The 144,179-nt window shown below is 37.6% G+C and overlaps 3 protein-coding genes across 3 annotated transcripts; all 3 read left to right on the top strand.

The window, feature by feature from the left end:
* The first annotated feature begins 735 nt into the window (after positions 1–735).
* LOC139129283 (arylsulfatase B-like) lies at positions 736–24,856 on the top strand. The gene is made up of 13 exons (XM_070694925.1): positions 736–781; positions 1,163–1,266; positions 1,549–1,655; positions 8,325–8,389; positions 16,342–16,443; positions 16,842–16,905; positions 18,042–18,139; positions 18,596–18,738; positions 19,190–19,248; positions 19,448–19,565; positions 21,163–21,206; positions 21,749–21,841; positions 24,373–24,856. Exons 1-13 carry the CDS (start codon positions 740–742, stop codon positions 24,546–24,548), a joined length of 1,215 nt encoding a protein of 404 aa, XP_070551026.1. The 5' UTR covers positions 736–739; the 3' UTR covers positions 24,549–24,856.
* A 13,895-nt stretch (positions 24,857–38,751) lies between these two features.
* LOC139129355 (arylsulfatase B-like) lies at positions 38,752–73,759 on the top strand. The gene is made up of 13 exons (XM_070694990.1): positions 38,752–38,890; positions 61,169–61,280; positions 61,638–61,689; positions 62,061–62,164; positions 62,686–62,792; positions 63,185–63,255; positions 63,740–63,841; positions 64,417–64,480; positions 64,615–64,712; positions 64,995–65,136; positions 67,028–67,071; positions 70,700–70,795; positions 72,840–73,759. The coding sequence occupies exons 1-11, from the start codon at positions 38,785–38,787 to the stop codon at positions 67,030–67,032; spliced, it is 963 nt and encodes a 320-aa protein (XP_070551091.1). The 5' UTR covers positions 38,752–38,784; the 3' UTR covers positions 67,033–67,071; positions 70,700–70,795; positions 72,840–73,759.
* Positions 73,760–107,629: 33,870 nt separating this feature from the next.
* Positions 107,630–127,254, top strand: LOC139129345 (arylsulfatase B-like). Its single transcript, XM_070694981.1, has 17 exons — positions 107,630–107,766; positions 109,404–109,515; positions 109,872–109,923; positions 110,292–110,395; positions 110,916–111,022; positions 112,139–112,209; positions 113,834–113,935; positions 114,527–114,590; positions 114,726–114,823; positions 115,189–115,331; positions 117,053–117,111; positions 117,833–117,950; positions 118,621–118,664; positions 119,504–119,596; positions 120,255–120,404; positions 125,871–125,909; positions 126,450–127,254. The coding sequence occupies exons 1-17, from the start codon at positions 107,661–107,663 to the stop codon at positions 126,497–126,499; spliced, it is 1,512 nt and encodes a 503-aa protein (XP_070551082.1). The 5' UTR covers positions 107,630–107,660; the 3' UTR covers positions 126,500–127,254.
* The last annotated feature ends 16,925 nt before the right edge of the window (positions 127,255–144,179 follow it).

Genomic DNA, 144,179 nt, shown 5'->3' with positions numbered 1-144,179 from the left:
CTGATTGACGATATTCTAGGGAGTCTACAATAAGTTCGAATGACGCAATTAATTTACTTCCCACTGCAAAGACTTTATATACAGCATTATGCCTTTACCTCAGGTAAGTTTTTAAAAAACTTCTCCTTAGTTTTGGTCGTTTTCATTATTCTAAATCTGTTGTATTATATTTCTAACCAATACCACATAAACATCAGTTTTTACATGTCAAATATTAGCCGCCTCCGATGACTACATTTTGTCGTCTGCCACACAGTACGCCGCGCGCGTGCTATGCGCGCGTGACATGCGGCCATGCATATCAATCGGCGACCGCTATGTATCAACCGCACGTAACTGTGCTAGTCACCTTTGCCAATTCTGGTGGAATCAGCAAAAATTGTTTTTCGTTTATACACCAAGTAAGTAAGACTCAGCTTTCACACACAGGCCATGACCGATCACCGACGCCAGTGGTACTGTGGCGTACAGCAGTGTCAGCGTAGACTCGTACTCCATAGCTTAGTTGACAATGCCTTAGTGCCGAACGTTCGATGTTCGGAAGCTGAATTTAGCTGGGCCATCGGAATTCAAACTTTTACTTTTTTGAAGACATGTTTTTATCGATATCTCGCGATCCGCGCGCAGTCGCCTCGTCAAATATCGACCGTTGCATTAAAAAAATGTGCTTTAAAAATGTTACTAAGTGTGAGTCCCACTTTAACATAAACTCGTGTTTCGTTTACCGAGGTCACGAGGCATGTCTGATGTCGGGGTATTTGCCTACCACAACGGATTTCAGGTATGATCGCGCTGTACTTTCGTGTGCTATCATAGTTTGATAGAACTGTGTGACGCAGTTAATTGAATGTGTTGCCGACAGAATACTATTCAAAGGGACATATAATAAATGCGGCGGCTGTTTTTCATGACTACATCCTTCTAGGGCTCAAAGTATTAGAGCTATTGCGCGCGTCATGCGGACACTTAATTAATGTGGTGCATCCAATCACAAACTTAACAGACTTTCATAGCCCTTATTTCACATCATGTTTACATGAAGATTCGCTAAACTGTCGAGATTATAGCCACTCGATTCAGCTTATTGCTTTGTTTGTGCGTTTTGAAAAATGTTAAGGGTTCAAGACTTATGCCACAGCAATAGCGTCTGCTATTTCAACAGGCGGAGGTGATGGATAAATGGACCCCCAATGGACTATCGCTTGACTTTACCATCCTACCTCAGGAACTGAAGGACCTGGGATATTCGACGTACATGGTTGGGAAGTAAGTGCAGCGGTTGATACCATATTAACATTTTGGAGATAACATACTAAGCAAAGAAAGATGTAGCCAAAGTTAGCACAGAGACAGACAGACAGACAGACAGATAGATAGATAGATAGATAGATAGATAGATAGATAGATAGATAGATAGATAGATAGATAGATAGATAGATAGATAGATAGACAGACTTGATTCCCGGATAGCTGATATCTACAAATATGAGCACGCCGTGTACAAATGATAAAATTACAAAGCAAATATATTTTTACGTTTCATTTTAGATGGGACTTAGGCTATTGCAAAAATGAGTATACACCAAATAGAAGAGGCTTTGACCACTTCTACGGTTTCTATACTGCCGGTGGAGACTATTACACCCACAAAAACGGTAAGTGTATGCTGTAAGAAAAGCAACTTAGGTTAGTTAACATTTGCGTAAACTTCTATATAATATATCAGATTCAAAGAGTATCGATGTCAGTGCAAGTCATGAAATAATTACAAATAGGATCATAGCTGCGCATTCATGCAATGTTATAAGAGCTAAGAAAAGGCGGCAGGATGTAGTTACCTGTCCTCAAATTTGAACGATTACAATTAAAACCTTAAGTACAAACATAGCGACGTTAAAATATTTTAGCATAAAATGTTCAAAATCCAAGTGTAGAAAGTGTCCAAAAGCTCAGCAAAACAGAAAAAAGAAAAAACTTATGAAACAAAGAATAAAATATCAAATTAAAATAAGGAGAAATTGCAATATTTCTGTTTTTTTCATAACTGTGTTAGATCATATCTTTCCTCTTGTATCCTGTTTGTCAAACAGAAACACCTTGATGCTTTGCAATGTACTTCAAGAGAAAATACATCGTGTATGTTTGCTATAATCATTTTAAATTGCTAATAACTGAAGGATACAATATTTTTGTCATATTTAGTCTAAGGAAAATAGAACAAAATGGATTTACGATTATGAAACCACCCTGAATGTGAAATGTTTATTATTGTGTTCAAAATCGTGTTTATGTCAAAAACGTTTGCGCCGTGTCTTATGGGTCCCGTCTTGCATCAAAACGGAAGTCGCGCTATTTTTTATCGCACGTGTGTAAACACGTGGGCTAATGTCATAGCGATGTCTGTCTGTCTGTCCGTGTGTGTGCGTGTGTGTGTGTGTGTGTGTGTGTGTGTGTGTGTGTGTGTGTGTGTGTGTCTGTTTACACGATAACTCAAAAACACCTGAACGGATTCAAGTCAGATTTGGTACACAGGTACCATATGCTACTTGCAAGAACTGATTAGATTTTGGTTAGTGTGGCTTGCATATTAATGAAGTTATGCAATATCGTTTTTTTCCGTACAATGGTTTCCCTATGGAGACGGTAATGACAGTGTAGACATATATCAAGAAATACTGCACAAAATTGCATGAAACTTTTCACAGATGACAATCTAAGAACATTATGATGATACTGTGAGTGTCATGTCAATTATCTTCTCATTTGCATATTTAATGAACTTTTGTTATTAGTGAGATAACTCTGAAATTCCTGCACCAAACTTGATGATACTTGCAACAAATATTAATCTGATATATATCTAATTGTACTTAGAAGCATTAGGCAGTGTCCAGTTAATAAATAGCTCATTTGCATATTTTATGAAGGTTTGTAATTAGTCATATAACTCCGATATAACTTCACCAAATGTGATGAAATCTGCTGCAGATACTGATCCGACTTATATCTAACTGTAGTGTAAAGCATTTAGTAATGTGAAATTAATTAAGGGTTCATTTGCATATTTAATGAACTTTGTAATTAGGTATATAACTCTGAAATTACGGCACCCAAGTTAGTGAAATTAGGTACAGATATTGTTTAGATTTATATCTAATTGTACTGAGAAGCATTTAGCAGTGTCAAGTTAACAAATAGGTCATTTGCATATTTTATGAAGTTTTGTAATTAGTGATATAACTCCAAAATAACTTCAACAAATGTGATGAAATCTGCTGCAGATATTCATCCGACAGATATCTAATCGTGGTGTAGAGCATTTAGTTGTGTGAAGTTAATTAAGGTTCATTTGCATATTTAATATACTTTGTAATTAGTGATATTACTCCAAAATTACAGCGTTAAATTTGATAAAACTTGCTACAGATGTTGATCCGATAAATATCCAATTGTACTGATAAGCATTGAACAGTGTCAAGTAAATAATTTGCTCATTTGCATATTTTATGAAGTCTCATAATTAGTCATATAACTCCGAAATAACTGCATCAAATGTGATGAAAACTGCTGCACATACTGATAAGACAGATATCTTACTGTGTTGTAAAGCATTTAGTAGTGTAAAGTTAATTAAGGGTTCATTTGCAAATTTAATAAGCTTTGTAATTTCGGCACCAAAATTTTGTGAAACGTGCTACAGATATTGATTTGATAAATATTTAATTGTGCTATGAATCATTGAACAGTGTCAAGTTAATTTAGGGTTTATTTGCATATTTAATGAACTTTGTAATTAGTGACATTACTCTGAAATTACAGCATTAAATTAAATAAAACTTGCTACAAATGTTGATCTGATGGGTATCTAATTGTCCCATAAAGCATTGAGCAGTGTCAAGTTAATGAACAGCTCATTTGCATAATAAATCAAGTTTTGTAATTAGTGATTATACTCTGAGAGAACTGCGAAGTTGAAAAAAATCTGCTACATATAGTGATAACATATATCTCATTGTCTGTGAAGTGTACTACTATTTATGAAACTGTTGTAAAACACGTGAGCATATTCAGTTCCTATCTGTTTTTTTTATCGTGTGGATGGGTCGGACACATCAGGCGGTCGTTCCCCGAGTGTGACTGAATTTTACAACCCCTGGCATATCACAAATAACTTTCCCCATAGAGCCCTATGGCCATATAACTTTTCGCCGATGCTGCTGGGTAAATTTTGTACTCATGCGCACATGGCTTACGACCTGACTTGACCCCGCAATATCCAGCGAATTTCAAAATCAATACGTAAACAATGGCTAGCGACGGCAAAACATTTCGCGTTGTCCCATTGATAAAGGCAATAGAGAACAAACGGATGGCCTCAACAAAAAGACTGCATCAGTCGGATAACTACTTCCCAGCAGGGGTCATCGAATTGTGCAGCGTGAAACAGTTTTCAGAGGTAATTTTGTGGTCGTATGCCGACGATTGCCCATACGCGTACGTAAGTACTGCCATGGGGGTGTCGGAAAGGCCTGGACGGACGTGATCAACATTGTGGTGGCACTGGCACACCTTCATGAGTTCATTGGCATATAAGTTGACATTTGCAGGCTTTTTAGGTCTTGTGTGCCACACACACGGCATAAACGTGACAGCAGCGAGATATGCTACTCCCCAGAGGGTCTATCACCGCTCACCTTCTCCATTTTCGAGGTCAAACAAGCCAATCCTATTTGTCAAAAGACGGAAAATAGGCTATGCATAAAAAACCGTTCCATACATTTACAGTCGCTTTCCTGACTTGGTTGTGGGTGAAATGTTAGGTGATGTATTCAGGTCACTGGGAAGACTAGCGTTTTCCACATGAAAAATCTCATTCATATTCTCCAGGTCCTCTAAAACGGACAGAAAAAATGCCAAGAAAACTTCCGAAAATCACAAATTTTTGAGAGCGATTTTCAAAAATATGTAACTTACGAAAAAATGACAGAATCCCACCGGGTTTTCACTGTTTACAAGGTTGTCTTTTTGTTTTGCGATTTGCGCATGCGCAGAACGTTTTCAGCCACTTGTTGATTCAGAATCGAGCGTGATTCCAAGACAAGTAAAACCTGTCCGCATGAGCCGATGGCTGGCGCTCTTTAAAAATGACGTCATTGCTCATTAACCTCCCCCTATAGAAGGTATACGGCTATAGGAAAGTTGTTAGTGCACATGTACGTGCCGTTGTGTAATGTACAATACTGGGATACATGTGTCATAAGGCACCTACCATCGATAAAGCTCCACGTGCGCCTCTGATCATATGAATACTCATCGAAACTGTCAACTTGCACTGGAATAGCTGCCGTATCAAATCGGATGGTTCAGTCATAATACGCCTTATGCATTTTCCGAGACAAAGCTGGCATTTAGGGTTTTGCTCTTAAAATATTCTATCATATGTACACAACAAAACGAAATTGCAAGAAGAGTCATTCGCGTGCAAACCACATCATCAATGAAACTTCAATAAATTCCGAATTTTTATTTTGATAAACATTGGACTTGACATAGATTTATAGGTGGAAGGTATTTAGAGAAAGCACAAAAGCTTCAATCAGCTTTTCTGCATATATAAACAGTTTAAATAATATAATTTGATTGCGCACGCTATGTTCAAATGTGTAACATCCCCTTTCAATCTGTTCAAATTTTAAATACCTTTCAGTGTTTAACGTGTGTTCAACTACAGTGGTGTTCGATATATATATATATTATATATATATATATATATATATAATATTATATATATATATATATATATATATTAATATACATATATATATATATATATATATATATATATATATATATATATAATATATATATATATATATATATATATATATATATATATATATATATATTTGCAAATTAACACTAAATGTATAAAATCCACATAGCTCCGTTCAAAAATTGTGTTGAAAGTGTTTGAACATATCATGTAGCGTTAAAACAATCTTGTCATCGTTGTTTCAATTGCTTCACTGTATTGCTAAAATTGTATGCCAAATTAACTTTCCCAGTGCTTTTTATAAGAAGAAAACTGGTCAGATGGATATTTTATAATCAATCGTTTTAAGCTCAAGTGTTCACAGATATGAATTTATGTTGCATCGATGTCTGTGTGTCTGTCTGTGTGTCTGTCTGTCTGTCTGTCTGTCTGTCTGTCTGTCTGGCCATCGGTGTGGCCACGATATATCAAGAATTGCTGATCGGATTATAATCAAAGCAGGCAACTAGATTTTTGTTTAAAATGGCTAGATTTGATCTGTTTTTGGTGGATGTGGTTTGAATATTTCATACTCATTTGCAAAGTTAATAATTTTAGGAAAAAACATACTTTCAGAACGGCAACACAGAATTGGATGAGGTATGCTAAACTCTTGGTCTCACAAGGATAGTCGCCATAAAGGACACAACGGGGTATTATATCTGATTATATATCTATTCTAAATTCTCTCGATTTAAACTGATATAATTTGTTATGTATATTGAAGATTCTATGATACAATCTTATTAAAGGTAATTAAGCATTGTTTGCTTAAACTTATTCATAATTTGCATATTTAAGAACTTTTATTATTGGTGTATATGTCTGAACTGCTATGAACATTGAATATACTACAATACAACATTTTTAAACTTCATTAAGTATGTTTATTTCAGCCAATTGGTTTCCTTATTTCCATATTTGATGAACTTTCCTAACTAGGGATATATATCTTGATTGGATTGAACAAAGTTGACGAAACTTGCTATATAAGCTTACATTGCAGATACTATGATACGACATAATTGAAAGTCATTCAGAATTTGTATTTCAGTCAAATCCTAATATGCATATTCAATGAACTTAAATTAGGGATATTTACCTGGAATAACTAGATTAATGTCGGCGAAAAATGCTATGTACTTTGATCATACAAGTTTAAAACAATAAAGGAAGTCATAAAGCATTTTCACTTCAGCTTATCAAAAAATTGCATAATGAACGAACTTTCCAAATTAGGGACATATATTTGCGTTGGAATGATTAAAGTTGACGAAACTTGCTATATATATTTGAGATACACTGATATAACAGTCATGAAAGTTGTTTTAAAACTTTAAGATAAACTTATCACTAAGTTGCATATTGAAATAAGTTTTCTAATTAGGGATATGTATCTGAAATGACTTGATCAAAGTCAATACATTAAAGATACTTAATCAACCAACATGATTTAAATTCATTATGCATATTACTTCACCTTTTACTACTTTGCATATTTAACGAACTTTTCCTGTTAGGGATACTTGACGAAACTTGCTCTGAAAGTGGAAGAAGCTATAATAAGCAAATGTTAATTTAGGTTTTCTAAAACATATACTAATTTTCATATTCAACGACCTTTCCTAATTAGAGACATATATCTCGATTGGCTAAATCAAAGTTGACAAAATGTGGTATGCACATTGAAAATACTACGATATAACATTAATGAAGCCATTTAGCATTTTTATGCTAATCACTAATTTGCATGTTAACCAAACTTTCCTTATTATGAGTATATCGTACGTGCTATTTTCATCGTTGACAATGTGATATAATATAACCAAAAGTCGGTTTGATTTCCTAGAATATCCAACTATAATTACTTATTCGATGAACTTTTTGATTTATGTTAAATCTTGATTAACTTGATCAAAGTCGATGTAACTTGCTATGTAAACTGAAGAAACTATGATATTAACTATGATATAAGATATCAATTAAGGTTGTTTAGCATATTAACTTCAGCAAGTTACTAATTTTCATATTTAACTAACTTTACTGAGAGTGGTAGTAGTCTAAAAACGTTTATGTAACTTGCTATGAATAGACAATTGTGTTATATTAGTGAAAGATATTTGCATTTTTGTGTCATCCAATTTATAATTGGCATATCAAATGAGCTTGCACACTTTAGCATATAAAGCCTGGTAAAGCCTGTACTATGAAGCCTGACCAAATGCAATTACACTTATTATTAAGTGCTGAGACAATGACATCAGTCAAAGAAATAGGTACGGTATAATCTCATATTTGTATACTTAATGACCTTTGTAATTAATGTGTGGTGATTATTATTGATGATATCGATCATATCACTTTAAATGAGGTTTCAAAATTGTTGCATAGTTTAAACATACACACATGCAATATACACGTGAGAATTTTCAGTTCCTGTCTGTTAATCGAAGTAGTATTGCAGCATAACTCTTTTAAACACCATCATATGTGATCATATCTATATTTGTAGGTAAGTTCTTGGACTTACGAGAAGATTTTACGCCTGACTTTGACCAAGATGGAGTCTATTCTGCGGTGAGCATTCGCTAAAAAGTTAATTTCGTTCCTCTTTTTCATGCTGCTTTAAATTTATATTTGTGCTCCAAAATTTTATTCAGCTTAGTTTCTTTCAATTTCCCAAACTTATGGTATTGTTATGTACCGAATTTGTCCGCTTATGAATAACTTCAAGTTTGCATACTGTTCATATTGAATTTGTGCTAAAAGTTAAATTATTTGTATTTCAACATACTTAAATGAAAAAAATTAGGGCTATTGTCCGGCTTGGATAATACGCGCCAAGAAATGTTGTTCATTCATTGCACCTTCATTAAGCTTAAAACCGTTCTCGTTGATTACAAAGAAGAAAATTAGAAGCCATTTCTTGCAAAATACACATCGTAATAATTACCGACACCTGAAATCAAGATTTTCGATTACCCGTGATTACTACACGGGAAAAAGAATGCTTTTAATTTTCTTGTAATTTTCACGAAAACAAGACGATAAAAACAGTTCCTACTCCATAACTTTCAAAATAAGTTTCTATACAAACCATAGACAGTAAAAAGTAAAAGAATTGCTATAGATAACGGTCTTTGTCAGTGGCATACATCCGGGCGTGAAAAGATTAGTTGTCTTCTGCACCAGCTTGTACGAGGCGCCAAATGTAAAAACAAATAATATACACTATCATGTGGAAAGACCAACTTCGTCGTCTTCGTTACTGGCAAGAAGAACTAATTCCCTTAGACCGAGTTTCTGCCTGCATAAGCACCACTCCTCGCAGTAGCTGTGTGTTCTCATTGCACTGTGGCTGATACCAGCAATCAAGGATGGGAGGGAAGATCAAATCATGTGACTTATTTCGTAACGGGGATACACATACATGCATAGATTTTCCACTTGGATACAGCTCGATACGGCTGCAAAATTTTCTATTCAGCCTTGATGGATATTGTACATTCAGTGTCGACTTGGATACAGCTCGAAAGTTTACATGCAGACTTGGATTGCATATCAAATGTTAAATGTACATTCGATCTTGGTACAGAGTAACAACTTTTTAAGATATATATTGAATCGGAAAATTATATATATATATATATATATACATCCTCATTTTCGAAACAAGATATTGACTACCAGATGTTGATATAATGATGGTCGCAACTGACAAAACGTTGCGCTCACAATGCTTCATACAAAGCAAGGCCAGATTTTTGGCATGGTAATACTGTCTGTCATATGGATGTCTTTAATGCTATTTTCAGCCATGGTTAAACTTTCAAGTGTTGAAAAGTTACAAATGTTTCATGCTGACATTTTGGTTATTAATGTCAAGTCAGACTGCCAACAAATGTTCTGAACATGTACATCCAATAACTGAAAATGCATAATAAATAGCCATAGCCTAATTGGCAGATTTTCATCCGTTTTAAACCTTTTATCATTTATCTAAAGTACAACATATTATTATAACACATATTTTAATACCTTCAAGAATATAAATCTTACATACTTTATATATTGTAAAGACATTAGTAACAATAGCTTTGATTTTATGACGAAGGTTGAAATCCGCAATCGAATCGGCAGCTAGAGCTGCCGATATAACCTCGGCAAAGCTCGGCAAGGTATAAAAAGGCACTGCACCGGAACCAGAAGCCAATTTTTGTCTGACAGCTGTTTTATTTCCTTATGAGGTATATAATTCGCCTCTCATCATAGATTGGGGTGCCCTGTAGGCTGTACATATATCAGTCATTTGTTTTTTATGTAAAAAGATATCATATTTCTGGCATGGTTATCGGAATGTGCGACTTTTGAAAGTTGCGCATTTTATACTGTCTGTCATTATGAATGTTTTAGGGACGTCATTTTCTTTCGACTTACAAGTCAAACAATTTTGTATTGTTCTTGCATCTCTGTCTTCTAAGTCAGAAAAATGCCAACATTTCCGAAAAAAAGTGGCCTGTCACTCTGTCAACAAATGCCCTGCACAAGTACCTCAAACGACTTAAAATGTATCAGTAATTGAAGAAGCGATGGCCTTAGTAAACCAAACTCTGGCCAGGTCCGCACGGCATCTGCTGAAGAGCACTCTAAATGATAATCCTGTGAGAGTATGCAAATTTTAATTCCTGAAGTGCCAAATAGTAAAAGGCTCGGCACGGTACTCTACCGAGCATTTGTTTCAAAAGTACAAGACATATATGACTCAGATGCTACAGAAAAAAAAAAACTTTTATCAAAGTCGACAATACTTGAAGGTTAAAACATTCTATCAAGTAAACATATTAATTAATAGACAATTGGAAGGAATAATGACAAATTTATGAAAATAATTCCATTTAGTCAGTGATGGCTTTTTTTCTTTTAAAATGGAGTCCTTTCTGTTAACAGTTTTACTTTTGTGTTATTGTACGATGAGAATGTGAAAATTTCATTCACTGCATGTACTTGCAATGATGGTTTCACATACTGGTTTTAAGTGATTTTCGGGGAAAACAGTGATTTTTCATTGTTTGATTGGTAGAAAATGTGAAACCATCTTTTTTCTTTAATACTTGTTTATTTAGTATGCAAGAATTCAAAAACTAGCGATATACTTAGTGTCAAGTCTCTCGGTCTTCCATGTCTTGCTCTCTGGCCTGATCTTGTGTACAAATATGATTCACTTTCATGGGCGTCATTTGACTGAAACTCTTCATCTACATCAGAGTTACAGCTATCACTGTCTCTGTCGATAGGCAGTGACAGTTTCACTATGCCTGTAAGCAGTAGCAGGGCAGCAGTTGTATTAACTTTGATAATTGTGACAGTATTTTGTTCTTCTTCTCCATACATCATGTCGAAATGTCCCGTGTACATCTTGCACACACCATGTGTATGTTTACCGAGCATTTGTGTCATGACAATTTACTTTCAGTGTCGACTTAAATTCGATTATTACAAGTATTTATTTATGCGGGCTTTGTCGCCAAACATTCATTGTTGAGAGACAGCAAGAAACTGCATTTGATACATGGCATAGAAATATTTATAAAAAACTACCGATTACAGTTGTAGCTCATCCCCGTTACAAAACCAACTTGTTTTTATTTCAATTTAACCTTTAGCATTCATGCCTTCTAGATTTTTTCGATACAAAAGTCATTAACTGCGACAAAACGGTTCTAAAATTTGTACAATGATTTCTAACATTAGAACCATTGGATGTCATTAATATGTTGTTTATTTTTCTTGAATCATCGAGCTTCCTGGCTTTTGCTTAAGATGCTTGCATAAGATGAGATACAATACTTTGATTTATACCGACGTAAGAAAAGATATATAAGTGTAAATTATCACTTTCCGTTGAGTGACAAGCTACAATTTTTTTGTTTTAAAACACACCATGAATAAATGAAAATGATAATGACAGCCCAACATTACAAATGCTTGATATACAATAGAACGTGGTGTAGTACGCAGAATACCTCTGTGAGAAACATAGTTACAGGGTGAATTTTTAAATTTGTAAACGATGAGACCACGTTGTCCATACCGTGCTGATATTTCGTCAGTATTGTTATAGTCCAAAGAAAGAGGAGTCGAAGCTTGATTTATCACGTCCAACGACGCTAACGTTTCGTGAGCGTGAAATATCAATATCTCTCGGCCAATTTGGAATATTATGACACAACCGTGCGCCACGCAGAGCTAGCAAGTCACACTCAGCTAGTGTCTGGACTCGCTCATAGCCTGGCCCCTCGCCTAGTACATATTGCATAGCCCTGTTCGTTCTTTGTGAGCTGGTACAGCCTGTTACTCTGGCTTAATAAGCACGAGCCTTCACCAACTCAGCCGGCTCTTGCTTAGCCAGGCAATACAAATGCACAGCCAGCTGCAGTGAGGGGCTTTGAGAGTGTCTCAGAGACCGTCTTGTGTCTACTGTGTGTGCTTAGAAAACACATACTGTCTGTAGCAAAAGTACAATCCCCCCAAAATAGGGAGGGTTCAAATACACTTGCAAAGCATAGGCACCACTTCATGTGTATTGGTGTCATCCCTGCCAAACAAACTCGCCTAGTTGCGTATGAGGATCATTTTGAACGCCACTTTCTGTATGTAAATACTGTTGCGACTAAAAGTAAGCTTACATTTAGAAAGTGACCTTCTTGTTTGGAAAACTAGGATATATATATATATATATATATATATATATATATATATATATATATATATATATATATATATATATATATGTAAGCAATCACACTAATCCATAATCCAATAACACTAGGTCAGAATTCCTAAGACAATAGTTGTAAACATAGACACAAAACAGCACAGAACAGACTGTAAATAGACGGTACACTAACAAAGTCAAATTCATGAAAGAAAGATATATGGGCCTCTGGCCAAAAGACCAAGAAGTGATGTCAGGTGTTTCGGAAATAGTAAGCGCATCCTGCCCCACATGTGGCACCCGCCATATATCAATCAGTAAGTCAGATAGGTAGTGGTCACTAACTAAGACCTAATGCCACTGATGCCATCAGCAATTATTTGTCAAAGAGAGATATTGCATTTATCAACCAAAAAAGCCTTTGAATGTAGAGGCAAGTCTGGCTCTGGTGTAACCTTGTTTTAACAGTATATATATATATATATATATATATATATATATATATATATATATATATATATATATATATATATATATATATATATATATATATATATATATATATATATATTACAGGTTCCCCAGTTTTGCTTAGCATGGAAATTTAATGTAGAAACTAAATTGAACAAGTCATTGACAATGACATAGTCCCCACTTGTAATAGGAGTATTAGTGTTGATGGGGCAGGGAAATGTCATTAAGAAGTATCGCTGCGAGTGTATATGTTGAGATCTGTGGGCACATAGGTCTATGTCGTTGCTCCAATTTGAAACACATGAGGCATGTCTAAGTTATGGTTCTAAATCGGGAAAAAAGATCAGACCTCTAGCTGTATTGGCCAGCCAAGAAATACATATGCGCATAATAAATGAGGTACAAGATGTGACATCTTAAGATCTAATATCCTATCAAAATTAGAGGGTATAGAACTTGTGGTTACTGAGTTATGCATATATATGTATAATCAAGGTAAAAGGTCATCAAGGTCACGTGACATTTTGAAAAAAAAATTGTATTGCTTATTAATCCCTATATGCCAAAATAAGACCTCTAGCTCTATTCCCTTGCCCAGAATTAGATATGTGCATAATTAATGAGGTAAAGCTTGTGTTGTCATAAGGTCTTCCATCCTACTAAAAATAAAGGAAATAGCACTTGTGGTTACTTATTTATTGAGTCAACATAAACGTATATTTTAGGTAAAAGGACATACAGGTCACATGACATTTGGTCAAAAAAGTTCTATCCTATAGCTATCCCTATATACCAAAAATCAGACATCCAGCTCTATTGCCCGGCTCAGAATTAGATATGCGCATAATTAGTGAGGTACAGTATGTGGCGCCATAAGGTCTTCCATCATACCAAATATGAAGGGTGTACCACTGTTGGTTACTAATTTATGGACAAATATGTATATTTCAGGTCAAAGGTCATTGAGGTCACGTGATATTTTGTCAAAAAAATTGTATTGCTAAAATATCCCTATATACCAAAAATCAGGCCTCTAGCTCTGTTGGCTCGCTCGAAATTAGATATGCGCATAATTAATGAGGTACAATATGAGATGTCATAAGGTGTCCCATCATAACATATGGTGTATCACTTGTGGTTACTGAGCTATAGACAAATATGTATATTTCAGGTCAAAGGTCACCAAGGTCACGTGACATTTAAAAACTGTATTGCTAAGTTATCCCCATATACCAAAAATCAGACCTCTAGCTCTATTGGCTCGCTCAAAATTATATATGCACATAATTAATGAGGTACAATATGTGGCATCATAAGGTGTCCCATCATACCATATATGAAGGGTGTAGCACTTTTGGTTACTGAGTTATGGACAAATATGTGTATTTGAGGTCAAAGGTCACCGAGGTCACGTGATATGTTGTCAAAAAAATTGTATTGCTAAATTATCCCTATATACCAAAAATCAAACCTCTAGCTCTATTGGCTCGTTCAAAATTAGATATGCACATAATTAATGAGGTACAATATGTGGCATCATAAGGCATCCATCATACCATATATGAAGGGTGTAGTACTTTTGGTTACTGAGTTATGGACAAATATGTATATTTGAGGTCAAAGGTCACTGAGGTCATGTGACATTTTGTCAAAATAATGGGACATGACCCAATCTATAAGCCCCGTGGACTTCATCCGTGGGGCTAAAAACTGGGTCACTGCATCCTTTTTGCAATATGAATACGATGAGAAACTAAATTTTTATTTTACTTGGCCTTATACTCGCACATTGGGATTCTATGCAGAACTGCCTTATACATTGGAGTCTATGGAAGTCTAAACTAAAAAGTCCTCTAACATAGCTAAATTTGATCGCGTTGTAAAACAAATCGACGTGCATCTGTATGGTGTAGGGTACTATCATTGTGCAAAGTTTGAAAGAAATTGACCATGGCATGTCTGAGATATCTGCGTGAACGGACGCACGCACGCACGCACGGACATGACCCAATCTATAAGTCCCCACGGACGAACTAAAAACACTCAACTACGTCTGAGTGTCTTTGCACAGCAAATTTTTTGGGCTCGAAAAAATGACCCATGCAGGACTTGAACCCACGTCCCCCGAATTCAGTTCGGATGCTCTACCAACTGAGGTCTCATTCCGGGAAGAAAAAAGGCAAACAGGATGGCGCACGGCCGTATCGGGAACGAGTTTACATTTCAAATTTCAGCGGTATCTTCTTTGATCTTCATTGTCCCGAGGTGATACGTGGAGTTGAACAAGACCTTACATCATTGGCCATCGTTATGTGCAATTGATAGCACAGGAGTCATCGAAAGTGTCTGCTTGTCACCATAGCTGATATGCGTTTTGTTTTCTTTGTGTCGCTGCCATAAGCTTTCATAGTCTTGTCGACTCCACGAAATACATAGTTTGTAACTTGAAACTTCCTATCGTTAATCTTTGCGTGGCATTGTGGACATGTAATGCTGTGATGAAACGATGCTCGAAAACCAGATGGGAGGATTTCTAGTACAATAATTGACAATTTTTTCCAGTTGATGCATAACATTCTCGAAGTGGCTTAACAAGTACGATTAGAAGGTCTTCAAAATTCCATGGGTAGAGCTTGTTATCAAAAATTCTACAACGATATAAACTATAATAAATCCCCCTTAATTGCATATTTTGTTTTGTTTTGTTTTTTATACCTTATTTCTGGTGAATCTGTTATGCTTGTTGTGGACAGCCGATTAATTGTATTATATGTAAACGTCGGCAGTCATGTCTCACTGTCACGTCGCAGTGACTAACCGTATTGTCCACTTGCTTTTGTCGCCGACAGATAAAAATGGATAAATTCATCTCTTAATATTCGCACCCCTCATTTGGTTTGTTGCAATGTATATGACTTTTTCAATGTACCAATTAAGTTCTCTTCCACCTAAATGCTTATGCTGGGTTATAGGTGCCGTCAAAAATTCATTAATACTGACAAAGCTATAAAATAATACACCTTATACGTACCTTGATCTTATTTCAAAATTCTGCTGGCTAGAATATAGTTCTGAAAACCTTTCTCAATGTGGCCCATGCAACGACTTGTTACCTTGAGCATATAAGGACAAGAATTTACCTATTAAAAGAGCATGAGTTTAGCACAGTTCGTAAAGATATATAAACCTATCACTTTGCGTTTCGACATGCTCTTCGGAGCATGACAAGCAAATGTCCTTGGTATTGACTAATACATTAAAATATGTACAGCCATCTTTCATTAGGAGAATCTGTGCACAAGTTATATATGATGTTTTTTTATTTACTTTGACCCCATAGGAACTTTTTGCAGAGAAAGCTGCAAACTACGTGGCCAATCACGACAAGAATGAACCGATGTTTATGTATCTGTCATTGCAAAGCGTGCACGGACCATTTCAGGTACATTGTTTATCATAAACAATTTTCTAATGCGAGTCAGATGCCCCTTTCCATGTGTATATTTCATTTTTGCGATCTGTTCAGGTTTAGCGTATCGAGTATATCACCTGGAAAGCAACAATAAAGAAGATTGTGTTAGAATTATGTACATACAATACCACTCTTTCGAGGGTCACATCCTTCACAAAACTACTCGAAGATGCTCCTTAGCATGGCACAGTGGTGTCTGAGATCTCTTTTGTATCCATAAATAGAGAGGTAAAACCAGCAAAGATTTAAATTGTTTAATTATGTGAATGAGGTAAGTTCAGTACTGCAATGCAAACCCGTAATGAGTGCTTGTATTGTTTGAGATCGTTGCTTTATGACTGTAATTCTTTTCTCTACCATTATTATAGGTGCCAGACAAGTACCTTGAAAAGTTCTATTTTGTGAGCAATATGGGACGAAGAATTAAGCTTGGTAAGGGCATCGCCAGAAACAATATGAACAACGCTTCTAAGGAAGTTGATTTCGTCTGGCATTTCTTGTACAAATTCTCACCCACCCCTCCTCATTATCAACAAACAGGTTTGCTTTCTTTAGTTATGGTACGTATTCGACCGTTAAATTTTCTAGTTCCCTTGGATGAACATTGACTTAACACATATCAGGAACTACAGGAACTGGTGCATAATGTTTCTGTTGCATAATGTTTAGTTGCATAATGTTTAAAAGCATAATGCATAATGTTCAAAAGCAGCACAAAATTATATCTTAAATATTCAGATGATATCAAATGACCCACAACCCATTTCTTTCTCTCTCAGTAACTTCATAGACCTCATGATTCGATACTGGGGGTAATAGTATGCATTAAACAACTCGTTTTGAACTGTTTTTTATGACCTTAGAATTAGGTGACCTTTATCCTACTTAAATATATCTGAGGAACTTTTCCCTTTAGTCACTTTGTGCAAGTGCGTGAGCCCCATGAAGCTTGGAATTAAATTGAATAGTGTACGTTCGCATCAGAGACGATGAAAATAATGACCATGGTGTATGAATGATGTTAATGACCATCATGATCATGATCTGACATAGTATGATGCTTTCAAAGAAAGGGGTGGTTCTTCTGATAGTGTTGATGGTAGCACTGAAAGACACGTACTTTGTAAAATTGATATTTTATTCACAAATATGCCCTTTCCAGGTTCATTCCTCCGTTTTTTACTAACAAAAAGTGTGTTCAGTGTAAGTACGGCCGACAATGACATAGGAGAATTCTAAAAGCAGAGGAACAGTGTTTCACGCTTTTTTTTTGCTGTTGCATTTAACTATACACTTTGTGATTTATTTACGTGTATTCGCAAAAGCGTGAATGTGATAATATATCCCTGTAAACTTTCATTGGAAGGACTCTGTTTTCAAATGATGTGAAATCATTCATATCCCTTTACAAGAAGATGACCTATAACACAATGGTATTAGTCCTCTTAACTCTCCTGTAAACTGCCCAGATCCTTAGACGTTTGTTAATCTTTTCCAGGGGATCGTGCCAACAATTTCCGTGTTCACTAATAAATGTCTCACATGTACTTCTTTTGTATTAATTTAAGGAATGTCGACAGCCATGGATGACACAGTAGCTGTTGTAGTCGAGGCTTTCAAGGAACATGGGTTATGGAATAACACTTTGTTGATATTCCTGTCAGATGTACGTACAATATGAGAAGGAAAGGCCTGCTGAGATAGATTTACATATAGTTGGTTAAATAGATGAATGGAATTTGAGAATAACTGCCAAAATACTAGTATCAAGATTAACTAAAACTGTAGCTAGGTGTCAGAACACGAATGAAAAATGTAATAAGCAAACAAGCAAAGCGCATCAAAGATTGCATAATTTGAACTGTCGATCGTCAAACTATAATCGCAGTTGGCGCCAAACACCCTTTCGAGGACTTGTACAAATGTTGCCTGTCAACATGACACTTAAGTGGTACCTTTTCCGAAAGTCTGAAGGTTAATGATCTATTTTTAATGCTGAATGCATAATTGTGAAATTAATAAATGCATTTCAGTGTGTTTGGATTAGAATAGGGACACGCCAAATTTGAGATAGCAAAGGTCATATGTGTATTTTGTTTATTTTTGTATCGTTTTGTTTTAGAACGGCGGACCAACAGCTGAAGGAAAAGATGGAAACAACTGGCCATTACGTGGTTCGAAAAAGACCTTATGGGAAGGAGGCACGCGGGTTGTTAATTTTGTTCATGGCCCAATGCTAGAGAAGACTGGCTATGTAAACAATGGGTAAATATGTAAATACATAAGAATATACAACCAAATACCTACCTACCTACCTACCTACCTACCTACCTGCCTGCCTACCTGCCTGCCTACCTACATACATACATACATACATACATACATACATACATACATACATACATACATACATACATACATACATACATACATACATACATACATAAAGCACACAAGCAGACAGACAGACAGACCGACAGAAAGCATAACGTTTGACAAAGATGTGGGCAAACAGATAAACAGATAGACAGTAATTATAACTGTAGATTATTAAATACCTGTCAAATGTAAACTTCTTGAATTTCAATGATTCTGTCACCACATAGTTAGGGACAATTCCAAGTGAAAAATCTGATGTTTACTTTTGATCATGAGCCGTTAGGGACAATTGCAAGTTGAAAGTCTGATGTTAATTTTTGATCATGTATTCTTCCAGGATGATACATATCGTTGACTGGTTTCCAACTTTGGTGCACGTGGCTGGCGGCGAATCAGGTAAACATTGTCAAAGTTGTCATTTACAAGGCGATTACTTTTAGAAAACTTGCACATTTCAAGGTGTCGTTTATTTGTGATTGGAAGAGATAAGATGGAAATTGTACAGTTCCTCGTTATTTTGTTGTTGTTTTTTTGTTATTTTGCTCACCTACTTGTTTGTTTGCTCCTCAACTTTTATGTTAATACTTCGTTTCAGACCAAAGCATGGACGGTGTTAATGTTTGGGACACAATATCCAAAGGCGACCCATCTCCTCGTACAGAATTTGTTTACAACATTGACGTAGAAGAAGATCCCCCATATCAAGCAATCAGGTAAGAACAAAGATTTCAAACGATAATTCAATCATGTTTCTTTTAAGTTAGACCTCTATCTACAAGCGTTATTCCAAGCTGTAATTCCCTTCTTTCACCGTTTTTTTTTCGGTTTGCATTTTGTAATCTTCTTTCAATACTTATATAAATTACATTGTTAATTGTGAAATCATCTTACAGAGAAATGGAGGCGTTTGTCAAACAGTGTATTTCCTCTTGTGGAAACTCACAATGTTATTTCGTATCTGTGCCACACATTTTACCTTATACGCCTCCACTTAATAACAAATCCTTTCGCTCTGTGACGTTCGGGTTATATTCTGATGAATTGTCTAGTTGTACTATTTGAGATATGAATGTGGAGGACATGACATATGGATGTGGAGGACAAGAGGGACTACAAAAGAGAAAGAGTTGATACGCTCCTCTGAATGCGTTTTGTTGTACGCACGTCCGTACAATGTTAACCTCGCACGCGTGTTATCATTCTGTGGAGTTTGATTAAAGGGGAAGTTCACCAAGGATAATTTTTACATATGTGCTAGCTTTGTGGTCACTTACCCCAGAAAAGCTATTTTCGCCATTTATAACTTGCACGATTTTTACAAAAACCGATAGAAATAGTACAGGAAGTTGCCCATGTAATTTGAATCATGGGAAAAAGCGCCAAGCTTGGAGCTTGCATAATGTGATATGGAAGGCACCATTTTCCCATGGGTATGGCATTGTCCACTCACCCAGGCTCAAACCAGGCTGTGCGTATTAACATAACTTTTGTTTATACTGAGTATCCTTGCATAAACGGTGAATCACTTATAATAAACTGTCCACTGTCAGATTTTGTGTTGCTGTTTACTACTGTACAACTGTGAGTGGACAATGTGGAGGGCATACCCATCCGAAGATGGTCCCTTCCATATCACATGATGAAAGCTCCAAGCTTGGGGCTTTTTCCCCATGATTCAAATTACATGGGCAACTTCCTGTACTATTTTTATCATTTTCGTAGAAAATCGGGCGAGTTATAAATGGTGAAAATTGCTTTTCTGGGGTAAATGACCACAGAGATACCACATATGTAAAATCATCCTTGGTGAACTTCCCCTTTAAGAACACAACAAGCCCAAATATTGCTTCTCACTAGAAACGTCAACATTTACAACAAATAATCTTTGGCATCAGTATACGGCGATTGTTTCCCATATAGCCTTCGTTTTGTAAAAAAGACGTCCCTTAGCTAGTTTAACATGAATGATATATCTTTTCCAGTAAGGATATCTGTATTTTAGTACACATTTTCTTGCTGAATTTGACTTTTATACATAGCCTGATAGAATCATCCTCCGCCAATTTGTGTCAATTCAAAAAGAAGAATGCCAAACAAGGACAACTGACAGCAGCGGAAAAACATTATCGTCTGACCATTTAATATTTCATTTTAATACACCTCACTGCTTTAAAAAGTGCCGACTCATATAGATATCTCGAAGAGAATTGAGTTCGCCGGCTCATCTGAAAACATTTCTTCGATAATCTGAGATGTTACAATAGGTTTCAAATTACGATATCTTACATTCATTGTTTCGTCATATTTCAGGGTAGGTGATTATAAACTAATACACGGAAAGGCCGGTAACCCAAGTAAGTGAATTTCTCTCGTTATCGGGAATTGACACACGCCTATGCCCTATATGGTCTTTTCACATAAATTTGCCTTCAAATTAAGTTTTGTAATCGTGAAAAATTGCTTCTATCGAAATCTTAAGATCTCATCATATTTTCACATAGCATTACAAAACCATCAATTGTGTAAATAAGGGAGCCGTCATTATTTGAATCCCTGTACCATAGAATTGAGGCGCCATTTTCTCCTTGAGCTAGTGGATAATCTTAGTGTTTTATGATGAAAATTAAGCAGGACTTTGCATAACCACCCAGAATGTAATGCATACCTGTACTGATAAATGATGATATACTATAGTGTTTACTTTTGTTCACTTTATTTGATGTGAATTGCTGTCATAAATTTGCAATATTACCGCAGCTGAATATAATGTGAATCATATTCTAAAAATCCTATGATAGAGTCATTTAACTATCGCATTTACGATATGACATTATAAAGCTAATGAATACATGGTTTTGTTGACCTGTTTAATTGACGAACATACTTCTTTTTTAAGGTGATTGGGTGCCTCCTCCCGAAAACGATTGCCTAGGAGGCATAGAAAATGGCCGCATTTATAAAGCCTTCACCAGGCTGTTTAATATAATAGGTAAGACTTGGGGCTTACTCTAGTACCTGCAAATGATGTCTTTCATGGTTAAATACTGTTGCATAAGGACAGAATAGCGGTGTTTTTTTACATTCCAAACCATTGTGATAGTTTTTTGTTTACATTTAGACGAACAACCTGTTACGTTCGACTAGAAATCTGCAGGGTCGTAAGTTGAAATAAGTTATATAAGACATCAGTGTTATAGTAAGCTGAAGTGTAGTTCTGATTGGAGCCTGTGCTTGTAGAAAATTGAAATATGTATCAATGATAAAAAGGATCCAGCAACTAGCCACGTTTAGTCAACATGGAAAAGGAAAGGTTCGAACAAATACCCTTATACAGCAGCTGTTTTAAAGGCGTGGTAAGTTTTCAAATCGGTTGTTGATCAGATCTAGACGTCCTGTTCCATAAAAGTAAGGTCCGAGACATATGTCTCGGCCACAGTGATTGATGTTTGCGGTTTTATGTGGTCCGGTTACAGCCCGTTGATTGGTTGGACCCTTTCTCTTGGGTCTCATTATCATGTAGTGATCACCTCACGGCAATGTGATTACAAATATAGGTGTCCTGTGTCCTTGTCATGGTCTCGTTCTGTAGTGTTCGCTGCTTCGTAATAGAGTGTCCTGTTACTTCCTGGAAATCATTGTAGTAACCAGTCATTCCTGGTGTCAGCAACTGGTTCGGCCACGACGTGAAGACAAAGACAAGGGCCTAAAATCCACAAGAAACATGAAGCCATTCAATTTGGTTGTTTTATTTTACTCTGCACGTTTGATGTTCAGCGATTCGCCCTTTTAATTGTAATATTTTGATGTCACAGTAATAGGTAGCACATATACTGTATGCATTTCCGAGTCCTTGCGTAAATTTGGAACCGTTTGGCCCGGTTATGATATCCTGTACAATGTGGAAAGAAGTCTGGTGGAACCGATTGCATAACATTAACAATGGTTACAGTGTACGTGCACCTAAATCATGACTCGAACGATCCTTATTTCCCGTATTAAAAAGACACTGGCGAAATTTTGAACATCGTCTTCGTTATGACCAATGTCACCATTAATTGAGACGTTCAATAGTGATGTTGTAAATATAAATATTTTCAGGAGAAATGTTGATGTGATAGATTTACTGATACTTCGATTCAGTTTTGAGAAATACCAATAGCATTTAAAACCAGGAAAAAGGATGAATTGTACAGGGCCATGCTGATTTAAGTAAGTTTGCGATTTTGACGCAGAAATAGTGTACGGGGTTAAGAAAATTGATTGAAATACTGCAATGAAATGAGAAGATGAATTCTTTCATCTTGAGTACTCACTGCTAATAATTACATTCATTGCTGCTCTCCCAACCAAAAGGGAACGAATGTAACTCAAACGGCTGTCCTACTATCCGTCACTTCAGCAATGGGTCCTTGGCGAGCTAGCAGCGGGCCTACTGTGGTGTACCAACCACTGTACATCGCGAATAATACAGTAGGTCTTTTCGCATTAGTACCAATCAGAGTGCTGTATTTGCACGCGCAAGCTGTGCGTGCTCGGAAATTGAAAACGATCACTCGTATTGCATAAGTGTTACATGGATCACAAACCCTATCATTTATCAGTCGGTAGATTTCATATTGTTCAAAATGTTTGTGTTTAGATCAAATGTATTGTAGAAGAAAGGTAAGTTCGCACCAGCGACCGTAAAACTCAATCGTTACTAGCTGGCATTCGAAGCCGAATAGACACGCATTGTTTCTCTGGCGAAAGCGGCCTTCTGTTTTTGTCTTTGTACGTTGGGATCGAAAGACATACAAGGTGCAAATACTTTAAATAACTGGTAACCACCACGGTATCCAGGAATGGGAAACTACATTACCAGGCAGCGAACACTACAGGACGAGGCTAAGACAAGGATACAAGGTAACCAATCACAGTGCCGTGAGGTGATCACTACTATAATGAGACATTAGAGAAAGGATCCAGCCAATCAGGGAGCTGTAAGCGGACCTTATAGGACCGCAAACACCAATCACTTTTTCTGGCATGTGTGTCAGACATAAATCGTAGGTCAATTTGAAATAGGACTAATGGAACGCAGAGGTACGTCACCATGCCGTATATGTCACTTTTCATCGGCTGCTTCAGTTCCATTTCCGGACGTTTGCTGCCGGGCTTCTATGTTTTTCTCAATGACGCTTGTTCGATTGAAATATAGCTATTTTCTTCTTTTTGGTCTATCAAGTTCCAGATACAACAACCAGAAATAACGTTAGAAACACATTACATACCTCAATTTAATTATATATTATAATATATTGGTCCACCTCCCAGGCAGTTACGAATTCATTAGACACAATGCGCTTAACATAGCACTCGCTAGCGCTTATGCTAATATGTTGCATATTGTATCCGATTGACGTGTGTACAGCCGATCTGCGTGATTAATATTCCCATGCGAATTATTAAATCAACTTAGTGTAATATTTTTACACCTCATATCTTTGTTTTTGTACCATCGATATCTTCTACTACGCGCAGATGACCCGACCGAACGCAACGACCTGAGCGAGGCAATGCCTACAAAACTGGCAGAAATGATGGCAAGGCTTGAAGAACTGAAAGAAACTGCCTACCCGGTGGTGCACGTGCCACGGACGAAAGAAGCGGCATCACCTAAAAATTTTGGCGGTGCCTTCTCACCTGGGTGGTGTTAGAGAAGGATCTTGCGAGCCGCCAGTTTTAGATCAAGCCGGTTCAAATATATCAAGTGTCGAAATGATGAATTCGAAGTTGTTCAAAGAGATCACATCATTGTATCAGTTGATTAATGGTGTCAAAATTCAAATAAAATATTGAAGAAGTAGAAAGTTTGCTTACAACATCACTTCAATAATTTAACTATAGGATCATTATATTGTATTTTGATTAGTTGGTTTTTCTTGATTATTTTGCTGAACAAAATTATATCACTCACTTTCTGTCAGTCTGTCTGTAGAAATATAAATATCCTTGCAACCCGTGATTTGTGTGTTGTATTTTTTCTCTTTCTCCACATTTACACTGATCCAAGCACATTGTAATTCCGTCATTTCGCAGCGAGAATCCAAGTCATTGTCGTGTGTGAATACATTTTACACATTTATTCATGATAGCTTTTCCCCACACAGATTTAGACGTGGTGGGTATGGCCTATTTGGGGCAAAACGGCAGTACACACCACGTCGATTAAAATTCATGAGTTTACTTTTCTTGTTTACGCTCACATTTATATCAATTGGAAATCTTGGGAATGGCCGTTTCATAAGGCTGACAACGCCAACGTGTGGGTAATAGAGTGAGCATGCACTAACCAAACATTTCACAATGCTTGCCGTATAGCATGAATGTACAACCACGGGGCCGTGGTACTACCTACGCTCCTGACTCGATGATCTTAGCAAACGACTTACCCTGGGGTAGAAAATAATTTTCACTTCCATGGACTAACGTACCCGTGACCGCAAAATAAAACCACGGAGGTTTCTACTAGTATTTACTAAAATTATTTTTTCACGGTATCAACAGATGTGCGATGGTCACCTATTGGCCCTAGGCCGGTATGAGTCAAGAGTACTCAGCAATAACTATGGTAAACGAAATACGTAGCCGTATTATATAGCTTATGCCACGCAGGGCGAACTAGCGCCCGGGTAGATGCTAGGGTGGTACTGAGCTGAGTTGTTCTTTTATTAAAGTACATGTAGTCTTTTATCCTGGCAAAATTTGCAGCCACCTAGGTTTGTATACGTGATAGCTTTTCCCCAAACAGATTTAGGCGTGGTGGGTATGGCCTATTTGGCCCAAATAGGCCATATCCAACACGTCTATTAACATTCATGAGTTTACTTTTCTTGTTTACGCACACATTTATATGCATTGGAAATCTGGGGAATGGCTGTTACATCAGGCTGACAACCCCAACACGTGGGCAGTGAATTAGCGATCTTTCACTAAACGAACATGAAAAACAAACGAGAACGTCGTGTTTCCAAGAATGCTATTAGTCAGCTTTTGTCACATTTGCATATCTCGTCGCCAAATCTACATCGTGATTAGACTGAAGACTAATTAATTAGTAGCCGATGAGGACTCATCAGTTCCTTTCATCGTCTTTCGTCACATTATAATATTCAGATACTGCTTTGTATTGCCGCCATGGTAGCGGTTGATGCAAGCCTTCCAATCAGAGAATAGCTTCGCGTATGACAAATTGATAGCAGGACTGTGAATGAGTGTCGATATAAACGCCTGTCATCGTGTTCCTGCAATTCTAGGGATTTGTAATTTTGAAAGCATGCGGTGTTTCAAGTGTTGTAGGCAACGCAACCTGTTTAACTCGAGTCGCCCCTTGATACATTCACGTCGCCTGTAGTGGTCAGCGTTAATATCTCGGAATATTACGTTGCATATCAATCACTTAAGATGTATTTCTTCATTGCAATAAGGGAGAGTTTTTAAAATCTATTTTGGTTTCGATGGTAACTCGGTCAAAAAGACACGAAAAATGCATTGAATAGCCCAATTTTGTAATCAAATAAAATTACATTGTGGAACCGTCACAGTCGCGTTGCTTGGCTGTTCAGAATCGCATGACGTTATGAATATTCTCTGGGATGGTTCGGCGATTGTGTCTCGAACTGTCACAAGACGTATTCCCTGTTATCAGTTTTGCGACCAAAATCCACTTACACGATATTCTCGATACCATGTGATGAGTACGTAATCTGTGACACCAGGGGAAAGAACTACAGTCTAGATTGTTGTGTCATTTAAAATAACAAGGGATAATTTCGGTTGCTGTTGTGCATCGACTCTGGAATGGCATTGGATATTTCGAATGATACACATTTATTTGCTAATGATGGATACATTAACAAGTATCCGCTTATGGCAAAGTTTCCAGCGAGTCAACTGGTTGGTGAGAATCGGGTGTATCGCAAAATATTCAATCGTGAATTTAATCGTTACCACATTTACATCAAGCACATACATATTTTCAAGACCAACGAAGCGAGAAAAGGATTGTACCGCCAACCCCGTTGGTTCGGTAGTTGCTGATGTGTGCGCCTTTCTTGCTCAACACCACATTAACTTAGTACGAAGACTGTGCTGTGGAAAATATCGCAATATTGTGTTCAATCAAGCAGTTTCGTTAGCCTGATTACTTAATATAAGTGAATGGAAACCATCGTTACTATTACGATACATTGTGAGTGTACTCAGTATTTTATCTCAGTAAAAACGAGTGGTTTACCTCCTATCACTAAATTGCTGACGAGTCTTGTAATTACAATGTTGCTTTCAACCTCACCTACCATTTTAAAGGGGCAATTAAGGTGCCAACCATGTCAGGAAACTGGAAAAAAGTGCTAAAAGCGTGCGATAGATATATTGACGAGATAAACATTGAGAGCAGTAGGATTAAGAGAGTTGTGACTGGTCCAACCTGTTCAGTTTCTGTGTGAGAAAAGTTGGAATGTTAAAGAACAGAGGAAGTGGTCTTACGACATACACAGAAGTTGCTTAACAACCAATAGTAATGGAAGAGAAAGATAATATTCGTCATACTTTTTATACTTTGAATTCTTCATTCCTGATGTGGACTCAGCAAATAGATAAAATTGGATCAATTGCTTTGAATGAGGATGTGTGCTTCAGTGGTGATAACAGATAACTGCAAGTTATATTAAACAAGAACTTCCACTATAAAAGTCGGATTATCGTTTGTCTTCGTGACAACAACATATGATCTAAAAAGTATTAAAAGTCTAGTGAGACTGGACAAATCTTACCAGGTTGTCTAAGGTTGTATCAGAAAAGCAAACAAGAGCCAAACAATATGCTAGGACCCAGTATTTATCATATATTTCCATGTTAAGCTTGTACGAGCCTCGCAAATGAAAGACATAAACCTTTGCTAAAACTTTCTACAAAAAGCACAAACGAAAACTAGAGTCACCGCGCAGATTTTAGGGACTAAAGAAATAAACCACTTTATTTACAGAGAGATGAAATTAAAAATGGTGTTATTTGGAAAATTCGATCTTCGATTTACACAAAAATAATCCGGTGAAAACTTCAGGTACTTCATGAGCTTAGAGATGTTACACATGCAATACACATGTACACACATATACACTCTGTATACACGCGCAAACAGATAGAGAAAAAGGCAGATATATAGGTGGCTAGATAGATAATTCATCAATTCGGCTTATTCGCAACAATCTAGTTGGGCTTTAAGAGAAAATCGTCATAGACATATGTCTCCAAACTTTTCTCCAGCTGTATTTTTCCGTATGGGGGGGGGGGGGTTTTAACATAAATTATCTGCTCCATATATTAAGAAAGGATGGGATACGGTCAAGATTTAGTGTCCATCTGTCGTTATGGTATGGTCAGCAAGCTTCTGATTGTGTTTTGTACAGTTGTTCATCAGACTAAATTTATGTCGGCTTTGTATTTAGTGACATTTCGACGAAAATGAGTGCGATATCTACCTACCAAAGGGACATTTAAAATTTATGCATCAATCCTAAAAAGACTTTGAAGACATTGAAGTGATCGGCTACGTCTTATGCGTAAATGTGTTCTAGTCGCCAGTGCAACAGTAGTATAAAAGCTGAAACTTGGAATTTCGTTTAGCGAAGGTTGTGTTTTAATATTTTGTTCGAATAAGTCACGGATAGTAGGAAATGACTAAAATTACGTTCATCATCATGTGAAATTTGATGAAAGTAAAATCATAAGAACTGGTCCTTGGAGAGAAAGAAATCGATCTGTGTATTATATTCAATTTCGCTTACCTAAAATATGACAATCAACACTTCACTCATTTACATTAAGCGGCTTTTTGCACTATTCCAGAGATTGGATATTATATAAAAAGTTAATTGCTAATAGTAGATGTAGCATCAACAATTTAAAACTTTCGTCTGTAAAACTTGACTTTCAGTGACATAGTGATTCCTCCACGATATTAAGATAAACCAATTACATGTAATCCATCTTGAGAATATTTAATGTAGTCATTTCCTCGTTGTTCAAAGACACATGTTCCTAAAATATCTACTCTCTACAACATGTTGAAATACAGAGTATTCTGCTTGTCAATTTATGTTATACACTCCATTTGTATCGGAAATGTTTTTCCAAGTAGAGCAGTGATTAAGGCAATGCTCTGGTGAAATTATTTAAAGCCGTGGTCGAGACAAGGAACAAAATAGTTTCAAGGATTCACATTAATTATTCTTTACATATATTTTCTCCTCACTTTTTTCGTGGATAAATTAAACTATAAATTAAAACAAGAGATTTCACAAATGTCACGGTCTATACAGCATTTTGTCAAAAAGAGCACATTACGGGCTCTGCTTCCCACTTTTTTAAAATTTATTAGAATGATGTTTGAGAAGCAACATGTAAGACACAGCGGGTGTTAGTGTACCGGGCAACATGATACAGATGATGTAAAGGTAGCGGATCGTTTGAAGAACTTTAGGATTCTCTTGAGGCTTCTTGGGCTGATTGTATAGTTGATGTTTTAAGTTCAATAAAATATGTCAGAATATTGGAATAAAATCTAGGACAATTGCAATTTAGTCAGAAATTTAGTTCTCCTCCAACTTTTGAAAATAGAAATTTGGTAGGTATGTCCACGGGGAGTCGTTCTTTTAATAGTTGATTTAAGTAAGATAATTTCAAAGCTTTGTTCATTTCTATGATATTTCTCATTTTCAGCCCTCCATTATCCAGGTCTTCCATTGATATGTCCTCCTACCTTTCCATAAGAATCTAAAATGTACTGAATTGGCTTCTTTTGCAAAGTCGTCTGGTAGAGATAAAGCCTTCAATGTGTAAATAACTTTTGAAAAATTTCAAAATATTTTGAAAGTGTGACTTTCCCCGTTAATGTTAGATCTCTGGCTTTCCATGCATCTTATTTATCTTTGAATTATTTTAGGGTACGTATTCAAGCAATTTAGCTTCTCGTGTTGTGTTTTATGGTGTCCAACATAAATTCCAAGAAGCCTAAAAGGATCATTAATTTCTGTGAAAAGGGGCGGAAAATCACATGAGTATTTCAATAATCTCTTTAACCGTCAAAACAATAAAAGGTCTGTTTTTATAATATATTTCAAAACCTGAACATATGGGGGAATTTATTTAGAATTGCTATACCTGTTTTGATATCTTGTTTATTTTCTAAAAGCCAGGTCGTATCATTTGCAAAGCCAGAAATTCTTTTTTCATACATTGGAGGAATAGTAATTCTTTTCAAATTGTCTGATTTTCTAAAAGCTGTCGCTAAAAGTTCTATTAAAATGACAAATAGGGCTGTTGATAGAGGACAGCCTAGTCTTATACCTCTCTCTAAAGTAAACCATCCTGTGGAGAAGCCATTATTAACATTACAATTTTGTACACTATTATAAAATACTTTTATCCAGTTACAGAAAACTTGCCCGAAACCAAAGAATTCCAAAGCTTTATGCATTATCTTCCACTCCATGCTGTCAAAAGCTTTCTTGGAATCTATGAATAATATTGCTCCTGATAAATCCTCCTTTTCCATATATTTTTTAAGTCTGAAATTAATTTAATATTTTCCATTATACTCCTGCCTTTAATGAAAGCTGTTTGGTCTCGATGTTTTATGGATCGAAGAACTTTAGAGATTCATATGGCATTACATCTGCTCGCTGCTTTGTAATCAGAGTTTAATAGTGAGATTGAACGCCAATTTTGTAGATAGAGTGTGTCTTTATTTGGCTTGGGAAGAAGTGTAATAACTGCTTGCCTCTGAGTATTGGAAAGTTTGCAAACCGTATACTTAGGCGTAATTTAAACTGTTTACCATGTGGGGTCCTAATTTATTCCAAAATGCTAGGTAAAATTCTGGGGGGAATCCGTCACTACCTGGGGTTTTATTTTTCGGCGATAGCTTTAATGCTTCGAATGCTTTCCTTTTCTGTGAGTTTCCTTTCGCATTGTTCAACTTTCTTGGTATGTTGTCAGGATTTTAAAAAAAGGTTGAATATGTTCATCTATGACAGGATTTGTTGTTGTGTATAGCAATTTGTAGAACTTTTACTTTTTGCTAATATTATCTCAGTAGTTTCGGACATAATGTTCCAAATCATATTCAAGTTTTCTGAACACTATAGGGTTTGCGCATAGTTTTGGAAAGACGGCTCTAATTGCAAATTTTGTGTACATCAAAGTTTTTGAATAGGATCGAAATTCTTAAATTTGGTAAAAATGTACACCTTCTCTCTAAACATGGACGTTTCAAATAGGATTTTACATATTTAAATATTTTGACACGAACTATGTGCCGGACATAGGAATGCCGGAACATTGGATTTGTATGGTGGGGCTCCATATTTTTATCTGTTGTATGGGTGATTGAGCCACTCATTTTTACCAACAATTTTTGTTGTTTTTTTCTCTAATAGTAAGACTTATATGTGAGGATGAGAAAACGACAAAAATCAGTACGTCACCAGATCGATTTGGCAGCTAGAAGGATTTGAAATACACCCACTTTATCCTATTGGAATGATAGAAATTATTAATGTCCCGTTAGCGTTGCCCAACCCGATGTATTTGCTTTCAGTTCCTTTCTTGAAATGCTGCACTTGTTTTACTTACATGTGAACCACATTGAATAGCATATGAAAGGTTAAAGCTATTTTCCGCTGAAAATACGCATATGAATTTAAATTATCACTTCTCAGGCCTTCCAAAACAAAAGTTAAAGCTGTTGCAAATTTAAAAGCAATGACCACACCTTATCCATGCATACTTTGTAGAATTATTCAGATTTTCAATCCAACAATTTCGATTATTTGCACATAAATTATTGTTCAGATATTGCACAATATATCCATCAAATAAATATATTGGGTCACAAGCCTATTTACAATGCTACATCGCTTAATATCACCCCTCCCCTATGTGAAATGGGAAAAAAAATCACAATTTGATGACTAATATGTCCCTTTAAAATTATTTTGTGGGATTTTTAGATACTTTGCAAATATATCGACACTCAAACACTTAAAACTTACAACTCGAAGATAATATAATGACCATTCAATCATCACTAACAATGTCGGCTTTCATTCCAAAGGTTCTGACAAAAAGTTGTAGGAAAATAGGTTTCCATCAAAACCATGGTGTAATTTTTACAGTGAGCACGGTTCGATACAGTGGACGTCGCAAGTGACTCGATCACCCTTATTATATTATTATATTAAGTGCGACATATTTTATTACAAAGTAAAAACGCAAAGTTATATACCACTGCATATACGTAAGTCACAATCGTTTTGATTTTGTGACGAGCGTCGAAATCTTCAACAGAACCGCTTCGGCAGCTGCCGTGCGCGAAGCTTGTGTGGGGATAAGAGCGGCAGAGAATAAAGCGGCATTGAGCCGATACACATTTTTGTGGACTAACTAGTGCATCACACAGGAACAACCCGAGATATCCGATAACGGGAGTTACTCAATCAAAATGGGTTATGTCAATGTATTGATAATCAAACTAGGACCTATAATCTTAAGCGCCCTAAGAGTTGTCGGGCCCAGAGAAAAAGAGGTTGTTAGTATAGTACGGATTTGATTCAGTTGAAAAGATGACGTGAAAGTAACAACGGCAGGTGTGCCTTAGAATATTTGGTACACATACAATAGTGAGTCAGTGAATTCAATGGCGGAAGACCTGGCAGTACATCAACCTTCAATTAACAAAGAAGAGAAGGTCAGCAGGGGCTAATCGGGTTACATTACAGTACAGTAGGTTGTTACTATACATTTTTTCTCTTCATAGTAGTAACTACATTCCGACCACCCTTTTTCTATTCGTTCTTTCAAAGGAGTTTATATGTTGAACTCGCCTTGGCTGCCGAGAGGTACCTGGGGATCTTCAGTGTATTGACTACACGAGACGTTCAGAGTTCATTGGTACTACATATAGACTTGATTTCCCTGTAGACAAGCTAGACAGTTGCCATCGCCCAAGATACGCTCTCTCCCATAGTCTAAATGTCTCGGGTCCGCTGTGTTCCTCTCACAATGTTCCAACTCTCTGCTCGTTGTATGTTTAAGGATGGGATTTTAAACGTTATCTTTAAGGCGTGGCTTCGATCATACACTGTAAAAATTGCGGACGCCAGACGCGTCTTTACGCGTTCAAAATGTAGATGTCGGTGTTCAAATTTGAACGGCTAGTGTTCATATTGTTAACACTAGTGTTCATATTATTAACAATGGTGTTCTAACCTGAACACATAGTGTTAAGAACCATCTCCTTCAAGTGTTCAAAAACTCAGCATTACAGAAATTTTGCAATACTGTAAAACAATTAACAATCTTTAGTGGTTTTTACTTTACTATGGCTATATTAAATTTACTACTGCATCGCTGTTAGGCAAACGTACACGGATTTTGATGTAACGAATTTCCCACTAAGTGAAAAATATCTCCGGTCTAAAATTACTGAAAGCATGTTTTTTTCTAAAAAAGAAAGTATACAAAATAATTTTACACGTTTATTACGGGTTGAAATTTTGAAATTTGTAAAATAAAAACAGGTAACCACCATGAACGTTTTAATTTTAACATCGGCGTGCAAGAGGCGTTCTACTTCTTAACACTTGGTGTTCAAGTTTGGTGCCTCTTCTTATCCCGTCATGCATCAAAACGGAAGTTGCGACATTTTTCTTGTAAGCGCACGCTGAAGTCGGGATCGTGCGGAAGCGAGACCAGAAAGGGTAAGTTTTCTCTCCAAAATAGTGAAAGGTGTTGAATTTTGAAGCATCTGTATTATTATCCTTTGAAATTATTTGTGTAGTACTTTGGAATAGCTAAAATACGTGAAGAAACCTTTTTTCTTTCAGTGGCTTGTATACCATACACTAACGGTCAATATGCAGCGGTGTTTTGGGCCATGGTGTATCGATCGCACTCGGGTCAAGGGTCATCACCGCAAAACTGTTGCGATGACCCTTGATCCGAGCGCGATGGATATGCCACACACCGCTGCGTAATCACAGCTGACACATGTCTTTTAATAATCACAATCGCATATAAAACATTAGTTAAACATCGCAGAGTGTACACTCTATTGTTTCAGCATATGAGAGTTGGCCTTTCTTTTACTTTTCATCAGTTGATGACAAGAAGAAGCCAATATTTTGAATCTGCATCGAAAAGGGGCACTGTATACCAAAGTCACCCCCTTTTTTTAACCTAATAAGGCCACCTTGTCTTTCATTTAAAGTCTCATGTCGCCATTATGATATTACCTATTGTTGCATTATTTTCAGGGTGTGAAAAGTTGGATTTACCTGGTAATCGAAGAGTTATTATAGAAACTGATGGTACAGGAATTGAAGAAGATGAGTGTACAGGTAGCTGTCTTGAAACAAGCTTGAAAACCTCAGTTCATCTCTAATGTAGATTTAAACTTCCGAGGGTCAGTAACTTAATTTTGATAAGATTCTGTATTTTTGTTCTGAATTTATCTAAGCTTTGGTAGAACGCTATGATCAACTAAATGTTACTGGAGAATAAGTTTTCAAATACGTGTAGTCCCTTATTAGATGCAAGAATGGAATAAAGAATTAAAGCTGAAAAATTCAGCAAATTCAGAGTGAAAAATGTAAATTTTCACTCTGAATTTTCTGTTGCTTTCTGCTTCAATTCTTCATTGCACCGTTGCATCTGATGAAGGAGACGTCAAGTCTTTGAAGGCTTATGCTCCAGTGACATTTAGTTGATCATAGCCTGCTACCAAATCTCAGATTATTTTGTATTGTAGACCAACACGTCTTTTGTTCTCGGTTTGTTACTGTTTTTTAGCTTTGCTTTTAGCGACGCAGAGCTTATCTTATAGGTGAATGTGAGGCATCGTCCTCAAATTTTTACATCCCAAGCTTTTTCTTTAAAACGGCCAGTACGATTCCTTTAATATTTGGAGCACAGGTTCCCAGAGATTACCCTAATCATATGTGTTCAAGTTATGGTGAAATATGCAATTTTTCATTTTTGAGGCGAATTTTGCTATTTTTGGTAAAAATATTTTTCTCTCTTACTGGTGGTTCGACGTCTTCAATATTTGTAAAACATGTCCCTGAAGAATGACCTTCGTAAAATTTGTGCTAGTTGTGATGAAATATTCAAATTTTTATTTTTCATGGCAACTTTTTTCGTTTTTGGTCAAAAAATCTTTAAACATCTTCTTCAAAACTACTAAATGAACAGCTTTGATATTTTTGATATAAGTCTCTGCGGATAGCTTTTTCAGATTGTTCAAATGATGCGGAAATATGCAAATTTGTATTTTTGAGAAATAAAAGGCATTTCAGACATTTTTAAGACATAGGGAATTATCAGAATGTGATATATTCAAGTTATGATGAAATCCGCAAGTTTTTATTCATTTTTTATCAAAAAACCTGTACCTTAAAAATTACCCGTCTGATAGCTTTGATATTTGCTACACATGTTTTTTTGGGATGATCTCAATTTGATATGTCAAAATCATGGTGAAATCTTCAATTGTGTATTTTTTCAGCTATTTTCTCATTTTTAGTGAGGCCATCCCGAAGTGAGCTGTCAGAGATCCTTTACATAACTCTGCGAGCTTTTTCGACGTCTAAGTCGCTTGTTGTATTGGTATTTAAATGGCTTACATTTAGGTTGTTGCCATTGGTTTTAGACTGCAGTTTCCTTTTACAAGTGAATTTTAGTAAGGACTGAAATTTCCAGGTTCAACAGCAAATGCTTACTGACATACAGAACAAAACTTATGAAACAAAGTCAAAATTAGGTAATGTGTTTTTAATTTCTGAGAAGTGGAGTTTTGAAATGTCACTGATTTATTTCAGAGTTTATTTGAGGGTATTATAAACAAACAAACAAATCTTTTCATTCATGAAGGACTTTGTTGGACAAGGAAATGCGGGTTTTACACCTTCAAGGACCCCTTTACCCACTTTCTGCATGTTGTGGCTTACTGTGAAACTTTGTGACAACTTGATATGTTGTGTTTACTTTAGTGTAAACAACTATGTACCATGTGCATCAGAGAAGCCTAGAGTAACCTTTTTCCAAGTTTGCAATTGCCTATACCGGTACAAGAGGAAATGTCTTGAACTATCTTACAAAAACGGAGTAAACATTTCATACGAATACGTGTTTTTAACATAATAAGTAAGCCAAATTTTGAGCTTTTTCAAAACAGATATTTTTGTACAGTTTTTACAAGTATGAACATATAACGTAATCCACAATATTGAAGTTAAACCTGTTTTGTCATTACTTTGTTCATAATATTTTGAAAACGATCGACAGTGTTTATAAGATTTTCTTTTGTTTATGTTTTGTATAGGAAGGTGTTTACACTGTTGGTGTTTTCCTCTGACAAACTTTACAAAGTGGCCATGTTTATTTTCCTGTTTTACACTAAATAATTGTATTTTACTCAACTAATGTTTTGTGTATTTTTAGAATAAAATAATATTACTGAATATCAGTGGTCCGTTATGTTATTTCCAGGCTTGAACACCTCCTGAATGCCAACAGTTAATGATGTTCAACAAGTGCATATCATGTGTCCAATCCTTTAACACATTTATCGTTGAACGGCGTCCATGCGTTCAAAAAGTGTTACAGCCCTTTGAACGCGTAAATGCGTTCAATTTTTTGAACACATTTCATGTGCAACGTGTGTTTAGATATGGAACACCATGGTGTTCAATATACATGTAATGTCTGATGAACTGAACACATAGTGTTCAAAATCTGCACACGTGTGTTCAAAAATTGCGTTCAAAAGTGTTACAAAAAGGCGTTTAATTGGTGTTCTATCCTTGAACACTTCACTTTACAGTGTACGATAGACATGAATTAAAGATAAAGTGATACATCCAATCATAAACGTCAGTGTCACAATTATTATTCAAACCTCACTGTGACACATGTTCTTGTTTTTGTCCTGACTTCCGTAAACACCCTATTAAAATTGAATTAGCGTTATTATGCGTTTGTCTAAAAATATGATTTCTATGCATATCGACTTATAATTGAGATCTTGTTGTTTTAATCAACCATTTTACTGGTGTAGATGACCGCTAGGTTCATTAAGGGACGAACCATTAGATCTTGGGAGGGGTGGTCAAAACACAAAAAAAAATTCAGAGCAGAAAGTTAGGGAAAAAAAATCTTCAAACTAGTTTGCAAAATAAAAAAAAATAAATAAGAAGACAAAGGCGTAAAAAAAAATCTGCAAAAGTCTTTAAAATTTTGAATTTTTTTAGATTTTACCGACAGAAAGCAACTTTCTGTATTTTTAGTACATCCTCCCGGCACATTTTTAATTTTCATTTATACATTTAGAGTGACTGTATCCCTTATACTGGAAGTTGTGATTATCTTATCTTTTCAGGACTTTTGTATTCTGATCACTTGAAAATTATGAAATTATAGAGCCTGTTTTCTACTTGTTTCCTGCGTACAAACCAAGCAGGTACACTAGGTAAACATTGAAACTATGGTATGGTTGTCAAGACAGAAAGTTGTATTTGCCTTTTAAGATCAAGGTAAACAGATGCAGGCCACATCAGTTTCATTTTTTTCACAGCATTTTATTGCAATGATGAATGCAAGAATGGGTGAACAAGTAGAAACACGTCAATAATGATAAAACAACATATCAAGTCATATTGTATTATTTTGCATTTAAAAAGGCATTTTCAATTCTTTTTTCTCAAAAAACAGCCTCAAAAAACAACAGCAACATATGTTTTAACATTCAACAATGCACTACGTAGAATGCCATCTATCCAACAAATCCTAACACAAAAACGCACAAAAGGGTTGAACTTTGAAAGTTTCTCGATAGCAAATACTGAATAAATCTGCATGAATAATCGTTTTTGTATAGCAAATTTCAAAGAAATTGGACAAGCCCTTTCAGAGAATACAGATTTTTTGACCATGAATGGCATAAATTGCCCTAGAAAGACAAATATTGAAATTTCAACACATCTATACACATCCAATCAATTTGGACATGCTGCTACAGAGAAATAGATGTTTGATCAAAAAGGGCAACAATTGCTCTAAAAACACAAATATGCAAATTTAACTATATTATTTAGCTTATTTTAGCTTCTCAGCTTGTCAAAATCAATTGTAAATCATGAGATATGCATGATGTTTGGTGGGGTGAATGTAGGCATTTCACCACGCAGTAGAAAGGGAAGCCAGGAAACCAAAATAGTCAATTTTCAAAACTATACGAAGCTACTGAGGAGCAAGAAGACCATGTTTCAGAGGAAGATGTGTAATCCGAAAAAAATGCTCCCAAAGTGCCACCAAATAACACCATTTTTATCTCTATTTTTCAAAAGCTCCAACAGCAGGAGGGGGGACGCTCCCCTCCTGACCATTCCCCGCAAAAATACTCCCAAAGTGCCACCAAATAACACCATTTTAATCTCTATTTTTCAAAACCTCCAACAGCAGCAGGGGGACACCCCTCTCCTGACCTCCCCCCGTGACCGCTTGCGTGGCCGCTTGTGGTGCTTGGCACCACATCCTTGCCCTCTTTATCTTCAGACAGCGACGAATTAAAAAAAATTATAAATCTTAAAATTTACTCAGAAAAAAAATGTGCACAGCTAATCTCAATTGGAAAAAAAAATCAGAAATTTACAATAGTAAAAAAAAATTTCACAATTTCATTGTGACCACCCCCCTCCCAAGGTCTAATGGTCCATCCCTAATCTTTGTCTGAGATAAAATATCTCTGTAACAAGGTCACGTGACCGTCCGAATCTTGCTTACACACACATTCACGTAAACGTTTCCAGATAGCCGACTAGTCCATCGGCAGACATGGATAACAAGTTGGCTCTCTTATCCATTCTTTTGGCCGTGTGTGGTGTCGCCCACGCTCAGACTGAACGTCCGCATATTCTGTTCATACTAGCAGATGATCTTGGTAAGTTTATTTACACTTATATATTCGAAACTGCTACATAAAAGAGAACGTTGCAATGTTCATGAAATCCCCAACTGCAGTGAACACACATTACTTCTGATAAGAGCCATGAGGGCCAACACCGTTAAGTCTTATGAGTTTTCGTGTTTTCGTGGTATCTTCTGCACCAATTGAAATTTCTGAAACAGCCGTCATTTTAGGCTTATCTTAAATCTTTTTAAGTCAGTGAACTCTTCCATTCCGGCCCCGCGCTCACACAAAAATTGACCAGTTTGGGATTATGGCCCATGGACTAGTTTTATTGTTCCCAATGTTTTTCCTAAAATATTGGGTTAGTCCGATGTACTTGACACCTTTTGGGAAACTTGTACCTGGTTGGTCTAAAGGGCTCTTCCAATAATTTTGTATGGCCCCTTGTGCTTGTGAGGTGTTAAACTTCCTTTTGCCAGTAACAAAGTATCAGCTACAAACAACATGAAATTCATCAAGATGCTCAAACTACCAAAACCGAAATAATAGCACTATAGGCAAAGGCCAAAAATTCATTCCGACACCAACAAAACCAAACATAATAAAACTACTTCAGGATTTCAACAAATATAGTCGTAAAATGAGACTATCATGAGACACAAACAATCGCAACAACACCAATTTAAAGAAAAATCAAAGTGGACTCCCCGAACAACAGAAAACACAAAACTTGAAAGTTATCTGGAAGCTACTTAACTTGCACTTCTAGAGATATCCTTTCAAACAAGGAAACAAAACATGTCGCGTACCCAAAGAATCGCGATAACCAAGCTTGCAAACAATAGACACATTACCATAAAACCCAGACAAGGGTCGGGCATCTTCATTAAAATATTACGTACACGAATGCGAAAGGCAATTACGCAACACTCAGTATTATACCATAGGGGAAAGAAATCAGTCCCCTGGGGTGGGGAGGGAGGGTTTTTGTGCAATGGTTTACCTTATTTGATTTTGTTAATTTTGACTGTGATATTTCAAATAAAGAGTTCAACTCCACACCGTCTGACTGTTTTCTTTATTGCTACAAGTAATTTTATTAATTTTGACTGTAATATTTCAAATAAAGATTTCAACTCCACACCGTCTGACAGCTTTATATATTACCGACAAGTCCTTATCTCCTCTCCAACTTGTGTATACACCACTGTAATTGCTCCGAAAACATTGCCAACTTGCTAATCCGCTGTCGGTATCAGCGGATTAAGTGATTGAGTCAACACCACAGCCGTCCCACACGCATTAAAATAAGGAAAGGGTTGAAAATCACAGACACAGTGTCACGATGTCGTCCGTAAAACTAGTGGACGCTTAAAATATTCATGAATTCGTAAATAAATAGGAAGGTACACAACTTATTTTCATAAATAAACGGTAAAGGAGCTCCCTAGTGACCGGCCATTGAGAGAAATTACTGAAAGCAACAACCTCGCGACCGGTCGTATAGACAAATGTTGGCAAAAATTCCACACTTTACACTTACAGCCACGACCTCACGATCGGTCATTGAGAAAAATTACCGGGAAAAAAACCCTGAAAGCCATAACCTCATGACCGATCATTGAGAAAATTTCGGGCTAAATTAAACTCTTTATAGCCACGACCGGTCGTTGAAAAAAATTACCGGGGGAAAAAAGTCAAAGCTTGAAAGCCACAACCTCATGACCGGTCGTTGAGAAAAATGTTGTGAAAATTCAACACTTTACAGCCACGACCTGGTGCGATCGGTTGTGGAGAGAAAATATTGGGAAAAAATCGGAAACCTGAAATCTACTACCGTGGACGCTTAAACTATTCTCGTTGAGAGAAATTGAAGCCCTTTGTCTGTGATGAAATCAACTAGGCTACCGTCCGACCGGTCAGGAGAGAAAATGTAGAAAAGTTAAAAAGTCACTAACAACAGCCATGTGGAGAGACAGCTCAGAAAAAATTAAAATACATGATCTGGACGGCGCCGGCCTGAAGGAGAACAGCAACGTTACAAAATTTTGATGACATAGGTTAAGTTCCTGACTACATTTTCCTATACCCTAGAACTTTATAAAGCTAAGTCCATCCTTTCAGTTCATTCAGATTATGTGCTGTCGTCGTTGAGTTGCGTGTTTGAGGAATGATAATGGTGGAAAGTGCATAACAATACAGCGAAAATATATAAAAGTTAGCGTGGACCCTCTGTTGTGCCGCGCAACAACCTAAACGCAGCAGCTAACGTTTTTACAGACAGAATACACAGACAATGTGGCGAATACCATGAAATCGTTTTTGTTGAAAAGGCGTGCTCGCAGTACCGGCAAACTGAATAAAAAGTTAATGATTTTATCCATCTAGTTCTCGGAAACTGAAGCGAGGGCTGTCCGTCTTTGGGGAAAATACTATAACTTACGCTACACATGGACGCGGAAGTGAAAAACACACTAACATTTTAAAACGAGAACGGGCAAGAAAATGTCAGCAAATTTGTAGTCCTGGTAACAACTGGGGTTAATATTAGGAAGTCGTGTTCCTTGATATTCAAGATGTTTTGTTGATACGATGTGCACATTGTGGAGGTTATTTTGGAGTACCTGTAGGTGATAACTTCATTGGTACGGATTGTCGCTGATGTATTAGCGGGGAGGCCGGGCAAACTAGTCAGTCACAGTCGATGACGGTGTGCTACGTTGACGATAGACGCTATAGATGTACGGTGACGATGATGGCATCGATATATATCTGAATATGGATAGTGTATAATACTGGCATACACGATGACATCAATCTATATTGAGCTGCCTGCAGTGGTGTTCGGTTCGGTTGATGCTGTCTAAGCCTCGCTACAAAGAGAAAAATTCTCCTTGTCTGTGGCTGTTGAAGCTACCACCTCGATAACCAAGGAGGTTTGTGTAGATGCAGAGGCAGGAAACGTGATACCTCGCCCTTCAGCTCTTTCCGTGCAGGATTTACAGAAGTTTTGGTTATATTCTCGAACTCATCGTTAGCAACATTTTGTGACAAAAGGATACAAATTGAATCCTTGTTTTGATTTTGTAGGATTGATTAAAACCAGTCGTGTAGCGTGATCTTATAAAACTTTGCTCATTTTGAGCATGATGTACGAACTTTGACATTGTATAACATCAAACGCATCATGGGAAATATGTTTACTTCTGGACTGGAAATAAACAGGTTTGAGGTCAAAAGGTTATACTTCCGACTTCCGCTCTTACGGACGACATCGGACCATGACCGACTCAAAAATGTAGGTTGGTTTTCTGGCTCAAGATGACCATTTTAGACGGCGTACTTTGGCATGTAACAGTTCATCGGTATAGCGATGCTTTTGATAGTCGTTAAATTTCGATTGACTTCTATATCTGCTCAGATTTGCGTTTTTTTGTGACACTGTGTCTGTGATCTTCAACCTTTCCTTATTTTACTACGTGTGTGACGGCTGTGGTGTTTACTCAATCACTTAATCCGCTGATACGGACAGCGGATTAGCAAGTTGGCAATGTTTTCGGAGCAATTACAGTGGTGTATACACAAGTTGGAGAGGAGATAAGGACTTGTCGGTAATATATAAAGCAGTCAGACGGTGTGGAGTTGAACTCTTTATTTGAAATATCACAGTCAAAATTAATAAAATAAAATAAGGTAAACCGTTGCACAAAAAAATCTCCTCCCCCACCCCAGAGTCCTTTCATCTGTTCCCTATGATTATACACAACTATATAGACAGTGGCGACACAGAACAAACAGCAAACTAAGGAAAGAATCTACACTGCAACTGATGAGAAACCACACGGTTTCGAAACGCAAGCAACAAAGGGCCACTCTATCAACTTTGAAACACCATACGTCCGGCTGCGGCTCGCCATAAGCTTTCCCCACACAAACAAAACATTACCGTACACTCTAATCAAACCTTTCCTACATATATCCGAAGCGAAACAAACATTTTATTAACACAAAAATCGGATAAGAATGTGGAACACATATCCGAAACGAATCAAAGACAAACTCGACACAAAAACATTTTGGAAAGTAAGATGGGGAGCCTCTTCCACATTTTTTTACATACGACAGTGGCGCTGTTGGTAAATTCTAGTCGGATGGAAACCGTATAATTGGAACAGCCGATCGTTTGCGAAGACGACCAAAAGGTGTCAAGCGTATCTGCCATTAAAGGAGAAAGGTAAACTACGCATAACTAATAGACGGGGTGCGGAACGTCATTTCAGGCCAGATCGACGGTTTCCACCCCGTCAAGTTCTGTGTGGGCGCAGGGCTGTCATGTCTCATTCATTCGACTCCTTCAACACGTTCAAAATTATTAACTAGAGAAAAAGAAAGAAAAGGAAAAATAGGGAAATTATACCGGCTTTTGGTCTGCGTTACGTCATTAACGAGATACTTATTAACATAGCGCTTTGAATTCTGGCGTTAGATAGCTAACAAGGTTCAGCGAGTGTCTATGTTACCCGCTCTTTGCGATTAACGAATTCACACGCCATTTTGAGTGAAGACCAACTTGTTAGGGGCCCAAGCCTTCCGGCTGGGCCCCTATTGGTTTTACTGGAGTTCAATATTCTTCTTCTTCCTCATCTTCTTCTTCTACTGTCCCTTTTGTCACTCTTAAGCTTGATCTCAGAAACTGCATGACAGAAACTTCTCAAACTTGCAGTGCTAATAGCTACTTATCATCTTTTATTCAGTATTGCAGGCCTCCGGCCTTTTATACAATAAGTGACAATAAATATACAGACAGATACAGTGGGGCTTACTACTTGAAATGGTTACATTATACAAAGAATTGAGAAAATCCAGAAATCCATGTGTAATATCAATTTGTCTGCAATAGACCATCCCGTAACTTGAAACTATGGTAAATAAACTTTGACAAGTTTATTAAAGTATGAGGGTTCTGTGATTTAATAGGCTGGTATATTTAATCACTGATGGTTGTTCATAAAAGAAAGGCGAGAGGAATTTTTTTCCTTAAATCGTCATACACGGGACAAATAAAGCAGAAGTGAAATTCTGTTTCAACACATCGCAAATTACATAACTGGCATATTCTATTTTCTCTGGCTAGACCTTCAAAACGGCCACTTTCAATAAGCAGTTATGGTTAGAAATTCTAAATCTACAAAGAGCTGTTCTAAATATTTCAACATTTACACAACTCAAATACTTTTCGAAAGTCAAAATATTTTTAAAAACCCGATATGAGTCCAGCTTGGAGGAGTTGGCTAGATCACATGACCATAGTTGACTACCGATATCAAGGCACCTCTGTTTAAAAGTAGAAATGAAAACTAATTCATTGCCTACAGTCTGCATATCCCATGCTATGCCAAAACCAAATTGAACAAAGCTCTTTGACCTTTTTGGCCCAACAGTGGTAGCCCTTCTCAGCCATTTCATATTGATAGTTGTAACATTGTCTAATGTAACTATCATTATCACTGTGAAGTAATTTCAACCAATACTTCATAATACGTGGAAGGCGGAGTGTTTTCAAAGATTGTCGACCAAGTTCACCCAGGACAGCAAGATTGCTTGCACCTGAACTGACCTTTAGAATGTATTTACAAAATTCTGTGTGAACCCTTTCAACATCGTTTCCATCATGAAATCCCCAAACCTCGCATCCATACATATGTATCGGAAGGATTTTGCAATCAAATATACGTAAAGCTAAATCAATATTTACACAGTTGAAAATTTACTAAGATAACTTTTAATACTGTACATAGCCTTTCTACCTTGTTTAGCTAAGTTTCCTGTGCCTTTGACCAAATTCCATAACATGACAAGGTCAGGCCAAGGTAGTTAAAATACGACACAGTTTCAACGTGCACCCCATCAAGTTTCCAATTTTCATAATTTCTTAACCTCCCTCCATTCCTAAATACCACAATTTTAGTCTTAGATACGTTAACTCTTAACTTCCACTTGTTACAATAAAGGCTCAATTTGTCGAGTTGCCTATGTAATCCAATTACAGAACTACTCGTGACGGATAAATCGTCAGCAAAACAGAGATACAAAAGCTTTAACATTCCTACATAGATACCATTATACATTCCATTCTTAAGAGCTTCACCTATGTCATCAATAAAAAGGTTGAACAGAAGAGGAGATAATACAGAGCCTTGTTGAACACCATAAGTACACTGGAAAAATTCTGTAATTCCATGAGGTGTTCTAACACATGATTTGACAGTTTTGTACATTGATTTTAATACTTTTAACATATTACTTTTCATACCTAGTTTTAAGAGTTTGTAAAATAAGGAGTTATGATCTATCCTATCGAATGCTTTTTCGAAATCGATAAAAGCGCAGTAAAGACGTGATTTATGTTTACACAAATATTTCCAGATAGCCGAGTCTAAGATATAAATGTTGTCAACAGTGCTGTGACCCTCTCTAAAACCAGCCTGGGCTTCCGAAATTGGACAGTTAAGTTCAACAAACTTTGTTAAACGCTTGAAAATAACATTACAAAAAATCTTACTTATAATAGGAAGTAAAGTTATACCCCTGTAATTACAGACAGAATCGTGCGCCCCTTTCTTAAAAAGAGGGACAATCATACCAATGACCCATTCTTCGGGGAATACACCTGAATTGAGAATTCCGTTGAACAAGTTTAACAAAATCACTCTGAATTCTCCACAAGAGGTTTTAAAAAAATCTACAGGAATACCATCAACCCCTGCAGCTTTACCTAATTTAAGTTTGTTAATGGCAGAATCTACTTCGTCAGGTGTGATTTCACAATCAAGAACACTGATATCAATATCTATGTCTTCATTATCAGTATTTACAGCATTGTGTAATGAAAAAGAATCATTTACAAACTCATCAACTTCCTTATAAAAATCTTGAAAATCACTATGTAAATTGCCAGGTGTGTTAAATAAAACAGAAAAGTAATCGATCCATTCCTTTGCAGTAATGGTGTCTGGAGGACCTGGGGAGTAAGGTCTCAACATGGACCAAAACCTCTTTGAATTTGAGTCTTGCGCAGCTTTAGCAAATCTTCTCTGGTTTAATACTTCATAGCTTTTCTTTTTTTTTGTTTTAACAAGTTATAGGCTAGTCGGAAGGTAGGGTCCCATGCACCCCATGGATGTATTTTTTAACCTACATTTTTGTAATCCTTAGGGTCTATATTTAATGAATTTTGATGTTCCCAAAATCAAATCGTGTCCCATGGGGTTCATTTGGCGCCATCTTTGCCGCCATCTTCGCCGCCATCTTGGATTTCAAAAATGGGGTAGGGGTCACGTATCTACCGCTCGACGGAAACAGAAACAATAAAATACTATAAACGTTACATTTTTTGAAAGCCAAGATCATGGCCTTTCCATTGTTATATAACTTAATAGGGATTAATTAATATTCGAACGTCGATTAGACTTTATATCGGCCATTGGCCGTAAATCGTAAAAGTTGCTAAATTTCACACCCAATAATTAAGTTCCCGTTCCTCCAAACAATTTTTCATAAGATATTTATATATTTTTTGGAAGAACTCAGTGCAATAAACAAGAAAAACAAGATTAAGAGTATGTGTCTTGAGATTTAGTGGGTGCATGAGCTTGTTTTCTTATTACGCGGTATGCCACATATCCGTGTGTAACATAAGGGGTAGGGGTAATGTTTCCCTTTCTGTTTCGAATCATGAACGATGAAACCATAAAAATGTTACATTTTTTGAAAGTACTGCATCAGAACTTTCCTAAAATATATAGATTTATGGGGAAAAGTTGCATATTTAAAAGTTACAAAGCTTAAACCTTTCGGTTTGTGTCGATTTTAAGTGATTTTTTAAGAACGAAATTACAACATATGGGGTAGGGGTAATGTTTCCCTTTCTGCCTCGAACCATGAATTACGAAACCATATAAATGTTATACTGTTTGAAAGCTCTGAAATGGGCCTTTCTAAACATGTACAGTTTTATTGGGAAAAGTCCATATTTTAAAGTTACAAAGCTTATGCCTTTCAGTTTGTGTCAATTTTAAGTCATTTTTTAAGGACGAAATTACAACATATGGGGTAGGGGTAATGTTTCCCTTTCTGCCTCGAACCATGAATTATGAAACCATATAAATGTTATACCGTTTGAAAGCTCTGAAATGGGCCTTTCCAAACATGTATAGTTTTATTGGGAAAAGTCCATATTTTAAAGTTACAAAGCTTATGCCTTTCAGTTTGTGTCAATTTTAAGTCATTTTTAAGGACGAAATTACAACACATGGGGTAGGGGTAATGTTTCTCTTTCTGCCTTGAACCATGAATTACGAAACCATATAAATGTTGTACTGTTTGAAAGCTCTGAAATTGGCCTTTCCAACATGTATAGTTTCATTGGGAAAAGTCCATATTTTAAAGTTACAAAGCTTATGCCTTTCAGTTTGTGTCAATTTTAAGTCATTTTTTAAGGACGAAATTACAACATATGGGGTAGGGTAATGTTTCCCTTTCTGCCTCGAACCATGAATTATGAAACCATATAAATGTTATACCGTTTGAAAGCTCTGAAATGGGCCTTTCCAACATGTATAGTTTTATTGGAAAAGTCCATATTTTAAAGTTACAAAGCTTATGCCTTTCAGTTTGTGTCAATTTTAAGTCATTTTAAGGACGAAATTACAACATATGGGGTAGGGGTAATGTTTCTCTTTCTGCCTTGAACCATGAATTACGAAACCATGTTTGAAAGCTCTGAAATTGGCCTTTCCAAACATGTATAGTTTCATTGGGAAAAGTCCATATTTTAAAGTTACAAAGCTTATGCCTTTCAGTTTGTGTTAATTTTAAGTGATTTTTTAAACAAAATTATAATATAAGGGGTAGGGGTAATGTTTCCCGTTCTGCCTTGAACCATGAATTATGAAACCATATAAATGTTATACTGTTTGAAAGCTCTGAAATTGGCCTTTCCAAACATGTATAGTTTTATTGGGGAAAGTTGCATATTTGAAAGTTACAAAGCTTAAGCCTTTCAGTTTGTGTCAATTTTAAGTGATTTTTTGAACAATATGCACAAAACAGTTAGTCCGTTGGCCAGGTATCGAAATCATCCCCTCTAAGGCATTTTACCCACTATGATTTTCTGTTAGCCAGTATTCTCAGCTGTCATAATCTGCTTATTTTCCATTTAACTGATGGTGTGTGAGAGCGTAACGACTTGTTTGTGAAGGGCTGTCACGCCCTCAGTAGTAAAATTTGGGTAACATATTTACCGCTAGTCGGAAACAAAAACAAAAAAGTACCATAAACAATAAATTCTTAGAAAGCCCAGATAATCCCCTTACCATTGGTATACAACTAAATGGGGATAAATCGATATTCAAACATCGATTAGATTTTATATCGGACATGAAATGTAAATTGTAAAATTTGCTTAATTTCAAACCCAATAATTCAATTATTAAGTTCACGTTCCTCCAAACAATTTTTATACGGTATTTATATATCATTTGAAAGAACTTAATGCAATAGAGAAGTTAAAAACATTAAAAGAGTGTATCTTCTTGAGACTTATGGGGTGCGTCGATTGTTTACCTAATATATGGTATGCCGTACATCCCTCTATAATATACATTTAAGGGATAGGGGTATGGGTAATGTTTCCTCTCCTACCAAACGCAGCGAATAAGGAAGCCACATAAATATTATATCTCTGAAACACTAACGCAGTTGTTTTTCCAACAAGATATGGCTTGATGGGGTAAACTCAAAAATTATGCAGTGACAATGCCTAAACTCAAAAGTTTGTGTTACTTTACTGACATTTACTTGTTAAAAGGAACATAGAAAAATACTCTATAGGCATTAAATAGCACTAAAAAGCTAAAATGGTGGTTAATAAAAGACGTTTTACTCATTTCAATAACTCAAATTAGGGAAAGAAAGTTAACAGCTATAATATGTCAAAAATCATATATTCCAAACCAACAAACACTAAATTGGATGTCATAGTCGTCATGCAAAGTTGATATGACAGCAGCAACAATCAATCCCTTTTCTTAAATTGTATCGCGAGAGATATATAAGCAATAAAGCACCACTTTGAAAGGTTACCACACGGTTTCGACCGGTAAACAACATATACGCACGAACTTCAGTCGTGTGTATAAGGAGTGAAATGGTCAAAACCGAGCTCGAGTGGTGTACCCAACTTTATAATATAGGGGTTGTTTATCGCTATATTATATCAGTATATTGAAACTTGTGATGAAAATACATACAATGTGAAAGAAACCCACTTTGGAGATAGGAATGGCCAACTTTACAGTATATCGTAAATACATGCACAGTCACGTGACCGTCTGGGCAAATCAGAGCTCACTATTAATAGTGTTACTTTTAATACCACACGGGAACACGAGAGAATCTTTTATCGCTGAAAACCAATCACCATTAATCCACAATATAGCTTCTCCATAATAAGATGAGATGGATCGACAACACTTTACCTTCCTTACCAGAAAACAAGAGATCATAACCAATTTTTCGAAATTATTTTACAACGCAGAACACTATATACTCCCAATGAGGATTACATTTTCGACTGGGTACTAAATTCAATAGCAAAATAATTCTGGAACTAAAACCCGAAAAGCCAAATGTCACAGAACGCATTCAAATTACGCAACTAAATAGTAAACAGAAGGCGAACAAACACTCTCTACACCAAGCAATAGAAGGCGAGACAAACCTCAGAAAATGACTAAAAAGGCTTATATTCCCATTGACACCTCAATGTTTAAAATGCCTTGTGAGTGAATCTATCATTAGTTTCTTATCATGGATGACATTTAACCAATGTTAGACCCTGACGTCTTTGAAGCAAAGACCCTACAAACGGACGTTTTAGGGTCAATGCTTGAAGATACCATTCCCACCAGCATGATCGAATCAGAGAGACTAGATTGATCTAACTTTCGAGCTAGATCAGCCACCAGCAGCTGAGAAAAATAAGTCAACATAATCATCAGAGTCAAGCGAGCAAGACAACGGCTTCACACATTATACTCCACAGAGAGGACATTCTTACACAATTCACAAAAAGCGTTCAAAAGCTTCGTTAAAGGCATTGTTCGCGATCCCAGGGACGGGCATGGCTGCTGGTGTGGCAAATGCAAAATGTTAGTCATGCTGAATCAAGGTGTAATCAAGTTATAGCTTATTTATAGATTGGGAAAATCCTAATCCTGATAGTAATGATGGAATATAAACTTTATGAAAAGTTGAGAAAATTTGCCACTTCTTTGATTTGTATGTTTTACATTCCATGTTGTACTAACCTGTACTTTACATGAACAGTCAATACATCCGGCAAGTATTCTGTGCTGTTCTTTTATAGTTAGGTCCCCGCAATCCGAGATAAGTCTTTCTATAGTGTCAACCATTCTCTTCGATTACTGTATCTACTCCAATAAATTCCCATTTAACTCATTTGTATGATTACAGGGAAGCCTAAGCCTATCTCTTACAATCTAAGATTTGAGATATTTGACAACAATATGTATGCAATTTTTCATAGGCCTAAATAACACACAGAAGAAAGTCATACTCAATGTTTTGTCCAATTGAAAGTCAAATTTTCACCGAAACAAGTAGAGGTGGCAATCTGTAAGCCAAACGAGAATTAATATTAGCAACGATGGATATTAATTAAGCCTTTCCCATTTCCGATCCCAGTTACTCATACAACGGGATATAAGCGAAAGCCAAGAGTATCGAATGTGTTGAAACCTAAGTGGCCCCTATTCAGTACCACGTAGCCTACAGGTACACCTTAAAGAATACTTACCAGGCCAAAATACCGAGTGTTGAATTCCTTCAAAAGTGGCAACACCTGGAAAGACACTGCGGCAACCAATTTATCACCCTGATCTCTAACTATTTACCTCTACACCCAATAAAGCACCGGGACTCAAGACAGTTGTACATCACAAACTTAAGAAAGCGATCGAAGACACTCGCTACACAGAACGCAGGATGGAAGGCTGCAAAGACGATTCTTCAAATAGGCAAAAAAAGAGGCTAAAAACAACACAAACATTCACAGCAACGACGACAGGTCGGGTTTTCTTCCTATACTACGGTACAAACACAAACCAAAGGGTCTTTCAAAGGCCACCGCACTTCCCTTAAAGCCCGGCTCGAAATGGACTGGGATCATGATTAGTGCCAAGTTTGGTTGGGCGTTTTGGGGCATGGCTCTGCATAATGAGTCTGTTGGTAACGGTTGCGATCGTTCGCATTATCTGCGGATCTGTTTGCTCTCAGATCACGCTCAGGCTCGGACTAATATAGATACATACAGCCTTCGTTTCAAGGTTCGTTTCAGTCATTCCATGGCAAATACCCGAAATAAAAAAGAAAGGAAAACTATCAACTTAATCAAACAAGAGTTTGCTTGAATGAATTAACCGAAGTTTCAGGCCATATCAACGTTCGTTATGTGAATGATTCAGCTGCTGACCGCAATGTACATACGGAATATTGGCGCCATCTAAAGTCGAATAATTATCAAAAAAGTAAAAAGCTTATATCTGGGCTTTCTAAGAATGTATTGTTTATGGTACTTTTTTGTTTTCGTTTCCGACTAGCGGTAAATATGTTACCCCTAACCCATTCCTATTGTACTACTGAGGGCATGACAGCCCTTCACAAACAAGTCGTTACACTCTCACACACCATCAGTTAAATGGAAAGTAAGCAGATTATGACAGCTGAGAATACTGGCTAACAGAAAATCATAATGGGTAAAATGCCTTAGAGGGGATGATTTCGATACCTGGCCAACGGACTAACTGTTTTGTGCATATTGTTCAAAAAATCACTTAAAATTGACACAAACTGAAAGGCTTAAGCTTTGTAACTTTCAAATATGCAACTTTCCCCAATAAAACTATACATGTTTGGAAAGGCCAATTTCAGAGCTTTCAAACAGTATAACATTTATATGGCTTCATAATTCATGGTTCAAGGCAGTGCGGGAAACATTACCCCTACCCCTTATATTATAATTTTGTTTAAAAAATCACTTAAAATTGACACAAACTGAAAGGCATAAGCTTTGTAACTTTAAAATATGGACTTTTCCCAATAAAACTATACATGTTTGGAAAGGCCAATTTCAGAGCTTTCAAACGGTATAACATTTATATGGTTTCGTAATTCATGGTTCAAGGCAGAAAGGGAAACATTACCCCTACCCCTTATATTAAAATTTGGTTGAAAAAATGACTTAAAATTGACACAAACTGAAAGGTTTAAGCTTTGTAACTTTAAAATATGGACTTTTCCCAATAAAACTATACATGTTTGGAAAGGCCAATTTCAGAGCTTTCAAACAGTATAACATTTATATGGTTTCATAATTCATGTTTCGAGGCAGAAAGGGAAACATTACCCCTACCCCATATGTTGTAATTTCGTCCTTAAAAAATGACTTAAAATTGACACAAACTGAAAGGCATAAGCTTTGTAACTTTAAAATATGGACTTTTCCCAATAAAACTATACATGTTTGGAAAGGCCCATTTCAGAGCTTTCAAACAGTATAACATTTACATGGTTTCGTAATTCATGGTTCGAGGCAGAAAGGGAAACATTACCCCTACCCCATATGTTGTAATTTCGTTCTTAAAAAATCACTTAAAATCGACACAAACCGAAAGGTTTAAGCTTTGTAACTTTTAAATATGCAACTTTTCCCCATAAATCTATAAATTTTTAGAAAGTTCTGATGCAGCACTTTCAAAAAATGTAACATTTTTATGGTTTCATCGTTCATGATTCGAAACAGAAAGGGAAACATTACCCCTACCCCTTATGTTACACACGGATATGTGGCATACCGCGTAATAAGAAAACAAGCTCATGCACCCACTAAATCTCAAGACACATACTTTTAATCTCGTTTTTCGTGTTTATTGCACTGAGTTCTTCCAAAAAATATATAAATACCTTATGAAAAATTGTTTGGAGGAACGGGAACTTAATTATTGGGTGTGAAATTTAGCAACTTTTACGATTTACGGCCAATGGCCGATATAAAGTCTAATCGACGTTCGAATATTAATTAATCCCTATTAAGTTATATATCAATGAAAAGGCCATGATCTTGGCTTTCTAAAAATGTAACGTTTATAGTATTTTATTGTTTCTGTTTCCGTCGAGCGGTAGATACGTGACCCCTACCCCATTTTTGAAATCCAAGATGGCGGCGAAGATGGCGGCAAAGATGGCGCCAAATGAATCCCATGGGACACGATTTGATTTTGGGAACATCAAAATTCATTAAATATAGACCCTAAGGATTACAAAAATGTAGGTTAAAAAAATACATCCATGGGGTGCATGGGAACCCTACCTTCCGACCCGACTATTATGATAAGCACGTTGACTTGCTTTAAAGTCGTCAAATGTGGTAGAAGTAGGACTGACCTTATGGATTTTAAGAGCATTTGTAACTTTCATTTTAAATTCACAACACTCGTCATCCCACCAATTGTTCCGTCTGTGACCTTTTTTAATCGTAACATTTTTCTTCATGCAGGCAAGTGATTTATGGATTGTGTCCCTCAGACAAATGGCAGCATTTTGAATATTCCCATCAACGATAAACCCATTAATTTCAGTCACAATGGCATTTGCACAGTAAGTGAGGCTACCCACAATTCCCCTTGATTTGTACACTCAGACATTTTTTGCTAAAGGCTTTTTCAATTTTATCAGTTTCTTAACAATTTTTAACTTACAATTTAAGAGTAGGCTTATTTGTTAAAACTATGTTCCAAAATTATTTATTATGTTTAAAATTAAAGAGTAAATTGAATGAGAAGTCGATGTTTGGAGGTGCTAAAAATTGCACACTTGTCAAGATAAAGTTATCAGCAACTAAGATGGTCTCATCATACCACCTGTCAGACATGCAAATTTCCTTTGTTACGAACATTAAAAAAAATCAATACCCTTTCTTTTGCCAACACAGGTGCAACTTATTCCCTTAGTTTCCTTGAAAATATTGTGTATGGCTGTCAAAAATCTATGTCGACAAAATTACAAAATTGCTATCTCCTCCGCGGAAAAGGGGTTGATCATCTCATTATTCATAGTGAGAAATCAGAAAATTATGATTATCAGAACTATGTTGCCAGAATTTTGAAATATGGACCGAGTTGTTCTGTGTACAGAAGAAATTTGCTTCAGTTCAGTGAGTGATCTCCGTGTGTACAGATCATGGAGAATTGTGGGTAGCCTCACTTACTGTGATTTGTGGAGGCACTTCTCCAAAAATTATTGACAGAGGTACAGAGATTATCATTCCATTTGCAACTGAACATGGTTGCATTGTTAACATTGCTATTGCATAGCTACTTATGGGTTCTCGTGCATATTATCCTTAAAATTTTGATTCTCGTGCATATTATCCTTAAAATTTTGATTGGTCATGTGACCTGGCGGCCATATTGGATTTTCAAAAAAACTAAAAATGGCTTTTCTTGCTGACCTAGGGGTCAAGTCAGTTTGAAATTTTTTATATAGCAAGCATGACCTAAGGTCTTAACAATCGGCAAATAAAATCGCGTGCGGTCACGTGACCTCGGCCGCCATATTGGATTTTAGAAAAATACCAATTTAATCTTTAAAAATCTTCTTCTCCAGAACCAAAACACTGATTGAGCTGAAATTTTGCTCATGTCATCCTTAGAGTGTTCTCTTTCAAGTTTGCAAAAGGCGTTTCGATCGGTCACGCGGTTTGGCCGCCATATTGGATTTTGAGAAAATTGTGATTTAATCTTTAAAAATCTTCTTCTCCAGAACCAACACACCAATTCAACTGAACTTTGACATGTAACATCTTAAGTGTGATCTCTTTCAAGTTTGCGAAAGGCGTTTTCATTGGTCACGTGGTTTGGCCGCCATATTGGATTTTGAGAAAATCGTGACTTAATCTTTAAAAATCTTCTTTTCCAGAACCATAACACAGATTCGACTGAAATTTGACATGTAATATCTTAAGTGTAATCTCTTTCAAGTTTGCGAAAGGCATTTTGATCGGTCACGTGGTTTGGCCGCCATATTGGATTTTGAGAAAATCGTGATTTAATCTTTAAAAATCTTCTTCTCCAGAACCAACACACCAATTCGACTGAAATTTGACATGTTACATCTTAAGTGTGATCTCTTTCGAGTTTGTGAAAGGCGTTTCGATCGGTCACGTGGTTTGGCCGCCATATTGGATTTTGAGAAAATCGTGATTTAATCTTTAAAAATCTTCTTCTCCAGAACCAAAACACTGATTAGGCTGAAATTTGACATGTAACATCTTAAGTGTGATCTCTTTCAAGGTTGCAAAAGGCATTTTGATTGGTCACGTGGTTTGGCCACCATCTTGGATTTTGCAAAATTCGCAATTTAATCATTAAAATTCTCCTTCTCCAGAACAAACACACTGATTTAACTGATATTTTACTCATGTCATCCTTAGAGTGATCTCTTTTAAGTTTGCGAAAGACATTTGGATCGGTCACGTGATTTGGTCGCCATATTGGATTTTCAAAAAATACCAATTTAATCTTCAAAAATCTTCTTCTCCGGAACTAACACCAAAATCTTTTCGCAAACTTTATAGGCCATACTACTAGATGCTATATAATAAATTCAAAGGAAATTGACCACGCAGTTTTTGAGAAGAAGATTTTTAAAGTATTATTTTTCTGATTTTTCAACGACCTTTGACCTCCCCTATACCTCTGCAGCTAAGTTATACAAATGGCTTATTCTAGCCTATGTAAGAGTCATATCTAATTCTTGGCTATCTAATAGAGCAAGAGGTCAGATTTTTGGTATATAGGGATAACTACGAAAAACAATTTTTTTAACAAAACGTCACATGATTTTGATGACCTTTGACCTCAAATATACATATATGTCCATAACTCACAAACCACAAGTGCTACATCCTTCATATTTGGTATGATGGGAGACCATATGGTGCCATATGTGGTACCTCATTAAATATGCACATATCTAATTCTGGGCAAACCAATAGAGCTAGAGGTCTGATTTTTGGTATATAGGCATAACTTAGCAATACAATTTTTTTGACAAAATGTAATGTGACCTCGATGACCTTTGACCTTGAATATACGAGTATATGTCCATAACTAAGTAACCACAAGTGCTACAGCCTTCATATTTGGTATGATGGGAGACCTAATGACACCACATCCTGTACCTCATTAATTATGCGCATATCTAATTCTGAGCCAGCCAATAGAGCTAAAGGTCTGATTTTTGGTATATAGGGATAACTTAGCAATACAATTTTTTTGACAAAATGTCACGTGACCTTCATGACCTTTGACCTTGAATATACGTATATGTCCATAACTAAGTAACCACAAGTGCTACAGCCTTCATATTTGGTATGATGGGAGACCTAATGACACCACATCCTGTACCTCATTAATTATGCGCATATCTAATTCTGAGCCAGCCAATAGAGCTAGAGGTCTGATTTTTGGCATATAGGGATAACTTAGCAATACAATTTTTTTGACAAATGTCACGTGACCTTCATGACCTTTGACCTTGAATATACGTATATGTCCATAACTCAGTAACCACAAGTGCTACACCCTTCATATTTGGTATGATGGGAGACCTTATGACACCACATCCTGTACCTCATTAATTATGCGCATATCAAATTCTGAGCCAGCCAATAGAGCTAAAGGTCTGATTTTTGATATATAGCGATAACTTTGCAATACAATTTTTTTGACAAAATGTCACGTGACCTTCATGACCTTTGACCTTGTATATACGTATATGTCCATAACTCAGTAACCACAAGTGCTGCACCCTTTATATTTGGTATGATGGGAGATCTTATGACGCCACATCCTGCACCTCATTTATTATGCGCATATCTAATTCTGAGCCAGCCAATAGAGCTAATGGTCTGATTTTTGGTATATAGGGATAACTTAGCAATAAAATTTTTTTGACAAAATGTCATGTGACCTCGATGACTTTTGACCTTGAATACACGTATATGTCCATAACTCAGTAACCACAAGTGCTACACATTTCATATTTGGTATGATGGGAGACCTTATGACACCACATCCTGTACCTCATTAATTATGCGCATATCTAATTCTGAGCCAGCCAATAGAACTAGAGCTCTGATTTTTGGTATATAGGCATAACTTAGCATTACAATTTTTTTGACAAAATATCATGTGACCTCGATGACCTTTGACCTTGAATATACATATATGTCCATAACTCAGTAACCACAAGAGCTACACGCTTCATATTTGGCATGATGGGAGACCTAATGACACCACATCCACTACCCCATTGAATATGCACATATATTCTGGGTAAGCCGGAAGAGCTAGAGGTCTGATTTTTTGTATATATGGATAGCTATTGGATGCAATTTTTTTGACAAAATGTCATGTGACCTTCATGATCTTTGACCTCAAATATTATATGTCCATAACTCAGTAACCACAAGTGCTGCACCCTTTATATTTGGTATGATGGGAGATCTTATGACGCCACATCCTGCACCTCATTTATTATGCGCATATCTAATTCTGAGCCAGCCAATAGAGCTAGAGGTCTGATTTTTTGGTATATAGGGATAACTTAGCAATAAAATTTTTTTGACAAAATGTCATGTGACCTCGATGACTTTTGACCTTGAATACACGTATATGTCCATAACTCAGTAACCACAAGTGCTACACATTTCATATTTGGTATGATGGGAGACCTTATGACACCACATCCTGTACCTCATTAATTATGCGCATATCTAATTCTGAGCCAGCCAATAGAACTAGAGCTCTGATTTTTGGTATATAGGCATAACTTAGCATTACAATTTTTTTGACAAAATATCATGTGACCTCGATGACCTTTGACCTTGAATATACATATATGTCCATAACTCAGTAACCACAAGAGCTACACGCTTCATATTTGGCATGATGGGAGACCTAATGACACCACATCCTGTACCTCATTAAATATGCACATATCTAATTCTGCGCAAGCCAATAGAGCTAGAGGTCTGATTTTTGGTACATAGGCATAACTTATCAATACAATTTGTTTGACAAAATGTCATGTGACCTCGATGACCTTTACCCTTAAATATAGTGTATGTTCATAACTAAGTAACCACAAGTGCTACACCCTTCATATTTGGTAGGATCTTATCATCTTAAGTATAATCTCTTTCAAGTTTGCAAAAGGCATTTCGATCAGTCACATGGTTTGGCCGCCATCTTGGATTTTGCGTACAACATGCAATAGCTAGTGAAACACACAGTAACTATGAGATGATGTTTAAAATCCTTCTTTTCCAAGCTTCAATTTTGCACATAATATCATCAGAGCAAAACATTTAAACCATGTTATCCGCTTTTGCCCCGCCAATGCTGCTTGCAGCTTTAATTAGGGGCCCAAACCTTCCGGCGTGGGCCCCTATTGGTTTTACTGGAGTTCAATATTCTTCTTCTTCCTCATCTTCTTCTTCTACTGTTTCCTTTTTTTGTCACTCTTAATCTCAGAAACCGCATGACAGAAACTTCTCAAATTTGCAGTGCTAATAGCTACTTATGGGTACTCGTGCATATTATCCTTAAAATTTTGATTGGTCACGTGACCTGGCGGCCATATTGGATTTTCCAAAAACCTAAAAATGCGTTTCCCTGCTGACCTAGGGGTCTAGTCAGCTTCAATTTTTTTATATAGCAAGCTTGACCTAAGGTCATAAGAATTGGTAAATAAAATCGCGTGCGGTCCCGTGACCTTGGCCGCCATATTGGATTTTCGAAAAATACCATTTTAATCTTTAAAAATCTTCTCCTCCAGAACCAACACACTGATTGAGCTGAAATTTTGCTCATGTCATCCTTAGAGTGTTCTCTTTCAAGTTTGCGAAAGGTGTTTCGATCGGTCATGTGGTTTGGCCGCCATATTGCATTTTGAGAAAATCATGATTTAATCTTTAAAAATCCTCTTTTTCCAAAACCAATGCACCGATTCGACTGAAATTTGACATGTAATATCTTAAGTGTGATCTCTTTTAAGTTTGCGAAAGGCGTTTTGATTGGTCACGGGGTTTGGCCGCCATATTGGATTTTGCAAAAATCGTGATTTAATCTTTAAAAATCTTCTTCTCCAAAACCAGTGCACCGATTCGACTGAAATTTGACATGTAACATCTTAAGTGTGATCTCTTTCAAGTTTGCGAAAGGTGTTTTGATCGGTCACTTGATTTGGCCGCCATATTGGGTTTTGCGAAAATCGCAATTTAATCTTCAAAAATCCTTTTCTCTAGAACGAAAACACTGATTCGACTGAAATTTGACATGTAATATCTTAAGTGTGATCTCTTTCAAGTTTGCGAAAGGCGTTTTGATCGGTCACGTTATTTGGCCGCCATTTTGGATTTTCGAAAAATAGCAATTTAATCTTTAAAAATCTTCTCCTCCAGAAAACATCACCGATTGATCTGAAATTTTACACGTGTCATCCTTCGAGTGATTTCTTTCAATCGGTCACGTGATTTGGCCGCCATCTTGGATTTTGCGAAAATCGCAGTTAAATCTTTAAAAATCTCCTTCTCAAGAACCAACACACCGATTGAACTGAAATTTTAACTCATATCTTATTAAGTATGATCTCTTTCAAGTTTTGGAAAGACATTAAGATCGGTCACGTGGTTTGGCCGCCATATTTGATTTTGCAAAATTTGCAATTTAATCTTTAAAAATCTTCTTATCCAGAACCAACACACTGAATAAAATGACATTATACTCATATATTTCTTAGTTTGAGCACTTTAAAGTTCCTGATAGGCAATTGGATCGGTGAAGTTCTTTGGCCGCCATATTGGATTTTCCGTAAAACATGCAATTCCAGGTGAAATGTACAGTAAGCATGAGATGATGTTCAAAATCCTACTTTTCCAAGCTCGAATTCTGCACATAATATCATTAGTGCAAGAACTTTCAACCATGTTAACCGCTTGGGCCCCGCCAACGCTGCTTGCAGCTTTAATTATTCTTAGTTTCAATGGTGGGTGGAGTTATCAAAAGTCCATTACTTGATTTACTTTGTTTGGTCGTTTGTTTGACTCACTACTCACTGAAGGTTCCCTATGATTCACCCCGACTACGAGTACGATGACCCTGGCGCGCCAAGGCCTCTCGAGTGTCAATAACATATTACTTTATGTACTTGCAAAACTTAGCTTCCGTTAACCTTTGATTAGGTAGAATGGGTAAAGCTTTCCCATACAACATCGTCAGTTCACTTAATTAGTCATTCTGTGTTATCGGTATTGATCCAAATGATACAGAGGAAATATCGAACATTGATAGTCGTCTGTCCGTTACGGGAACTTAATGTATTGTTTAATGAGTACATGTTTTCACGATGAAGGGTGTGTAAAAATCGTTTGATGTGTAGATAACACAAAGAAGTAGGTGCAAAATATAAGACAATTTGATCATATATAGCTCAATAGAGACTGGGACTGCTTAGAGAATTACACTGGGTAGCATATACAATACGATAAAAGCTTGGTTGGTCAGTTTATCTATCAACGTTAATGTCATTGATGAATGCAAATCATATATGGCGGAAGTTGGAATCCACAAGTAAACGACACAGTATAAAAACACGATAATACTTACGGTATAGGCATGGACTATAGCCTGTATTTTAGCTGAACATTGCTTATATAGAGGAATAGAGTCAATGATCCATTGCTTGTATTCAGCAAGCCTGTATTCATGTGGACTAGTGTGAATTCACGTGTATTATTATTATTGTATAATACTTGAAACGTATTAAGTGTGAATTTATCTGTATTGTTGCATATCCTTGCAGTGCAACGAATAGGGAAACAAACTTTATAGTCCGACACAAGCAGGTGCAATGCAGTGTATAAGTCGCGATTCCATACATGACGAAAGATCTGATTTTCAAAACATTTGCAATGCAAACGCCGGCTCAACTATTGTGGACCACAAGTTGAATATACTAGTGCACTAGTTTTTACGAATGAGCGAAGTTAAAACGAATAATAGCTTTAAAGGAAATAGTGCTTGTTATTGAAATAAGCGTTAGTCTAATTTCTAAGTCAAAATTAATCACTGCAGTTTGTTTTATAGCTTAAAATCTAATTTTCAGGATGGAGTGATATCGGTTACAACAATCCATACGTCATCACACCGACCCTGGATGCGCTGGCACAAGATGACGTCATCTTCAACCAGTCTTACGCGCTGGCTACATGTACACCGTGAGCAATAAGATTACTTCATTTTTCACTGAGCTAATTGAGTAATTCTAAGGGTAGCTCATTGTACAGCATTCACAAAAACAAAACGCCAGTGAAAAGTTCATTTACACACAGTCCGGGTGGAGGGGCTGTGATTTACGCAATAGCTTCAAACTATTACTGAATCGGAGTCCGTACAAGTAACAGACAAAGTATTTCAAAAATGTGTGTCATTCTTAGATTACCCACCTTTATCATCATTTTCCTTACTCATTCAGTTCGTCGGCATGCAGTTCAGCCTGCCAGTCAGCCATCCAGCCAGGCAACTAATCATTCATTAAAACATTGATACTATTGTTCTTCTTTTGTTTTGTCAAGGTCACGGGCATCTCTCATGACTGGATATTTCGCCTATCGCACTGGATTACAGGTACTATTGACCGTTGTGTTCTTGGAAGTTTGTCATCATGAATGTTTGATTTTTAGATATTAAACCTTTTAGGCCCGTCATGTTAGAGGCAGAAGAAATGGAGCATCCGTGTCCCATTCAACCAAATTATTCAAAGACTAGATTTGTCAGATCGAAAGACGATGGAGTCTAGTCTCTTTCTTGTGTCTATGAACAGACAGCTCAAATCTCAAATTTCAACGGCTATCATTCTTCGATATAGAAAATAGGTCAACCTACCGGCTACAATAATCATGTCACTACAAAACTGCAAGATACTTTGAACACGGGAACTGTGAGATAGCCTGGTGTAGCTAGGCAAAGGACCGACACTGTCTCTGCTTTTCCAACAGCATGACGTGCTGCAGAAAGACAGACCAACCGGGTTACCCTTACATTTCACAATCCTGCCACAGAAACTGAAGGAGCAGGGATATTCTACGTATATGGTGGGAAAGTAAGTGTAACACATGTTACAATATCAATATTCGGTACGCGGAAAGGAAAAAATGCAGAGAAAAGAGAATCAGAGATAGACAAACATGGTCTGAGAGAACGGAAATTGGACGTCATGACAACATTGAGTAAAATACGTTTTCAATCAAAGGGAAAAAAGGAGTTTACCAACACATGAACGTATGAGTTTTTAACTGTACTATTTGAATGTTAGGAACAATACTTTGAACCCTCTGTAAGATTTTCCTTGGTTTTGATCTACTATTAGTAAGGTTTTTCTTTTCTTTTCTAAAGTAGATAGAATCTAAAATATCAATCAGGCCTTACTTGTGTAAGATATACAACAGTATTATCGACAAATGCAATTCTGTTGAGGACTAATATTTAGTTGTCAAAATAATACTGAGTATTACAGACATACAGGTCGTGTCGACACGTAAATGCACCGTGCCTGTACTGACAGGTAAAAAATACATCAAAAGACACACATGCTTTCAGATAATACACTCCGACCCCTTGCAGGTGGCATTTGGGCTTTTGTAAAGATGAGTATACACCGAATAGAAGAGGCTTTGATCACTTCTACGGTTTCTACAATGCAGCTGGTGACTATTACACCCATACAACTGGTCAGTACTTGTGACTATTATATCATGGTATATTGCTATGTAATTACTTGACATAAATTTTATTTGGTTTAATTTTTATAGCATGATTATGGTAGTAATACTAAGTGCATATTTTTTTATGATTAAATTGCCAAAGGATTGTTTTCTATCCGGTGATATCTATTTGCTAAGCACTCTTCATCGTAGAATAATTGGAGTATGATTTGTAAAAAATGCTGGCTGCCATTGTTGTTTTGTCAAGGACATCCGTATAGTCATCTTAACGTCATAATTAGTAAGTGCGTCATTAACAACTTCATATCATCCTTGCTACCTCTCTCTTTGTGTTGTATCCGAATCTGGCTCTAAAATACGACTCAACATAACACAGTCATTGTGATAACATCCTGTAGGTCCGAAAAACTTCTTAGATTTAAGAGAAGACTTTACGCCGGATAGAGGTCAGGATGGCGTCTATTCATCGGTAGGTTTCTGCCAAAATTTACTTTCTTTCCGATTCTTATCTAATATTATCCATACTCAATTCTTATTTTACAGTAATTCTTCGCTTGCAGCATAATTCGCATTTCGCTTTCAATCAATTTCTGATGCCAATGCTAAACATTACCAGAGAGAATATGGTGTGCCAAAGTGCAGTTTTAAAAGAGGTTCACAGTAAAACATACACCACTAGTTGGGGACATACTTTCTTTAATGTGTGATAAATCACTTGCCGATGAGCTGTGAGAAGGAATATCTGTACAGAGATGCAAATTTCTGCGAAAAAATGGACGAAGCACACGTGTTGTCGTATACAGTCTTAATCATCAGTAGGAAATTGTCCGTTCCAAAGACCTGTAGCCACAGTAGCACTTGATTTGTAGTGCCATTGTAAACATGCACATCGTCTGTCGAATTGTCTGCTTCAAGAAAATGTTGACAAAGTGTATATCACTCTGACCTTACAGGACCTTTTCTCTGAGAAAGCTGCCAACTATGTGGCCAATCATGACACGAGTAAGCCGTTGTTTATGTACTACTCTTTGCAAAGCGTGCACGGACCACTGCAGGTATGTTGCTAATGTTCTGTCATGTTTATGTTTCACACGATCAGTTCCTAAAGAAGTACAATAACTTCGTTGTTACACACGGTAAGCTTATTATCCTACCCTAAACGACAGTTGCACCTTTTCATGAAGTGAATTCACTATTTTAGTTTTTATCGTTGACTATTGTTTCTTGTTTTACTTCACCCGGCATGTCGGAGACATACATTGTCGAGCTTACAAGTACTAGCAGATCGTGTAAGCCGTCGCGGAAGTAAGATATGTGAACATACCCTCTCACGAACAGTTCAGTTCACCAAAACCATGCCCTACGCTTACTTAATGTCAGGGACTTCAGACGTAGTACCAGCATGCATGCCCAAAAAGCGAGGGATGAGTTTTACTGTCAGCTTAAGCGACCTCAAAAATGCTGGAAATACACATGAACTGTGTCAATAATACAGTTTCTCACTATGATAAACAGGCGACCAATATTTCGCTTCTATAATTACTTCTGATCAATCTTTACGTTAACTTTAAACATCATTCTACTACAGTGTGTAAATTATGTTTATTTATTTGTTTGTCACATATTCTAGGTGCCTGAGAAGTACCTTGATAAGTATTTGTTTGTGAAGAATCTAGGAAGAAGAACTAAACTAGGTAGAAAAGGTCATCTATGCTTCTTGTAACGCTGCCTTGTCGTTTAAAAAAAGTTTGACCTTCTTAAGCATTTCGGTAGAAATTCAATACGTTCATAAATCGTTCTATTTGTTTCCCTTTTGCAATTATCTCAGGCATGATAACAGCAATGGACGATTCTGTGGCTGTTGTAGTCGAGGCATTCAAGGAACATGGACTATGGAACAACACATTGCTGATATTCCAGTCAGATGTATGTACCTGTAGAGGGAGGAAAATGGGTTTTACGAACAGACAGGCATAAAGGGAGAAAGATCTGCGATTTTACATAATAAATGCCTAAGTACCAAGTTCAGTCAACTGGCTTACCTTGTTTTCAATACAAAGCATACAACTCACATATGTGCCTGAATAAAACTCTCTATTAAAACGGACGGAGAAACAACAAAGTATTTTTGATACGAAAAGATATTCGTTCCTTGAAAGTGTAAGTCATGAACCAATAACCTAAGTGTTAATATGTTTTTTTTCTCAGAATGGAGGACCGGCAAACGAAAATAACTTCGGTAACAACTGGCCACTGCGTGGTTCCAAGAAGACCCTATGGGAAGGCGGTACCGGGTTGTCACTTTCGCTCATGGTCCAATGCTGGAGAAGACTGGCTATGTCAATGACGAGTGAGTAGCGTTGTAGATATACTGTAGGTCAAAATAGTTGCCCACCATGATTCAAAGGTTGATATAAGGCCGAATTCTATATTGAAAGTTAATGTAATAAGGACTAGAAAACGTTTTTCTCCCTACAGTAGTTTCTTTTTGTTATTCTTAGCTCGTGTAAGTGAGTTATCTTGTAGAATGATCTTGATCTTACAAAAGAATAATGTCATTGTGAGCGCTGTTACAATCAAACATCACGAGACCGTTAAATGTAAATATAATCGCAAAAAAATAATATATTTACAAACTGACGATTACTAAATCTGAATGTGTAGCTCAAAAAAGTATTACGGAAAGTTTGATAGATTTATTGTGCACCTTTCAAACGGTTGCTTCAAGGATTCTATCGGGCCTAATGTAAAACCAGCATAACGTTATACACGTGATAATAAAACACAGTTATTGTGACATTCAAAAAATATGCCCTAGAGAAACAAAGATTTTCCTTATTTGGCCTTTTGAACCGCGAGAAAGTAATATGTTTTTGTGGGTAAGTGTGTTTCCGGTAGTGTGCGCCATAAAAGCTTTGCTAAAACTTTCGTCAAGGAATCTTTGGAAGATTATCTTTCCAATTCGTTTGGTCGCCAGGAAAATGTAACAGATTATCTTACCTTTACCGATAATTGAAAAACAAAATTGCCGCCAAACCAGTGTTTAAATTATTATTTGACAAAATAACATTGTAAGATATTGATATTGTTGATTTTTGATGTTATTGTAATATACTTAGAAGTTATTACCTAATATCGCCTGTTCCTGTGTTGGATCGGCATGAGTGTCATTTGTGCTGCGTCAGACACGAGACGAAGTCGAGTGTCTGACGGAGCACAAATGACATGAATGCTGATACGAGACAAGGAACAGGCGATATTAGGTATTATATCATACCAGAATATTGATGGTGCAAATACAGCGATCTGATTGGTCGAATCGCGAAAAGAACCGTGGTATATATTCGCGATATACCACTAATGGCATGCGCACCAGCTCTTGGCTTGAGGAAAAGTCCTTTTATGACGTTCCATGCCAGAATTTCAATATACTGTTATGATATAACAGCAATAAATCACACCCAGCGACGGTATACCATTCGATTTTGACCATTTCACTTCATATATGCACTCGCTATTGCTCGTGCATATATGTCGTGAACTGGTCAAAATCTCGTGGTATACCATTGCTGGGTGTGCTTTATTGCTTAAATAACAGATTTATCATATACCCATGCCCATAATTTTACTAATAGTACATACATCATACATACATACATACATACATACATACATACATACATACACACATACATACATACATACATACATACATACATACATACATACATACATACATACATACATACATACATACATACATACATACATACATACATACATACATACATACATACATACATACATAAATGGAAAAATGAATTTAATATAAATGTAAAATCAGGTCTAATTTACATTTGTTAAGAATTTGTTTTCGTACGTTTTCGCACAATGTGTGCTGTTTGCAGAATGTCACCTTTGTATAAACTATGACATTTTCTGAAATAAGGGTGGCATTTTGGCATGATGATTATAGTTGCTGTACTTAGAAGTGTTATTCACCTGTTACATTAATTTGCTTCTCTAGCATACAACTAGGCTACTTTCACTTTCAATAGCCAAAACGAGAGCGATTTTTGAAGCGACAGTGGGAATAACACCCTTGTGCAATAAATCAACAAAGGGAAACTGACCAGCACACATGTCGACTTACATAGAAAACGTGAACTTGTAAATGAACATATGACTGAACTTTTAATTTGTCGAAAATAAGACACTGTACTGTATTTCATGCATTTCAGGATAAGAAACTACAAGCTGATAAATGGGAAAGCTGGCCGTCCGGGTAGGTGAATTACATTGGCTGTCAAAATGTATTATGTAACTGGTTTAAGGTGGTTGGAAAGGCTAGAGCGTCAGTTATAAATTTCAACAAAACTATTAAAATATAAAAGTAGTCAACATTCTCTGTGGAATAAAAAAAACTAGACATTTGGGCACAAAGGCATTGCAGAGCTATAGCCTGTTAAAACTTCTGAAAAACTGACCAAATAAGAAGAAGTTGGGGAGTCCTTAGTGTATTAACTATGGTAGAGGTCCCCTAGCTTTTAATAAAATGTTTGAAAAGGGAAAGTCATTATTTGCTGTTTTTCAGGAAAGTTTGACAAGGCGGTGCTGGCATTCAGAGTGAGTGATTGCTATTGTAAATGCATTTTTAGATTCTTTGAGTGTCAAGAGGTGTCAAAAGTGAGATTAACCAAAAAACTGCTCTATGACTTCAAAAGAGGGGTGCAAAATGGCTTGTTTTCAACATTTTTGACAGAAAACAGTTTTTCTACATAATTGTATACCAATTTAATCCAACTTTGAAATGAGATATGGACATGGAAATTTTACAGCCTATTCACAAGGTTACAGATAAGATTTGTATGGCACAATTTCCTGTATTTGAAGGCCTTTTTGAAAAATCACATTTTGAAATTTGAAAGAATTTTTAATAATTTTTTGATATGTAAACCATGTAAAGTCATAAAAACAAATTTTATTTACAAATCCTGCCGTACAAATCTTACAATAAATGGTGTCAACATATTTATAACTTATTTGGTAATATTAATACTATCCAATTATTATTAAATTCAAATATGTAAAAAAAATATAAAAAATTAAATTGTAATATTTACTGGTGTCTTATTTCAAAATCATGGCTGCAAATATACAATTTTCATATTCTTTGGAGAGTATTAACTAAGGGAGTTATCTTGAAAATTTGAACTACATATCTTGATTCTAACACTTGAAACTTTACATTAACTCTGAGAAAAGAATTGGTGCAAAAATAGCCTTCCAACCACCTTAAAAAGTTTCCATGTGTTAGTAAAGCACAGGCATGGCTCGCGATAGCTGTGTTACGTTTTTGTAGCTCTTTTCTGCCTTCTATATAAAGACCAGATTGCAAAATTAAATTTTGTGGTAAAGTGTGTACATAGTAGTGACCTTGACTTTTAGCCTTACTTATCAAAGATCTCAGATCGAGTTCACTAACGTGACGAGAAGCTTTTTCGTAATCTTGATACATGCTGTAACCTGCATATTAAATTTAATATAATCTCTATAAATGTAATATTAATCATAACTATAATGAAATCAACAACAAATATAATAAAACAGCCAATCATTAATGTAACAACCAGGAACCACAAATGTAATGCACAAGTTAACCATACATGGATGAATAAAACTCAACCATAAACGCATTAATTTACCTTCAACTTGTATAAATGATCACCTGTTTATCAATGCCCACAGCAAATAATAAACTTTTACAAGACTAGTGTAATGTTATTGCATACTTTCCTGAAACTTGATTTCCTATCAAAACCTCAGACTAGAATAAATTAAGAGCTCTGAAAGAAAACAGCGAGGTATCGATCAAACCGATAGATAAAGCGCAATGAAGTGGAACAGCAGTTCAAGACACCAATGATGACATAATAATAAAGCGTCAAAATAGCTAGTCAACCTATGGTACCACACAGAGATTGGCAACAGACGACGCAGAACAAACGACAGAGAATTACGCAACCTTATAACAGAAACTTACGACACAAAACCTATCGGTGAGAACATACATCTATATTTTAATCTAGTAAACACAATACAAACACAATCTTAAATACAGTGGACAAAATAGCATGCCCTGGAAGGAACAATGTTCAAGTGCGACAACATAGGAGTATACTCAGAAAATATATCAATTATTCCATGAATTTGAGGCGACTGATGAAGAAAGTATGGCAAATTTTCGAAAAAAGAAACGTAGTGTTATACAGTCTCTCAACTCTGGAGTAGAGACTGCTCTGACTTGAAGTTTACAGCCGTGTCTCGCCGCGGTAAATCAATTTTATACATTAAAAAACAAAACGTATAATACACTTTCAAAATGCACAAAGCGCACTAACCACAAACAAGATATGAACAATATGTTGGGTAGACTTGGTTCAAGTCTGTGATTTGTGAATGTTTGAGTGGGTTGTACGCGACGATTAGTATTCTGTTTTCATTTGAAACGCGTGAGTGCGATGAACGCTATATAGGGGACTTTCTCTGGTGAATCCGGCAGAAACTAACTCACTACTGCGCAGACTCAAATGTAACGCGTTCAATCGCTACGAAAACCTTGCCTCAGCTGCCAAATTCCAAATAGATTTGCATGAAATAGGAGGGACACAAGAGAAAATGGTACAAATTATTTTATTTTTCTAGAAATTCGCGGACTTAAACCCAGTGTATGTGTTGCGGTGCTTTCTTATTACATAAATAGTGGCTAATTCTTCAATTACGATGACAAAATAGATTTATTACGCTTATAGTTGGCAAGCATGACATTTATGGCTGATTTCTTCATTACATTTATGGTTACCATTTATTACCATTATGGTTTGTGTTTTTATTACTTTTACGGCTGATTTTTTGTTACATTTACGGTTACATTTTATTACCATTATGGTTGATGTTACATTTATAGAGGTTAAAATTGCCAAAGCAGGGTCTGTCAACCCGTTTGACTCCCTAGCCTTTGAACAGCGAATTCCTTTCGTGTGGGCGAAAACAAAACCACAGAAGGCCACTATTTGAAGAAGAACCAGGGGATATGTCATACATCCAACACAAAGGTTACACGTTAATGCCAATATGTCACATTGCTGGTAAGCCCATTGAGGTTTACGTCGGCATATTTCCCGATTTTATCATTTGGGATTATAGGCAAGGTTCAATCGCACGAGAGCACTTCTAGGCTCCCTCTTTCTCAAAAACATATACCCCAGCTTAACAAATTTCTAAGGCGTTAGGAAACCTTGATTAAAAACCGTTTGTTATTGTGGTTGATAAGGGGCATTGAGACCTGACAAAATTATTCGTATACGCAAGGTAAGGATTAAAAATATAAAGACGCAAAGCGTACTTTTTTGTATCCATCTAATTTCATAGACGAAACGACTTTGCTATGAAAGGATAGTGGAAAACAAAGAAGTCGAATTGCTCTTCAATTTTCAGGTGGAATATTTTCAAACACGATTGTTTCTTTGAAAACTGTGATCGAAGTTCCTAACAAAAAAAAATAACGTTTGCAAAGGCAAAATTAGGTTATGATATAATGGTAACCGGTTTTTTTAAATTGCTTGTTTACCTTTGGACAGTAAATATAAAACAAATGCCATCGTCCTTTTAAATTATTTGATCAAGATGTTTGATCCTACTTAACAAAAACAATGGATCAGTAACTGTATAGTACCAAACGGGTCATATGCTCTGGCATTTTTTGTACGTTTCTCTTGTGCAAATGAGGAACGGATTGATGGATGGATAGACTAATTGATGGAAAGATGATGATTGAATGGACAGACAGATTGATGGCGGACGGACGAAAGGACGAATTTACCGTTGTTTGACAAGAACGTTATTGTTTTCAGATGGCTGGATAGCTCCTCCTGAAAGCTGCTGCCATCATGACAAACCAAACGGCGACGACATCCATGGAGAGTGCATCAGCCTTTACAATCTTAAAGGTACATCTTTCCGCTATGTATTTATGACCAGTTAACTGATCACGATTATTACAACCAAACGTCAAAATCTACACATGGCAGCGTTTCGGCAGGAAATTTAGTATTAAAAACAGCTTGCCTGCTTGTTTATTTCACGAGCGGAATTTTTCGGTGCTACGTGTATTAGCTGGCCACAGTTTTGTGATCATCATCTTTCGACTCTGTGATAGAAATCGCCATGGAAGGAACGTTAATTGCCGGATGTTTTAATGGAATACTGTAATGAAACTATAGGCTATTGAAAGGAATGACTCATGATTTGTAAATCGAAACATATCGCGAGCAAAATAGAATTATAGCCATAATGTACCTTAGCAAATGCGTTTTCGCTAATTAGATAAAAGGGTACGCTCATTACAAATGCAGGTAATTCAAACACTTTCCTACATTAAAATGGTCAAATTGTGTTGTTATCTGACTTAAGGTTCCGGTAATTAAATTTAAAGAGCTGGCATCTTATTTTCAATCTTCTATAATTCTCTCAACTATTTTTGCCCTTTTTCTGACAAACTCTTGTTCAACGCAAACAAAAAACATCAAAATGCCTTATTGTTAACATGGCATATATTAGTGCAATGGCAAACCATTAAAGTTGATGAAGGTGTCTTTAGTCCAGACATGGTATTCATCTTAAGCTTATGTGTTCACACAAGTAATCTAATGGTGCAGCGATATGGTCTGTCTGTCTGTATGTCTCTGGGCCCGATATCTCAAAAACGGCTCATCAAATCACAATGAATTCTGGTACATAGATTAAATTTGCAAATGGCAAGAACTGATTCTTTTTTGGTGGATGAGGCTAGCTTACTTGTTGTTCATTTGCATAATTAATGCATTTAGAAAAATGGATATACAGTGAGAACGACTTCACACAATTTGATGATATTTGCTACAAATGTTGATCACACCAAGATATATCAGCTGTGAGAGATGTTAAGGGGTGACATGAAGGATAAGTGTTAATGTGCATATTTAATGAACTTTCCAAATTAGGGATATATATCTGAATTGATACATTCAAAATTGACGAAACTATATATGTCTTGAGGATACTATGATTCGACATTATTGAAAGTCATTAAATGTTTGTAATTCAGCCAATCCCTAATTAGCATATTTGATGAACTTTCCTAATTAGGGATATATCTGAATTGACCCAACAAAAGTTGACGAATTTTGCTATGTACATTAAAGATACTATGATACAACATTATTGAAAGTCGTTATTTTTTTTTAAAATAAGTCAATTCCTAAGTAGCATATTTAACTAACTTTTCTAATTAAGGATATGTATATCTTGATTGACCAGTCCACAGTTGACGAAATTTCTATGTACATTGACGATACCTCGATACAACGTTCTTGAAAGTCATGAAGCATTCCTACTTCAGCAAATTATCTAATTTTCTTTCCTAATTAGGGATATCTACCGGGATTATCGTTGATGAAAGTTGGCAAAACCTGCTATGTATATTGATGACACAAAGTTAAAACTATATTGAAAGTCACTCAGCATTTACCTGTTAGCTAATTTATAATTTGGTTATCCAGTGAGGTTTCACAATTTGGCATATTACCTTGAAGGACTAGACCAAAGAATTTCACAGCTGATATAGAAAGTAGTCAAATAAAGTTAGAATTATTATTTCGGCTAATAAAAATGTTAGTATAATTAATGACCTTTCGAATTAATCTATGGTGAATATTTTTCATGATGCTGATCATACCACTTTCAACGAGGTTGCCGACTTTTGACAAAAGTTTCAATTTACACACACACAATATATAGTGAAACACGTGTACATTTTCAGTTCATATCTGGTTAATAACAGCATTTGGTCAAGTAAGCATACAAGTATGGGAAAAGGCTGTGCATTTTGGCATATTTAGAGATCAGAAAAGAGTGTTGTTTTTGGATATAAGAAAAAACGTTCAGAAAAACATGACATTTACATCTATTCTGTCAATCAATAGTCCTCACTCAATTGCTTTATTGTACATGCAGACGATCCAACCGAACGGAATGATCTTAGCAAGGCTATGCCCTACAGAGTGGAGCGAATGTTAGAAAGGCTGAAAGAGCTGAAAGAAAAGACCCATCCAGTGTTAAGTCCCCCGAGAATGATAAAAGGGTCGTCACCAAGTCGTTTTGGTGGAGCTTACTCCCCCGGATGGTGTTGAAGTACACGGCTAGTGCAAAGTAATAATATATGACACATATTTAGAGGTGTTTCAGTCACACGTCAGCTCAACGTTCAGCAAAAGTCGTTTATATACAGACATGGTTTCCTTTTTACTTCTCTTTGGTCCATATTTGTGCAACCTTTCAAATCTTGCCTTGTACAAGAATAGAACGAATCATTATAAAAGTTTAATCTTAGTACGCGATTAGATGTCTTTATTTCAAGATTGAAGAGGCTACTGTATTAACAATACGAGTGTGTTAAAATAATCAAGATATCTTAAAAGACATCATGAGATGTTGCTTTGCATGGAATGAGAAACACCTTTCGTACATATGATTATTTTGGACTTTATATGGAACGATTCAATAGAGTTTAAAAAGTAGCAGCTATTATAAATAAGTTTTGTAGAATGGTTTACACTGTCTTTCCTAATAAATAAAAATCCTTATAAAATCCACAAAAAGTACAATGTCTATCATTTGCCTTAAAGCTTGTTTTTATACCGATTCCAATGTCCCATTTACTTTCAATATATATTGAACAATTTTCCGTTATATGGTGAAACACACTATATATGCCATTTTTCAAAGAACTATATCCTTGCGCCTATGGTAGCTTAATCACTTACTCATGTATTACGTTTCAGAAAATATGACCTTTAAAAAAACTTCATCTACAAATGACGTCAACACTACAGGTTTTCTTGTCAAAATTCCAAACTGCATGCCATCGTTAGGAATATTGAAAATTACCTTGTTTAAAATACTGGCCATTGATTTTTTAAAGACATTTATAATCCGTTTGTCAATGTATTTTAGGTCTACTGTGGTAAACCAAATAACATTAAATAAAATGTGCATGTTTTTTCAAAAACTAGAGACGAAATATGTGAAATGATGCCTTCATTCTTTGAAACAACAAAAATAAGAGCATAGAGTGTATAGGTACTTGAAGGTTTGTTTGATGATACTGACGGCGAAATGTAATGTGGCGATTATCCAACTGTCTGTGAATTTCGAAAAGGTGTATGTTTCACTAATGCGTGAAATCAAGTAATTAACCTCTTCAGGGACGACTATACCATAAAGTTTTGACTAGACAGTTAGTGTATTCATAGCGAGTATCTATAACGAGTACGCTGGTCGAAACCTAGTGGTATACCCGTCACTGAGGTGGCTTATTTCTATTATTCTTAACATTATATTAAATTTTTTGCGTGAAACATTAAAACAAGCATTTATCTCTAGCTGAGAGCATACGCGTGGTCCGACCGTGGTATTTAACAAATTATCACGGTTATTTCAGTTCTTGACCAATCGGCTCTCAGTATTTCCATCATCATATCAATCACTGTTCTGGTATAATAAAGCAATCTATACACTGGTATGATATAACAACTGCTGACTGATAGACAGGTTTTTAATGATAACACGAAAGTGGCATCAGCTTGTCCTGCGATCTCTATTGCAAACACTGAAGTGACGACGAAGTCAAATCGTCGTGGTTCGGATATTGATGCATCGAAATATTGACAATACATATTAAGTAAACAAGCCAAAAAACTGTATATAATTTATATTGCAATATGGTGCACCTTCACTAATGTGTGACATCAAATATTTGTTGACTGTCTGAGTAAGTTCGACGTGGGGTATTTTCTAAACAGCTGACGGCGTTCTGTCTCCAGCGCTTAAAACAATCCTGCTCACATAAGGCAAGCTGGTCTACCTCCTCCTTATCATTGAATATTCAAATTTGTTACACACACATATGGAGATATATATATATATATATATATATATATATATATATATATATATATATATATATATATATATAATATCGATGAACAAACTACAAAAAAGTTTACTTTTAATTACCGTAAACGATGTACACAATTTACATGTTCAAGATTTGTTGAACTCCACAACAAGGATACCTTCAATGTAAACAGTGTTGTTCGCATAGCAAACTAACATGTTTCGATTTTCGTTAATTGAACAGGCCACTCTGTATGTGTTTGTGTTTTGACCGTTTTTACTTACATCACCATATACAATAATTTCAGAATGATTAAAACTTTCTAGTTATGATTTCGTTGCGTTAAATGGCGAGAGAGATACACACACACATACAGAAACTAGACATAAAATGAAGATTCTTACGTGTTTTAGGAATTGATTCGATTTTATCTATTTCCTAAATCCATAGTAGGAATAAAGAATTCCAAGTAAAAGTATCTCTTCTGTATGACGAATAAATTGATATAATAGCAACTTCTATATCTGGGGACCACCTTTGTTCTTTCATGTATGTGGAAAATGTGTTCACATACGACAGTGACTTGGACTGTCGCTGCAAAACGGAAAGACATGTGCTTGGATCAGTGTAAATGTGGGGAAAGAGAAAACACACACACACAAATGCAAGGGTGACAAAGTAATTCATATTTCAACAGACCGACTGACAGAAAGTCAGGGATATAATTAAGTAAATAATCAACAAAGACCTAAGCGATCAAAATACAATATAATGATCTAAAGTTCTGTTATATGACATGTTTTTGTAAGCAAACGTTCTACTTCTTCTATGTTTTGTGTGATTTGTGACACAATTAATAAAATCACATAATGATGTGATCATTTTGAAGTACTTAGAATTCATCAACACTTGATATGTTTGAACCGGGCTAGATCTAGAAATGGCGCCTCGCAAGGTCCTTCTCTAACTGCACCCAGATGAGAAGGCACCGCCAATTTTTTTAGGTGATGCCTCTGTTTTGCTCCGCGGCACGTGCTCCACCGGATAGGTTGTTTCTTTCAGTTCTTCAAGTTGTGACAACATTTCTGCCAATTTGTCGGGCATTGCCTTGCTCAGGTCGTTGCGTTCGGTCGGGTATTGTGCCCTATCGAACTTGTATCTGCCTGCGAGGTGGATAAATACATTATAGTAAATAATTCAATTGAAACATATAATTTGTTTCTAATGTTTTCGAGTTGTTGCATCCGGAGATTGACACATCAAAATGAAGAAAATAGCCATATTTCAATCAAACAAGCGTCATTGAAAATACATATGATCCCGAAAGTAAATATCAGTGTACTCGGACACGGTAATGGAACTGAAGCATGTAGACGATGGAAATAGGCATATTCGGTATGGTGACGTCCGTGTGCTATCGGACATTCCAGTAGAACTGATCTAAAACCAATTTAAAATAGTAACAAGCCTTTTAAAACAGCTGTTGTATTGGTGGATTTGTTCGAACTTTCTCTTTCCCATGTTGACCAAACGTGACCAGTTGATAGATCCCTTTTAGCATTGGTATATTTCTATTTTACTAATAGCACAGATTCTCGTCGAATCAGAGCTACGCATATGCATTCAAAACTACTGATGTCGATATAAATGATTTCACCATCCGACCCCTGCAGATTTCTTATCGAACGTAACAGGGTCGTTTCGTTCAAATATAAACCAAAGAATCTATCACACATGGTTTGGAATGCAAAATATGTTATTCTGTCCTTATGCAACAGTTTTCAGTCATTAAAACATCGTTTCCATGCATTAAAAATGAGAGAGTAAGCCAAAAGTCTTACCTATTAAATTAAACAGCCTGGTGTAGGTTTTAAAAATACGGTTATATTCTTTGCCTCCCAGGCAGAAATTTTCTGGAGGATGTACCCAATCACCTAAGGATTTTGTCAATTACACAGGTCAACCAATCCATATAGTTATTAACATTATCATGTCATACGTGATAGGTAAATGACACTATTACTGAATATTTGAATATGACTCGAATTCAGATGTGTAAATAATGCAAATTTATGATACAAATTCACAACAAATCAATCGAACAAAAGTAAACACTATATATTCTCATTTTATCAGTACAGGTATACATTACATCATTGGTGGGCACAATCAGTTCTGCATAATGTTTTATCATGAAGCACTTAGTTTATCAACTCACTTAAGAGAAAGTGACGGCTTATTTGTATGGCACGGGGACTCAAATATTCGTTTTAAAATGAATGGTTAAAACCTCTCAGTAACCTTTTTTGTTTACATCAAACAATTAGACTATTAGCTATCAGCTTTCACGTTTGTTCAACATTTAAAATTCTTTTTATGATTAAGATGAGTCACTCTGGTAATTATAGAAACGACTAAATGCGATATGGTGACAATGTTTATGGTTATACTTTGTAAGGTAAAACACGAACGTTAATTTATTTTTGCAAATAACACGATTGGACTAATTTGGGATAATTGGATTTTCATATTTTAAAAATTTCTCAAAAGTGTCAGGCGCTCTTAGCTGATTGTTACAATATGACAAATTACACATAAAAACAAGTGTGTAACTTAAAAAGGAAAGCAGATAAGCTTATAGTTGCAGATCAAACAGATATTATTTCACAATCAAATTATCCCAAATTAGTTCCAATCGTGTTAAATAAGCTTACGTCTTTCGGTAGCGGGTTGAGTGTTGAGTAACACTATTTAATGACTGTATGAGTGGAATGGGTGATTGATTGTAAGTGGCCTTTTTTTGATAATAACCAATTCTGAAATAAGTTTATCAGTCAGACCGCCTTGCCACACGAAAAATTTAAGGAAAGAACGAACCAAGGAAATGTAAATTAATTTCGAGTCGTCAATGCCGTCACTTTACCTATTTAGCCTTCTGATCACAACACTCATGCGTTCATACCATTTTATACTATGGCAAACTGATAATCCAATGTACATGTACGTTGACAACAGCCAAAACCAAAAACGAGTCCTCACTTTTTTGTGTTTGGAGGTTTACATCTGATCTGGAAAAACACAACCCCATCTCTGTACATTTCTGTGAATTCATGTTCAATTTTATTAACTTGAAACGTATTACAGATTCTGGTGAGATCTGCTTGCAGACATTAATTATTGGTATTATTAATGCCAATGTTCTTAACGTGTGAGCTCATTTATGAAAATGAACTGCGAGCTTTTAGTAATATTAAAAAGCAAATTCAACAAAATAAAATTTTGACATCAAAATTGCGTGAGTAGTTGTATTAAAAGCATCACTTTAATCCAACAAGCAAATTCTGATCCTGAGTCCTCTTTTTCTATTTTCCGATATGAGTCTGAACCATATCAACCATATCTATAGTCGAAAATGAATTGTTGCTTTTCATTGATATTCCTCTTTTTTTACTTTAATATATAGGGCTCAGCCCTTGGTGTCTAGCCAAGGGTTAAGATTAGAAATGTTATTTGTAATGATTCATTAGTTATAGTACAGGATAAAACAGAATTCATTGTTACTTGCTATATACGTTTGTACGACAACGATGCTAATTTTACCCTCTGATGAATACAGTTCACGTGCACGATGTCAAACCCTTGAGGTATACATTTTCTGTAATATATAAAAATTTTGGACAAAAATTGGAAATTTTTACCACGGTAAGTACCTATTATTGTGTTTAACAAGAGACGTATTGTGCCATCATTATCGTTGCAATAGTAACTGAACAACCCTACTTCCACTTGCAAGCAGAAAATTAGCGTTCCGTCTAAAAACTGACCATTTTTGCATCTAGTTATTGACACGGGGGGGGGGGGCGCTTTTCTAAAATTCAATCCAAGCAATCTTTGCGTACGTCATCGTTCATATGCAGTACAGTTTTTTCCCTTTTTCTATTTTTAGGCATGATAGTAACGATATTTTGTATCAGTGGCAAGTAGGATAATAATACTTACTGACGAATTAAAGAGATATATTTTACTAATGGCATGTTATAAAATAATACTTTGCACGTTTCATATTTGTTTCTATACGAATACTCAAGCGAACATGGCGGCGCCAATGAATTAAATCGCGTACACTTCCGGTTACTCGCAAAATATTATTAATCTGCGCGTGCGTAGTCAGTAAGCCGCTGACGCGACTATGAATTTCTCTGCTAGTAATACCGTGGACATTATTATAAAATTGTAAGTCAGTGCAATCAGTAGAAAATCATTTCACTACACAGGGTTATTTACTTTCTGAATGGGAACTATGTTTGCCTCTTTCATAGACGTTTGAATTATCTATTTTAACATTATGTGTTAAAAGATGTCGCATAGGGGAATAGATATAGCTGCAACGAATTCCTTAAAGATTGAATATAGTATGTTGTCCGGATCGCTTTATTGTTTCTGTTCATTGGCCTTACGGATTCACCTGCTATGAAACGTATATTATTTCTACACCCTTATTGTAGATTTGACATAAAGGTAAATGGTATTTCATTGACACAGACCAAAATTTATGCCATGAAAATATATACGATATATCTATACATGGACAAGGATTCTAAAAAAGGTTTGCTGTGAGAAAACGAACTATGTTTTAGAAAGCAGAATAATGAATTATTTTCACAGACACACCTCAAAATAAGTTATTGTCGATGACAAAGTGTCCGCTGGTTTATTAAAGTTGTCTTTATTTTGTATTTTCTTTAACATTGAAAGATATTCGCATCAAAGAAGCCATTCAAAAGTATTGGCTATCTCGCAGCCATATTTGATTATATGCAGCTGTAACGGCGCACTTTAGATAAGTTTGGTCGGAAATCCTGAGTGCCGGACAGAGCAGAGCCGTCATCAATTTAAGCGCCGACCGGCGTGGGCCATGCTAAAAGTAGTTCCGGCAGTGCTTATGTTTTGTTTACACTAAAAGATAATCTGTTCACATATGTTGACATAGAGATTAATCCTCTGATAACCAACTCGGGTTACTCGGGTACTTCTAAGTTAATGGAGCGTTTCCCTTATGGAATACTAACTCTGTATGGATTGATTGGCCGCCAGACAGATTTCCCCAAATCCGGGTTACATTTAATGGGACTGAAATCGAGTGTATTTTCAATCTTAATGTATCATCAAATTCAATTTGTTGAAAAATTAACTGGGCTTTAAAGGGACATGTCAAGAGGTTCCACAGATCGCCTATGCACAATCCCGAAGAAGTTAGTACAACTAATATTATAAATGTGTCATTGCATCTCTACAATTTATGCATTTATTAGTCCCTTGGACCGGACAAAGTGAAGGCGACTTACGGTTTTAGCTCCGTCCGTCCGTTCGTCCGTCCGTCCACGCAGATATGATCACACATGCCTGAGTCAATTCATTTCAAAATTGGTACAGGGATAATCCACTATTACATATTACATATTGGGACTTGGCTTGGTCCAGTGCTAGTTTGGTCGGTTGTGATCATTTCGGTATGTATATTGCTCGTGTTCGTCGCTGCTATTCCTGTTACTCGCGTAAGGATCCGTTAATAACGCACATACTGGCGAGTAGACAGAAAGATCCGTAGCTCGAGGACGTTCCCTACACTCCCTCTAGGGGGGAGCTTACAGAGCGCCCTCGAGCGATGGATCTTTAAGTCTAACAGGCGAGTGGCACACCATGAATCGCTCACTTTATTTAAGATACTTCTATATGCACATGGTTAGAGTATCTAGAAATGTTGGTCATCTATAAAGACGTGTACATCTGTACAAGAAATATGGGCGGTATCATCAGAGCCCATAACAACCACCTCCTACACAACGACAACAAACCAACCAAGTCATGTAACTCCCGCAAAAAAGAAGATTGCCCATTGTCCGGAAACTGTCTCACGCCCTCGGTAGTATACAAAGCCACCGTAAATACAAGCAATGATACAAAGCACTACGTCGGACTCACTGACTCAGCTTTCAAAACAAGATATACATATCACAAATATACTTTCAAAACATCAAAACACAGGAACAGCACGGAACTCTCAATTACATATGGACCCTCAAGGAAAGCAACAAAAAATACAACGTCACATGATCTGTAATTGACAGAACCCAGCCTTACTAAACCAAGACAAAACGCTGTAACCTCTGCATCACGGAGAAATTTGACATTATCAAATCAGACAAGTCAACACTGCTAAACAAACGTACAGAATATCTTTCGAAATGTAGACACCGAAGCAAATTCCTTCTCATTAACACTTGAACGCGCCAGAACAACCGCCTCATTTGCATATACACCTGACCCTTTTAGGTAGCAACGAGCCCGCAAACATCACTCCTGACGATTGCCAAGCGCATGAAACAGTCTGTAGAGTAATCACGACAAGTTCCACGTCTAGCAATACCTATGCCCTGCGGAAACGCATCGAGCACTATACATTGCCTGAATTGACACCAAACCACTGATTTTATATATATATATATATATATATATATATATATATATCTTTATATATGTCAATATATATCTTTATACATATATGTCAATATATATATTATAGATAGACAGACAGATAGATAGATAGATAGATAATACGAAAGTTAGTTGCAAGTATTGCCGGCAGACTGTTCGATGGTATAGACCCAGAGTGTAGGTTCTACGTACACGAAAATCACTTGTAATACAACTTGAACGCCTACCTTGAAACTGCCTTAGTTCCCGTTAAAATTACATTTTATATATATATATATATATATATATATATATATATATATATATATATATATATGTGTGTGTGTGTATATAGAAGTACCAGGCGCCAAATGTAAAATAATTATTTACACATTAGAAGAACATATTCATACGAAAAGGGTGTATTTGCATGCATTTATCAATAAAAAACTACTATAGCATAAGTATAAATAATCAATACAGACATAAGTAAATACATATATGAGTGAAAAACATACATATATGTGAACCAATTCACACAAGACCTATGAAGACAGACATATACATACATACGTGCATACGTACGTGCATACATACATACATACATACGTACGTGCATACATACATACATACATACATACATACATACATACATACATACATACATACATACATACATACATACATACATACATACATACATACATACATACATACATACATACATACATACATTCATACATACATACATACATGCACTCACGCACGCACGCACATACATACATACATACATACATACATACATACATACATACATACATACATACATACATACATACATACATACATACATACATACATACACAAGCCCATATGCACTCATGCACGCACGCACGCACATACATACATACATACATACATAGCCCATATGCACTCATGCACGCACGCACGCACATACACACAAACCCACACACTCATATACATACATACATACATACATACATATACATACATACATACATATATACATACATACATATACACACATACAGGATCGAAAAGTTTACATGAGGGGAACGAAGTACGCTTGCGTATATCCACTCGCACACACACACACTGCTACTCGGAAAAGTTTACATGAGGGGGAACGAAATACGCATGCGTATATCTACTCGCACACACACACACACTGCTCTGAAAAGTTTACATGAGGGGGAACGAAATACGCATGCGTATATCTACTCGCACACACACACACACACACACACACACACACACGATCCACGCCGCCCTGGAAGATATCCTATAATGCATTGCTGTAAGCCCAACGCCTAAACCGGAAATAGGCTCATTTGGCGTCAAGACACCAAGGCGAGCGGACCGGCCTCGCTCATCCAATCTTGCCGCATATGGCAAGCATTGCGATAATGACGAATGCTTTATTTCCAAAAATCAGTAAATGACATGCTTTATCCATCCGTACTTCAGTGAGACACGTTCCCCAGTCAGTAAATGACAATGGGGCCGGGGTACCCCAGGCCTCCCACAAGTATCAGAGTGTTCACAGCCCCGTGGATAGCTGCAATAATTGTAGCCCTCGGTTGGTGGGGATTGGGCTTCTGTCGTGCGGCTCGCGCCTTGCCCCAACCAGGGCTACAATTTCTCCCTATACCTGCTAGTGTAAAAGCTGCAGTGCGGGTCTACACTGCATGGTCAAGGCACACACGGGGCCGCATTATTAGAGAATCTCGCCTTACCGTGTGCAAATTTCACTATAATCCTGCTCCCGGATAATGTTAGAGCCCTTGTAACTACTATCGATGGTCAGCTTTACTCCTTGCAGCTGAAAAATGACAGTTTAATGACTCAGGCGCGAAGTCAATTCGAACTGGTACACAGGGACGCGTTATTTTCCCAGCTGTGTCATGCGCACGCTGCAACCTCTTGCGAATTTGGGTACTATAAATAGTTGTACACACACTCGTACTCATAAGAAATCCAAGGGTGGACAGCGAACTAGACAATTTGGGAAAATCTACATTGTAACGGGTTATATTCCAACAAAACCAATAGTTATGGCCATTTCTTACGTCAAATAAATAATTTTTCCGGTTACATTACCAAATAGTGCGTTTGTCATTTGAAACGGAGTGTAATTTCGCTGCTTGAACGAAGGGAAAACTGCTCTGTATGCAAATTACAGGTCGCGATGGCACAATAGATTTCTCGAGTGCTGATTGGCTATGAAGTGCCGGCTTTCCTATGACGTAAGTATGTGCAAATACAAACATTGCAAACGACGTCCCAGTGTTTCAACCCGGAAGTATGGATCTCGCACAGTTTTCGACTGTTTCGTGGCATAAAGCAAGACATATGCGTACAACTAATTAAACCTAGTGCCTGTCTAACAATATGTGAAGTGTGGAATATCTTTTGGGGTCATTTTTTCATATTCAGTGATTTTTACTAAGGTTCGAGCGCGAGTCGTACATGGTAACGTACAGACCGTACGCGTTCCGATGAACCACGCGCCACCTGTCCAATGACAGCTTGAGCGGACGTATAGAAATTTGCATAATTCAATAGGCTGCAGAGCCTCGTTCTGAATGTAAACAAGCAATATGTCGGAATACACGTCGTTCGAGCGACTTGGTCGTGAAAATGGGCTCGAAAGCTCACAAATATGATTATTTAATGCGAAATTGAACATGCTATGAGGTAATGTACACTTTTGAGAGTAATTTCATCGTATCTATGCATGATAGAAATAAATACTAATGATAATTGACAACTGAATTCGTACGTTGCAATGATGGTTTATACCTCTCAGCTGTGTGCTATTTTTAGACTGTGACCCGAAACACACTGATACAGGTCTTGAACAAAAATAATACTTGTTGTGTCAAACCACTTGCTATTGAACAACGCTTGTGACAAGTTTCGTGAATTTCTGACAGTGCGCCTATATTTGCGGCATGATTTCATGATGCCATGTATGCGCTGTTAGTGTTACCGTACAAGGCCGATCGTACAGCCCAGTGTACGCGTGTACAGCGTACAACGCTATGGCACTGAAACTCGCCTTTATGCTATCGGACTTCAGTCAACATTGACGAGTTGAAACATGGTAACTGAACAGTGATATACTACCCGTTACCAGTGAAAAGGAAAACTGTGACAAATCACGGTTACTCAAATCCACTCTTACAACGATATTATTATCTTGAAAGGCTGAGGGGTCAGTAAAATCAGGCGTGGGAATGTCCGACCACCACATCCTGCATCGACTCCAAACAGACAGACACTGACAGTTGACAATGACCGAATACAAGAGAAGTCGGCCAGTACAGTATGCACCCTATTAGAATATATGCTCCATATTAGTGTTTCTTTTTTGAAGTCTCACTTAAGTTATATACGAAAGCGATCTAAATGTCATTCATAAGATGAGCGTAATGTTTGCAAACTTCACAGATCACAGTTCAACGCACGTATGATATACACACATTGGGTAAAATTAAAGATGGCGGTGTATCGCGATCGTGGTAGCGAGTTTTGCAGTCTTCGTCATAGTTACACTTGAAGTTCGTTAAAAAGTCATAGGAGATGGCGGAGCAACTTAGTTAGGAGTCATCAAGCCATGAATTTTACTGAAGAAATGGCATAATGTTTGCCTGAACTTTAATACGGTACGCGCGCGATCTGCAGAAACACGGAGGCAGACCGTACATGTTTTGCAGGGTGGACGTGGGAGCTCTTCGACTTTGAGTTGTTTTCTGAATGTTCGTAGTACCCGGTAGTATTAAACCGACAAAATAACAAAATATGGTAGTAAAAAGTTAAAATTGTTTGGCATATTCAACTGTGAAGAGAATGCGTATGCAATCATATTGCTTTGTTGCGAGTGGCAGACTTCTCCTGGCCGAGTCCCACTGCACTGGCCGAGTTGGTCGGCACCATCGGCGCTGGCGATGGCCGAGTTCGCAACTGCCCGACTTCTCCGGTTACCCAATGGAATATTGGTAGCCAATGCCTACGAGGACTACCGCGAAATTGTAACCCAAGCATCAAATATAAATATAACATAAGTTGGATTGACAACAGTAAAATATGTGATATTGTGCAATCTTTGGGCCTAAACAATTTGTAAACGTGAGCAAGGCGTCAGCGGAGTGCAACACGTTCCTCACTTTAAGCGGCCATCTTGTCTTCTGATGGCGGGACGGTGTACGACCTACCGCGAGCCAAAGCAGTGATTTGCAGGGCATGAACAAGAATAAAACTAAGTTAGGGGGCTTAAATAATGATTAGACTGTCTAACTATGTAAAAATATTCACAAGAATCAGCTGTGCATGTAGTTGCGGCAGCCCAAAAGTAGGCCTATGTTTAGCGAGCCATAGATCGACAATACACAAATAGCACCAAAAGTAAGCCGTAGAAGTTGATAAAAATTCATAGGCACAAACTTAACTGCTTTATATGACCATAGAAACGTCTCTGACATCGTTTGTTGGGAAAAAATGGGCTGAAATTGCCCCCAAAAAACAGGAAAAATCACACTAACGGTCAAGTAGAACAGCGCCCTCATCACTTCCATTTGAACGAAATTCTAATATAAATATGCAAATAGGGGTATCTCCGCTCAAGCTGATTAGCAGTTTCCATTTGAAATGATTGACGTACAGAGCAGTTTTCTTTCAGGTGTCCGGTTTGTGTCCACCCTTGGTGTTTTATATAGGAACAGTGGCAAAGCACTTAATCTTGAAAATACTATTTTTATAATCAGACGGAAATATAAATATTCATTAATAATTGATATGTTATTGTGAACAAGCAAACACGGAAAACAAATTTTGTAAAAGATCGAGTCAAAATGTTCGAAAATGGGTACTCATAGTACCAACATTCGTCATTCGAAAGATAACGCGTCCCTGTGAACTGGACCGCCGTCGTTGAACTCTGTACCCAGCTGACTTGTACCATTACATTTTAGGGGTGGCCGACAGGTGTGAGGGACTAATGAAAACGATGGCACTAGCAGTACAGTAGCGCGCTAGTGGCAGTATAGTTGTTGTTATTTTAACGCTATCTTTTCGGAGGATTGAAAAAGGTCATAGGACCGTTTGCTCCTTTTCAATTACTGCTAAATACTAGTATCGCTGAAAGCAAAGAGAGACCAGGGACCATTGAAGAACTTGCCATCTTTATTTCCTAAGAAGTGAAAGAGATATTCACGCCGTGCAAAGTCTGTCGTCTCGTCTTTGCCATTTTATACAGATGCTCTGACAACAAGAGGACACCGCAATATAATTATAAAATATCCAATCGATATTTACGGCTACTATACTATACGATATAGATCTCTAAGGCTATAAAATCTTCGATATATATCGGATATTTACCCGCCTAATTAACAAACTCTAGTATCATCTAGTAGCGAAGTTCGAGCCAGACTTGCGCTTGGCCAGAGCTGTAAAGTGGTGAAATGTCTGACAAATATTCGCGACTCTTTTTAATCTTGAAGCTTATAGTGGTACATTTTCCGACTGTTTCAAATGTGCTGAAATAGTTCCGATTAATAAGGGAGGCTCTAAGAGTGATGTTAACAACTATAGGCCTATCTCCCTTCTATCAGTTCTATCTAAAATACTAGAAAAACATGTTTATATTAGTTTTTACAGTTTTATGCATTTAATCTTTTTTGTCACAACTCACAATCAACAGACAACATCACTCTTGTCACATTGCTTTAGTCAAGTTAACTGACCAGGGTCTATACTTTTACAGAATATAGATGAAGATAATTGTTTTTAGAATACTTAAGATTTTTTTCATCGTTGATCATAACATTTTGCTGAGCGAACTTTCTGTGTACATGTTTTCTGATTTGTCACTGAAGTGGTTTCGATCAGACCTTACAGGAAGAAGTCAATGTTAGCTATTTAGGTGTACACGCTCATGTTTTGTCGATTGGTGCGGCGTATCTCAGGAGTCCATTTTTGGTCCACTTCTGTTTTTGATCATTATGTATGTCATTTCCCCCACACTCATCATGACATGAGTTTAATTAGTCTGGAACATTCTCAACTTTGTGTAAAAATGGGAAGCTTTAAATAGATACTACTACTACTGTGACTACGGTGCTTCAAATTTTATCAGATTTATTCATCAACTGCTGAGCAAAATCAAAGCATGTATGTAAAACATGTTGATTACAAGGAATTTGTTACAAAGAGAAAGATATATCCACGAAAAAGTACAGACGTGAAAGTGATGTAAAGAAATCCTCATACAACCCGGCCTACTACGTCATAAAGATGTATGTTGACAGTCAAGAAAATGCCGAAATTTTAAATTGATAAACACTGCATTATTGAGAGAATACCGCGTACGCATAAGAAGACGTCGCCATACTCTACATCTGATTTTAATCAGATTTGAGGAAGTCGTTCCTATATTAGGCTATTTCCATACTGAGTTCATGCACACTGTAAAGTTCACTATGGTTCGAAGCGAGACTACATAAATGTCCTGTGAGAAAATTAACCTGGAATGTAATCCGCATTTGTGTAATGAGTTAAGAAATACTACGACCGTACAAAAACAGTAAAATACCTACGTGTTGTATACAAATAGCAAAGTATTTGGCAAAGCTGCACTATAAGTAACTATAAATAAATATCGGCGATTTCACAGACCCGGCGTGCCGTGGCACAAGGCTAGTCATTGTAGTATCGTCTAGAGTCCGGAATTTGGAAATGCCCGATAAATATTCTGTAAGTATAGGCGATTTCACAGACGCAGAGTGCTGAGTCCAGTGTAGATCGGCGATTTCACAGTAATCCCGAAATCGTCGATATGTCAAACTTTGATACCAGATGGAAAATATCCGATTTAAAAAAAAATGTTCAAAGTCACGCCGTCATGGACAAGAATGCCGTTTTGGCACCCCACTTCACACATTGTGACCTTTTTAGTCGAACAGATTTTGCTTGGAACCACTCTTTCCACATTGAACAACAGCGGCATCTTGTTAATGTAGCTGTGTTGTACCATGGAGGTGGATGGTTGAACTTAGTTGTGAAAGTTGAACTAGTTATGGAGTTTAACTTAGGCACACATCTCTGAACAATGTGCATGGACACAAAGTTCTAACTGCTTCAAATGACCCGTTCCCGTGTAGGATTTATTGAACTAGTACGTAACTTATTTGAGAAAGTTGAGAAGATAGAGCACAGGATTTATTGAACTAATTAAAATGCGTGGTTGAACTTCGGCAAAACTATCTCTCTTTATTAACCAAGAGTTATATATTGTCATGAAAATTACCCACCCCTTTCAATCCCATAAGCTAGTCCCACGAGTATGGCAAGAGTGTCCGGCTTTGGCTCCGGAGGCATGCAGTGTAGGGCTCGTAGGGCTACCCGTAAGCATGCTCATTCAGCCCCTCACACCTGTCGGCCACCCCTAAAATGTAATGGTACAAGTCGGCTGGGTACAGAGTTCAACAACAGCGGTCCAGTTCGAATTGACTTCGCGCCTGAGTCATTAAACTGTCATTTTTCAGCTGCAAGGAGTAAAGTTGACCATCGATATTAGTTACAAGGGCTCTAACATTATCCGGGAGCAGGATTATAGTGAAATTTGCACACGGTAAGGCGAGATTCTCTAATAATGCGGCCCCGTGTGTGCCTTGACCATGCAGTGTAGACCCGCACTGCAGCTTTTACACTAGCAGGTATAGGGAGAAATTGTAGCCCTGGTGGGGCAAGGCGCGAGCCGCACGACAGAAGCCCAATCCCCACCAACCAAGGGCTACAATTATTGCAGCTACCCCGTGGATAGCTGTGATATCGCAGCGGTACTCGTGGCGAACGCGATCGAGTCATTGGGGTCATTGCCACAGGGACTGTGGCGATGACCCCAAACCAATGACCCGAGCGCGTTCGACACGCCACAAGTACCGCTGCGATATCACAGCTACCCCGTGGATTGTTGTAGCGAAGCCAGCAGTTTTTCTCACAGAAACAAGTTGCATAATGTACTCAGTAAAACGTTGTCAGGTACATGTAACATGAAAACTGACTGAGGTCGAAGTGACTAAGGCACCGGGATTGATTTGACCACAATCAACGACAAGAGGGTGTGAATTACTTGGGTCGAAACGGACAGGGGTCGAGGTGACCTGCTGCCCCGGTCCTCAACTGCAGGCCTGACGGCCTGGCTATGTTTACATAAGGCGTCCACATTTTAGAAAATCACTAAAAGTAGGCAGAAAGAAAGCCCCCATTACGTGAAAACGCTAGGGGTCGATAGGGGTCGGATGACAGTTTGACACATTTCGTACCATTAAGAGTCGAATGATACTACATTGACCGGGTTGACCATATGACTTTCATCAAAAAACGTCCGGGGAAAAGTGAATACATTTGATGTTTGACCAAACTTTACAAAGCATCAATTTTTCGATCAAAAAATTCACGCGTAGAACTAATGAAAATTCGTAAAAAAATACCACGCCTTGTACATCAGGCACTAAAATGTCGTAGGCGTGAAAATGAGTTTATTAGAAAATACACAGTGGCTCTTAATATTAGTTTGAAAATTCCAGTTCTCCGTACTCCGTTGCTGTCTAGTTCCAGTGGGCATACTTGGCATTCCAGACATTCATTCCCTGCTGAGTGGAGCTACGTACGATCCCGAGTAAAGTAAGCAGAGAGAGTTTAGAGAGCAGAGAGTTTAGCAGTAAAGCTGTTGCTTTAGTTCCAGTAAGCTGTTGCTGTAGTTCCTGTTGAATGCTGTATTTAACCATTAAAGAATATAAGCCGAATGGCAGAGAGCTGTAATACACGACTCCCAGTGTTTTATTGGCCTGGGTTGGGCCGTTAACCCAGCAGAACTTCGCCGGCATGGCAGGTACCATTAAGTCAGAAACCCTTACGGGGCCTCTAAGCAGTGTAGTATTACTCAGGCCGGCTACCACTTTACCACTGTGTAAAGCCCTGTACGAACCCGACTCACGACACAAAGGCAAGAAAGAGAAAAAGTGTCGCACATCTTTGTCATCGTCACTAGCCTTCGACGCCGCGAGGTACGTAGAGTCCGAGTAAGCAGTGTGAGCTCCCCGGTGTGGCACTTCCGGGCCTGCAGATCGTCGCGTCAGTGTGTGTATCTCAGAGAGAGTAGCAATGTGTGTGTTGTGTTTGTTGTGTGTGTGTGTGTGTGTAAGTGTGTGTGTGCGAGTGGATATACGCATGCGTACTTCGTTCCCCCTCATGTAAACTTTTCAGAGCAGTGTGTGTGTGTGCGAGTAGATATACGCATGCGTATTTCGTTCCCCCTCATGTAAACTTTTCCGAGTAGCAGTGTGTGTGTGTGGTGAGTGTGTGTGTGTGCGACTGGATATACGCATGCGTACTTCGTTCCCCTCATGTAAACTTTTCGATCCTGTATGTATGTATGTATGTATGTATGTATGTATGTATGTATGTATGTATGTATGTATGTATGTGCGTGCGTGAGTGCATGCATGCATGTATGTATGTATGTATGTATGTATGTATGTATGTATGTATGTATGTATGTATGCACGTACGTATGCACGTATGCACGTACGTATGCACGTATGTATGTGCATGCGTGAGTGCATGTATGTATGTATGTATGTATGTATGAATGTATGTATGTATGTATGTATGTATGTATGTATGTATGTATGTATGTATGCACGTACGTATGTATGTATGTATGCACGTACGTATGCACGTATGTATGTATGTGTCTGTCTTCATGTCTTGTGTGAATTGGTTCACATATATGTATGTTTTTTCACTCATATATGTATTTACTTATGTCTGTATTGATTTATTTATACTTATGCTATAGTAGTTTATTTTTATTGATAAATGCATGCAAATACACCCTTTTCGTATGAATATGTTCTTCTAATGTGTAAAATAATTATTTTACATTTGGCGCCTGGTATAGAAGAAACTTGGGTTGACACACACTACCACACCTGGTTGCTAGGTTCCAAACGTATTTATTATACCTCAAACACAACGTTTCACTCTAAATTTAGAGCTTCTTCAGGTGTTTTCTACAATAAAAAGTACGAACATGAAAATTACAATGGTTGAATTGTGTAGGAAAACGAGCAATGTAGAGTTACAAGTCTGTGAAAATCTGGAAATGTACATGAATGACAGGAGAGAGACTAAAAAATTACAATGGTTGAATTGTATAGGAAAACTAGCAATGTGGAGTTACAAGTATCTGAAAATCTGTAATGAGGCGAAGGAAATAACAAGTGAACTCAATATTGCAGAATGGATGGACACACTCGCTAAGCGTCAGGCCTTCATTACATTAAAATACCACAAAGACAACTTCATTAACAATCCAACATGTAGACTTATTAACCAGATCAAACGCGAGATGGGCAAAGTAAGTAAACAATTACTTGACACAATCAACAATGATATTAGATTACGTACGTGTGTGAACTAATGGAGGAATTCATCAGCTGTCATTGACTGGTTCAAGGGGATACGAGGTAAATCAAAATGTAGATTCATTACATTTGACATTGTCAACTTCTATCCATCTATCTCAGAAGATCTCTTGCGTAAATCGCTTGATTTTGCGAGAGAATACACTTCAATTTCTGATGAAGTGGTTGATATCATAATGCACTCGAGGAAGACCCTCCTTTTTGACGACATAACACCCTGGATTAAAAGAGAAAATAAGGATTCGATGGTGCTGAAATATGCGAACTGGTGGGTCTGTATATACTTAACACACTCGCCAAAAAGTATGATAAGAATCATATCGGCTTATACCGGGATGACGGGCTTGGTGTACTCAAAAATATAACGGCAAGCAAGGCGGATATGATTAGAAAGGATATCACAAAGATATTTCGTTACATTGGCCTGAAAATCACGATCGAGACAAACCAGAAGATTACAAACTTCTTGGATGTGACATTTAATCTGAACGACGGCAAGTTCTACCCGTATCGTAAACCAAACGACCAAACAATGTATGTCCATAAGCAGTCTAATCACCCGCCAACCATTATTAATCACATACCTGACGCAATAAGCAAGCGCATCTCAACAATATCTGGTGATAAGGGCATCTTTGATAACTATAAAGGGCGACACAATACAGCGCTAAAGGCAAGCGGTTACACCGAACAAATTGAATTCACCAAGACCAACCAATCAGCGAGGAGAAGCAATAACAGAAAGCGTCATATCACGTGGTTCAACCCCTCTTTCAACAAGAACGTGGAAACTAACATCGGCAGGACATTTCTCCAACTTGTCGATAAATATTTTCCAAAGGGGTCTTAACTTCACAAGATCTTCAACAGAAACACAATTAAAGTGAGTTATAGCTGTATGAAGAATATGGCAAGTATAATCAAATCGCACAATAAGAGGATAATCTCCAGAGAACAGCGTAAAGACCAACCAGCTAATTGCAATTGCAGGGTTAAGTCGGCATGCCCCTTGAAGGGTAACTGTCAAGTCAAAGGCGTGGTGTACAAGGCTAAACTATCAACGGAGGACAACGAAGAGAGGGTTTATATCGGCCTCACTGATAACACCTTCAAGACGCGCTACACTAATCACATGAAATCGTTCCGTAACGAGAGATACAAAAACGACACCGAGTTGTCAAAATTTGTATGGAACTTAAGAAATAAGGGACAAGACTTTGACATTTCATGGTCAATCATTGATAAAGCATTGAGCTACTCTAACATGAACAAGCGATGTAATCTTTGTATATCAGAAAAGCTGCACATTATCAATGCTGACAAATCTACACTGTTAAACAAGCGCTCTGAGTTGGTTTCAAAATGTCGCCACCAAAACAAATATTATTTATCGAATTTAACACTACCTAATAATAGAATGGTTCGTCCCAATCATATATGTAAGAGTGTCGAGCTAGTAATCCTTCACTCTATCTGGGGATTGCAAGATGCATGAAACTTAAGTAATATATTTCATTACTTTGTACTTGAAGTATTTATAACACTCTGCTTTTGCATTGAGCACTGTAATTTCCTACGAGGACATCTGTATACTTCGATATATATATATATATATATTTATATCCCTGCATTTAAACTAAACCGCTTCTGGTCATTTTGCTCTGTTTGTGGGAGATAAATAATCACCAAAACAATGATGAGATGGAGCGAAAGGCCAAGTATCCTTGACGTTTTAATGAAATATGAAAAATGAGAAAGCAAGAAAAATTCCTCGCAAGTTTCCTAGATTTGAGAGAAAACTACAGAACAACCCCAAACAATGGAGGTCACAGGTCAAAGGTCAACTGGCGAGGAAAAATTTACACAACAGTAAAACACTGGAGAAAAGGCACATATTAATCTACCACAAAGGTGTGGGCCTCAAAAACGCCACAAGCCACACATCGTGTGGCCGCCCCACCCAAAATGACCAGAAGCAAAGGTAAAACCTGATGAAATTACAAAACTGGTTAACGCAATTCAAGAAAACTTAACTATTTTGGTAAACAACAATGCTAAAAATCTAAGTATGGTGGCCCCCATCTCGCTAATGTAGAAATGAGGGAAGGATCAAACCAGAAATGGCACCCATATATAGCGGCCCATGCCTGTCCTATATATGAGTGCAGAGCACCAATTTCCCTTTTTCTGTTCAACAAGTCATAGACAATGACACAATCCCCTCATGTTAATAGGTACTTAAACTCCCTTCCTGTCAAGTCCATATTTCAACACCAGGTCAAGATGGTTAAAATCAATGAAATACATATTCCATATGGTGTATTTTAACAGAATACTGTACATTTGAAGGCTGTTGAAAACAAAAATACTGTTAACTTGATGATACTTATCTATTTTATTTATTTATTTATTTATTTTTTTTTTATTTGACTAAAGATGCTATAACAGACCAAGCCAAGTGAGTGATAAAACGTCGTGTTTTGGCTCAAAACCCCTTTATACTGACTTGGCTGATGGGGAATTGATACTGTCTTGCAGGAAAAGGGGTTAATTACAAGTCCTCTGAGAGGACTACTGTAAGCTTCCATACTAATAATGCTCATTTAAATGAACCAAATAGTATCTAATCAACAGGATGCTGCCAAACATTTTTGCATCCTATACTATAACTGACAGATTATCACCGGTACCACATTTCATAAAGTTTGATGCAGTACTTTGGACATTCACCCTAAAAACAAAATCCATTATGTAAATGCAAACTACCCATTAATTTATATATATGTATGATACCACTAAGTGCCAATGATTTGTATTAGCAACACTATGAGATCAAAATCTGTACCAAGTTTATTAACGCAGTATTTGTGGATATATCACTAGAATTAGGAAAGTTCATTACATATACAATCACCAATTGATTAACTTGACACTGATAAATGTCTTTTCCACTGTTAAAGCAATTTGAGCTCAACATCTGTACCAAGTTTCATGAAATTTGATGAACTATTTCTTGACATATCAGCCTAATTACCAAAATCAAATAAGTATGCAAATAAGCAATTAATTGATAAGAAACTGCAACATATCTTTGCACGGTATTGACCACTGATACAGCATTATTAGACATATGACAATAATTATGAAAAGTTCATTAAATATGTAAAAAAGAAATGAAACTCCTTAATGTGTTCACAAAGTATAATGATGCTGACGGATCAACATCTGCTACACATTTCATAAAATTTAAAAGTATTTCTGGAGATAGCCCACTAATAAGGAAAAGGAACGAAATATGCAAATTACCAATTAACTAACATGATACTGCTAAGTATCTTTGTACACTATTGTAGGGCTATGTGTTTAAGGTTTCAACCATTTGTTTCATTAAATCTGCTGCAGTAAATTCTGGACATCACCGTATATTCTAGACATCACCCTAATTGCAAAAATTCATCAAATATGCAAAATAGCAATTAATTGATGCAATACTGACATATGTCGTTGACTGACATTAGAACTCTCTTGAAAATCACCTGCACAAAGTTTCATCAAATTTGGCACAGTTGTACCAAAAACAGTGCTCTCATCCAGAATTATGCAAATTAGCACTAATTATGCATGCCACACCAATATAAATTGACATGCATATGTATGCTACAGTGTAGTATCCCTGTACCAAGTTTAAAAAGAATTGGCACAGGCATATCTCAGATATCTGCACTCATGAGCCCCTATGCATGGACACGGCACTAATATTAATTTCATCCTTGAACCCCTGTGGATTATACCTGGGGACCCTGTGGATGGATATAGAATACAGGAAAGATGCACAGTCACCAAAATTTACATGAACGAATGCACAGTCATCAAATATAAGAAACAAAATGGCTGCCACACAGCCATTTAGACCGGATACAAACAAATTCAATGTGCATATGTATAACATATAGAGTAATCTATGTACTAAAGATGTGCTGTGAAATCACAACGTCCTATGTCCAATGCCCCTGGGAAGCAGAAAAGTGGGCCAGGCTCCACTCCCCTAAAAGGTCAAAAATCCCACACATAGCCTGTACATGACAAATGTCAGCCACATCAATCTTCTGAAATGAAATAACAAATGCTGTGCCCGGCCAGCTATGCTTAAAATTGAAGAGAGTTAATATCATTGACTGAGGTTCACATGAAGTTCCCGAAACTGCAACATATTGAACCGAATGACACCACCTATATCGTGCTTATTCTTAGTGGTGATTTCCCCAATCCTGAGGAATCCATAGAAGGCTGTTAGAAACATTGCTCTGAATAAACAACACTGATAAGCTGAGGTAATAACATCTGGAATGGTCTTAACTAGACAATGTAAAATATCGCGTGTGATAGGAGACGAGTACCAGTTTATGCTCTAATGTGCGATATAAATGAACCAGTTTGTGTACCATAAAAGAATTGGTTAGGTCTGAAAAACCTGCAAGTTTATGAACATAGCTTATGCCTGACGAGTAAGTTGACACAGTCGATGGGGCTAGGTGCTGTCTGGAAAGGTAACCAATAAACAATGCAATAGCCGTGTCTGAGAGTGGTAGTGATGGACAATGCACCCCAAAGTGGCTGCCTGTGAACTGTATAAAAAGTCTCCATGCACGTCTGACAGTGGTAGTGATGGACAATGCACCCCAAATTGGCTGCCTATGAACTGTATAAAAAGTCTCCGTGCACGTTGGTATGTTTTCCTAGATGAACAGACAGTTAAGGGCTTGCAGCAGAAGCCTGCTCACTTCCACCTTCAACTGATTGGTAGAAACTGTGAGGGGATTGGAGTTGGGTTGGTATCCATGCCCTGAGCCATAGATTTGAACTGGCCCACCTGCCAGTTGCCTAGAAACTAGAACCCCCTGACTGGTAATGTCATTGTTAACTGATTGGGCTACAGCTGGAGATGTAGTAGCTGTGGCTGGGCTTGCGGAGGTGAAAAGGCCAGCATCCTTTAAACCCTGGATGACTGTTCGCGACATAATGGCTGCTAATGCACTGGTATCGGTGTAAGTGACACTAGGTGTTCAAACTGCAGCAACAAGTTGTTCGCTATGTTGACTGGTACTGGGAACTTGTAGGAGCTCTTGAATAGGTTCAGCTGAATGAGAAGGATTGACCGATGCTCTCACTGGGACAGCAAATGTTGTTGTTGATGAAACCTTGCGTTAAGCTGTAGCTGCTCTGGTGGCCGATGCTTTTTGCTTCGGTGGCATGCTGTTGATAAAGAGAAACACTAACAGCAAGTAAAGTGGACTAGACCTTTGGCCCTATTGGCTAATGATAAGAATAGTCATGCCAGCATAGGGAAGAAAAATAAGGTAACGCTTGCACTGCATAATAAAAAGTAAAAATTGTAAATCCTTCACCCTGGTAAAACATTAATTTAAGTACAAAGAAATTAAAATAACCACTGCATAAATTAAACAGTGCACGTGGCTACAAATTAAATCAACCCTTGAAACAGAAGGTAAATCCAACCAATAATATTGGTAAACCACTCTCCCCTGACAAGGTATGTGAGAGGGTACAAAAACAGCACTAGTGCAAATGGCCACCAAAATGGTTACCGGGTAAGATATTGCACTAATCATGCTGTAAAAAGGGAATATACCTTCATAGGGTAATTAAAACTATGCAAATAAAAATGCATACATAAGTAATACGTAATAAGGTATATACAACCAAAATTAATACATGATAGTGAAACCACTCTGTCATGACGAGATACGTCAGTGTGAGTGGCAACAAAAACAACTGAAATAAGCCCAATATGCATGTACGCAAGGCTGAAAAGTGTAAACGAATGTACGGAAACTGATAACATCGACACTACTGGCAGTACTGCACCATCAAAACACGCCCAAATTAACCGTAATGATATAAGAACTGCCCCCCGTAAGCTCCTATAATAAGCAGACGTTCGTGTGCCCTTGTATGATAGATGGCGCTTTAAAAAGCAGTGAATGTACCATGGGCCAAAATTCCCCCATGGGTCACAATTGCCCAATTTACCTTACCTGATCTCGCCAAGTGCGCTAAAATGAACCCCATCGGCGCAGAAAATCTAAAACACGCTTGTGTTTCCAGAAATGCCCAAAGGCCAAGCCTTCTAACTCGGCCTCTAAGAAAGTGTACAACAGTGAGACACGCTTGTTAAAAACGGCTACTACATTATGTGATGCGCGGGAAAATTTGGCAAACAAAGATAAACTTGACGTCCATGTAATCGAGCAAATCTCCACGAAATGCATCAGACTTGAGCCGGCAATAGCTGCTGAAAGTTAGGACAAATCAATTGCACCTAGCTGTAAAACAACCACACTGGGTAAAAACACTGTACGACATGTAAATCAAAGCCCCGTACATTATTCACCGTACGGCCTCCGATGCCGTGTAGCTGTATTTCTGCAGGTGCAGCCAACGAACAATGCACTTTTAAAAAGGTCCTTACTATAATAAGATATATTGTGCATGACAAATAATGTGAATTGACTAATTTTAAGTCAAGAGGGTAATTAACTAGCTGTTTATAATTTGCCCTCCCACAGAACATTTTTCGACTTACCCTCCCACACTCAAACTTCATTTTTACCCACTCCCCACTTATTTTTGCCTGTTTCCCCTCCCCACTGTGAATTTTTGAAGCTCCCTCGCTCTGTGGCGAATAAAATGTTGCCAATTTCCCCTGCCCTGGAAACAATTCCCCTCAAAAAGTTTTTCGCCAAGCCCTGTCCCCATGACAATCAACGGATATCCGCCCTGCCCTACAAAAAAAACTAAAATTTGCTCCCCTACCACCTAAAAACCTGTCCCCTGCCCTAGCAAAATTAAAATTTCCCCTGCCCTCAAAAATTGCTCCTGGAATAGCTTTTTCGATGAATAGCTCCGTTGGCTGCACCTGTTTCTGCAGAACTGCACATGTTGAATGACTGCGGCATGGGACGTGCGTTACGCGGTAATGACATGGACGCCTCGCCACGAAAGAATGACCTAAAATTAACACCTTTGGCTTCATACTGATTGACAAAAACATGTGCCTGGATGCCCAGCACTTATATAAGGGTAGGACCCCTAAGACAAAAAGAGAGCTTGCCTGAAAAATGTAGAAACGAGGATAAAATTGTTGGAAAAACCAAACTGCCAGCTGCTTGTTTGGCGGTGTGATCGAAAAGAGGCAGGGCAATGTTGTGACCCCCCTCTAAGGCACTAATGAATGGAACTCTATTTGCCGTAGAGGGCAGTCTACCCTTGAAAATATGAAAACTACAACTGCATGTATATAAATCCGATTATCTTTCTATAATCGTGGTTATATATATATATATATATATATATATATATATATATATATATATATATATATATATATATATATATATATATATATATATATATATATGGAGATATATGGAAATATTCTCCTCGTCCGGCAAACGGGGACCCAACACGCCTCTGCCGCCGAGCCTTTGCTGTTGTCCCCGTGCCGACCTACAGGCAGACCTCCCTCTTATATATAGTCTCGGCGTGAACCACCATGGTGGGTGAACACTTTGCCCACCCCTTCACGGGCACGTCGGACGCCGACCGGGCGCCCACGCAACTCTCTCATCTGGCCTCCGACCAACACCGCATACTCAGCAAGCCCCTGCCATCGGCTCCTAAAATGGACGGTTTTCAGGTGCAGCCAACGGAGCTATTCATCGAAAAAGCTATTCCAGGAGCAATTTTTGAGGGCAGGGGAAATTTTAATTTTGCTAGGGCAGGGAACATGTTTTTAGGTAGTAGGGGAGCGAATTTAATTTTTTTTTGTAGGGCAGGGCGGATATCGGTTGATTGTCCTGAGGACAGGGCTTGGCGGAAAACTTGTTGAGGGGAATTGTTTCCAGGGCAGGGGGAAATTGGCAGGCAAGTTTTTTTGGTCACAGGGCGAGGGAGCTTCAAAAATTCACAGTGGGGGGGGGGAACAGGCAGAAATAAATGGGGAGTGAGTAAAAATAAAGTTTGAGTGTGGGAGGGTAAGTCGAAAAATTTTCTGTGGGAGGGCAAATTATGAACGGCTAATTAATTACCCTCTTGACTTAAAATTAGTAAGTTCACATTATTTGTCATGCACAATATATCTTATCATTGTTAGGACCTTTTTAAAAGTGCATTGTTCGTTGGCTGCACCTGGTTTTTTTTTGTTTTTTTCTGAAGTCCACTGCCATTATGCTTTCCACTACCCAATCATTTAATAGGGGTGATCAAGAGGTCCAGAACAGCCAATTTTCACAATCCAGATTCACGAACATGGGAAAAGGTGCTAAAAGCATGCGATAGATATAAGTACGAGATAAACATTGAGAACAGTAGGATTACGGGAGGTGTGACTAGTCCAACCTGTTCAGTTTCTGTGTTAGGAAAAGTTGGAATGACGGCGATTGGTGTTCAGCCACCGTTTCCCTCATTGTGGAGGAGGATAACGTAGTGAACAGAACATGTACACAGTCATTCTTCAGCTGCATTAACTGCACTCTTTGTCCACCAGTTACAGTCATCGACGGCCTCAACTTTTGCATTCGCTGAAAATGTGTAATGTGTCATGTTTTCCTGTGTTTCACCAAACTGCTAACGACTCTTGTAATTACAATGTTGCTTTCAACCTCACCTACCATTTTAAAGGGGCAATCAAGGTGCCAACCACCGTCAGGAAACTGGGAAAAGGTGCTAAAAGCGTGCGATAGATATATTGACGAGATAAACAATGAGAACAGTAAGATTAAGAGAGGTGTGACCTGTTCAGTTTCTCTGTGGGGAAAAGTTGGAATGTTAAAGAACAGAGGAAGTGGTCTTCCGACATATATAGAAGTTGCTTAACAACCAATAGCAATAGAAGAGAAAGATATATTCGTCACACCGAGGATACATGTTTAAATACTTTTTATTCTTTGAATTCTTCATTCCTGTGGACTCAGCAAATAGATAAAAATGGATTAATTGCTTTGAATGACGGTGTCTGCTTCAGTGGTGGAAACAGATAACTGCAAGGTAGATTAAGCAGGGAGTCACAGTACCGTGGGCACACAAAGGGGGATTACTGATGACGAAACTTTTGCACACACTTTTGAATTCTCGAGTAAATAAAGGTTAATCAGGAGGTAAACACGATCTGTTACACACTACGGGGAATATGGAATATCCAATTATTACCTTCTATCTTAATGTCAAAAGCGTGGTCTCCGTGACTGAACACGATCATATTCCGTAGCTAGGAGAATCGTAAATCCCTTTCACCGCAGCATCTGCATACCAGTCAGTGCGAACACCGAGTGGGAATACAGCTTTTTAATTCTACAGGATGATGATAGCTAAGGGCCTCGCGGTCAAGAATGTCAGACTGTCTATACTCTCAAAAGACACTTTTTGTGCTGTTTTGACCTTGCTTATCTATAATTACGAAAATTTGGAGTAAATGCGTATTGCGCTTACACTCCACTTATTGGTAATCGCTTGTAACATTTGTCATGAATCAAATGATTGCTCGACTCTGAGCGTGATCGACACAAACAGACGAAAAAAAATGGCAGTTGAGATGCAAACAGACACATTACTACCGTTCACTTTTTGTAAAAAGAATGCAGTACGACTTAAACATAGTCACATTCGTATAGGATTTTTTCGGGCAGCAGAGAAGACTCAATCGATGATATACAATCACTGCCTCACCGTTCTTTGAACGGGTATTAGGAAATGACTAAGATTACGTTTATCATCATGTAAAATTTGATAAATGTAAAATCATAAGAACTGGTCCTTGGAGAGAAAGAAATCGATCTGTGTATTATGTACCATTTTGCTTACCTAAAGATATGACAATCAACACTTCACTCATTCAAATTACTTTTACATTTACATTTTTCCACTATTCGAGAGATTGGATGTGATATAAAACGTAAATTGCTAATAGTAGATGTAGCATCAACAATTTAAAACTTTCGTCTGTAAAACTTGATTTTCAGTGACAAAGTGATTCTTCCACGAGATTAAGAGAACCAAGTACTTGTAAACCATCTTGAGAATATTTAATGTGGTCATTTCCTCGTTGTTCAAAGACAAATGTTCCTATCTACTCTTTACAACATGTTGAAATACACAGTATTCTGCTTGTCGATATATGTTATACACTCCATTCGTATCGAAAATGTTTTGCCAAGTAGAGTACTGATTAAGGCAATACTGTGGTGAAATTATTTCCGTGGTCGAGACAAGGAACAAAATTTTTAAGGATTTACAAGGAACAAAATAGTTTTAAGGATTCACATTAATTATTCTTTACATATATTTTCTCCTCGCTTTTTCGTGGATAAATTAAATTATAAATAAAAACAAGAGATTTCACAAAGGTCACACTGTATGCAGCATTTTGTCAAGGAGAGTAAAAGACGGGCTCTGCTTCCCACTTTTTAAAATTTATTAGAATGATGTTTTGAGAAGCAACAGGTAAGACACACCGGGTGCTAGTGTACCGCGCAATATGATACAGATAATGTAAAGGTAGCGGATCGTTTGAAGAACTTTTGTTTTTGTTTCTTTACATACACGCTCAAAGTCTGTTGATTTTTTCAAACTGTACTGATCCAGTCCAGAGAAATTTCAGAATACAATGAATTAACGAAAATCCTGCAACATCCTGCAACTAATGCTGTTTAAACAATTGTGTCGACTTGATATAACATATCTTAGCGGGCAGGCGAAATATTGCACTTTCTCTTGGACGAAAGCAAATGCATTTATTATGATCAAATGTTACAGCTCTCTCTCTCTCTCTCTCTCTCTCTCTCTCTCTCTCTCTCTCTCTCTCTCTCTCTCCAATTTTTAATCCGTTTAATCATGTCTAACAAAGACAAAAACCTTATACACCGAAGAAAAAGGAATGGCACTTACCGCGCCCGGTAACAGTTCTTTAGGATTCTCTTAAGGCTTCTTGGTCTAATTGTATATTTGCTGTTTTAAGTTCCATAAAATATATCAGAATATTGGAATAAAATCTAGGTTACTTGCAATTTATTCCGAAATTTAGTTTCCCCTACCCCCACTTTTGAAGATAGAAATTTGCTAGGTGTGTCCACGGGGAGTCGTTTTGTAATAGTTGATTAAAGTGAGATAACTTAAAAGCTTTGTTCTTTTTTATGATATTTCTCATTTTCAGCCCACCATTTTCCAGGTCTCCCATTGATATGTCCTTCTACCTTTCCATAAGAATCTAAAATGTACTGAACTGGCTTCTTTTGCAAAGTCGTCTGGTAGGGATAAAGCCTTCAATATGAAAATAAGTTTGAAATGCCAAAATGTTTTTAAAGTGTGACTTTCCCCGTTAACGTTAGATGTCTGGCTTTCCATGCATCTTATTTATCTTTTAATTTTTGTATGGTACATATCCAAGCAATTTAGTTTCTCGTTTTGTGTTTTATCATGTCAAACATAAATTCCAAGAAGCCTAAAAGGATCATTAATTTCTGTGAAAAGGGGCGGAAAATCACCATATTTCCATATAATCTCTTTAACCGTCCAAACAATAAAAGGTCTGTTTTTTTAGTTTATTTCCAAACCTGAACATATGGGTGAATTTATTTAGAATTGCTATACTTGTTCTGATATCTTGTTTATTTTCTAAAACAAGGTCGTATCATCTGCAAAAATAGAAATTCTTTTTTCATACTTTGGACGAATAGTAATTCCTTTCAAATTGTCTGATTTCTAAAAGCAATCGGTAAAAGTTCTATTGAAATGACAAATAGGGCTGTTGAGAGACGACAGCCTTGTCTTGTACTTCTTTCTAGAGTAAACCATCCTGTAGAGAAGCAATTATTAACAACACAACTTTGTACACTATTATAAAATACTTTTATCCAGTTACAGAAAACTTGCCCGAAACCAAAGAATTCCAAAGCCTTATGCATTATGTTCCACTCCAGGCTGTCAAAAGCTTTCTTGAAATCTATAAATAACATTGCTCCTGATAAATCTTCCTTTTCCATATATTTTTAAGTCTGAAATTAATCTAATATTATAGAAATAACGGGCGACGCGCTGACCATTAACGTTTATTTGTGGGCAAGGGCGAGAGGAAAGCCAAAAATTAACAAGCCTCGCCCGTTAATTTGGCTTTCCTCGAGCCCGCGCCCACAAATAAACGTTAATGGTCAGAGCGGAGTCTGTTATTTCCATTATATTATCAGCGAACCCAAGAAAACCGTCAAAATTTCCGAAAATTTCAGGAGCGAACGACAACTTGGCCCCAGAAACTGAGCAATACGTGACGCACTGTCACGCGCGCTGTAAAATATTGGCCAATCCGGAGATATTTTCAGAAAAAAAGTATCTCATCTTGACCTACAAGTGCTCCATTTTATTTTTGATTGATTATGATTTACGTTTGAGGTGTAACGTTACGATATTTTGACTTTTTGATCTTATTATTCATATTCACGGGCATGTAAACAAACCATTATTGTGTATTTGTGGGCAGTCACGTGGTTCAGCTCGACCAATCAAAATGCGACTGGGCAGGGCATGGTAATATAATTTCCATTATACTCCTGCCTTTAATGATAGCTGTTTGGTCTCGATGTTTTATGGATCGAGAACTTCAGAGATTCATATGGCAATACATCTGCTTGCTGCTTGTAATTAGAGTTTAATTAATAGTGAGATTGAACGCCAATTTTGTAGATAGAGTGTGTCTTTATTTGGTTTGGGAAGAAGTGTAATAACTGCGTGTCTCTGAGTATTGGAAAGTTTGCAAACTGTATAGGCGTAATTTAAAGTGTTTACCATGTGGGGTCCTAATTTATTCTAAAATGCTAGGTAAAATTCTGGGGGGAATCCGTCACTACCTGGGGTTTTATTTTGGCGATAACTTTGATGCTTCGAATGCTTTCCTTTTCTGTAAGTTTTCCTTCGCATTGTTCAATATTATTTTGTTTTAATATTGGCATGTTGTCAGGATTAAAAAGGGGTTGCATCTGTTCATCTATAACAGGATTTGTTTGTTGTGTGCAGTTATTTGTAGAGCTGTTTAATTTTTGCTAATATTATCTCAGTATTTTCGGACATACTGTTCCAAATCACATTTATTTTCTAAAGACTTGTTTGCGCACAGTTTTGAAAAAACGGCTGTAACTGATAATTTTGTGTACACCAAAGTTTTGAATAGGATCGAAATTCTTAAATTTGTTAAAAATGTACACCTTCTCTCTAAACATGGACGTTTCAAATAGGGTTTTACACATTTAAATATTTTGACATGAACTATATGCCGGACATAGGAATGTCGGAACATTGGATTTGTATAGTCGGGCCCCATACTTTCGTCTGTTGTAAGGATGATCGGACCACTAAATGTTTTACCAACAATTTTTGTTATTTTATTAAGCCTTATATGTGAGGATGAGAAAACGATAAAAAATCTGTATGTCACCTGATTGATTTGGCAGCTAGAAGGATTTGAAGTACACCCACTTTATCCCCTTGGAATGATAGAAATTATTATCTCCGGTAAGCGTTGCCCAACCCGATGTATTTACTTTCAGTTCCTTTCTTGATATGCTGCAATTGTTTATTTACATTTGAACCACATTGAATAACAAATGAAAGTTTAAGCTATTTTTCAGCTGAAAATGCGCATACGAATTTAAATTATCACTTCTCAGGCCTTCCAAAACAAAAGTTAAAGCTGTTGCAAATTTAAAAGTAATGATTACACCTCATCCATACTTTGTAGAATTATTCAGATTTTCAATCCAACAATTCTGTTTGAGTTTGTTTTAAAACTGGTGTCAGTCCAACTACAGTAACAGGTACTAGGTGGCAATGAAACTTGGTCTACAGAACCAGGTACTTGTACACCCTGCAACAAATGTCGAGCATGTCCCCTCATGCTGAAAACAAAACAAAATTCAATAACCAACCAACTCACTGGAAAATCTCAACTTCTTGTCGGACATGTTACATGTAATACACGCAATATCATCTACGTCATTATCTGTGATAAGTGTAACAAATTATACATAGGCGAAACGAAACGTGAACTCCGTACTAGAATTAATGAACATTTATACAGTATCAGAACTCATAAACATACTCTAGTAGCCCAACACTTTCATGAACCCGGGCACAACATCAATAATGTTCGCTTCTCTAGTCTTTGCAAAGTGTATTCAAAAGCAGATAAAATAAGAAACCAGCTTGAACTTCATTTGATTCATAAGCTTGGTACTCTGTCACCCAAAGGCATCAATAAAAAGGACTGGTAAAATAGTACACTTCCTATAGGTTTTCACATCCGTTTCACCTACAGCTAGGGAGTCCTTTCCTCTATCTGTAAGTTGTTTGTTCTGAGGAGCCCTCCTTTCATTGTATTTCGCGCCATTGGCTTTGTACGATCCGGCCGGGCAACATCGCTACTTTTAGACTGAGTGTTCACTCGTCTTGTGTTTGTAAATTCAAAACTTTTTCTTCTCGTGTGTACAGATTGATTTTTAGCTATATTTCCCTTTATAAACTAACAACTCAGTTGTTCTAATAGTTTTTAAATGGTTTTACGCCAGTGCTGCTCATTTTCATTTTTACTAGTCCCATATTTACTGTAATTTTTTTGTTTTTTAGATTCCTGGTGAAGATTCCCTGTGTGGAATCGAAACGTCGAAGTTTTAGAAATAAACTCTTCTTTGGAACAGAGTCTTGTTTTTATCCGCTCAATTCTGTTTATTTTCACATAAATTATTGTTCAGATATTGCACAATATATCCATCAAATAAACATATTGGGTCACAAGCCTATTTACAATGCTACATCGCTCAACATCCCCCCCTCCCCTATGTGAAATGGGAAAAAATCACAATTTGATGACAAATATACCCCTTTCAATTATTTTGTGGGATTTTAAAATACTTTGCGAATATATCGACATTCAAACATTTAAAACTTACAACTCGAAGGTAATATAATGACCATTCAATCATCACTAACAATGTCCGCTTTCATTCCAAAAGTTCTGACAATAAGTTGTATGAAGATAGGTTTCCATCAAAACCACGGTGTAATTTTTACAGTGAGCACGGTTCCATACAGTGGACGTAGCAAGTGACTCGATCACCCTTATTAACCTTTATCACTTCTTAAAAGTGCGACATATTTATTACAAAGTAGAGATTCTACGTTATATACCACTGCATATTCGTAACTCAAAATCGTTTTGATTTTGTGACGAGCGTCGAAAACTTCAACAGAACCGCATCGGCAGCTGCCATGTGCGAAGCGTGTGCCGGGATAAGATCAGCAGGGGATAAAAGCGGCAATGTGCCGATACACGTTTTGTGGACCATCTAGTGCATCACACAGGAATAACCCGAGATATCCGATAGCGTCACGAGACGTATCTAGAATTTCGAGAGCAACTTAGGGATGCCTACATAAATGCTGAAGACATATGGATGGGAGTTACTCAATCAAAATAGGTTATGTCAATGTATTGATAATCAAGCTAGGACCTATAATCTTTAAAGCGCCTTAAGAGTTGTCGGGCCCAGAGAAGACGACTTAGTATAGTACGCGTTTGATTTGATTCAGTTGAAAAGATGACGTTAAAGAAACAACGGCAGACGTGCCATAGAATATTTAGTACACATACAACAATAATGAGTCAGTGAATTCAATGGCCAAGACCTCGCACTACATCAACCTTCAATGAACAAAGAAAGAGAAGTCAGCACGGGCTAAACAGGTTACAGTAGGTCACGTGACCGTCCGAGTCTCGCTTACACGCACATTCACGTAAACATTTCCAGATAGCCGACTAGTCCATCGGCAGACATGGATAACACGTTGGCTCTCTTATCCATTCTTTTGGCTGTGTGTGGTGTCGTCCACGCTCAGACTGAACGTCCGCATATTCTGTTCATACTAGCAGATGATCTTGGTAAGTTTATTTACACTTATATATTCGAAACTGCTACATAAAAGAGAACGTTGCAATGTTCATGAAATCCCCAACTGCAGTGAACACACATTACCTCTGATAAGAGCCGTGGGGGCCTACACCGTTAAGTCTTATGAGTTTTCGTGTTTTCGTAGCATCTTCTGCACCGATTGAAATTTCTGAAACAGTCGTCAGTTTAGGCTTATCTGAAATCTTTTTAAGTCAGTAAACTCTTCTCATTCATTCGACTCCTTGAACACGTTCAAAATCATTCCCTTAAGAAAAAAACAAGAAAAGGAAAAATAGGGAAATTATACCGGCTTTTGGTCTGCGTTACGTCATTAACGAGATACATATTAGCATAGCGCTTTGAATTCTGGCGTTAAATAGCTAGCAAGGTTCAGCGGGTGTCTATGTTACCCGCTCTTTGCGATTAACGAATTCACACGCCATTTCGAGTGAAGACCAACTTGTTATTCTTAGTTTCAATGGTGGGTGGAGTTATCAAAAGTCCATTACTTGATTTACTTTGTTTGGTCGTTTGTTTGACTCAGTACTCACTGAAGGTTCCCTATGATTCACGTGCGGATCACCCCCAACTACGAGTACGATGACCCTGGCGCGCCAAGGCGTCTCGAGTGTCAATAACATATTCCTTTATGTACTTGCAAAACGTAACTTCCGTTAACCTTTGATTAGGTCGTATGGGTAAAGCGTCGTGTGATTGTCAAATAAAACATCGTCAGTTCACTTAATTAGCCATTCTGTGATATCGCTATTGATCAAAATGATACAGAGGAAATATCAAACATTGATAGTCGTCTGTCCAATACGGGAACTTGTATTGTTTAATGAGTGCACGTTTTCACGGTGAAGGGTGTGTAAACAATCGTTTGATGTGTGGATAACAAACAGAAGTATGTGCAAAATATGTACAATTTGATCATAGCTCAATAGAGACTGGGACTGCTTAGAGACTTACACTGGTTAGAATATACAATATGGTAAAAGTTTGGTTGGTCAGTTTCTCTATCAACGTTAATGTCATTGATGAATGCAAAACATATATGACTGAAGTTGGAATCCAAGAGTAAACGACACAGTATGAAAACACGATAATACTTACGGATAGGCATGGACTATAGCCTGTATTTTAGCTGAATATTGCTCATACAGGGGAATAGAGTTAAGAAACCATTGCTTGTATTCAGCAAGCCTGTATTCATGTGGATTCATGTGAATTCACGTCTATTATTATCATTGTATAATACTTGAAATGTATTAAGTGTGAATTTATCTGTATTGTTGCATATTGATGCAGTGAAACGAATAGGGAAACCAAACTTCCTAGTCCGACACAAGCAGGTGCAATGCAGTGTATGAGTCGCGATGCCATACATGACAAAAGATCTGATTTTCAAAACATTTGCAATGCAAACGCCGACTCAACTCTTGTGAACCACAAGACCATTTGAATATACTTAACTAGTGCACTAGTTTTATTACGAATGAGCGGAGCTAAAACGAATAATAGCTTCAAAGGAAACAGTGCTTGTTATTAAAGTAAGCGTTAGCCTAATTTCTAAGTCAAAATTAATCACTGTAGTTTATTTTATGGCTTAAAATCTAATTTTCAGGATGGAGTGATATCGGTTACAACAATCCATACGTCATCACACCGACCCTGGATACGCTGGCACAAGATGGCGTCATCTTCAACCAGTCTTACGCGCTACCTGCATGTACACCGTGAGCAATAAGATTATTTCATTTTACACTGATCTAATTGAATAATTCTGAGGGGATTTCATTTTAAGCATTCACAAAAACAAAACGCCAGTGAAAAGTTCATTTACACATAGTTCGGGTGGAGGGACTGTGATTTACGCAATAGCTTCAAAATATTACTGAATAGCAGTCCGTACAAGTAACAGACAAAGTATTTCAAAAATGTGTGTCATTCTCAGATTACCCACCTTTATCATTGTTTACCTTACTCATTGAGTTCGTCGGCATGCCAGTCAGTCTGCCAGTCAGCCATCTGGCCAGGCAACTAATCATTCATTAAAACATTGATACTAATGTTCTTCTTCTGTTTTGTCAAGGTCACGGGCATCTCTCATGACCGGATATTTCGCCTATCGCACTGGATTACAGGTACTATTGACCGTTGTGTTCTTGGAAGTTTGTCATCATGAATGTTTGATTTTTAGATATTAAACCTTTTAGGCCCGTCATGTAGAGGCGGAAGAAATGGAGCATCCGTGTCCCATTCGACCAAATTATTCAAAGACTAGATTTGTCAGATCGAAAGACGCTGGAGGCGAGTCTCTTTCTTGTGTCTAGACAGCTCAAATCTCAAATTTCAATCATCTATCATTCTTCGATATATAAAACAGGTCAACCTATACCAGTTACAATAATTCATGTCACTACAAAACTGTAAGATACATTGAACACGGGAACTGTGAGATAGCCTGGTGTAGCCAGGCAAAGGACCGACACTGTCTCTGCTTTTCCAACAGCATGACGTGTTGGTGAAAAACAGACCAACCGGTTTACCCTTACATTTCACAATCCTGCCACAGAAACTGAAGGAGCAGGGATATTCTACGTATATGGTGGGAAAGTAAGTGTAACACATGTTACAATATCAATATTTCCGGTACGCGGAAAGGAAAGAACGCAGAGAAAAGAGAATCAGACATAGACAAAGGTGGTCTGAGAGAACGAAAATTGGACGTTACGACGACATTGAGTAAAATACGTTTTCAATCAAAGGGGAAAAAAGAGTTTACCAACACATGAACGTATGAGTTTTTAACTGTACTATTTGAATGTTAGGAACAATAGTTTGAACCCTCTGTAAGATTTTCCTTGATTTTGATCTACTATTAGTAAGGTTTTTTCTTTTCTAAAGTAGATAGAATCTAAAATATCAATCAGGCCTTACTTGTGTAAGATATACAACAGCATTATCGACAAATGCAATTCTGTTGAGGACTAATATTTAGTTGTCAAAAATAATACTGAGTATTACAGACATACAGGTCGTGTCGACTCGTAAATGCACCGTGCCTATACTGACAGGTAAAAAATACATCCAAAGACACACATGCTTTCAGATAATACACTCCGACCCCTTGCAGGTGGCATTTGGGCTTTTGTAAAGATGAGTATACACCGAATGGAAGAGGCTTTGATCACTTCTACGGTTTCTACACTGCAGCTGGTGACTACTACACCCATACAACTGGTCAGTACTTGTGACTATATATATCATGGTTAATTGCAATGTAATTACTTGACATTAAGTTTAATTGGTTTAATTTTTATAGCATGATTATGGTAGTAATACTAAGTATATATTTTTTATGATTACATTGCCAAAGAATTGTTTTCTGTCCGGCGATATCTATTTGCTAAGCAGTCATCATCGTAAAATAATTGGAGTATGATTTGTAAAAAATGCTGGCTGCCATTGTTGTTTTGTCAAGGTTATCCGTATAGTCATCTTAACCATAGAGAAACATGGGTAGAGTGGCAACGGGTATTATTTAAGGCGTGAAGCGGTTACGTAACCCATCCATGTTCGCCTCGCCTCAGGTTGCTCTCGCCTCTCTTTCCGAAGAGTGCCGACCATGAATCCTTCGGTAATTGTCGGATTTTCGCCAATTGTTAAGCGAAAGTATGTTCGGCAAAGTTTGTGTTGTTGTTGTTGTTGTTGGTGCTGAGCAGAATTGACGTGCTGGCGAAAACGGGAGTGTTTTGAGCTTCAGGAAAATGAGTTTTACCGTTTTAAAAATTCCTCTCATATTTTATGAATATATAATGAGTGTGTTTGAACCAAATTTGAAAGTCTTTTATCGATACTGTCTGGTTTTACTCAATGGTTTACGGTCAGTCATACCGTCTTTTACACTTGCGTCAAGGAAGGACATGTTTATGAAACTGCTGGCGTGTTATGTTTTGATTGGCGTGAAGCAGTGTTTCTGGCCTGAGAGCTCACAAAATAACTATGGTTGCTACGCGACTGGCAGTACGATGCCATCTCGTCGTATTTTTGGCATATTCTCGTGTAATTATCAACCACAAACAAAGCCTCCAAAATGTTTAACACCTTTGAAGCTCATTTTAATATGAAAAGCCAATAGTCTACCGAGACGACCATGGAACAAAAGGCATGCAAGTGTTGCCACTCTGTTTATGTTTCTCTGTGTCTTAGCGTCATAGTTAGTAAGTGCGTCATTGACAACTTCATATCACCAAGGTAACCATTATCATCCTTGCTACCTCATTCTTTATGTTGTATCCGAATGTGGCTCAAAAATACGACTCAACATAACACAGTCATTGTTATAACATCATGTAGGTCCGAAAAACTTCTTAGATTTAAGAGAAGACTTTACGCCGGATAGAGATCAGGGTGGCGTCTATTCATCGGTAGGTTTTTGCAAAATTTATTTTCTTTCCGAGTCTTATCTTATATTACTCATACTCAATTCTTATTTTACAGTAATTCTTCGCTTGCAGCATAATTCGCATTTCGCTTTCAATCAATTTCTGATGCCAATGCTAAACATTACCAGAGAGAATATGGTGTGCCAAAGTACAATTTTAAAAGAGGTTCACAGTAAAACATACACCACTAGTTGGGGACATACTTTCTTTAATGTGTGATGTCACATGTCACATCAGGTGTACCCCAAGGGTCTATTTTGGGTCCGCTCCTTTTTGTACTTTATATCAATGACATGTCTGAATGCATGAACCATGCAAATTTATCGTTGTATGCTGACGATTCCAAGTTATTTATGGCCATTACTGATATGTCCGATTGCGTCAAACTACAACAAGATATCAACCAGGTTGTGAAGTGGACGAGCAAATGGAAGTTGTCATTAAATGTTAAAAAATGTTCATGTATTTCATTCACTTTGAAAAAAAAAGTCAAAATATTTCCTTACAGATGTGCTAAGCAAACTATCTTGACTCGCACCAACTTTGTAAAAGACCTTGGTGTATTTTTAACAAGTAAACTTAACTGGAGTATGCACATTAACCATGTTGTTTCAAAGGCTTTTAAAATGCTTGGATTTATCAAGCGTTCTTGTAAATATTTTAATAGCATCAAAGTTTTAAAAACTTTGTATGTCTCCTACGTCAGAAGCCACGTTGAATACTGCTCACCCATCTGGTCCCCTCATCAATTATATTTAATAAAGAAATTAGAAAGAGTCAAAATAAAATTTATCAAGTATCTTTGTTTCCGTTCATCGATGGCTTACTCAAGGGCTCTGTATAGTAACCTATGTTATGAATTTCGCCTTCCCACATTGGAGAACAGGCGAAAATTTTTAGACACTCTTTTTCTTTATAAAATCCTTCACTCAGTTTATAGTGTACCAGATGTTCTTGCACAGATTCATTTTAACGTTCCTGCTTTTACATTGCGTCGTGCTATTCTTTTTAGATCAGTGTCAGCACGTACGAATATCTTGAAACATTCATTTTTATCACTATCTCAGACATATTTTAATTCTATCTGTAACAAGCAAAATTTAGATATTTTTAATAACTTCAGTAATTTTCGTCATTGATTATGTAAGATCCTTTTTTCTGAATAATTACTTTTATCTGGATGTATTTCTGTGTATCTTTTGCTTTATTGCTGTTTTTTTGTTTTTTCTTATGTGAATTCTCCTGTCTGTTTGTTTACGTTGTAACTGTTATAAAATTTTCGTTTTGTGTTATATTTTTATTTTCAAACGAACCTGTTATTGGGGCAACCTGTTGGTTCGAGATTAAATAAAAAAAAAAAAAAAATCACTTGCCGATGAGCTGTGAGAAGGATATCTGTACAGAGTTGCAAATTTCTGCGAAAAAATGGACGAAGCACACGTGTTGTCGTATACAGTCTTAATCGACCATAGGAAATTGTCCGTTCCAAAGACCTGTAGCCACAGTGGCACTTGATTTGTAGTGCCATTGAAAACATGCACATCGTCTGTCGAATTGTCTGCTTCAAGAAAATGTTGACAAAGTGTATATCACTCTGACCTTACAGGACCTTTTCTCTGAGAAAGCTGCCAACTATGTAGCCAATCATGACACGAGTAAGCCGTTGTTTATGTACTACTCTTTGCAAAGCGTGCACGGACCACTGCAGGTATGTTGCTAATGTTCTGTCATGTTTATGTTTCACACGATCAGTTCCTAAAGAAGTATAATAACTTCGTTTTTACACACGGTGAGCTTATTATCTTACCCTAAACGACAGTTGCACCTTTTCATGAAGTGAATTCACTATTAAGTTTTTTTCGTTGACTATTGTTTCTTGTTTTACTTCACCCGGCATGTCAGAGACATACATTTTAGAGCTTACAACTACTAGCAGTTGAAATCTTCCAGACCTAGCAGATCGTGTGAGCCGTCGCGGAAGTATGATATGTGAACACACCCTCTCACGAACAGTTCAGTTCACCAAAACCATGCCCTACGCTTACTTAATGTCAGGGACTTCAGGCGTACCAGCATGCATGCCCAAAAAGCGAGGGAAGAGTTTTACTGTCAGCTTAAGCGACCTCAAAAATGCTGGAAATACACATGAACTGTGTCTATATAGTTTCTCACTATGATAAACAGGCGATCAATATTTCGCTTCTATAATTACTTCTTATCAATCTTTACGTTAACTTCAAACATCATTCTACTACAGTGTGTAAATTATGTTTATTTATTTGGTTGTCACATATTTCAGGTGCCTGAGAAGTACCTTGATAAGTATTTGTTTGTGAAGAATCTGGGAAGAAGAACTAAACTAGGTAATAAAGGTCATCTATGTTTCTTGTAACGCTGCCTTGTCGTTTATAAAAAAGTTTGACCTTCTTAAGCATTTCGGTAGAAATTCAATACGTTCATAAATCGTTCTATTTGTTTCCCTTTTGCAATTATCTCAGGCATGATAACAGCAATGGACGATTCTGTGGCTGTTCTAGTCGAGGCATTCAAGGAACATGGACTATGGAACAACACATTGCTGATATTCCAGTCAGATGTATGTACCTGTAGAGGGAGGAAAACGGGTTTTACGAACAGACAGGCATAAATGGAGAAAGATCTGCGATTTTACAGAATAAATGCCTATTTACCAAGTTCAGTCAACTAACTTATCTTGTGTTTAATAGAAAGCATACAACTCACATATGTGTTTGTATAAAACTCACTATTAAAACGGACGGAGAAACCAACAAAGTCTTTTAGATACTAAAATATATTCGTCGCAAAATATGTTTCATTCGCGCATTCAAAGACCTAAATTACACATAGCGACCAATGAAGAATTGCGCTTTCTTTTTACGACGTCTGAAAGTGGAAGTCATGAACCAATAACTAAAGTGGTTAATATGATTTTTTTCTCAGAATGGAGGGCCGGCAAACGAAAATAACTTCGGTAACAACTGGCCACTGCGTGGTTCCAAGAAGACCCTTTGGGAAGGCGGCACACGGGTTGTCACTTTCGCTCATGGTCCAATGCTGGAGAAGACTGGCTATGTCAATAATGAGTGAGTAGCGTTGTAGATACTCTGTATGTCAAAATAGTTGCCATGATTCAAAGGTTGATATAAGGCCGGATTCTATATTGAAAGTTAATGTAATAAGGACTAGATAACGTTTTTCTCTCTACAGTAATTTATTTTTGTTATTCTTGTCTCGTGTAAGTGAGTTATCTTGTAGAATGATCTTGATCTTACAAAAGAATAATGTCAGTGTGAGCACTTTTACTATCAAACATCACGAGACCGTTAAATTTAACTATAATCGCAAAAAAAATATATTTACAAACTGACGATTGCTAAATCTGAATGTGTAAGCTCAAAAAAGTATTGTGAAAAGTTTGATGGATTCATTGTGCACCTTTCAAACAATTGCTTCAAGGATTCTATCGGGCGTAATGTGAAACCAGCATTACGTTATACACGTGATAATAAAAAACAGTTATTGTGACATTCAAACAATATGCCTTCAAGAAACAAAGATTTTTCTTTTTTGGCCTTTTGAACCGCGAGAAAGTAATATGTTTTTGTGGGTAAGTGTGTTTCGGGTAGTGTGCGCCACAAAAAGCTTTGCTAAATCGTTCGTAAAGGAATCTTTGGAACATTTCCTTTCCAATTTGTTTGGTCACCAGGAAAATGTAACAGATTACCGCAAATTGCCGCCATACCAGTGTTTTAAACTATTATTTGACAAAATAATATTGTTAGATATTGACATTGTTGATTTTTGATGTTATTGTAATATACTTAGAGGTTATTACCCAATATCGCCTGTTCCTGTGCCGTATCAGCATGAGTGTCATTTGTGCTGGCATCGAGTGTCTGAAGCAGCACAAATGACACGAATGCTGATACGACACAAGGAACAGCCGATATTGGGTAATAACCGATTTATCATATACCCATGCCCATCATTTTACTAATAGTACGACAAACCTCAAATTTTGAGGCTTTACTTTATTACGCCTTGCGCGTAAATATCGGAATATTTATGTGAAGAGGCTTCATTCATAAAGTATAAGGTAAAGTCAACATCAACGCGCGACATCGCTGCAAGTCATCCATGAACCCCGAGAAGAAAGACACCGGGATTAAAAAGGGACCTTTTAAGGTGCAATATGCTATTACAATTGTAAGCGATCAAAAACTGTCCTCAACTTTACATCTATCCTGATTTCGATCGCGCTCGATCGTCGCACGGCACGGAGCTCGCGCGGAGAGGGACCGCTATTTTGGGGGTTTTTTTACCCTAAGAGTTGTCATGTCAACAGTCGTCGCGCGCGTCATCGCTGTCACGCCACGCGCTCACTGCCTGTTCGGGGTAGACCGTCTATAGTGTAGGCGCCGTGTTTTTGCTGGAGCTTGGCCAAAAAAATACGAGAACTGTAACAGGAAAACCATGAGAAAATATAAAAAGACTCAACATGTTGTTTCCGTATTTGGCAACCAGAAATACCCGTGTTCCTCGCAGCCCTTCAAGTTTTTACGTCGGCGACATCGCTTCTCAGGCGGGGAGTGGCAGCCATTTTGTTCGTTTACATTGTTTACAAACAAACTGCTAAGGTAGTATGGGAAAATTACAAAACCGATGACGTTTATTGTGCATATCTCAACGTTTACCGTGAAATATCACGGCTGATATTTTACAGTGAACATCACTAGGATGAAGCAATATGGCCATGGGTATATGATAATAATGACTATTATCTTTATTTGCTGTGATCTTTCAGAATGATGCATATTGTAGACTGGTTCCCGACTTTGGTCAACTTAACCGGTGGTGAATCAGGTAAATAAAAGTCCAAAGTTCTTATTTGCATAACCATCGTATACTTCAGACCACGCCTGAAAGTGAGCTTACTGTAAAGAAATGCATAAGCTTATTCTTTGTTGTTTCGATCTTCAGTTTCACATTAGTGTGTTTGTCCGTTTAAGGGGGACACTGAACATAACACGTTTTATTCGCTCAAAATCACTCTTTGCAAAGGATTAATTCACTTTTCAGTGATTTTTAACGAAAGATATTAAAATTGGTAGAATTCATCTTCTAGCATAACAAACAGTCGTACGTTTGATGAGAAAGTATTGTAAATATACGCAAATGTTTCCAAATCACCCGATTTCTTTACTTCTTTTCCTCCTCCTGTTTGTAACATTTCAAACGAAGCAACCGATGACTTTTGTGCAAAAATTAGTAAAACTAATAAAACTGTTAAGTGATTTGTCAACAAAAGATTACAATATTGGTAGGTTTCACCTTTAAACATGACAGACCGTCCTTCGTTTTTGAAATTCCATGCAAAAAACATGAAGTTTTGAGTTTTGCTCATAACGATTTAATTACGCTTTAAAGATTAGTCTTTCATTCTTTACCTGGCCGTTGTTTTTCTACATAAACCCTGGTTTTATCTTTCAGATATTTCGCATATTGTAGATAGATCCCTCGCAATTTTGACAGTACTCAAGCGACACTGTGAAGCCTTTCATCACTAATTTCTATTTCGTTTCAGATTCAGACATGGACGGTCTCAATTTATGGGACACAATATCCAAAGGTGACCCTTCACCTCGTACGGAATTTGTTTACAATATTGACGAAGAAGATGATATTCCACGTCAAGCCATTCGGTAAGTTTTCACTTGGTATCACACGTCCCGTCACCTACTGAGTTAATTAAATAAAATGAAATTTTCATCCTCCTAAAGGTCTTGGAATAGAAACGATAACATCATATGAAAATGGTCTCAAAGTCGAAATCAGATTTTTCCTAAGCCACTTTGGCTCATTTGCGCTTCAAACTGAGGTTTTCGAACAGTAATCTATATGTTTTTGGTGATTTTTAAATATATGTGGATGGTTTCACCTATATTTATGTTCACAGTTATTGACAATTTGTGTCAGTAAGTTTCCCTTTACATTTTGTGATTTTTAAATTTTAGTAAAAAACTGATACGTTCTTTTCATAAAATGGTAATTGCTGGACTGCGCCAGAAATTTCTGTACTTTGTATATTCTATGACCGATGGAAAGGTTTCACGATCCTTAACTTGCTCGAGATCAACTTCTAATTATGTAGCCTTCAAAGGATGCGACTCTCGATGTAAGAGCTTGAAGCAGTGCCTTCGTACAACTATTTAATTCTTCCCATTTAAACGTGGCTTAATATTACGAGAAAGGAAGGGGATCAAGTATTAACTTTATCTTAAATTTTCATCTTCATCTGGCGACGACAATGCAGCTGAAATCTTTTACTCTCCGTATTCATTCTTTAAAATGAGTTTATTGATTAAATTTCAGGGTGGGAGACTACAAATTGATTCATGGAAAGGCTGGCAATCCAAGTAAGTTAACGTATTTGACTATAAAGCTCCACATTGCTAAAATTCGATGAATGCATTATACGTCACATAACGTTTTAACATATAGTCAATATAAGTTGTGCTATAATCCTATGACTTTATTTTGATTTTAAAGCTTTTTTTCAATTACTATTAAAATAGCATTCAGCATCGTCCACAAATTTTTAAATTACCACGTCAGGTAAATTTAAGAAATGACATCCGTCGATAGGCGTCACCAGCACTGCTACATAGAGCAAATTGTCACAAATTGAAGTATACCAGACTACGGCGGGTGTTTTATAATTGCATTGAATGAACAATTTTGTGACTGGCGTTTTAAATTAGATTTTGCAGCCTGCAAAGGAGAAAGCCAAATAGACTAAAATATTTCTACATGAATAAGTGTTCGGGCTGCGATATAAGTTAATAGATGCCAGAGCTTAACTTTTGCAAACTATTGGATTTTGTACGCATGGAGCCGCAAGCATAGTCTTTTTTGCTTCCGTTGAATTCATTGCAATTCTACGATCATTTATCAATGATAAGCTATATGAAGCGACAATTTACAATTGCAGCTTTACAATTCACAATTTTGTTTGAGTACATTTGACTTATACATACAAACGCTTTGTATCCTGGCCGGTGAAATGTACTCCTGGCCTTAAATGACTGTCAGAGACCGTTCTTTAAAAATATGGTTTAAAATAAGTTTGAGAAAAGATCGAGTAAAAATTTAAGTCTTTCATTTTCTAGACGCGAAATACCTTGATGGGTGGTTTTGTTGATGGAAGGCTGGATAAGTTTTGCTGCGTCTTTGACGAATGTATTTCTGTTTTAAGGTCACTGGGTACCTCCTCCAGAAAACTACTGCCTTGGAGAAGCAGAGAATGGTCGTATCTTTAAGAATTACACAAGGCTTTTTAACCTAAAAGGTAGGAGTTTACACTCCAATATATGACTATCACTACTAAGAACGTGCATTAATTATCAATAATATCGAAAAAATCTGGCAGAAATAGATTTAATCGAAAACAACTCGACTTGCTTTGCATGTCTTAGGAATTATTTTGCTGTGCTATTTGTGTCGACAGGAAATAGACCATTATCATTGTTGAATCTTTGGGAAAACACAAACAATAGCTCGATTTTCGTCTTCTTGCATTTCTTATAGATGTGCGCTGCGCTCTAAGGCTGCTCTCTAAGTTTTTTAACAATACTAATAATTTGTAAAATCTGCTTACGGCTCCAGTAGCTGTATTTAATCACCTACTTTCCTTCATTTACGTTCTGTTCAGAAGATAGAGTTTCTTGTTCTAACCTACAAGACGTACCGAAACCCCAACTTGTCAGTGTAGCGGTTAGGTGTTTAACGTTCAATGTTATTGTTGACAAATAAATGTTAGTCCAAGCGAGAATTCATGTTTTCAACAAGTGCATTGTATACCGTACGCCATGAATATTTTATTTCAGAAAACCTGCGGGAAAACAGAAAGAAAATTTCCTTGTCGACCACAACAAAAATAATGTCACTTTGAATTTGTCATTAATTTGTCACAACTTAACTCTTCTCTAATGTAATTGTATTCATAGATGACCCTACCGAACGAAACGATCTCAGCAAGGCGATGCCGAAGAAAGTGGAAGAAATGTTAGCCCGGCTTGAAGAACTGAAAGAGAAGACCTACCCTGTGTTACACGCCCCTGCTCTGAATAAAGAGTCATCACCTGCACGTTTTGGTGGTGTGTACTCACCCGGTTGGTGCTAGCATAAACGAAGCTTGCGAGGCACGGCTATCCCGAATTCCTTGTCGCGAGATTACAATACGCGGCAGCTAAAAGTGCAGCATATGTCGCTCTATATTTATGTAGCTTTGTTTGGAAGGTATTATTCTCATGCAGTGTTTAAAGGTTTGCAGCTGGTAGAGTGAAATGAATGGTAATTTATATGTTGCCCGACAAGGGACTTCTTTGTCGAGGAAGGGTGACTATTAGCCTGACGGCTGAGGCGCAAATGGTCTCCCGCTTCCATGATATATAGTCCCTTGTTTGGGCTTTAGTATGTTGACTTCATGGCCCGCCTACATATATACTTTTCGTTCCAAAAGTTTAGGTCTATGTGTAATGACCATTTTATACCCGTACTCCCCCGAAAGACAAAAAAATCAACACATCAAATGTCACTTTAGGGAGCCGTCATTATTTACGGCCTGGGGATCGAATGAATCTCAGGGGGGTCACTCAAAAATTTAAAGTTACAAGGGGGTTTGCTCAAAATGTGGTGAGAAAGGAGGTGTTACTCAATTTTTAGTGCAAAATGAATTGAAATACCTCTCAGATTGCACCATTTCACAAATCAGTTTCTCAAACATTACGATGATAGAGGGGGACACCCCTCTCATGCTCTTCCCTTGGAGTGTTCTAACAGTTTTATGTCAGTAGTAAAATACAATTCGGGAAAACTCTGAGCTTGCAACAGACTGCACTAGTGCACACATCAATTGCTTTAAATTTTCCAAGCAAGAGAGGGGACAACCTCCTCTGACATAGTCCCCCCTAGCCTATTGGGTGTTCTCCCTCCTGTCTTTTTTTCAAATTCTGCCTTGTCAGATATCTTAGTGAAAACCCTGTCATGATACCCATCCAAAGTAAAAAATACTATATGGTTGGATACTTGTAATGTAGCGTGAGCCTTTTATATCTACAATTTGTTGTGACTTTGAATTTCATTTTGTTGGTTTAACCCTTTTCAAACGTCATAAGATAACCCATGATAATATAGCAGGGTACATCATACTTTGAAAGGTCTTACACGACAATTTTTACTCCACACTGATTTAGACGTGGTGGCTATGGCTTATTTGGGCCAAATGGGCCATTCCAACCACGTCAATTAAAATTCATTAGTTTACTTTTCTTGCTTAGGCACACACTTTATCGATGGAAATCTGGGATGGCCATTACATCAAGTTGACAACCCCAACATGTGGACAGCGAGAACACTCTCTGCATGGAGCTAAGTCTTTGTAAGACAGTTGCGATTCCGAATAAAGCAAGACAAATTTGTTGGTTTCACTAATTTCCCTACAATTACAACACTAACGTTCATCAAACAGGGAAAACTATGCAGACCTAGCAAAGCCGTGTGTAATGACATTCGAAACACAGGGAGCATGCAATGACCAAGATATTTCTCAATGCTTGCCGTAAAGCATGGAGGTACCAGCTCCGCTCCTGGCTCCATGACTAAGCATGGAGCTAGAAGAGAACTTTTTACCTCCTTGGACTGACGTATGCGTGACCTAAATATAAAGTCACGGAGGTTACTGTTAAAGTAATTTTCTGCCACGGTGTCAACCGATGTGCGATGGTCAACTCTTAGCCCTACGGCCGGTATGAGTCAAGAGTGCTCGGCTATGAATACGCAGTAGCCGTGTTATAGCCCTGCCACGCAGAGCTGATTGTGTAAACGGCAAAGAAATAGCCGAGGCCCTTCTTTTATTGTAAATGTGGTCTTTGGTCCCTGTGTATGGTGAGATGTGTTCGTCCACAGTGTTTCCCTCTATTGTAGTGCAGGGTAACATAGTGAACGGAACATGTACACAAAGGTCCACACAGCATCGTACCTATATTGGTGCATCATAAAACATGAGAATTTTTTTCTCTCTTTAGAGAGGGATTGAATGCATATAATTAGCACCTAGTTAAAGCTTAAGCATTTCCTCTAGACTAGTATTAACAATCCATGTAAGCACAGACCTTGTCCATGATGTAGGGGACATCATAGTTTTTCACTCCACGGATCCACTATGTGGATTGGTGGAACACCATGGAATTTAGTTTCCTATATTCGGCCCAAACACGTCTGTTGCAAATTTTATTGTAATTTTATCTTTTTCGAACTGATATGACCGTCACCAACTTGAACAATTTGATGCCGATGTGGCAGTTCCACCCCACCCCACCAACATCCCCGACGGCTGCTCTCTATTCTCGCTCGGAACATCCGGATTTTAGCGTGACGATTGAGTCATTTGATGCGTCACGTCACGGTGAAAACATATGAACGAGGTTCGGATTTTTCGACTGCTATACTTTACAATGTATTTAAAGTTTTAATGAAGATGAATGTTCAGTTCTCATGTATGTTACACAAATTATGTATCGTTTGCTGTCTTGTAGCATCTGATCGAAATCCTCCGCTATTTTAGAACCCACTGAGAAGGAACTCGGCACATGGCGTCTCAAATGAAACTTTATAGTAGCCTAACAGCTTTTTGAAGTATAGTTTAGAACGTAGACAGTAGAGAGGGACTTCCCCCTCTACTGTCTTTGTTTAGACATACTATTATATAGGCAACATGACGTCTGACCAGATACAAATTACAATTGCTAAAAATGGTAATTACAAATGCTAAAAACAGCCATTTTATCCAATCACATACGCGCTTTGTGAAAGGTGTCAAAACATTGGGCTGATCTAACATTTGTAGATAAACATCGAGAACAATAAACATGATTGGAACTAATTTGGGATAATTGGACGGTGAAGTTTAATCTACAAATGTTATCTCATCTGCTTTCCTTTTTATATTACACACTTGTTTTTAGGAGTAATATTTGCAATATCTCAATATTCAGCTATATGGTACCCAACACTTTTGAGAAATTCGCAAAATATGAAAATCCAACTATCCCAAATTAGTTCCAATCGTATGTATTATGCAAGTGTTAGAATCTAAAGCTGGCCATTTTGTGTGGGGGAAAAGTTGGAATGTGCTATTGCTGTATTTTTAAATTTTACAAACACATGTATTGATATATGAATTTTTCTCGGGGGGTCAGGCAAAATTTCTGTGTTAGAGAGGGGTTACTAAAATTCATCAGTGTTGGCATGGAGTATACTCGAAATTTCCGTTTCCGATGAAATCCCTCTGACCCCCCCCCCCCCCGGCTATAAATAATCACGGCTCCCTTAGTATAACTAAACCATCTATGCGGTTTATCGAGTTTTGGCATACTTATTACTGTATTTCCAATGTAAAACATGTATATTTTATTAATAAAATCCCGAAACTGTCAGGCTAAATGGTTGTATTTTTGTCACTTCAGTCAAGTGATGACTATGCGGCCTACTATGACATCAGCATGTTGCCGTTGAATCTTTAGGGTGTGCGATGTTTTTGAGGCATGGAATACATTTAAAATTATTTTTTGTAGAAGTTTGCAACTGCACTGTCCGGAGAACGTATGTAGAGAAATAAAGATAACATCTTTGTAAGAAACTGATATAGCATAACAATACAAAAGTCGTGTCAGATAATAGAAAAGTGGAACGTTTAATGATGATACTTGAAAAAGAAATGGTAACATCGATTATTTACAAAAAATTGCATAATGACTTTGACAAACCATTGTGTCGGACAACATAAAATTAGATCTGTCGGAGGCGTAAGGTATTTAGTTATTATGCACAATGTTAAAGAAGTTTGGCTACGTAGTAAAAGCTATTGTTAGCAATGTTGGTTACAAAGAGAAAAATGCGCATTGCTCGTTCTAATAAACCCAAAAATAAACTCCGAATTACGCATAACTATCATCCCATGACAGTACAAATCGCATTTGAAAGCGCTCTACGTTAATTTAAGAACAGCTATGGTGCAAGTCTTGACATCGTTATTTTTACAAGTATTGTGCAGCAATTCTACTGAGTCGTTTTTACGATTATAGATCTGTCGAGTAAGGTAAACACCGTCTACATAATTACTGACTGAAATTGTTTTACTGCCAGCTGAGGTGAGGAGTCTCGAAATTCCTTTGCTTTTCAATAATTGCCTATGGTGATTTTAATAAACAAAATATCGTTCTTAACAATCCAAATACTGGTCAATTTTGGTAAACCTTATCACTTTGAGTCAAGCGTCTCGATTTTAGATCGCTTGTGAAATCGAAACCAATCATTAAAATGACTGCGTTTTAACAAATTAATATTACAAAAATGCTAAGTGTGCAGTTTACCTTCACGGTAACATTGCCAAAAGAACCTCTAATCGACGTTTACAAGGTGTTTGCATCACTGTAGTATGACCCATTGAAAACAATGACGGTAAAATGCATGTTCACAGTTGCAAAAAATTTCCGATTTTCTAAAAGAAGCATACATTGTGCAAACTCCAGGTCCGATTGTGTACTGTTTGACTTGTAGGAGAGAGAGCAATCCTCTTGGCCCCTGATCTTAAGTTTACACGAAAGTGTTACAAAAACAAAGTCATCGAGCTGAAAATCTCGATCACACCCAAATGTCACATGAAAAACCTATTAGGTTGTAAAAACATCACAGGGGATGTTTATTTTATTAAGTTTGTTGGTTATGAGGGTAACAACATACGTTTGTTGCCCGAGGGCCTGAAAGTCGCTTCTGAACAGTCGGTTTCATAAGGCCGCAGGCAGATAGAAACACATTGGCTTGGAGGACTCTCGTGCCCTTAAGAAACCGTATGCTGTTACCAAAAATGGCCAATCAATATGTGTACTTCATTAAACTGTCTCGCCGAAAGATCTTGAAATTTCTCAGCTTTCGTCACTAGTCTTGGTCGCAGACAACACTGCAGTCTGTTTGCAGATTCCAGAATGTGAACATCCGTAGATGGAACTTTTACCCAGTCAATAGTTTTCACGATCTGTTTACCAGTTAAGGTATGGAAAATGTTGACCGGTAACTTGCTGTTTGCCTTTATCAACGTCAAAATGACACATGCTCATTTAAAATCTGCCTTGATTCGTTACATGGAATGTGTGATGTTTGGGTTAATACACGCGTGCAAAGCGCAATTTAAAGTTACTAGTTCAAGAAACTGTTAATATATTGGTCAAAACTTTACACGACTGATATATGATAAAGTTTAAAAGCACCATCTACGCATGCGCCCATTCTGGAACAAATAAAATGGAATAGCGACGTTTTCGTCTGCAGTCAAGACAAATAGTGGAGGTATTTCTCCATTTTAAGCGAGAAAATTGGATTGGTTTAGGGAAAAGCATACGTTTGTTTTCCCTCAAGCCAGGGAGACCCCCTAAAACAGTATGTTTTACTATTCCAGCAGCCTAAAAAACAGACTGCTTTGGGGCGCCTCTCATGGCTTCGAAGAGCATAAGAATACCGGTTCGCTCATGGCAATGAATATTCTGTGTCATTTCTTCTCAAAACAGGCTTGTGGAATCTCTTGATAGCAATCTTGCCGATATTAGGTAAGCTCAAGAGAATAAAGTTTCTTGCATTTTGTAAATTAATCTTAAATGTAAAAAGGCAGCTAAACGATTCATTTTTTGCACTGTAAAATCTTAATTAATTGCAGGCTAGCATCGTATTTCGTATTTCATAAAATTAAAGTAATGCGGCTACATTTAATTGCCTTTCTGTACAAGCTTTTGTTTGCTTTGGTGATGATGTTGAATCGGGTGCCATCTCGTCGGAGATTTGGCTTTATTTTTAAATCTACTATTCCGGACACTTAATGCGATGGATGTAGTCCTTTTATAAGTAGTATGTTGCTTAACTTGCACAATTTGCTTTATTGAAGTGTACGTCAACTCTAATTGTCTGAAAGGTATATAATTGATCCGGAAACGATTCAATTTGCATGCTTAAATATATAGAAGTCGATAAGTCGCCACTAGATCATGCCATAGGAATAGCTGCAGATCACGAACTACTTCGTCAGTCCCTTTGCTTCGACTTAGCCTGTTTTGGAAAATCGTCCGTCATTGTTCATTTGATATACCCCATAGGCGTCGAAGTTCTGTATGGCGAAAACCTATTGTCTGATACCTGTCAATGACAAACGTCACAGGAGTGACCGTAGCTGCGTCGTAACTGGTGACATGGTGAATGGCATTAAACGAAACAGGCACCACGATGAATTCGGCATCTTAACTTTGCAGCATGATGAAGTTCCTGAAAATCTGCTACCACGATATTCTGTATTGTTTTGAAAATTTTAGCACGCCACCGTTCATTCCGTCCACATTTGTGATAACATCCCTTTTATCGGAGACCGCACTCATTATAACGATGGATGCAACTTCCCATTGGCATTCTCTCAACAGTACAGGTGAAACATTTTTCGGTTTCTTAAGTCAAACATGTTTTTCTCAGGCTTTACGGGCGTTTGGGGTTGATTAAATATATATCATAAAATTTTCGATCGTCGAAAAACTAAGACAGTGAAAATAGTTCTTTAAGAGCCGTAATATGAGCCCCCCAAGTTGAAGATTAGAAAAAGAAAACTAATTTTAAAGTTTGGAAGACCGACTATCTGTCCCTTAGGCCGTGTTTTCAACTGTAACATGGTTCTTCTGTAGGTCTACTGTTTTTAAAATATTTGAAATTCTAATTTCACCGCTTTTTTTATCTCACTTTGTAATTTCTTAATGAATGACTGAATGAATGGTGTATAGCATGATAAAGTATGAAATTTCAAAACCCGCACTTGACGAATTCTAGATACGTTGCATCCGTTAAGAAATCACTAACTCATCACGTGTTCAATGTTAATCTAATGTGTGACACGAGGAATAAAATGTCAACTGAACCATTCCAGTATGCATTTCTTTTTATTCTTTAAAGCGGAAAATAATTTCTCGCCTAAGCATTTAGTGTCTGAATCAAAAACCTTGGCTTCACTGTAACTAAAGCACTCAAATTTCTGAAAGTGTACATATCTGAGATTTTCGAGTAAAACAACTTCCGCAAAAGTACATTTTCGACGTTATCTGCGATGAGAAATTCCATAAAAGTAAACAGAATCTAGATATTCTTACCCTTGAAATTCCAGTGCTTGTTAGAGGATACAGACCCAGTTTTGGTCCAAATCGTGTTTACATGTGAATGCCACGAGTCCCCAAGAATACAGGCTTGCTGAATACAAGCAATAGATTCTTGACACTTGGGAAATTTGACTCATCATAACTTGTCTTCTGAAAGTGTTGTTTTTTGGTGTGGTACAACGCAACCTTACCATTAACATGAAGCACGGGTTTCGCTTGGATATCTCTGACAGACCGTATGTTTCATACTTTCCCTTTCATACTTTTTGTAAACCCCATCTCTTTTTGTGTAACTTAAGAACCTTTTAAGACCAAGCCAGTCTTCCATTTAAGAAAATGTAGTAGTTTATAAAAATCGTTGGGTTTGGCATCTGAACTTTGCAACTGATGTACCCTGTTAACAATCAGATAACAAGTCCGAGGTGATTAAATAGTTCAGTCATTTAGCCGAAATGCCTGCGAGTGTAAGAGCGTCGGGGAGTGTCATTACGCGTCTATTTGGCTTGAAACTGTTACTTCCACGGTCAAATATGTTGTCGCTCAAGCTACATGGCTATAATTACAGCAATATAGTAATACATTTGAGACACTGTATAATGGCTTTTGTTTTCCCAAAAATGAATGTAAAAGATTTCAAATATATTAAACAATCACATTGCAGAAAATATAAATGTCCCCCTGAATATTTTACTCTCAAATTACTTGTAATTGAGAGGCTCACAAAACAAAGAATTTACATTTTATAACCTTCGAACTTCTGTATGCATTAACAATTCTCAACCGACTCTATGATGAGCATTTGTGTCGTTCCTTTTGGGACATCGTCAACATTGAACTTGCCGATTTAGGCGGGCGGGAAGAAAATGAGCGTGAAGACGGGTACACAGTTACTGCTGATATTGACGATGGTATTTGGCACTGACCAGTAGTCGAGCAAAGATAAGGCTCTGATTATGCCAAGAGAAAGCATAAGTTACGTTTAGCTTTGATATTACATGCACAGCGGTTGTATGAACATAAAAACCAATGTAAATAGTATAATTCAAAAGCCTCGACTATGGTGTTGCTCTAAACTTCAACGTGTGAATATGTTCTTCCGCTGTCAAACTCCGTGTTTTCTCACTCACTCACACTGTAAAATGTTTGAATCACGAAATGGCAGAATTGAAATTTATCATTCGTTTATGAAAGAGTGAATTGGATGAAAAGACAACTTAAAATCCTTTCTCCTGTGCTTTACACTTAACAATTGTTTAGTGTATATTAATTTCTCACTGATAGCGGATTGGCGATCGCGAAGGCGCGAATATACAGGATCAAAGAGCGCAATTTTCGTACAAAGTAACGTTTCCTTATCAGTTTAAAAGTATATTATGGAAGGGAATTAATTGTAAGTAGTTAGAATATTTGGTCTTTGGGATGAATCTTGTTTTTCCTACAAAACATCTTGTTTTTTTCTACAAAACATCTTGTTTTTTAACACAGGGAACTCCCTCTTACGCACATGCGCGGGAGTTCCCTGACCTATATACGAACTCACGCGCAGCAGGGAAATTCCCTGCTGAGTCAGGCCTGGACTTGCGCAATACAGTAGCTATGACTCACTATCAGTACATCTGTCGGATCATTTGTTAGATAGATTCCGACTGTGCTGCAGCTCTGTACAGCTCCTTAAGGGGTTCCAGTGCCCGTTCCAGTGCTGATTTTTGTCTTCTGGATGTAAGTATATACTCGTTTTCTAGTTGTGTGAATTTGTTTTTCCTACGCCTATCGGAACGAGATTTTCACCTATTTTAGTCCCTACCGGAACACTGTTGCGCAATACCTTTTCCAGTAGGGACTTTACAGGACTTTCGCAATACCGCTTTCGCAATACCCTTCCAGTTGCTTAGCAACTTGTCACGTGGTTTCAGAGGTCTGAAAGTCTACAGTTTTCAGAAACATTTTCTACAGAATTTTTTCTGAACGACTCTAGTTAACTTGTTCACCCGATAGATAAAATTTTAGTAATTTCCTCTGAACTTAAAATATGTCGGAAGACCATTACTTCAAACAAAATGAGTCGTTTCAGATGAATGGTACTGATATCTAAAGTGTTCACTCTTTTATCTCTACGTACAAATGTAGTTCCTAAGTCATTCTCTACTCTATTCCCACCAACAAAACATTCAATACTCATTTCATTGCGATCTTTATCAATACTTATGATAATATCACAAGTTGTTCTGTTATCTGTTTTCATAGCATAATATCCAACCAAATCGTCAAACTCGTCTCCAGTAGCTAACTTTACACATCTAATGAGAACTGTACCATGTTGAAGTATTTTCATATTATCAGTCATCTGTTGATTTACTGTCTGTAAAGTGAGAACAGCTGCCTCATCACCGACACTTTTAAGACCCAGTTTCTTTAAAGTTGTGTCCCAAAATAATCTTACTGGAACTCCGCTAGCTGTATACGAGCAATAATTCTCCCCCTCGTTTATCCACCTTCTTAGTGTATTATCTGCCTTCATTATTGTATTAAGAGGACTAATTTTAAGGTGAATCGGTATACCAAGAAGTGCAATGTATGGATTCGTAGGAGTAAGCCAACTACGAAAATCTAACAACTTGTACTTGTTAACATTGCTATCGAAATAAATAACATTTGGAGTTCCTGGCAGTTCAGTAACTCCACCCGCAATTTCACTACCCAATATATCTAAGATGTTACGTGGTACGTTATAAGGTCTGAATTTCTGACTAACCGAATCCCACGTCAGAGCAAAAGGAGTTGGATCGTTTGAAGCCTTTGTAGCGTCAATTACGGTTTCATCAATGTCTGTAAGTTCAGAAAATTCTACAGCATGCTCGTGGGAGGGTGGCACCGCGGCATTGGCTAAAACGAAATATTTTTCGCGGTCCTTGTAACGAAGGACGTAATCCTTATTATGATTAGCAGCCATCTTAGTATTATTGTTAACTTTAACATCACTCAGATCTTCAAGCTCAAGATTTTGCATACGAATTGTACCTAGACCGAAGCCACTTGGATCAGACATAATTATGCTATATACAGTGAAAATTAAAATAATACCTTGTAATATACACAATCATGGCTTCAGCTATAGGAATGACAGTTCTCGGTGCTGTATTAAATGCAACGGCATTTACAGGAGGAAATATTATCGGACAAAAGCTTTCGGGGAATGGTGACGCTCTTATTGAAGAAAAGGTCCGACATGATAAAGCATTAGAAAAATTTGAACATGATCGCAACGTCTGGTCAGAAAAAAGATTACTACAGGCTGATTGGGAAAGAGAAAATCAAGCAAAGGACGCACATGCTGCAGCTGAGTTAAGAGATACAGATGCAGAAATCCTTGAAGAAGCAGCGGCGCAAGCCAACTATGCATCAGGTCGTTCCGAAGGGGCAGTTCAATTCTCAGATTATTATCAACCCAGTCCTGAGCAAAAGAAATATGAAATGATATATATTGCTGGAGGATTGGTCGTGGGATGGTTTATGTTACACCGGTAGGCTCCTTCGGGACTACAATAATTCAATACAAAAGCTAATTGGCCAGTTATTGAAATCGATCATGTTTCCATCCTGATCTGTTATCCAGATACGAATTGAATTCATGTAATCTCCCCCTTTTCTCAATGGCATAGAAATTGCTCCGTTTTTAAAATCGTAAGTAACCTTTTCACTTATTTCTTTTGTATCCCGGACGGGAAGTATTTGTAAACAGTCCGATACTTTCCCCTGTATGTATTCACCCGAACCAAATGAAACATAATTTCCAGTCACATCGACAGACATCTGAATGAACTATATATTTAGTGACTGTTAAGAAATCACTGTCCTGGACTAATAGTACTTTTTATAACTGGGTTGTCCTCAGGTTTATCTGAAAAGCCGACGACGTTGGCGAAGCTACCTGTGGCATTGAAATAGACTTTAACATCTTCAGCCAGTGTTAGATAAACATGGCCTGTCGGTAGATTTTTTTCAAAATTAATTTTCTCTTTCAACCCGATTGCTTTGTTTAACGTATCGATATTGTAGTTACCCGGACGTATTGATTTTGTCGTCTTATTTTTTGGGTCGTTTCCTTCCTGATATTTTAGTACATTATTCGCCCTCGTCACGTTATGCCATGAATTATATAGTCCGCACTCTAGCAGTCTTATCTTCGTAAACTGTGATATGTCAATGCAAGGGTAAAAATTAACAGTAACCGGTTCACCTGTTTTGCTTACAATCCAAATGATCATCGTTGTACGTTGTATGTATATATTACAAAGTATAAGGTTCTGCAGGAATAATATTTTTCTGTTCAAGGAGATCTTTGGTCGCAACCGCGGCAGCAGTCGCACCGCCTAATTTTGCCAAGCGAGTCAAATTTGGTCGACTTGGATCGCCCATATCCATTTTCAGAAATTTGCTGGAGATCATTAGATATCCCATCGCAAGTCCTGCGATTACAATACCATCGTACATTGTGTTTACAACTGTTTTAGTATCCATGATTGCTGACTAGTATATAAAATAGAAAAATAAAAATAAAAATATGGGGGAGTTAATCCATCTCATACAATGTAGAGGAGCTGGAAACCTCCCCCTCCCCTCCCCTCGGAACCCCTGTCGGAACTGTTCTGGAGGGAGCCGCTACGGGCTCTGTTTTTTTCGCTTTCTGAAGCGGTTCATCTTTCCGGAGGGGACAATTATGCCGAGCACGCCCCCAATATAGTCCTAATGCAGTCAATGAAACTCCCACAATTCCTAAAACAAGATAACATTTATTATACCATTTATTATCACACTGTTCTTTCATTGTAGGCGGTAGGTCTATACAGTTTGCTTCAGTCGCTACCGCATCGCCCCCCTCCATTGCTTGGCGTTTCTTCCACTTGTTTTCCTGTTCCATTCCGCTAATTTCTTGCCCGCAGCAACTCTCCCTGGATGCTTCGTCGGTAACGTCACTTTCTCTATGTTGCGCTGTGGCGTAGCCGGAGGCGGGAAGGTCGTCGTTTCCGTTTGCGGTGTGGGCCCCGTCGTCGTTTCCGTTTGCTGAGTCGGAACCGTTTGCGAAGTTGAATCCATTTATTTCAGGTACTATATTAAACCCGATTTTTTTAAAATTTAAATGTTTACCCGTAATTAAACCGGTGGAAATTAGAGCAATCAGGGCCCCCATGTGTACGCTATCCGTCCTGATAATCGTTTTATTTCACTGTTTAGAATAAAATCCTTTTTAAGATCAGTGGCATAGTTATCTCGGTCATCGATTGGAACTACCTGACTTATTGCGCGGGCTCCTAGATCTATGAAACTTTGAGTGATGGTATCACTTATAGAGAACTGTATTTCGCTTCGTACATTTTGAAGGCTTTATCCACCGTTTCATCTTTCCATTTTTCTACGTCAACAACTGAAATCTCCTTACCAAAAAATAACTTACTTTGACCACTTGCGATGACACAGAGTATTTTTTCACGTTTCGTTTCTATTATGGATCGAGCGTCCGACGCTGCGGTTGGTCCTTCGGAATGCGCTGTCGTATTTGCCGCTGCCGATGACTTTATTAAATTCTCCATTGTTTGCAGTATGTTATCTATTCTTAGTAAAAAATAAAAATTCGTTTAAACCTGAATCCGAAATAAAGTATTAACATAGTCTGGAATGTTAGTACCCTAACGTTCCGACAGGGATTCCGGGAAAATTCTCCTCCATTTAAATCTATATGTATATAGAAACACGAATAATGAGTACAGACCTATTCCCAGTTGCTTTTCAATTGAATAAGACGAGCATACCGACAGTACAGCATGCTGATATTCCTTCCAAACCGGACGGGGGAGTAAAACCTATTCTCATGGACTTAGAAATATATGTAACGCCGACAGAAAAATTTACTTTTCATCCACGGGATGTGTTCAAAGATAACGTAATCACTCATCGATCAGCGAAAGAAAGTAATGTCTGGCTGGGCAGCCCGCATATGAAATATTGGGACCAGCAACTGAATTTCGCTGTATGGTGCAGCACTACTGGTTGTGGTATATCATTCGCCCATCTCTTCGATAAGAAATTTCCTCCGCAAATACGATCATTCTGCCGTTTCCATGTATATTTTACAATACGTCGGATCCTTCACGAAATGGGCGTTGCACTTCCAGACGATACCCCCACCTTCAAAGCGGGCGACAATCCGTACAATCTCGTCCAATATGAACTTCTATGTACAGAATTTGGAAATATAAGTCCAACGAAGTCCGACTTTCGATATAGAAAAGGTCAAAATAAGGGTCTTGGTTATGGATATGAATATTACACTAATCGTGGGCCTGTTCGACAGCCAAAGCGTATACAACGGTCACGACTTTTTCCTCTCCGCCGACGGAGGCGTTTTCTATACACATACCATTTTTGGAAAGAAAAAACATGTACTGTCCGACAAAGAACGACCGCACTACTATTTCTTCCGAAATGATGGATCGGAGGGACAATACAATAGTTTCATTCCTCTGAAGGAGACTCTGGATTGACAAAGGCTGGCCTAGCCCGCCTCAACGAAAGCTTGAAGCCTACGTATATTGTATACTCGGCGCACAAGCAAATATTCGTAGTACCATTGTGGCGATACTGGCAGTGCAGAGCAAGTCCGAAAAGAATTCGGCGTTCTCCTCGAAGATGAAATTCGCAATACCGACAAAGTAATCAGTTATAGGCGATATCAAGACACAATAATGAATACTGGTGTCAAACTTGATATGGCAGTTTCGCCCAATTTACTTCTCTTGCCGTCTGAGATGGTCATCCTTTCGGGCCCGGCAATCTCAGGTTATAATAATGAATTGCAATACGCAACAGAATCTATGGTCTTCGGGGTGAACGGTGATATAAACACGGAAGTTCGAGAAAGTGCTATACATGAGATGGAAGGAGGGGAGGATCCTGTGAAGTGGCAGGACGAGCCCGAAGCGTTCCGAAGGGGAGCGACTGATACGAGTCGGGGGGCGTCCCCTCCCCTCCCCCCGGAACGGGCAGCATCTGCAGACCCTATTCACGAATTCGGCAAAATTGGTTTGTTATCTTTAGCAATATTTATTACTATTGTGTACAATATATAGATCCGGAGGAAATGTCAACATACGCTACCCCACCATTCAACATGATTATAACTGGACCGATAGGTTCTGGCAAAACAGAATTTGTAATGGACCTCCTCACCGGTCCGTACTTAAGGAAATTCGAATATATAGTTTTCATTTGTCCGACATTCATGAACAATGAAACGTACAATAAAAGATTCATTTTCACAGATGACAACGTATTTGTGTTTCCGGTCGGACACGATGCTGTGGATGATACACTAGCCTTCGTACATAAGGAATGGGCCGGTACAAACACTTTAATAGTACTCCGACGACTGCGCCGCGTGCAAAGATATGAAGAAGCGCAGTGACAATTTTAGTCAAATTGCTTTCAGCTCAAGACACGACGGATTATCTGTCTGGGTTCTGACTCAACAATATACTAGTATTAGTAAACCATTCAGGGAAAACATACACATGTTAGTACTATTTTTCACACCGAGCGAGATAGACACAACACTATTATAAAACAATATGGAATGAGGATGTCAAAACAGAAGGCAGATTCACTAATCAGTCGATTGCAAAATACACAATTCAGTAAACTAGTATTTCGTTTACAGCATCCGTACGGCATAAAATTTTTCGTATAATATAGCAATTATGGAAGCTGAAGGAACTCTTAGAGAATTATATTACAACCCGAAAACTGGTTTTGGAGGTGTACAAAAATTATATGACGCAGCACGGGCCAGCGGACTCCACGTTACTAAGAAAGAGGTGCAGGACTGGTTAAAAACTCAGCTAACCTATAATCTACATAAACCGGTACCTCGTACTCGTGGGGGTGGTTCGGGCGGGAGGCGCGTTTTCGTAACATCGGTGGACGAGTTTTGGCAAGCGGATCTCGTGGAATTCCCTCCCCCGTTCGCAAAAGAGAACCGTAACATTCGATACATGCTAACAGTAATCGATGTACTCAGTAAATACGCATGGGCCAGGCCGATACAGTCAAAAACAGCGGATGATACGTTGCAGGCGCTACAAGACGTGATTAAGAAATCCGGGAGAAGGCCCGACAAACTTCAGACAGATGAGGGGCGGGAATTTACTAACCGAAAAATGCAGGGGTGGCTCCAGGAGGTGGGAATTCACTGGTTTCACACCTACAGTGACAAAAAAGCTAGCGTCGTTGAACGTTTTAATCGGACCCTCAAGACGATGATGTGGAAATACTTTACATATAAACAGACACGTTCCTGGCTCCCCATTCTACCCCAACTTCTTGAGAATTACAATAACACCGTACACGGAAGTATCAAAATGAAACCCAGGGACGTAACAGAGGAGAACGATTGGCAGGCATTTTATACACTATTCGGTCCTGAGTTGGCAGCCGGGGAGTTAACCCTGAATTCAAGCCGGGAGAACGGGTTCGAATTACAAAATACAAGACCACTTTTAAGAAAGGATATTTACCAAATTGGACAGAGGAGATTTTCGTAGTTTCAAAAGTTGTGTATGCGGCTGGACTGGGAACGCCACCAGTTTACAAAATAAAAGATCTGAATGGAGAGGAAATACTCGGCACTTTCTACTCCGATGAACTTCAGAGCGCCCTTTCGGAACGGGGAGCCGACGAGCTGTACAGAGTAGAACGAATTTTGAAGACGAAAAAAATTAGAGGAAAGAAATATTATCTGATAAAATGGAAAGGTTATCCAGAAAGTTTCAATAGTTGGGAGCCGGAGGAAAATGTTATTAGAACTTCGTAACGTTCCGAAGGAGTACTTCGTAAGTTCCTGTGCTGGTACTTACGAAGTACTTCGTAAGTTCCTGTGCTGGTACTTGTCAAGTACTAACGTAAGTATTTACGAAAGTTATTCAGTAAGTACCATGGAAAAAGTCTTAATTTCTTGAAAGCTGAAAGTGACAGCTTACCATTATTCTTCCAACCACCTGGCCAAGTATTTATCATGTACTGTCGTAAGTAATGTTCACTTACTGCATCTTGTTTGGCCGTATGTGGATGAGGTGGTATAGGGGAGGATCCTCCGGAGGCACATATTAAGTTTGCAAGATCTTCAAAGCGACTTCTCATGTTACCACAGTCCGTTCTTTCGAGTCCCCCTTTTTCAGCTTTATCTATAAGTTCTGGTTGAAGTATAATGTACACAACTGACATGAGCCATAGACAAGTAACTTCAAAGTCCCCCCTTTTCATAATGTCAAGTGCTCGTAGGTCAAACGGAGCATTATAAGCACACACAGATTCACAAGCGTTAAGAAGTTTGTGTATGTTCTTGAGTGAGACTCGTGGTTGTTCTAGTTGTTCTTCACAAGGTGGGAAGTACGCTTTTTCAAGTTCCTCCTTGCTGAAACCGTCTATTAAAAATCCCTGGCTGCCGCCGCTCCATGCAATTCCAAAGTCAAAAGCTCGTGGATATTCTACTGGTCCGACTGTCTCGGTATCAATTGTTGGATTAAGTATATTATTGAGAACGAGGGGCTAAGAGCGTTCCGAATTACCAAACATGGAAGCCTGTAGTCGTGGCAAATTTCTAAGAAAGTCTGTTTGAACTTGTTGTGAATCTCTTCTAGTTCTTTTAAGGCGCCTATTTCGTACGACCTGGCTCGAGTCAACACATTCCGCCTGCAATAATCCCAGGGCATATCTTTGAATATGATAATGAAACTATGTAAATGGTCAAATGCTCTAGAAACAATCTTTTTTTCTTCCGCTGCCACGCCCCGGATTCTAGAAAAAGTTAGATGTTGAATTATGGAAGAGTCACAAATAATGTAGCGTTCCGAAGGGTAGCCCCCCTCCCCCTCCCCCTCATCCACCCAAGCCTGACATTGTAAACTAAGCGTATGTTCTATAAACTGGTTCTGAAAATCAGCAATCGAAACGTGGCGCCCATTATAAAAGTCGGCAATGTTGCTGGAAAAACTAGTGTCAAATTCTGGTACGTGAGTCACCGTAGCAACTCCCTCTTCTTTCAAATTTACTGCATCGTAGCTCTTACCGCGTCCAGTTGGTCCATTTATGAATATGTATGACATTTTGGGATACTATATCATAGAAAAAAAATTTTTTTAAATTATTTTATTAAGATATATACGATAAGACAATGACAATCCTTTCTATTTCAACTGCAATAAAAATACTTGAAACCGGAGAAGAGAATATTCAAATCAGTGACGGCAAACTCATATTTGGTGAATCATTGGTAGATCCTTTCATATACGTAGACAGTGAGCTAGAAGTGGTTTTCCCCATCGGACCTAAGTACGGTTCTAGAGATCCTGCTACATGCGATGGGGTGTGTGTCCGTTGGCAACCGAGTCTTCAAAAGTTTACCGATTTAATAATATTCCGTACCCTAGGTGAAAGTTTCGATGCATCTACTGCTAAAAGTTATGCTGCAAGCCTGGCCGCTCACTCCAAGAATACTATCGGAACCGTCACCGAAGGGAATCCTATCGGAACGACCTGCAGATTTTACAATCCATCTAAAGTGTATCAGAAGCGAGGGAGCGGGGCGCAGCCAGTTGCGTATTTTAAATTTCAGTTTAAAAGAGGGGCTTCTGATTTCGCTACATGTATTGATATGGTTAAAGAAATTGACTGTGCTTTTAAAACAGTGAGCCCATTGCCAGTCCGAGAAAATCCTGCTATTGTACCTCGTAATATCAGGAAAGGTAGTAAGATAGAATTCTTAGCATTTAAACCGCGCTTAAGTAAGCGTGCTCTTTCTTTCACTGTTGAGAGGTTATTTTGTGCTGCGCCTAATAAACCAGAAATTCAAGATGCGGAAGAACTAGTCGACTTAGAAAGATTAGGTGAGATATATAAACAATAAATGCTGACAAAATATTATAGTGGATTTTGATGACCTATCATAGAATAATTATTTTTTCATTTTAAAAATTTTTAGGATAGTATATATATCATAAAGATGGCCAGTCGATTACATACAGCATTCAAGGGAGCAGTTTTACGAAAAGAATTTCCTGAAGTCAAGCTAGTCGAGGATATCGGGGAGCTGGTGGATATTGAAGGTATGGTCAAAGGGGGAAAGATGTACTCTGTTTATACCGAAATGGAAGTCAAATTATCGGATCCGAAAACTGGTAATACACAAATTCGTATATTGCCTGTTAAATTAAAAGATACATACACAAAAGATGTAAGAGGGGCGGATGTGGGGCAACAATTAATAGATCGCTACGATCGTATGCTTGATACAATTGAAGCTGTTGAGGGTTCTGGTCTCGTTCTCGAGGAGATACTTAATTTTGAAGTAATTCTAGTAGAAGTTTTACTCGGGGCTGGCCCGGAACGGATTCAACTTCCCGGATGGTTAAAAAATAAGCATTGTGTTAGCGATCTTATTCTACCGCCGGGGGCCGAGAATTGTTTTCAGTATGCCGTCGTAGCAAGTATAAAGTTGAGCGATCCCGAGTTTCGCAAAAAGAAATGTGGCCAGGTAAGGAGAAAATGGAATACGTTTTACAAATTTATTGCTGACTACTGTTGGGAGAGCATTCCATTTCCCACGCCCGCCGATCTGACTGTATTCAGGCGCTTCGAGCAGCAAAATCCGAGCACGAAACTTCAAGTGTTTCAGATCCACGAGTCCGATCCCGCCCCGTCAGACATAACTGTGTTATATAGCGGAGCCGAGGGGGGAGCGGGACCCGTTCCGGGAGCGGATCGGGTAGCAAATATATTACTGATAGTTGGTGAAGAGGGCGGGGGTCACTTCGTGCCAATTACTTCGTTAAATCGTCTTCTTAATTCATATACTAATCGCAAGAATGAGCACAGAAGGAAGTGTATTTGCCCGGTTTGTAAAAGAGGTTTTAAGTCAACAGAAGAATTAGAAGAACATCAGACGTACTGTGGAACAGACGACGCCCAGCCAGTTTTTCCTAAGGAAGTATGTCAATTTGAAGGACATCGGAAGAAGGTCCCCGCCCCCTACGTCGTCTATGCAGATACTGAGGCAATTATTGAGAAGGGGACCGGTCGACACATTCCAATTTGTCTTTCGTATGTTATGGTGGAACGGGGGTGGGGGGCTCCTTCGGAACGGCGGCCAAAAGTTTATGGTAAAAGAACATTCACAGGTCTCTCCTGTGTTACAGAATTTCTAAAGGATATGAAAGAACGGGCCGAGTATTATTCGAAATCGTATTATTGGAAAATAATACCGATGAAAGATAGATCTAATTACGACAATCCAGTCTGTATTGCATGTGGAGAGCCGGCAGGATACCGAGTAGCGAGGGAGGGGGCAACCTTCTATTGCGAGGGATGCCGGCCGTCGAGAACCATTCCTATCTACTTTCACAACCTCAAGGGATACGATGGTTCTTTTATTTTGAAAGAATTACATGAAATAGATGATGGTCCCGGACAAGAGCCAAATATAATAGCTAAGACGAGCAATGGTGGAATTATGGGCCTCTCGAAAACATTTATTTTTAGTGCCTCAATTGTTGTCGATGGGAAGAGGGAGATAAAGAAACGTTTCTTTTCTATAAAGTTTATGGATAGTGCTCAGTTGATGATGGGGTCATTGGCGAAGTTGGCAAAAACTGTGCCGGAGGATGGGTGGACGGTACCACTTTCGTACCCGGACATTCAAAGGGCGAAAGGTTTCTTCCCCTACGAATATTTAGACTCGGTTGACAGACTGGGAGAGGAGGAGCTCCCGGAGAGGGAGGAATTTTATAGCGAATTGACGGAAGAGGGGATTTCTGAGTCTGATTACGAATATGCATTGCGAGTATGGGACGAAGTTGGATGTAAGACGATTCGTGATTATATGGAATTCTATTGCGAGACTGACGTTCTACTTCTTGCAAATATATTCGAAAATTTCCGTGACACATGTTTAGAAGCATATAAGTTAGATCCGGCCCATTACATGTCAGCGCCCGGCTTGACATGGGATGCTATGTTACTTTACACGGGCAATAAATTTGGGCTCATTCAAGATGCTGAGCAGATGAATTTCGTACAGAGGGGGATTCGAGGCGGTATCAGCCAGTGTAATATTCATTACTTAAAGACAAATCATCCAGCTTATGCAACAGATGAGCCTGGCGGAGCTGGGGCCGCTGGTGGGAACTGGGATCCGGAGAAGCCGGTGACCGAAATAAAATATCTCGATGCAAACAATCTCTACGGCTGGGCAATGAGTCAGGCAATGCCTACGGGCGGACTTCATTGGATGACGATGGAAGAGTGGGAGGAATGGGGCGGAGCCGGCGGAGCCGGCGGAGCGTGGGGACCCGGCGCCACCTTTCCACCAAGTTTTCTAGAAGTAGACTTAGAATATCCGGTCGAATTACATAAAGAACACAGCGATTTGCCATTAGCACCGCATCACTATGAATTTCCGAGGCAGGGCAGTCGACTGATTACAAGTGTGTTGGACAGAGAGAGATACGTCTTACACTACAAGTTGCTTGAATTCTATCTTCGGATGGGAATGCGACTGAAAAAGATTTATCGGGTGCTTGCTTTCGATGAAGCTCCATGTCTCGCGAAATATATCGACTTTAACACTAAAATGAGGGCAAAGGGGGGGACAGATTTCGAAAAGAATTTCTATAAGCTGATGAATAATGCAATGTTCGGTAAGACAATAGAAGATGTTCGAAAGTACAGAGACTTTAAATTTGTTTCGGACTGGAACGGTACGGATAGTGGCCGTAAAAAGATTCAGAAGTATAATCCAAAGACGAAACATATAACTTTCATAACTTCCGAAGAGGATGGCGATTCCTGCGACAGTGCCCTACTGGAACTGAAAACGGATGAGCATAGATATGTAAAACCAGTTTTCATCGGCGCCGCAGTACTGGAACTTTCTAAGCTGCTTATGTATGAGACGCATTACAATTACTTTCGGGTACGGTTCCCTGGAATACGATTAGCCTACATGGATACTGACAGTTTTGTTTACAGTGTACCGATCCCGGATCCGGACGTAACTTTCAATGATATAGTCCGAGAAGATGTTGAAAAGAATGGCGAGAAGTCTATATATGATACTAGTGGGATGAGTGGGCCCAACTTTCCGAAGATTAATAAAAAAGTGATAGGTAAATTTAAAGATGAGTTGAATGGTGTACCTATTCTTGATTTTGTAGGCATACGCTCGAAAGTGTATGCTTTTCGAACTCCCGTTTCCGAGACGAAAAAAAATAAAGGGGTGAAAGATGTTTGTGTTAGAAAACATTTGAACTTTGAAGATTATAAAGATCTATTTGAAACTGGGAAGGAGCCGGAGCCAGCACAGTTTGTACAGTTTGTACGGAAAAAGGCTGGAGAAATCCGTAGTGAAAAGCGTAGTAAAATCATGATGGCGCCAAATGATATCAAACGTGTGCAGCTATACAATCTGAACACGGGCGAATGGCTGACAGAAACGTGGCCTATAGGACGGACCTACGTTACGGTTTAAAATTGTAAAGACTTTAATCTACTATTTTCAACAGTGACCTGGGCATCGCTAATAACATAAATGTGAGCAAACATATTATGATTGTGAGCGTCATCGCCATCCTTAATTGAAGTGTCTTTCTTCAAGATTTCAAGCTGTATTCCGTCCTTTGTGTTCATTACTCTAAGACCATTTCCATGAAACTCAATATCTTTAAAACTACGCAGATCGATAAACAGACAGAATGCACTCACCAAATAACTGCCTTCACCTAAATCAATTTCACACCAATCTTTATCTTCAGCAAAATACCGTCGTGCCTCTCGCCAAAATTGTCTTGGTATCATCTTCTGAGCGTACACTTTATTTGCAATGCCTTCGATTGATACAGACACAGATTCAAAGTGTGGATTATGGTAAAGTTCAGTGTTCGCAAACCTAGGAAAATCTTGATCAGTGAATAGTATCGCGATACCTCTAATGCTACGTCGTGGCACATTTATATTTTCATTGATAACCGTGTCCGATTCTTTGAATGGGATTATTCTAAAATAATGTATATGCTCGTAGAGAAAACTTTTCCCACTGTTGTAATAACCAGCAGTTTGTCTCGCGAGGTCGGGGTCAGTTATTGTTTCGTATTCCATTTGAATGTTTTTTAATTTATAATTGGGGTTATTAGTACCATGGGTATTGACAATTACTTGGGAGACTGGTGCCAACGTAATTTCCCATTCGATATGACTCCCTAACTCTTTTGGATATGCAACCCCATGGCCTGTTATGAGAGGATGAGTCAAACGAATAGCATATTTTGTTTTATACGCGTCAAAAAGTAAATTATCATCCATGGGGTTGTAATTTGCATCGGCCGCGCCACTTCTCAATTTTCTTAGATTTTCGTTCTGAATTCCGTACAGTATCATATTTGCTCTCTCCTTTTTATGTTTGAACATATCGCGATAACATTCAAAAAGGTTATATTTATTCAAATTGAAAAGTTCCTGCCCCTCGAATTTTAGAACCATACGCTCCACCAAATTTTTTGCAACATTTTGAACTACACGGGTATTTCCACCTCCCATTACTTCGAGATCAAAAACCAGGTCGAAAGTATCTGGAACTAGTACTACTCCGCTTTCTAACTTCGGACATCGTATGATAAGTGTTTGGCCTGGATCTGCCTCACTTGGATTATGGGCAATCACATGATGAGTTCTTTCTGACTTCGTTCCCTTCGGTATTCGGTTGCTGAAAGTCGGTAATAATGATCTATCGTACCCCATTTTTGTGTAATGTATATAGTAGAAGAAAAAAAGAAATTACAGTTGAAAAGAAAATTAAGTTTCACTTCGTGTATATAATGACTTAGAAGAAAATAAATCACATCACATCTTTACGTAAATATTTCCGTCTGCCTGAAAGATAAATCGATTGCCTGTGTCGCGAATCAATCGAAGAACCCAATATTCTTGTAAATGTTGGACTTCCATTTCATCATTGTCAATCTCCTGAAAGACGTTTATGAATTCTAGTCGCTTAAAAAAGTTAGTCTTCTGACATTCCTTCACGAAAGCTAAAATGTTATGATACAGATTATCATCTTTGAGTCGGACACCTGGATTTGCTCGAAGTATATGTCGATTTACTCGTAGTTTGCACCATTCCAATTCGACAGAGAAACCAAACAGGTCTTTATTTTTAGAAAGAAACTTTGCAATATTCTTTTCACCAAACATGTCGATTCCGTAGGGGGGTGATATATTAATACATAATTTTATTTATAATGACTAATGTTAATCCAGTCAAAAATATCCATAGCTGTTCTCCAACAAATCCGACAACCGATCCTGCTGTTTTTAATAGAAAACTGACAAGGGAGCCGATTAAACCTGGTATTGCAGCAGCACTTTTTGCAGCCAATGTTTTTAACCATTCACCAAATTGCTTTACAATTTCTTTCGCTTTTGTATATACTTTGGGCGGACCTGAACCAGACCCGCCAGTTCCTGCTCCCCCTCCTCCTCCTACTTTAGTCACAGCCAGGGCAATTGTTGATATTGTCATTCCAAGGGCAGTCAGTATTGCAGCGATTGTAATACCATTTCGTTTAAATAACTCTGTCAGCTTCAGCCTGAGTG

The sequence above is a fragment of the Ptychodera flava genome, chromosome 1 (genome assembly GCF_041260155.1).
Source record: "Ptychodera flava strain L36383 chromosome 1, AS_Pfla_20210202, whole genome shotgun sequence".
Lineage (NCBI taxonomy): Eukaryota > Metazoa > Hemichordata > Enteropneusta > Ptychoderidae > Ptychodera > Ptychodera flava.
The sequence above is the reverse complement of the archived record's forward strand: the minus strand, read 5'-3'. Positions and strand labels throughout refer to the sequence as shown.

Excerpts from the sequence above, each read along its gene's own strand:
- LOC139129283 (XM_070694925.1), top strand. The coding sequence starts at position 740 with ATGTCTGATGTCGGGGTATTTGCCTACCACAACGGATTTCAG. Across the intron at positions 1,656-8,324 it reads CTATTACACCCACAAAAACG|GTAAGTTCTTGGACTTACGA; the intron begins GTAAGTGTATGC and ends CTATATTTGTAG. Across the intron at positions 21,842-24,372 it reads CAGGCTGTTTAATATAATAG|ATGACCCGACCGAACGCAAC; the intron begins GTAAGACTTGGG and ends TACTACGCGCAG.
- LOC139129355 (XM_070694990.1), top strand. The coding sequence starts at position 38,785 with ATGGATAACAAGTTGGCTCTCTTATCCATTCTTTTGGCCGTGTGTGGT. Across the intron at positions 62,793-63,184 it reads CTATTACACCCATACAACTG|GTCCGAAAAACTTCTTAGAT; the intron begins GTCAGTACTTGT and ends AACATCCTGTAG. Across the intron at positions 63,842-64,416 it reads GCGTGCACGGACCACTGCAG|GTGCCTGAGAAGTACCTTGA; the intron begins GTATGTTGCTAA and ends CACATATTCTAG.
- LOC139129345 (XM_070694981.1), top strand. The coding sequence starts at position 107,661 with ATGGATAACACGTTGGCTCTCTTATCCATTCTTTTGGCTGTGTGTGGT. Across the intron at positions 119,597-120,254 it reads AAGGCTTTTTAACCTAAAAG|ATGACCCTACCGAACGAAAC; the intron begins GTAGGAGTTTAC and ends TTGTATTCATAG. Across the intron at positions 120,405-125,870 it reads ATCACCTGCACGTTTTGGTG|GCTTGTGGAATCTCTTGATA; the intron begins GTGTGTACTCAC and ends TTCTCAAAACAG.